The 111,072-nt window shown below is 45.2% G+C and overlaps 38 protein-coding genes and 1 non-coding gene across 39 annotated transcripts; 18 read left to right on the plus strand and 21 right to left on the minus strand.

The window, feature by feature from the left end:
- Positions 1-12,429: 12,429 nt before the first annotated feature.
- HO133_008928 (uncharacterized protein) lies at positions 12,430-14,480 on the plus strand (the record flags this gene model as incomplete). Its single annotated transcript, XM_037299791.1, has 9 exons — positions 12,430-12,474; positions 12,544-12,605; positions 12,664-12,927; positions 12,989-13,132; positions 13,186-13,217; positions 13,278-13,452; positions 13,507-13,622; positions 13,670-14,077; positions 14,200-14,480. The coding sequence occupies 9 exons, from the start codon at positions 12,430-12,432 to the stop codon at positions 14,478-14,480; spliced, it is 1,527 nt and encodes a 508-aa protein (XP_037154617.1).
- Positions 14,481-15,269: 789 nt separating this feature from the next.
- On the plus strand, positions 15,270-18,023 carry HO133_008929 (uncharacterized protein; the record flags this gene model as incomplete). Its single annotated transcript, XM_037299792.1, has 2 exons — positions 15,270-15,673; positions 15,728-18,023. 2 exons carry the CDS (start codon positions 15,270-15,272, stop codon positions 18,021-18,023), a joined length of 2,700 nt encoding a protein of 899 aa, XP_037154618.1.
- A 2,114-nt stretch (positions 18,024-20,137) lies between these two features.
- Positions 20,138-22,554, plus strand: HO133_008930 (uncharacterized protein; the record flags this gene model as incomplete). The annotated part of the gene is made up of 2 exons (XM_037299793.1): positions 20,138-20,150; positions 20,510-22,554. 2 exons carry the CDS (start codon positions 20,138-20,140, stop codon positions 22,552-22,554), a joined length of 2,058 nt encoding a protein of 685 aa, XP_037154619.1.
- A 997-nt stretch (positions 22,555-23,551) lies between these two features.
- Positions 23,552-24,334, minus strand: HO133_008931 (uncharacterized protein; the record flags this gene model as incomplete). The annotated part of the gene is made up of 1 exon (XM_037299794.1): positions 23,552-24,334. One exon carries the CDS (start codon positions 24,332-24,334, stop codon positions 23,552-23,554), a length of 783 nt encoding a protein of 260 aa, XP_037154620.1.
- Positions 24,335-26,008: 1,674 nt separating this feature from the next.
- HO133_008932 (uncharacterized protein) lies at positions 26,009-26,317 on the minus strand (the record flags this gene model as incomplete). The annotated part of the gene is made up of 2 exons (XM_037299795.1): positions 26,009-26,248; positions 26,306-26,317. 2 exons carry the CDS (start codon positions 26,315-26,317, stop codon positions 26,009-26,011), a joined length of 252 nt encoding a protein of 83 aa, XP_037154621.1.
- A 1,082-nt stretch (positions 26,318-27,399) lies between these two features.
- HO133_008933 (uncharacterized protein) lies at positions 27,400-28,649 on the minus strand (the record flags this gene model as incomplete). The annotated part of the gene is made up of 4 exons (XM_037299796.1): positions 27,400-27,555; positions 27,611-28,080; positions 28,139-28,255; positions 28,394-28,649. 4 exons carry the CDS (start codon positions 28,647-28,649, stop codon positions 27,400-27,402), a joined length of 999 nt encoding a protein of 332 aa, XP_037154622.1.
- Positions 28,650-29,510: 861 nt separating this feature from the next.
- On the minus strand, positions 29,511-30,087 carry HO133_008934 (uncharacterized protein; the record flags this gene model as incomplete). Its single annotated transcript, XM_037299797.1, has 2 exons — positions 29,511-29,738; positions 29,851-30,087. The coding sequence occupies 2 exons, from the start codon at positions 30,085-30,087 to the stop codon at positions 29,511-29,513; spliced, it is 465 nt and encodes a 154-aa protein (XP_037154623.1).
- A 523-nt stretch (positions 30,088-30,610) lies between these two features.
- HO133_008935 (uncharacterized protein) lies at positions 30,611-31,644 on the minus strand (the record flags this gene model as incomplete). The annotated part of the gene is made up of 4 exons (XM_037299798.1): positions 30,611-30,784; positions 30,847-31,152; positions 31,310-31,471; positions 31,546-31,644. The coding sequence occupies 4 exons, from the start codon at positions 31,642-31,644 to the stop codon at positions 30,611-30,613; spliced, it is 741 nt and encodes a 246-aa protein (XP_037154624.1).
- Positions 31,645-32,096: 452 nt separating this feature from the next.
- On the minus strand, positions 32,097-32,788 carry HO133_008936 (uncharacterized protein; the record flags this gene model as incomplete). Its single annotated transcript, XM_037299799.1, has 2 exons — positions 32,097-32,537; positions 32,609-32,788. 2 exons carry the CDS (start codon positions 32,786-32,788, stop codon positions 32,097-32,099), a joined length of 621 nt encoding a protein of 206 aa, XP_037154625.1.
- A 345-nt stretch (positions 32,789-33,133) lies between these two features.
- On the minus strand, positions 33,134-33,730 carry HO133_008937 (uncharacterized protein; the record flags this gene model as incomplete). The annotated part of the gene is made up of 3 exons (XM_037299800.1): positions 33,134-33,272; positions 33,491-33,629; positions 33,697-33,730. The coding sequence occupies 3 exons, from the start codon at positions 33,728-33,730 to the stop codon at positions 33,134-33,136; spliced, it is 312 nt and encodes a 103-aa protein (XP_037154626.1).
- Positions 33,731-35,313: 1,583 nt separating this feature from the next.
- On the minus strand, positions 35,314-36,202 carry HO133_008938 (uncharacterized protein; the record flags this gene model as incomplete). Its single annotated transcript, XM_037299801.1, has 2 exons — positions 35,314-35,985; positions 36,044-36,202. 2 exons carry the CDS (start codon positions 36,200-36,202, stop codon positions 35,314-35,316), a joined length of 831 nt encoding a protein of 276 aa, XP_037154627.1.
- Positions 36,203-37,757: 1,555 nt separating this feature from the next.
- Positions 37,758-38,783, plus strand: HO133_008939 (uncharacterized protein; the record flags this gene model as incomplete). The annotated part of the gene is made up of 2 exons (XM_037299802.1): positions 37,758-37,819; positions 38,195-38,783. The coding sequence occupies 2 exons, from the start codon at positions 37,758-37,760 to the stop codon at positions 38,781-38,783; spliced, it is 651 nt and encodes a 216-aa protein (XP_037154628.1).
- Positions 38,784-39,594: 811 nt separating this feature from the next.
- HO133_008940 (uncharacterized protein) lies at positions 39,595-41,864 on the minus strand (the record flags this gene model as incomplete). Its single annotated transcript, XM_037299803.1, has 8 exons — positions 39,595-40,014; positions 40,072-40,294; positions 40,348-40,481; positions 40,538-40,640; positions 40,698-41,035; positions 41,094-41,138; positions 41,197-41,720; positions 41,801-41,864. The coding sequence occupies 8 exons, from the start codon at positions 41,862-41,864 to the stop codon at positions 39,595-39,597; spliced, it is 1,851 nt and encodes a 616-aa protein (XP_037154629.1).
- Positions 41,865-42,829: 965 nt separating this feature from the next.
- HO133_008941 (uncharacterized protein) lies at positions 42,830-43,788 on the plus strand (the record flags this gene model as incomplete). The annotated part of the gene is made up of 2 exons (XM_037299804.1): positions 42,830-43,337; positions 43,400-43,788. The coding sequence occupies 2 exons, from the start codon at positions 42,830-42,832 to the stop codon at positions 43,786-43,788; spliced, it is 897 nt and encodes a 298-aa protein (XP_037154630.1).
- Positions 43,789-44,601: 813 nt separating this feature from the next.
- Positions 44,602-46,065, plus strand: HO133_008942 (uncharacterized protein; the record flags this gene model as incomplete). The annotated part of the gene is made up of 1 exon (XM_037299805.1): positions 44,602-46,065. The coding sequence occupies one exon, from the start codon at positions 44,602-44,604 to the stop codon at positions 46,063-46,065; it is 1,464 nt and encodes a 487-aa protein (XP_037154631.1).
- Positions 46,066-47,630: 1,565 nt separating this feature from the next.
- Positions 47,631-48,530, plus strand: HO133_008943 (uncharacterized protein; the record flags this gene model as incomplete). The annotated part of the gene is made up of 1 exon (XM_037299806.1): positions 47,631-48,530. The coding sequence occupies one exon, from the start codon at positions 47,631-47,633 to the stop codon at positions 48,528-48,530; it is 900 nt and encodes a 299-aa protein (XP_037154632.1).
- A 4,206-nt stretch (positions 48,531-52,736) lies between these two features.
- Positions 52,737-53,627, plus strand: HO133_008944 (uncharacterized protein; the record flags this gene model as incomplete). The annotated part of the gene is made up of 3 exons (XM_037299807.1): positions 52,737-53,225; positions 53,302-53,414; positions 53,471-53,627. 3 exons carry the CDS (start codon positions 52,737-52,739, stop codon positions 53,625-53,627), a joined length of 759 nt encoding a protein of 252 aa, XP_037154633.1.
- A 1,000-nt stretch (positions 53,628-54,627) lies between these two features.
- Positions 54,628-54,722, minus strand: HO133_008945. The gene has a single exon. It is a non-coding gene; the product is annotated as a tRNA-His (tRNA).
- A 264-nt stretch (positions 54,723-54,986) lies between these two features.
- On the plus strand, positions 54,987-56,406 carry HO133_008946 (uncharacterized protein; the record flags this gene model as incomplete). Its single annotated transcript, XM_037299808.1, has 4 exons — positions 54,987-55,127; positions 55,178-55,529; positions 55,647-56,194; positions 56,242-56,406. The coding sequence occupies 4 exons, from the start codon at positions 54,987-54,989 to the stop codon at positions 56,404-56,406; spliced, it is 1,206 nt and encodes a 401-aa protein (XP_037154634.1).
- A 1,021-nt stretch (positions 56,407-57,427) lies between these two features.
- Positions 57,428-58,484, plus strand: HO133_008947 (uncharacterized protein; the record flags this gene model as incomplete). The annotated part of the gene is given in 3 exon segments (XM_037299809.1): positions 57,428-57,921; positions 57,982-58,253; positions 58,267-58,484. 3 exon segments carry the CDS (start codon positions 57,428-57,430, stop codon positions 58,482-58,484), a joined length of 984 nt encoding a protein of 327 aa, XP_037154635.1.
- A 590-nt stretch (positions 58,485-59,074) lies between these two features.
- HO133_008948 (uncharacterized protein) lies at positions 59,075-59,689 on the plus strand (the record flags this gene model as incomplete). The annotated part of the gene is made up of 2 exons (XM_037299810.1): positions 59,075-59,104; positions 59,387-59,689. The coding sequence occupies 2 exons, from the start codon at positions 59,075-59,077 to the stop codon at positions 59,687-59,689; spliced, it is 333 nt and encodes a 110-aa protein (XP_037154636.1).
- Positions 59,690-59,760: 71 nt separating this feature from the next.
- HO133_008949 (uncharacterized protein) lies at positions 59,761-60,210 on the plus strand (the record flags this gene model as incomplete). Its single annotated transcript, XM_037299811.1, has 2 exons — positions 59,761-60,028; positions 60,149-60,210. 2 exons carry the CDS (start codon positions 59,761-59,763, stop codon positions 60,208-60,210), a joined length of 330 nt encoding a protein of 109 aa, XP_037154637.1.
- An 811-nt stretch (positions 60,211-61,021) lies between these two features.
- On the minus strand, positions 61,022-62,587 carry HO133_008950 (uncharacterized protein; the record flags this gene model as incomplete). The annotated part of the gene is made up of 2 exons (XM_037299812.1): positions 61,022-62,423; positions 62,556-62,587. 2 exons carry the CDS (start codon positions 62,585-62,587, stop codon positions 61,022-61,024), a joined length of 1,434 nt encoding a protein of 477 aa, XP_037154638.1.
- Positions 62,588-63,690: 1,103 nt separating this feature from the next.
- HO133_008951 (uncharacterized protein) lies at positions 63,691-64,679 on the minus strand (the record flags this gene model as incomplete). Its single annotated transcript, XM_037299813.1, has 2 exons — positions 63,691-64,397; positions 64,622-64,679. The coding sequence occupies 2 exons, from the start codon at positions 64,677-64,679 to the stop codon at positions 63,691-63,693; spliced, it is 765 nt and encodes a 254-aa protein (XP_037154639.1).
- A 3,472-nt stretch (positions 64,680-68,151) lies between these two features.
- On the plus strand, positions 68,152-69,251 carry HO133_008952 (uncharacterized protein; the record flags this gene model as incomplete). The annotated part of the gene is made up of 2 exons (XM_037299814.1): positions 68,152-68,956; positions 69,007-69,251. The coding sequence occupies 2 exons, from the start codon at positions 68,152-68,154 to the stop codon at positions 69,249-69,251; spliced, it is 1,050 nt and encodes a 349-aa protein (XP_037154640.1).
- Positions 69,252-69,658: 407 nt separating this feature from the next.
- Positions 69,659-70,899, minus strand: HO133_008953 (uncharacterized protein; the record flags this gene model as incomplete). Its single annotated transcript, XM_037299815.1, has 2 exons — positions 69,659-69,795; positions 69,855-70,899. The coding sequence occupies 2 exons, from the start codon at positions 70,897-70,899 to the stop codon at positions 69,659-69,661; spliced, it is 1,182 nt and encodes a 393-aa protein (XP_037154641.1).
- Positions 70,900-71,996: 1,097 nt separating this feature from the next.
- HO133_008954 (uncharacterized protein) lies at positions 71,997-73,565 on the plus strand (the record flags this gene model as incomplete). Its single annotated transcript, XM_037299816.1, has 3 exons — positions 71,997-72,330; positions 72,394-72,507; positions 73,150-73,565. 3 exons carry the CDS (start codon positions 71,997-71,999, stop codon positions 73,563-73,565), a joined length of 864 nt encoding a protein of 287 aa, XP_037154642.1.
- Positions 73,566-73,601: 36 nt separating this feature from the next.
- Positions 73,602-73,873, plus strand: HO133_008955 (uncharacterized protein; the record flags this gene model as incomplete). The annotated part of the gene is made up of 2 exons (XM_037299817.1): positions 73,602-73,756; positions 73,801-73,873. 2 exons carry the CDS (start codon positions 73,602-73,604, stop codon positions 73,871-73,873), a joined length of 228 nt encoding a protein of 75 aa, XP_037154643.1.
- Positions 73,874-74,321: 448 nt separating this feature from the next.
- Positions 74,322-74,917, minus strand: HO133_008956 (uncharacterized protein; the record flags this gene model as incomplete). Its single annotated transcript, XM_037299818.1, has 2 exons — positions 74,322-74,546; positions 74,678-74,917. The coding sequence occupies 2 exons, from the start codon at positions 74,915-74,917 to the stop codon at positions 74,322-74,324; spliced, it is 465 nt and encodes a 154-aa protein (XP_037154644.1).
- A 1,041-nt stretch (positions 74,918-75,958) lies between these two features.
- On the minus strand, positions 75,959-78,133 carry HO133_008957 (uncharacterized protein; the record flags this gene model as incomplete). The annotated part of the gene is made up of 3 exons (XM_037299819.1): positions 75,959-77,388; positions 77,440-77,757; positions 78,064-78,133. The coding sequence occupies 3 exons, from the start codon at positions 78,131-78,133 to the stop codon at positions 75,959-75,961; spliced, it is 1,818 nt and encodes a 605-aa protein (XP_037154645.1).
- Positions 78,134-78,559: 426 nt separating this feature from the next.
- HO133_008958 (uncharacterized protein) lies at positions 78,560-80,620 on the minus strand (the record flags this gene model as incomplete). The annotated part of the gene is made up of 7 exons (XM_037299820.1): positions 78,560-78,589; positions 78,689-79,153; positions 79,221-79,650; positions 79,886-79,963; positions 80,013-80,104; positions 80,160-80,471; positions 80,585-80,620. The coding sequence occupies 7 exons, from the start codon at positions 80,618-80,620 to the stop codon at positions 78,560-78,562; spliced, it is 1,443 nt and encodes a 480-aa protein (XP_037154646.1).
- Positions 80,621-81,624: 1,004 nt separating this feature from the next.
- On the minus strand, positions 81,625-84,093 carry HO133_008959 (uncharacterized protein; the record flags this gene model as incomplete). Its single annotated transcript, XM_037299821.1, has 8 exons — positions 81,625-82,061; positions 82,094-82,461; positions 82,514-82,700; positions 82,856-82,935; positions 82,989-83,122; positions 83,408-83,611; positions 83,717-83,938; positions 84,001-84,093. The coding sequence occupies 8 exons, from the start codon at positions 84,091-84,093 to the stop codon at positions 81,625-81,627; spliced, it is 1,725 nt and encodes a 574-aa protein (XP_037154647.1).
- A 1,062-nt stretch (positions 84,094-85,155) lies between these two features.
- Positions 85,156-88,187, minus strand: HO133_008960 (uncharacterized protein; the record flags this gene model as incomplete). The annotated part of the gene is made up of 8 exons (XM_037299822.1): positions 85,156-85,177; positions 85,264-85,311; positions 85,502-86,935; positions 87,407-87,435; positions 87,486-87,563; positions 87,745-87,991; positions 88,062-88,112; positions 88,174-88,187. 8 exons carry the CDS (start codon positions 88,185-88,187, stop codon positions 85,156-85,158), a joined length of 1,923 nt encoding a protein of 640 aa, XP_037154648.1.
- A 527-nt stretch (positions 88,188-88,714) lies between these two features.
- Positions 88,715-89,414, minus strand: HO133_008961 (uncharacterized protein; the record flags this gene model as incomplete). The annotated part of the gene is made up of 2 exons (XM_037299823.1): positions 88,715-88,818; positions 88,853-89,414. The coding sequence occupies 2 exons, from the start codon at positions 89,412-89,414 to the stop codon at positions 88,715-88,717; spliced, it is 666 nt and encodes a 221-aa protein (XP_037154649.1).
- A 1,679-nt stretch (positions 89,415-91,093) lies between these two features.
- HO133_008962 (uncharacterized protein) lies at positions 91,094-94,239 on the minus strand (the record flags this gene model as incomplete). Its single annotated transcript, XM_037299824.1, has 2 exons — positions 91,094-94,160; positions 94,211-94,239. 2 exons carry the CDS (start codon positions 94,237-94,239, stop codon positions 91,094-91,096), a joined length of 3,096 nt encoding a protein of 1,031 aa, XP_037154650.1.
- A 454-nt stretch (positions 94,240-94,693) lies between these two features.
- HO133_008963 (uncharacterized protein) lies at positions 94,694-96,534 on the plus strand (the record flags this gene model as incomplete). The annotated part of the gene is made up of 6 exons (XM_037299825.1): positions 94,694-94,972; positions 95,045-95,137; positions 95,188-95,396; positions 95,451-95,533; positions 95,598-95,667; positions 95,715-96,534. 6 exons carry the CDS (start codon positions 94,694-94,696, stop codon positions 96,532-96,534), a joined length of 1,554 nt encoding a protein of 517 aa, XP_037154651.1.
- A 365-nt stretch (positions 96,535-96,899) lies between these two features.
- On the minus strand, positions 96,900-99,351 carry HO133_008964 (uncharacterized protein; the record flags this gene model as incomplete). The annotated part of the gene is made up of 3 exons (XM_037299826.1): positions 96,900-98,005; positions 98,256-98,547; positions 98,593-99,351. 3 exons carry the CDS (start codon positions 99,349-99,351, stop codon positions 96,900-96,902), a joined length of 2,157 nt encoding a protein of 718 aa, XP_037154652.1.
- A 1,277-nt stretch (positions 99,352-100,628) lies between these two features.
- HO133_008965 (uncharacterized protein) lies at positions 100,629-101,849 on the plus strand (the record flags this gene model as incomplete). The annotated part of the gene is made up of 1 exon (XM_037299827.1): positions 100,629-101,849. One exon carries the CDS (start codon positions 100,629-100,631, stop codon positions 101,847-101,849), a length of 1,221 nt encoding a protein of 406 aa, XP_037154653.1.
- A 462-nt stretch (positions 101,850-102,311) lies between these two features.
- HO133_008966 (uncharacterized protein) lies at positions 102,312-103,176 on the plus strand (the record flags this gene model as incomplete). The annotated part of the gene is made up of 2 exons (XM_037299828.1): positions 102,312-102,519; positions 102,662-103,176. 2 exons carry the CDS (start codon positions 102,312-102,314, stop codon positions 103,174-103,176), a joined length of 723 nt encoding a protein of 240 aa, XP_037154654.1.
- Between the last annotated feature and the right edge of the window lie 7,896 nt (positions 103,177-111,072).

Raw genomic sequence — 111,072 nt, forward strand, 5'->3', positions numbered from 1 at the left:
AACCCTTATTAATATAAGCTTAAAAGATTATTAAGACGTTAATTAAGTTAAATAATATTATTAGATATTTAAAATACTTATAATATATACGAAACGCTATCTTTTACTTATTATCTTTATAAATTTATATATAATAATAAGTATTTTTTAAATAAAATTTAATATATTACTTAAAATTATTTAAGCGATTAAATATCTCGCTAATTAAGAATAATAAATATTAATTTTTAATAATTATCTTATTTAGTCTATAATAGTCGATATATAAATATAAATCTCTATTCTTTTTTAAAATAAATAAAATTAAAGCTTCTATCGAACTTATAAAGTATTTAATTTAATTCTTTATTAAGACTTTATTAAAATAAATTCTTAATATTATTAACTCTATATTAAATAAATTATATAGCGTATTAAATAATAGCTTTATTATAATTTTAATTCTTATATAATAATAAGTTAATTAATTCTTTTAATAGAAATATATCTTATATTCTTTTAATTTATTAAAAAGTTTAAAAATAACCTCTACGTTATTTATATAAATATCTTATATTTTAATTATATTAATTTTTTATTTTTTATTTATAATTACTATTTCGATTATAACTAATATATAAATAATCTTATACTCTTTTAAAATATCTATAAATTATTAAAACGTTAAAATCTTAAGCGATTACTTTTTAATATCGAAATATTAGATTTAATCTTTTATATCTATTTAATTTACTTATTAATTAAAATTAAAAGATCTAAAATTATCGAAAAATCTTTTTTATTAATAATATAGAAAATATATTTATAGCGTTTAATATATTTTTAATTATTTTATAGACGATAAATAATCGAGTAGATATTATAGTAATAAGTTAATTTTTTATTAATTTATATAGATTTTAATAAGAAATTATTAATTTTAATTAGATTCTACTTAATTATAAAACGCTAGCTTATTATATTTATCTCTATATTATTATTAAAATAAATTAATAGAAGTCTATAACTCGCTTTAACTATTTAAAAATATTCTATTTTTATAAATTAACGATAAAATAAATATTACTTCTATTTTTACTCTCGTTATTATAGAGTTTTTAATAAAAGTTTCTTTTTTTCTATCGAGTTAACTATATAAAGCTTATAATTATTAATTAAATTAATCGATATATTATTAGAATTTTTTATTTTTTATTTTTCTAATTTAATATAAATATTAACGTAATACTCTTTTTCTTTATAATTATAATATTCTATACTTATTATAAGCGTATTCTTAATATATCTCTTAGCTCTATAGCTAGCGAGCCTTAACGAAGATATCTTCTATTATATTATATCTTCTTTTTATCTATATAATTCGATATCTTAATTATCTTATTTAATATATCTATATTAATATTATATTTATATTAATTCTAATACTATAATTAAGATTAATTTATTTATTTTATTTATATTAGTAAATAAATTTAAAGAAACGCGCTAGTAAAGACTTTAATAAGAAATTAAGTTAAATTATTATATTTCTAGATAAACTTATTAAATAGATAAATCGATTTTAAAGAGTCTAAATAAAATAGCGAAACGATCTCGATAAATAGTAGTTAAGAGATAAAGAAGATATTAAATTATTTATACGACTAGCGAATCGAAAGAAATAGTTAATATTATTTTATATTTCTATATTTAAAATATATATTAATAGTACTTATAACTTTATATATAATAACGTTTAGAGTTTTAGTAAAGCTTTAATTAGATAAAAAATAATCGAATTATAGCTAATTTAGAATATTATTCTTTAAAACTTTCTTATATATAACTTCTCTACGAAATAAGAGACTCTCTAAGCGAAGTAAGTATACTCGAAAGACTATTATTTAAAGTACTTATAATCTTTTTAACATCTTAAATAATTAAGAAATAAGTATATTAAATTCTTATAAAGAAATAATCTTATCTTAGACTTTATAGTAAAAAATTTTATTCTTAATATCGAATAATTTTAATACGCTTTTAAGAAACTTTATTACTCTCTAGTATATCTAATATCTCTAATATTTATTCTTTTAAAGTATTTAAACTTCTCTTTACTTTATTTTAAATCTTCTTTTTTTCTTTTTTATAATAAAGTCTAATATTAAAAAATTAAATTAAATTAAAATCTTATTAAAGTAAATTAAATTTTAATAAATATTAATTCTATTAGATAATATAATTAACGAGTTTAACTTAATAAAAATATTTTAAAATATTACTAATACTCTATAATTATAATATTAAATTAAATACTAATTTAATAAATTTATAATTATACTAAATAAGATTTATTAAAAGCGAGATAATTTTTAAGAGATTATTACTTAATATTATATCGTCGTAATAGAAAAGAATCTAGCTATAAATAATTTATTTTAAATCTATAAAATAATTAAAAAGATAAATTAATTAGCTTAAGACTTTTAGAAGAATATAATTTCTCTATAGTAAAAAGTTAATAACTTTAATTTATAATTTATAAAAGACTTATAGCTATTCTTAATCGAGAAGAAATATAAATCTAGATAATTAAAGAAAAAATTAATTAAAATTTTAAATCTATCTCTATTTATTAATAATATTAATTTCATTTAGAATAACTAGTTCTCTAGAATAAAATAGAAATTTAAGATTAATAGCGATTATTATCTTATTAAAAATTCTAAAATAATCTATATAGTCTTATAATTTAATAATAAGATTATATAATATATAATATATAGAAGACTTTAAAACTCTATTAACTTATATTAATCTTTTATTAAAATTATAAATAAGTTAATTAATATCTATAAGAATTTAAATCGATATAATAATATATTATATAATATATATACTCTATAATAAGAAATTTAAACTTTTATTAATTTTTATTTAAATCTTATTTAACTAGATACTATTCTTAATATTAATAAAATTCTTATATTAGAGAATTATTTTTCTAAGAAATTAAGAAAGAAATTAAAAAAGTTATAATAGACTATAAGAGATTTTACTATTTTAAAAGCTATAAAAGAATATCTTCGAAAATTAAATAATTTATAATATATTAAATATAAGAATTTTAAGTTTATAAAGATTATTATTAAGTTAACTATAATATAAATATTAATAATAATATCTATAACTAATATATATCTTATACTTATTATTAAATCTAATTTAAGTATAATTATTACGCCTCTAAATATTATAATTAATTTAAAGTTAAGGAAATTAATATACTATAACTACGATAAGAAAGATTACTATCGAAAGAATTATATAATAACTACTTAAATTAAAATTAATAAAAAGGCCTTTAAGAAAGTATAACTTTACGCGATAAAAATAAATAAAGAATTTGAAATCGATAATATTGATATTATAGGTAGTAATAGTTTTTCTTCAAATTCGAGAAATAAATAATCTCTTCTAAAGTTATAATAAGAGATACTTATAAAGTATATCTAATAAATACTCTTAATAATACTCTAATACGTTATTCTTTTTATATATAAATTACAGTTTTCTTATAAGAGAGAATCTATTTATTTAAGAACTTTCTTATAGATAGTAAATATATTAATACTTATATAATTATAAATAAGTTCTTAATTCTAGTAATATATAAAGTCTTATATCTAGAATTACTTTTATTATTATAATCTAAATTATTAAAAAATTATAATAGCTAAATTATAAAACGATTAATTATATACTATTTACTCTTAATAATAATAGTAGAAAGCTATTAAAAAGAAATATATCTAATACTAATTATATTATTAAAATACGATATAATAGTTAAGAAATCTTAGATAAATAAATATAGAATAGTTCTTAATATATTATAAAATAAGATACTCTTTCTACTCGATTAATATAATTATAATAATAATTAGATATTAATAATAGATAAACTCTTCTTTCTATTAACTTCGAAGCTTTAATTACTTATATTACTTATCTCTCTATTAATTATATTAAAATAATAAAGCTCTTCTCTATTTACTTATAATAATAAAACTAATTTAAATATTTTCTTATTAAATAAGAATAAGAATAATAAGAAATCTAAATTTATTAATATCGCTAAAATTAATATAGCGGCCTACTATTAACTAGTTCGTAAAAAAGATAATAAACTATTTATATTAATAATAAATAAGATCTATAATAACTCGTTAATATTATATACACCTCTTATTATCTAAATACCTCGCGATCTCTATATATTAATTAATAAACTCTATTTCTATAACTTAAAAAAGAAATATAAAAGATATTACGATTTTAATTATCTTATTTAGATTAATAGTATTAATAAGATTAATTCTAAAAAGATAAAATATAAGCTATCTATAGAATATTATAATTATCTTAATATTTTCGATAGAGCTAAGATAAATATATTTTCTCTATATCGTTCTTATAATTATAAGCTGAAATTTAATAATAGCTTTAATAAAATAAAACTTTCGAAAAATAGAATCTATTTAATATTGAGATATAAATTAAAATAAATAAAGAAGTATCTAGATAAATATTTAAAGAAGAGATTTATAATATTAAGCTATATACTATTCGCTTTATCTATTTTATTTATAGAAAAGCTAAATAAAAAATTATATTTTTATATAGACTATCGAAAGCTAAACGCTATTATTAAAAGAAATCGATATTTAATTTTATTAATAGATAAGATTTTAATAAGAATTTAGAAATATAAATATCTTACTCGATTAAATATTATAGCCGCATTTAATAAACTACATATATACCTCGATAGCGAGAATTTTACTACTTTTATTATCTTTCTTAAAGTATATAAGTATTAGATTCTCCCCTTTAATCTAATTAACAATTTAATTATATATTAATAATATATAAATAATATTCTATTTAAATATCTAAACGACTTCTATTAGATCTATCTTAATAATATACTTATTTATAATAAGATAAAAAAGAAACACGTCTAATATATTAGATAAATTCTTTAGAAATTAAAAAATATCGATCTTTAGATAGATATTCTTAAGTATAAATTCTATATCTAAAAAATTAAATTTTTAGACTTATTAATATCTATAGATAAATTATAAATAAATCTTATTAAAATCTAGACTATTATTAAGTAGATTATATCTATTAATCTTAAAGAGATATAGATCTTTATCGAATTTTATAATTTTTATCAGTAGTTTATTAGAGATTTCTCTAAAATAGTTAAATCTATAATAAAACTCACCGTAAAAGAAATTATATTTAATTGATTTCTAATATATTAAGAGACTTTCTATTCTCTAAAAGTCGTTATTACGAAAGCTCTAATTCTATATTATTTTAATAGAATAAAGAACGTTATTCTAAAGACTAACTCTTTCGACTATATTAATAAAGATATTCTTTTTTAATATAATAATAAGAGAGTACTTTATTCGATAATCTTCTATAATAAGAATCTTACTCTAGTTAAATATAATTATTAGATCTATAATAAGAAGTTACTAGCTATTATTCGCTATTTTAAATACTAACGTCTTAAATTAGAATATATTAATATCTCTATTAAAATCTTTACGAATTATAAGAGCTTAATATACTTTATTAAAAAAAGAGATCTTAGTTATCGCTAGACTCGCTATTTAGATATATTATTTAAATTTAATATAAAGATTATTTATCGATCTAGATCTTAGAATATTAAGGCGAATATACTTATATAAATAGCTAGATATAAATTAATTAATCTTAGAAATAAATAATTATATTAATAGTATTAAATAATTCTTATCTCTAATTAATTAGAGTTAGATAGCGAAAGTATTAATATATATATAATTAATAATCTTATCTATTATAAGATAATAGAGACTAATAAGAAGAATAATTATTATATAAAAATTCGTAACGCTATTATCGAAAATAAGAATAAGTTTTAAGAAATTACTCTTAATAAGTGCTTCGTATAGAATAGAGTACTTTATTATAAGAATTATTTATAGATATTCGATAATATATATATCGATATTATTTAAGAGATATATAATTAATTATTCTACGATTATCTCGAGATAATATATATTTATAAACTACTTAAAAGAAAGTATTATTAATGAGGAATAAGGGCGATAATAACTATCTATATTTAAAATTACTATATCTATTAGAGAATTAAGATACCTTATAATTAAGAATATAATTTATTCTAGTCTCTATTAATTCTATAAAAATAATAATAAGATATATTAATCGACTTCGTTATAGGCTTATCTATATTTAACGACTATAACGCTATTTAAATAGTAATTAATTAACTTATTAAGAAATATTACTATATAGCCTATTTCGATATTAATAAAGATATTATTACTAAAAAGATAATTAACTTACTACTTAAGAAAGTATTTCGTCTATATAATTTATCGATCTTAATAATATTAAATTAAAGCTCTTAATTTATAGCTATTATATAGAAATCTTTTTATAAAAGACTAGATATTATAGTTAAGCTATTAATAGCCTTTTATTCTAAAATTAATAAATAGATTAAATAAGCGAATTAGAATATAGAGCGTTATCTTCGAATATACTATAATTATATATAAAACGACTAGATAAGATAATTATTTATTACTAAGTTCGCTAATAATAATACTATCTTATTAATTACTAATATCTTATCTTTTCTTATAAATAAAGAGTTTTATTCTTAAATAACTTTTAACTTAAATACTATTAACTATAAGACTATATATAAGCGTTTCGATATTACTTAGATAAAGAATATTATAAACTATATAAAATAAGTTTTTAAGTATATTCGAAGTAATATAGATCGCGCTTAAAAGGCTATAACTATATAAGTTAATAAGTATTAATAAAAGATTACTTTTTAAATAGACGATAAAGTCTTTCTAAATAGTAAGAATATTATCTTTAATTACCCTTCTCGGAAACTAAATTATAAGAGACTTAATTTATTCGAGATTATAGGTCTTATAGAAATCTTATATTATCTAAAACTCTTATTAAGTATAAGAATTTACGATATCTTTTATCTTAATCTCTTAAGTCTTATAATAAATAATCTCTTATTAAGATAGATAAATTCTTCGCTAAAATATATTACTATTAATAATTAAATTAAATAGATTATTAAAGAAATACTTATCTCTAAATTAATCTATAATTATTTTAAATATAAAATTAAGTAAAAAGATCTTAATAATAACTTTATCTAATATAATACGAATAACGATAAATTCGAAAATTGCTAGAATTTAATAGACGACTTCTATAAGCGATATTTCGAAGAGTCTTATCTATAAAGAATTAATTAATAGAATTTCGAAACTATCTCGAATACCTCGTTTTTAATTAAATTAAAATCGTTCGATATCTTCGTAATAGCCTCATTTTTTTAGAGTCGAGAATCGATTCTTTAGGCTTATATCGATCGGAAATTATATTATATATAATCTTTCGCGTAGAGTCCTCTTATTAACTAATATTTAAGTATCTTTTAAAACTATAATACGTTATTTATAGATCTTACTATCGTCGTTAATAGTTCTTATTAATATCGATTATATAATACTTTACGAAGAAACTTACTTAATATTAGATTAGGGTTTTTAGCGTCTACGGCTCGATTCGATTCGAGAGCCCTTAATTAATTATATCGTATTATTTTATTAATATTTTACTCGCTTAAATATAGATTCGAAAATTACTATTATTTACCCCTACGTTTATAGATCTTATTTTCGCTATATTATACCGATTTTCTTCTAGCTAAGCTCTCTATATATATTTAAATTACGGCTAATAACGTCGTTATAATACGATTAAGAAGAGTTATTATTATTACTAATATCGTCTTTAAAGAAAGATATTATATTAGAAGATTTCAGATACGATTATTTCTATACTACTTTTATTATTTTTTAGTATTAAGCGTATATATATATCTATTTTTCTATCTTTTTACTTATTAATTATAAGATATAATTTAATAAAGAGAGGGGTAGTATTATAAGCGTATTTTTAATATACTTCTTAGCTCTATAACTAGCGAGCCTTAGCGAAGATATTCTCTATTATATTATATCTTCTTTTTATCTATATAATTCGATATCTTAGTTATCTTATTTAATATATCTATATTAATATTATATCTATATCGATTCTAATAATACTATTTAAATTAAATTTATTATTTTTAAATTTATTCTTAGATTTATAATCTTAAAATTATTTATCTCTTAAATTAAAGTCGTTTTATCTTCGCGATAACTACGATCTCTTATATTAAGAATTTTAATTTTCTCGCTATTAATTCTTTTATAAATTAGAAATACTATCTACTTCGTATTCTCTAAAAAAATCTTACTTTCTATTATTATTCTCTAAATATATTATAGATATTAGAAGCTTATCTCGCTTAATTAATATAATTTAAATATTAATTAATTAATAACGAAGATTTATATAAAGCTTTATAAATAAATAATATACTTATTAATTCTTAATATAAAGATCTATTTAAGCTTTTAATAATCGAAGATAATTATTAAATTAATATATAGTTTAATTTTAATTTTAATTAATATTTATATACGCTTAGATAACGTTAAACTCGCGATTTATTAAATCTTCGATTTAATTTAATAGAAAGTTAATAAACTTCTACTATATATAATTATAATTTAAAAATCTATTCTTTTTATTAGTTTATAATTCTTTCTAATTATTATTAAAGAATTAGCGAGTTTAAAAAATCTTATTTTTTTTAATAAAAAGATTTTTTAAGATTAAGCGAAATATCTTAATTATCTTCTATATTAAGACTTAATATTTTTAAATACTCTTTTTATAATAGATTAATAATTTCTCTAATTAAATTATCTTTCGAGATTATTAAATGATATTATTATATTCGAAATTAGTATTATTAATAATTCTCTTTATTTCTAAAGTCGCTAATAATCTTAATATATTATCGCTACTATTATAATTATAATTTATAAATATTTTATCTTATTTAAGCGAATTAATCTTCGCTTCTAGAGATTAAAAACGATATTTTTATATAAGTATATCTTAATAATAAGTAATATACTCTATTCTATCGTTTAAAATACGAGTAGATTTATTAGTCTATTCGTTAATATCTTATTTCTTATTAAAAATATTTTTCTAATTATAAATAATAATATCGTTATCGTTATTATTACTCTATTTCTTTATTAAATTATTATCTATAGCTAATAAAAAGATCTCTTTATTAGAATCTATAATACGTTTTAATATATCTAATTATACTATAATAATATTTTAATTTAATATTATATTAATTAACGATAACTCGTTTTATAAATATTAAGATTATACTTTAATATTAATTATACTATTAATTCTAAATCGCTATCTCTAAAAAGAATAAAAGAATTAGAATTATTAGATTTAAAAAGTTTTAGAGTTATATAATAATATAAAATTAAAAAGATAAATATATTTATATATTAATTTAATAGTAAAACTAATTTTTAAAAAAGTAAAAAAAACTCGAGGGAATCGCTTACTTAAGCTTATTCGCTAAGACTTCGTTAAATATATATTAAATATATATAAGCTAAGTAATTTAAAGTCCTCTTATTTAAGACTTATAAGCTTCTTTTTAATAATTATTTAAAATTTAATTTCTTATTTTAATAATTAACTTCTCTTTCTCGATACTTATAAAGATATTAATAAAATTATATTTTAAAATATTATATTATAAAAAGTACGATATAACTCTAAAATAGTTATTATTATAACTTTATCTAATATTATCTTTATTCTTCTTTAAGATAATATTATTACTTATTCTTATTTTAAAACTTCTTTTAATATTATTACTTAATCTAATTATAATATATCGATAAAACTTAATTTAGCTTAGTTATTAAAGATAATTAATCTTATTTTCTAAAATAGAATCTTTATATAAAATCGCTATAATATTAAGATCGTTAATTATATACTTTAAAATATTTAAAAGAATTTTACTTCTTTTAATAATATAGTTATATATTTCTATAATAATTTCTATTAAATTTTTTTAATTATTAAAATTACTAAGTTAAATCGTATTATTTAAATTATATTAAAAATATTCTATCTTTAAAATAATATTTAAATTCTTAAATTTATAGAAAATATAAGATTTCGAAACTTTAATCTAATTAATTAAGATTAAATTAATATAAAGAAATTTATTTAAAAATTATTAGATATAAATAATAGTATCTTAATAAGCTTTAAAAAATAAAAAGCGATTAATTAATCTACTGACTAGCTATTAAATAACTCTATTATCTAATTAATTAATACTATTTATAATAATCTTAGCTTATATTAAATAATTAATTTCTATATATTTAGAATAATTCTTTATACTCTTAATAAGAATATTATTTAATTTAATAGTTAAATTCTTAATAAGTTTTCTAGAGTTAAGATCGTTTATAATTATAAAAATAAAGTCGTTAATAAGAAAAATAACTTTCTTTTATTTACTAAAATAATAAATACTTTTAAATTAATCTCGCTTTTATTCTATTATTTAAAGTTAAAATAAAATTTTATAATAATATTATTAAGAAATTTAAAATAGCGTATAGATTTATATAATAAAATATATCTATAAATTAAATATATTAAATCTAAAATATTTAATTATTATATTTTTAAAGATAAATATAATAGTAAATAATATTATATATTACGTATTTCTCTAGCTTCATCTAATTTAAATAATTTATATACTCTCTTTTAATATATCTAATTCTTAATTTAATTAATCTTTAATATAATAATTAATAAGTTTTAAAGCTAAGTATTATAATATATTAATTATTATTTATATTTTAAGATCTTTACTTATATTTAATTATATATAACTTTAAGTCGAATTATTAATAAGATTAATCTATTAATTATAACTTTAGATAATTTAAAAAAAAAATTACTTAATTAATAAAATATATTAAGAATAAGATTATTAAGTAAATACTTCTTTTTTAAATAAGAATATAATTAATTAGTAATTTATAGTAATAAAAGTAAATAAAATATTATATAGAAAGTAAATAAAATCTAATTTAACTTAGAATTAAAGCTTTTATCTTCTTTATTAATTCTATAGTAATAAAAGTAAATTAAAAAACGTATAGTAAGCGATTAGAGTTTAATTAAATTAGAACTAAAGCTAAAATTTCATTTAACTTATAAAAATTTAGATTTAACTTTATAAATTTAATTTATAAGTCTTTACTTATTCTTTATAATATTTTACTATATTATAAAGTCTCGAGATAGTATAATATCTTATTTAAATAGATATATAGTAAAATTAAAAATAATATTTTATATTTTAATATTACGTCGAACTTATCGAATTTTAAATCGAGTATTATTAGATATCGAGTACTTTCGAATATATACGAGTAGTAGGAACGGAACGGTAAAACTTCGGAGAAATATTCTCGATTAAAAACACTGGAGACGCCCTTCAATAGGCGGTTTAAGTGAAATGATCAATTCGATCTTAGCATATCAGAGTTGATACAAGACATGAAACCGTTTTCGGTAGAAGGAGCACATGCGTATGGGCAGGATAGACTGTCCGACCTTTACCGAGTTGAGAGGCCTAGAACACTGAGAGTCTGAGCGGGACTTTACTGTCTGCAAACGAGGAAATAACGGAAAACATAGTAGAACGGATCTGCATCTAGAATCTGTCCGCCAGCACCGAAGATTGGGGCAATGTCTTCTGGTCCTGTGGCCTTTTCGTTGTGATCAAGACGATGGGCGCGACGATCTAGCCCTTCACAGTAATCTCGGCCGTTCTGTGCATCAAGCTGCAGCTGAGATGGACATCCCAATAACCAAAATCACGTTGATAGGGTAGGCCCAAGCGCAAGTACCCAGCTGGGTAGATTTTCGTTTTCGTTTGTTGTCAATATGCTACCACTTTTTTCATGCAGCAAGCCTACCAACAAGTTGCTTGCTTAATTCTGGCCGTGATAGTGGCGGAAACGATAGGACATGCATCTCAATCACAAAAGACGAGGTTACAATGGAAAGATTACGTGCTTAGGAACGAAAACGAAAAGCGAAATTTTAGACGATGGAGGGGGGTCGATGCGGCTATGCACCCAATCATGACTACCCTGCATCCACCATCTCACCTACATCGTCGGAAACATTCCCAGCTGAGCGGGGTTGACAAGGCTGAAAGATCTGACGAGGCTAAAATATCACACCGAAACATGCTCCCACGATTTCGTTGACTTTCATCTCATCTCGACAACGCTACACTTCGACACCCTTTGCCTGGAACTCACCGCCAAGATGGATGAGCACAAAGAGTCTTTAGGTTTGACCAGCAGAATATACGTACGTACAGGAATTCATTTTCCTCGCCTTGTTTTTCCTTTCCGTAAAGGCTGACAATCCTTTGCGCAGGCGACTCGGTCCGCTGAAGACGGCCTGGCTCATGTTGACTTGAATAGAAATGTTGAGGCTCTGTAAGTGCAACTATCCCAAACATGTGTATCCTTACTTACTAGCTCTTCATCACGGCAGCATCGAAAATCCACTTGCGCACCTTACGCCCGAGCAACTCCTACGAGACGTCCGTGACTTCGCCCGCGCGAATCATCTCGAGGAGCATGTTGAACTATTGAAAAAGGGCGCACAGGTTGCCAAGGATCCAAGATTTTACGAGGCGATACGAGGGATAACGGAGACTGAAAAGCAAGCGCTGCGAGACGAGGAATATCGTCGATTCAAGCAGCCAATAGCACTATACCTTACAATCATCACTTGCTCTGTCGGTGCTGCGGTACAGTGAGCTTGGGCCATATCTTTGCACAAGGGATAGTGGGTTGCTGATAGGAACATCTTTAAGGGGATGGGACCAGACAGGGTCGAATGGAGCCAACCTCGACTGGCCGAACGTCTTTGGCCTCGACACCACAGCAGGCAGCAGCAGCAGAGGCGCTTGGTTATTTGGGCTGGTCAATGCGGCTCCCTACTTTGCGGCTGCATTCATGTAGGGAAATGCCTCTAAATTCGCTGCCCACCACTAACCACATCTGCGGCCAGAGGCTGTTGGTTTTCTCATCCATTGAACCATCGTATCGGGCGAAGAGGAACAATATTCGTCTCGGCAATCTTCTGCTTGACGTCTGTCATAGGCTCTGCATTCACCCAAACGTGGCAACAGCTGTTTGCCTGTCGTTTGTTACTCGGTATTGGGATTGGGACCAAGGCATCAACAATTCCGGTGTTTGCTGCTGAGAATTCGCCTGCTTCCATTAGAGGGAGCTTAGTCATGGGCTGGCAACTATGGGTCTCCTTTGGAATCTTCATGTTAGATTTTGAGATAATTCCTGGGCGGCGCTTTCGCTGACTCGGTATCGATAGGGGCTCGTCTGCCAATCTGGCAGTGTACCAAGTTGGAAAGATCGCGTGGCGGTTACAGCTCGGGTCTGCGTTCATTCCGGCGGTTCCATTACTCATTGGAATATATCTATGCCCCGGTAACATGCCTGCGTACAGGTCCGAGTCAACGGCTTACACTAAACAGAATCGCCTCGTTGGTACATCAAAAAACATCGCTACAATGATGCTTTTCGATCCCTCCAACGCCTCCGAAATACTCCCCTTCAGGCCGCTCGCGATCTATACTACATACATGCTCAGGTGAGACTCGAGGAGATCATGCTAGGAGATGGAGACATCCAGAAGATGAACCTCGAAAATGGTAAAGAGCACTTCACCAACAGGGGTAGATATCTGGCTCGATTCGTACAACTGTTTACCATTGCCCGAGTAAGGCGTGCGACATTGGCTGCTTTCGTAGTCATGATCGCGCAGCAAATGTGTGGAAGTGAGCTCACTAGCTCTCATGATACCTCTACGAAAATTACTAACATCGCGGTAGTTAACATCATGGCTTTCTACGCAACCACCCTCTTCAAAGACGCACATGCGAGTAAAAGATCTGCCCTTTTATTCTCTTGGGGGTTCGGACTGATAAATTTCGTGCAAGTAAACCCTAGGGCCGCGCACACTTATCAGCAGAGTGGCTGACATCTCATAGCTTTGCCTGGCCAGCAGTCCGGACAATCGACACGTTCGGGCGCCGTGCTCTGCTACTCGTCACCTTCCCCAATATGGCCTGGACTCTGCTGGCCGCCGCATTCTGCTTCAAGATACCAAACAAGAGCCCCGCGCATCTACCTGTACTCGCGCTTTTCATTTACCTTTTCACTGCCTTCTATTCGCCTGGTGAGGGGCCGGTTCCCTTCACCTACTCCGCCGAAGCGTTTCCTCTGTTCCATCGCGGTACGAGAGACATCTCCCCCTTCAGTCATGTTCCTACTAACTGGAACTAGAGGTCGGAATGAGTCTATCTGTTGCGGTCAATCTTTTTTTCGCTGGAATCTTGACCCTCGTCTTCCCACGTATGATAGCTGTTTTTGGCGCAGCCGGTGCCGTGGGCTTCTTTGCGTGAGATAGCAACCGACCTCTTTGTACCAAAGGTTGTGCTAATCATCAGTGGTAGTGGCCTCAACGTGATAGCTCTGATCATGATATTTCTTTGGGTACCAGAGACTAAACAAAGGACGCTCGAAGAATTGGATTACATATGTAACTCATTGCCTTATAGATGTTTGGGTGACGCATAGCTGACATGTGGGATCCAGTCGCAGTTCCAACTCGTCAACACATGCGATACCAGGTCACCGAGGTACTACCATGGGCCTTCCGCTATTACGTACTACGCAGGAATGTGGTTTTACGCCCACTGTACAAGTTTCAGAGACCTTCATGATTTGAGTTAGCGTAGCAAGCGACGTGAAATTGTAGATTTGGTAGCTAGCCTTCGAAAGCGCTTCCTTTATATCTAGCGAGGCACTCATAGCCTCCTATAGCGGTGATCTATCAATAGGACTGTAGAGCTTAATGGCTTCGCCAAGGCAGTGTTCTGCAAGATTCCGATTTAGGAAGGTGGCTGGGCGGCCTTGCAGATGTAAGCATACGTAGCCGGCTGCAAGCCTCATCGTCAGACCGGACGCTTCAGCCTTTGACCCATTGTTCCCTAAAACCCGCCCTTTCATCTATTGCACAACAACAAAACAATATTCGTCTCGATGACTCTCATCGTCATGGATTCCCCACCAATGGTCGGCGATCCAGCCATCGCGCACCTGTGTGATGTTATACTCGAAACGCTGCGGAGCTTCGTGAATGCTGCCAACGACGTAAAGGCTTTCTGCGATGAAGTGCGGACGCTTCGGAAGTTCCTAGATCTGATTGACAGAGTGTTCAAAGCCAAGTTGCCGCGGATGGCGTTTGAGGAGCAGCATTTTACCAGCGTAGAGGTCCTACTTGCCAAATGCCGGACGACACTCTCTCGGCTTTGCGAAATCCTTGCAGCCTTGCGACCGAAAGTCGGTCAGGCTGATTCACAGGATGAACTGAAAGAAGCCCTTAGGAGCATGCAAAGTTCGGAAGTGCTGGCGCTCAGGGCAAGAATTGGCTTCTACATACAAACACTACAAATGTCACTGCAGACCGTCAAATTGTAACCACCAAGGAGGAAAAAGCACACCTCAGAGCCACTGCTGACATTGCACAGAGTTTATCAGTGGAAAAGTCAGCTCCCACAAGACGGCATCTACTTTCAACACAAGGACTTATCCGAGGCAATCCAGAGTCTGAAGGACTCAGTATCGTGCCGAAAGGGTCTTGGTATGAACATCACTCAACACAGTCCCGTGGAAGAGGAAACCTTCCTTTACGATGTTGACAGTTGTATTTTCTCGGCCGAGGTCATCATGAATGTTACGACCACAACAGTGCACGAGAATGTCCAATCACCGTTTAGACAATTGCCATGCGAGCTGCCAGGTTCACCAGCTGAAGAATTGATTTCAGCTGCATCGAACCAAGAAAAGCAGAGACAAGAGGATTTACAGCCACCTGAGGATCCAAGATTGCAAAAGAGAAAGCAGCTACTGGAAGCACCAAACGGAATTCCAAAACCTGCCATTCAGAGACAAGCAGTTGTGGCTCATCAATCCAAGAACACCAAGCCTTCAGTGGAAGCGCCGATCGTTTTTCACTTGGACGACATTAACGCCAAGCATCGTGGTAGCTCGGATTCTGATCGCGATTCCATCTTCGATCCAGAGCCTGAATTTGAAGACAGGTTTCCTCCAGAGGTCTATTCAGAACTCATTTTCTCTGTACGACAGGAAGTCAATAATCAAAAGCAAGCGGGTGACTACCAACTGGCAGAACAAACGCATCGCAGAGCAATGGAGTATCTGACAGAGAGGGAAAGAAAGTTAGGGATACCCTATGACAACCAGACTGAAATGCACGAAATCCTAGCGGATCTTTACATGAAACAAAAGAAGATGGACAAGGCGAAGTCGCTCGTAAATCGTTTATTGATGCAAGAGAAAGGCGAGACTGATAGGAAGTGGAGGCTTTATCATTGTTTGGCTGAGATCTACCAGGAGAAGGGCAGATTAGTAGAAGCTGAGAAGTTTGCCAAGAGAGCATACCTGGGCAGGCAGAGATCGCTGGATAAGGACGATAGGCTACTCGTTGAGTCCGTCAAACTACTCGTCCGTGTCTACGAACTGCAGCATAAGACAGAAACGGCCGAGGCTCTACGAAAAGTCTACCGAGCGGAGAGCGCCGCACCAGAAGTGCCTGAGAAGTCAGAAAGACGTAGTATGCCATTGCAACCTCAACTAGACGAAGTACACCGCGTCAATCAATCCCCTTTGAGGTGGGCGCCGGACGTTTGGGTCGATCCGTCGAGCATCAACGCGCCAACGAAGTCTGGGGAGACGCCGCTTATATCTGCGGTTACAACTGGGGATGAGGAGCTAGTTCAATTGATGCTCCAAAGAGGTGCCAACGTCGAAGCAAGATGCGCCGATCAGATAACGCCTCTCATGCACGCTGTGAATCATGGATACTTGTCCATTGTGGAGCTATTCCTTATGAAAGGTGCCCAAGTCGACGCAACAACAGCCGGGTGGACCATATTACACAGAGCAGCGGACATGTTCAACATTCCCACGGTGAAGGCGGTTCTAGCGAAGGGTGCTGATATCGAATCGAGAAGTCCTAAGGAGTTCTCGCCCAAGAAGCATCCACTAGCTCGACTAGGCAGTGATGTAGACGACTACGATGAAGTCGATGCCTCTGATGCTGACATGGGCTGGACTGCTCTCTTACGGTCGGCTACTAAGGGCCAAGAAGCAATGGTGCGCTTGCTCATTGAAAAGGGGGCGGATATTGAAGCTAGGAGTCCTAACAACGGTACGCCCCTGATCTGCGCTGCCGAGGGTAATCATGAGGCTATTGTTGAATTTCTGCTGAAGAGCGGCGCAAATGTCGACACTGGAGACGAATTCGGATGGAAAGCCTTGCATCGGGTTATGGCAAATCGGGTTGGTGAGGGCGTCGCGCAGATGCTGCTTACTCACGGCGCCGACATCAACGCCAGATGTCGCTACCAAAAGACGCCTCTACACCATGCGATCGAAAAGGGGAACACTTCGATGGTCTCATTCTTGCTAGCCGCCGGTGCAGATTTCGAAGCAAGAGATATCGCGGAGAGGACGCCACTGCACGCGGCCATAGAGTCCAGACTTGAGAACATGGTCCACATACTGCTGGAAGCTGGGGCGGATGCTGACGCCAAAGACAAGTGTGGGCATGATGCACTAGGTGCAGCCAATCATGCATTAAGGAAGTCTCCTGAAATCACCAGTCTGTTGGCGAAGCACAAAAAGGCCATGCGCAGCAGTGGTGCCAGTAGACAGCCTTCTGCCAGCGGCTCATTACCCTCGAGGACTTCGTCTTCTTCAACTTGGTGGTCCATGCGTTCTAAGCAGAAGAAACATCGGTGAACTCATATGAGTGGCTAAAAAATGCAAAAGTTGAGGACCTGTTGTAAGGGCACTGGCAATTGTTGACATAGTGCTAATTCTCATTGCGCTGTTCCAGAAAGTTTGGAGACTTCTTCGAAATGCTGTATTTGAACCGTTCTGTAGTGATTCTGTCGCCGTTTTGAAATATGTGCTTCTTTTCAGTATTATTTGATTTTTGATTTACGCAGCCCTCTAGGGTGAGTCGCCCTATATTGCTTTCCCACAGCTATGACCAGAAGATTTCAAATAGTGAAAATAGCAATTTGCAATGACCTTATTTTCACTCTCTTTGCTTTGCCTTTCTCATAATGAAAACATAATACGTGAACCAAACGCCCTATAGGACTGCTACTACCCAAAGACCAGCCTACTCTCACCCTTTGTTACCGTAGTCCCGCTTCAGATATCACAATTGTCAGCACCTACTGCATGGGACAGGTCTGGATGCAGTGCCGCACAGGAAGCAAGTCGATGCCACCTCGGAACTACAACATTCCTTGTTTATTGCAAGGAGTATTTCCAGCAAATGGAGAACTTGTTTCTCCCGAGAACGACCGCGTCGGCTTTTAAGGAGATCATATCACCGCTAGTGAGAACAAGTAAGTATAAAAGTAATTGGAGGGCATCAGCAAATTTCGCTTACGAAATTTAGGTGGCCTTATTGTAACGTCGAATACCGGACCTATAATAATCTTAGGCTCCTCAACAAGGTGTCGATAAGCGAGGCTGGGATTTCTATAATGTCAGCGACTTGGTGAACAAGTCAGTAACAGCGACAGCAACAGTCATCCACCATCTGTGCCGGTCCAACTCGCGAGTTTGAAACTGCATCTGACAATGGATTAAACTTTTACGTCTGAAGCATCTTGGCCAAACCTAATCTGGTCCAAGAAGAGTGGGTGACACTTACAAATAGGAGTGGTGGCTGGAGTCATCTCGGAGTACGCACATGGATATAGCCGACTTCCAGGTCGCGAGCGGGCTAGGCGTGGTAGAACCTTGTACGGCCCCCCCGATGTGGGCACTGGACGGGATATGATTTCAGTTAGGGATGACTTTTTGCCGATAGCTCCCGGCATTTGAGAGCTAAACTAAGATATCTCACTTAACTTTTCTAGACTCGAATTCAAAGCGTAAGCATTCAAGTTCTTAGCCGCACTTATAAGACCGTAGAGTGAGAAGATAAAAGGGGGTATAGTGTAGACACTGAATATAAATTCAGTCAGGGATAACTTTCTGCCGATAGCTCCCGTAATTAAGTAGCAGTTAGCACCACCCTAATTCCAAGGCCAGCACCGGCCATTCTAAGGAATGATGGTACTCATAGCCGATTGAAGGTAACCTCAGCCCCTCGCCCCACTACTCGCTTCGCTCAAATAGTGAGGCCACTGTCAGAGGTGTTACATTATACTACAGGCGTCATTCATACTTCCTAGAAGAAGTATCAGCCATGTGGTGGCGTCCACATGTTCCTCCGCTACAACATCGTGCATCGTGCATCGTGCATGAAGACAACGACAGGATCTCATTATCTAGGTCTCGTGATTGATGTCGGCCTCGTTTGGTACTGAAAACCCTAAGACTTTGGATACTCCTTTGAGAAAACGTCTTTGTCGAAGCACCTCGATGTCAATCTCATCAAAGACGTCTCCTTACCAAATCTATTGCTACTCCGGAAGCGCAGCATGAAAGTCTCGTTGCTCGCTTCGCGAGTGCTCCGCAGGCCTTTCACAGTAGAGACTGGAATTTCCATTTTCCAGCATCCTCCGAGCTATTCATTCCCGAGAAGGAAAGCGCCTTTATCATGATCCTGATTTTAATCCACTTATTTCGATTGAGAGCCAGGATGAGGCGACAATTTTGGTTCTAGCAAACCTGAATACGAGGAATGAGCATGGTGAATAAGGCTGCTACGCCGCGACCTCGCAATCTCTTGAGGCCTAATAAGGCTCGATAGGCCATCCGCCCCCTCGCTAAGCATGTTTCGGCCCCTAATAAACTCACCCCAGATGATGGCTTTCACAACTCTAAAACAGCTGCGACCAATTGGAATTTCTCCCTTAACATTGACATCTAGGCCGCTACAGGGTACAATGTTCAAGATTCGTGAGATCGGTGAAAACCAGCGAGATTTGATCCGTCTCTCAGCTTTTCAAGACTCTATACCTCAGTCCTTACATTATCTCCCCGGAAGAGTTCGATGTTGACAATACTGCCATTCTCTTCAGTACTCCGATGGTCTTGGAAATGATGGCAGGTCGCCTCTAGATCATATGTAACAAATCACCTTTTCTTTTAGCCACTGTCTTTATCGACGACTATCACTATCACTATGAGACGAGCGTGTCCTTTTCCATTCGTTCCTTTGCTTCTACTTACTTTAATTATATCATTAGCCCACGGTAATTACAACTCTTCCATTCTCAATTAAGGGCTATAGCTGACGTCCAATCTTTAATTCCAAGCCAATGCTGGCAATAATGATCTTCAGCCTCTGCTCAAGTCGACATTGGCCGCAAACACTTCAGTGCCAAGTTCTTCCCAGGTTTTGTCACGTCCTGTCAACAACGAGAAAGAACGACCGACATCAGCTCGAACATTAATATCCGTGTCGAGCGCCGCTCCGGCAGTCAAGAAACCTGTAGCAGCTAAACTCTCCACCACAAAAAGTGCGACAGTAGCGACTAACGACACAACCCCTGGATCCGGAAAGACTGGAACCTTGGCAGGGCCAATTAACGGTTGCGGTCCTGACCTGAAGAGATCATGGATATTCCGCGGACGGATCGCTGCATATCTGCGCGTGCGAGATTGTGTAGGACCAATAGCCCTAGTACCAGCAGCCCTCCAACCTGCGACCGCCCTAATACCGACCTCCCATGCCCCATCGGAATCCGAGAGCAAGCCACAGTCCGTATCATCGCCAGTGCCCCAAGCAGCAAAAGATACTCAGCAGACAGACTCTCAAACCGTGAAAGATACTCAGCAGACAGACTCTGAACCCGTGAAAGATACGCAGCAGACAGACTCTGAACCCGTGAAAGATACGCAGCAGACAGACTCTGAACCCGTGAAAGATACGCAGCAGACAGACTCTCAACCCGTGAAAGATACGCAGCAAACGGCTTCTCAATCAGGAACAGATGCTTCGCAGGTAGAATCCGAGCCAGCAGCGCCAGCTGTAGCCCCCGCGCCCACAGATGCTCCAGTCCTTGTGCAGGGTCAGACAGTGCCAGCTAATGGAAATCCAATCACCATAAGCAAACAGCTTGTCCGAGTCGCTTCCGGATCTATATTTGTTGGCACCTCAGCAGCACCAGTTCCGGAAGCGCAAGCCATGCCATCGCATGCGCAACCCGTTGTTGCAGGGACTTTGACGTTCCAACCGGCATCGCCAAGTCCGGTTGCGCAAGTGGCGCCTTCTCCCGTTGTCGTTGGCGGTTTGACATTCTCAGCAGCACTATCAGAACCATCTACTGGATCGGACACCGCGCCGGATCAGCCCCAAGCTCGGCCAGTAGTCGTAGGTGGCAAGACATATGCACCAGTAGCACCCACTTCTCAGTCTGGAACGCCACAGTCACCGGCCAATACGCCAGACCAAGGGGATTTGGAGCCTTCAACTTCTCAAGAGCAGTCCAATGATTCAGTCAACAATGACCACACCAAGATAGACCAACCCAATCCCCAATTAGCGCAGGTAGATTCCAAGCCGATCATGATAGGAGGCATGACATACACGCCAGTTACTGCAAACCCTACGCCTTCGCTGCAGAGTGCAGCGGTTTTCTATTTTGGCGGGATGGCTCTCACACAAGGTGGAAAAGCTGTCATGATCTCTGGCACACGCATGTCTCTCGGACCATCTGGCGTCGTTATAGGAACCTCAAGCTTACCATTTTCGACTCCTGCTCCTCCAACGTCGTTGCTGGCAATCGGTTCACAAACATTGACAGCTCTTCCGGGCATCGAAGGAGGCTTCGAGATTGGGCACTCCACACTCCTTCCAGGATCCTCAGCCGTTTCCATCAATGGAATAACATACTCCATCGATAAAGCTGACTCCCTTATTGTTGGCACATCTACCATCCCTCTAGCTACCGCAGGCTCTAGCAACACGAGTAATAATGCGCTCACAGCAGGTGGAGAGACATTTACTCCACTGGGCAGCACGGCAGTTGTGGTCGACGGTACTACTCTTGCTATCGGAGGCCCCGCAATTACGGCAGATGGGACGAGGCTTTCGCTTGCCTCAAATGGTCTGCTTGTTGGATCATCAACCTTTGCCTATGCAACCCCTGTCGTGAATACAGTTACCGTGTCAGGCGCGGGTTATACTTTTAGCACGGGTATTTTACCTAGCGGTGGTGCTATCGCAACGTCGTTTCCTAGTGCAACGGGTGGTGTGGGGAGAAGTGCTGCGTCACCGGCCAAGACGATAACATCTAAGATTCTAGCCTTATGGTTTGGGATGTCGATATCTCTATCGATGATAATAAGGATATTATAGAGACGTGAGAAATTTACGTAGTCCTTAGCACCATTTATAATCATTCGTTTCTAGTTTCTCGAGTCCAAGTCTCTCCATAATTCGTGAGTGCGTGGGGCCACTAAGACTGGATAGCAAAATGTTTCTATCTTCCCTGGAGCGATGTATCTCGCTGGGCCTTTGACGCCTGTGAAGCCCGCGGGGTAGCCCCTCCATTATGGGTTAGTCAATCAATCAATCAATCAATCAACCAAATCCCTCCACTCCTATCAACAGTCTCTCTGTAGCAGCTCCAGGAAACGCACGATCGCTATACTCTGCATGGGAAGTCCAAGTATGTTGCCATGTTCGCTGAGGTGGTAGGAACAGATTTCCCTTCCCGTCTTCACATCAGATCTTCAGCCACTGTGTCTATTCGCAATCTCCATTTGGCCGTCTTCTAGTACCTTAGAATAGAACAGATGGTAAATAAAGCTGAAGACCAGCTTCGCATAACCTGGACGCTCTGATGCGACGCTTCTGTTCTTTCAGATCTCTTTGCATGTTTCAATCTTACTACAAAATACAGAGTGAGACGAGTCGAGCGCTTTTTGTAGTGTTGAATGTTCTTGTCTCCCGCAGAAAATACAATCCACGACCTCGTCCTTCCTGTGAGTGCCATCTGTGTAGACCAGCTTGATGCGATGAATGCTTCTATTCTTACTTCACTACTGATTTGAGACCTTTCACAGCTTCGATCTCGACCTTCTACGTACCCATTTTGTCTAATAGCCACCTGTTCCGGCAAGCGAGACCTTCTTGCAGAGACGCTGCACCATCACAGATCAAGACCGTCACTTAATAACCAATAAGGTTTGTGTCGGTAACTCAACACTCGCTACCACTAGTACTCATTCGGCCTAGTCATTAGTATATGAAGGCCTTCTCTGTACATAGATATCCTTCTTCCTTAGACATCATTAAGACTACCATATCTAGTGATAAGTCTCATTATAGCAGTAACTGCATACCCAGGTATTTACCAACAGTTTGGGATCAAACGGTCTTGGCGAGGCCCGACAAATCGGGCGAGGAAAACAGCGTAAGCAACTGGTGCCCCAAACCATACCCCTAAACCGACCGCTTCAAAAAATCCGTCGAACCCAGCCCTTGCAGCTCTGCCCATTCTGTATGCCAGTTCCTCGACAAAACCCCAAGGGATTGTCTCGTTGCCTTGCTTGCCGTGGGCTTCGAGCCTTAATGTCGTTACTCCTAACTTGATCTTCAGCGTCCCAACCGGTGTAAGCGTCGACCATTCATGTGCCGCCTTTCGCGCGATTTCGGCATATTGTTTGACGAGCCGATCTACCTGCTGGGGGCATGTTGGCACAAAGGCATTGAACGCTAAAAACAAAATGACGGTGCTGTTGTACATTATGAGCCGCTCCAGCCAGTCTTGGCGCTTTGCAAGGAATCTATAAGGAATCTCCCTCGGTCGATCGAAGGATGAATGGGCGATTAGATCATTCGTGGGTGGCTCTGGTGTGTTACCGTATTCTTCGCTGATTGTTGATCCTTTGAGCCTGCTCTGTTTTCTGGCGTCGAGCTGCGGTCTGGACGTATCATCCAACGGTAAGGAAGAGCTGTATTTTGGATTGAACCTCGATGTCGGTAAGAGACTGTACATTGAGTCGTCTGTTGTCTTTCCCGGACATGTTTCTGTGTCCATTGTCGTTTGTCTAGGGGCCGCCGAAGACGTAGTCCTAACTATGGAGAGAAGACTGATCACGACGGTCAATTGCCGGAAATATGGATGAGCCATTTTTGCTTTATGAAGTCAGCTTTTAACCTTGAATTCTTCTCAGGAAAACTGTCTACTTATTCGAAAATTGCAATGATATCGCTTGCCACCTTATCCTGCCGTGCTTGACTTTGGGGCCCGGTCCGTCGACTTACGATTTGCCTGAAAAGCGGTAGCCCAAAGAATCTAAGATCCGCTTGCCAAAAGATCATGTCCAATGTGTCGCATAAACGTGTCGCATTCGCCTCTCATTAGAGCAGCCCCAATGGACATTATCTGCGGGTTTATATGCGAAACTAGCAGTAGCGCGGCCATTGTTGACAACGCGACCGTGATAACTAACTCTACATTCTGAATCCTAAAGCAATCTACAATTCATTCAAACAAAGGTGCGCGGTTGGACAGACAGAATCCCCTCAATCGTCGTGAGTACGCAGCGTAAGCATTCAAATATCTCAAGGAGGTAGGGTGAATCGACATTCGCAGTCAAGTTTCCAAACCAAGAGCAGCTCCGAGACCCTGAAGATGCCCGTTGCACGAGCTCTTTGCAACGTGCTTTGTGGTCTTTCGCTCTCACCCTGAGGGTCATCGGTCTCACCAACCTGCCGCGATCTCCTAGGAATATTCTATTTTCACAATCTGAGTCACCCTGGTCTTTCCGTACATGTCTGAACGAGTCTCCCCAGGTATAGGAAAATCTAACACTCTTGGTTGAACCGTCAGACTTATAGGACATAAGAAGATTCGTCACCAATGTCTGTCATGACAGAATGTTCGACATCTACGTAGCCGGTTAGATGCCCAGCACCGTCATCGATAAGGTCTTTTTGTTGCAGCATCTCTCTCTCTGATATCCAACGAATACTCCATATTCGAAAACTCCTTCCCATGTGAGATGTGAGTTAATAATTAACGAGTCTCCTCATGCAAAAGTTGACAGAGTACAAGGATCGAGGCCAGCTCGATCCAGAGTATATGTGCCACAGCAAACACAGTTGTCGTTCCGGGCTCGAATGCAGGTTTTGAGTGTGAGTGAGACAAGTAGCTCTAGAAGTGGGACAAAGGATTCATCATTCTCTTTTTGGAGAAACTTTGTGTGATTTGTTGCTTGGAATGTTGTCGGAAGTTCTACCAAGGCATGAATGGGAGTTTACACGATCATAGCTGTTGATTTTCTGCATCGTGCAACCCTGCCTGGGTTTTCTACATTGGGGTGAGACAAAATGCTCAACCGCTGATATGAAAGTCCTAGACAACATCCTTTCGAAGTAGCAGACTTTTCAAACCTTCTACGAGGGGCACTTCCTCCCTTGGGGCTCCGAGCAATCATGAGACGGAGTCCAGCGGACCATTCGAGAAGTAGCAGATGCACAACGATTTTCATTTCATGGTCACAGATGCGCATGTAAGTTTGCCAGAGGTGCTTTTCGCTTGGACAAAGTTTGGACATCCCTTCTTCCTAGCCCCGTTCATGAAGACATCCTCCGACTGCGGAGGCGCTGGCCTCCCTCAAGAAGTCGAAAGCGTGAACGCGGAGGTGGTAAAGACTACATTATCACCGCTCGCTGGCTCCGTCCTGGCATGCATTTCCCGCAGATACTCGGTCCCACCAATCAGCTTCACAGTTTCAGATACGTGAATAACGACATCATATTGCCACTATATGTCTTTATGGGTGAGCTTTGCGCCACGAAGCTATAAGCTGGTACGTTGGTCTGTTTGTTCGTGCCTACGAACAAGTTCCAGCCGGGAATTGCGTTTTGGGCTGGCATCTGTCTTAGTGATGGGGGTTGGATCATAGGCAGCGAGCCAGGTCATGATTTCTGCTTTGTGGCCGGCGCCGCAGGAGCCGGTGGATATGAAGGCGTCATAAGAGACGTCGGCGCTGACTGGGTCGGGACTGTAACTGACCCAGACTTCGTCGAGAAGATGGATCTCTTGGCTTGTTCACAGCTGCGCCAGAGAGGCAGAGAGGAACAAGACATTGCTTACTTCCACGTCCATGACGAATTGATGCTATTGTACGAGCCCAGAGGCTTGCACTCCCAGTTGTTCAGTTCCGCGTTAGGATAACTCTTGACACTAGTACCTCCTTCAGACCAACTCCATTGAGCGCTCCATGATAGCGAACCATCGCTGGAGGGATGAAACTTGACCCCGCTGGTCAGGGTTGACAATGTAGTTGCCGGACCCCGCCGGAGTGAGTTGAGTACAATCTAGGGCGCTCGAGGCGCTGGAACCACTGGAGGGACTCGAAGCAGCGGATGGGGCAGGCCGAGCTGGAGGGGCAGCGATATTAGAGGTGGCGACAGCTAGCAATGACGGGATGTAAAAGAGATGCTTCGTTGTATCTACATTGTTCTAAAAAGCATTGGGAGTGGTGTTCAGACACATGTTCAATAAGAAAAGGTTACATGCGACCAAAGACTGTATAATTATCATGGGATCACTGCGATTATGACTGACATCATGGGTGACGCAGGTTCTTGGCCACATCGTTATGAACGCATCTAGCCAGGGAAGCGTTTCTCTAACGTTTGAGACCCTTCTATTACAGCGGTATCGATTTTTGCATCCACTGTCTAGGCATGGCAATAAAGGAATTCATATCATCAACATAGGCTGTATTGCGAAGGCTTCTAGACAAATGCTCTGACACATGCCTCTCACTATTCTCCAGTAACTATGGCCTCCTCACAGCTCATAAGCGAAAGATTAACTCCTTGCAAAAAGAACTTTGTTCTGAGGGATCAGAGTAAAGGACACGGTGGCGGACGGCGAAGACAAGGCAAGGGGAGTGTCAATCTATAGCGCCCGCCGTGCCCACCGCAAATCTGCGAACGCCCTCTAGAAGTTCCACATCCCACTTGAGACTGGGCTATGTATTAGCGTGTTGCATCAGTCGACGCACACACCAATCGCAACCGCTGTCTGTCATATTTCTGCGATGTTCCTTTGGTCGTCTCGATGGGCTATGTTGGACTGATCGACGAAGCTATACGACCATTGCTACAGACATAGAAGATGCGTCCAAGGCAAAGCAAACAGTTCTCAGCCCTTCAAAAACACTGCGGAAAACCCCCCACTCACCACGCCCCCTCGTTAAGACGATATTGCTTCAGATGAACCCCTTTTTTGCGCTGCGCAGTCAAGTCATAGAACTTCCCTCCAATCCTGCCGCCATAGACAGGCCCCTGGCCGGGCCCAACCTTGACCGATTGGAGCCGAGAGTATCCTTCAAACTGCGCAGCGTCAATGACAGAAACACCACATAAGACTCTCGGATTGGTATCGTACCTCCAGTACACAGTTGCAGTGTTTCCGCACTGACAGTCCCAGCTTGAGACTTTTCAACGTGACGACACCGCCCCATGACTTGCTCTTATAGCAAAGCGTGCAGTTAGTGATATCGTCTAGATCATCCTTATCGGTCGACTGCTCATTCTTGTCTTCATCTGATTGTTCGTTATGCAATTTCTCTCGGATGTCTGCGAGTAGTCTCTCTATACCTGATGTGCCTTCTATGGCGAATTCATAACCATCAGCCTTTTCCAAGACCTTGGACTTCCATCCATTGTCGTTAAGTCTGCAAGGCCAATTCATGCTGTGCACGAAATATAGAAGGTGAACTAGGCCAAGACCGGCGTTGCGAATGTCCGAAAGATCATATTTGAACAGCGTTTTGTCACCGACGATCTCGAGTGTGATTAGAAGAGCGGTGCCGATGAGCATGGAGCGCTTTGCATTTCCCTCGGAGTCATGGAACACTACGCAGAAACATTAGCTATTCGCTTGATTTCCATGCCAATGGTTCGGGCCGCATACTGTTGCATTCCGCTATGCCATCATTGAGGAAAAGCGTCACGCCTTCGACATGTGACCACACTGCCCATGGATCTCTGTCCTTCTTCTTGGTCTTCTCCTTGAACGCGAGTAGCTTTGCTATTTAGCCCAGGACATTACGACGACAGTCCAACACCACGCGTACTATGTTCTCTATGGTCTCACGGATACCGTACCCAGTTCAGTCATTGAAGATGTACATGCCGAAAGCGTCTTGGACACGCTTTCCCTTCTGACCTATCAAGTTCGTTGCCAGCTCATATTTTTTCTTCGTCACGACCCACTTATGTGCTGTATTTCCATCCTCCAACTTCCCACGTCCGCAAGTATTTTTGTTCCCACACGTATCGTCTTCTAGCTCACAGGTATAGACCCAGCTCTTCTTGTCCTCGTTCGATTGGGCAATCTTTGATATTGATGTTTGGTCTTGAAGGACTGGCAAGGCTTCCTTGGAAGCCTGGTGCAAAGCGTCAGCTTTACATACCACAGGCATTGATAGGGAAACTTGCCTCAGTCTTCTTCACCTTCTGTGTGGCCGATGGTGCGTTGTGCTGCTTTGCTTTGTCACTGGAAGCTCTCTTTGGCGCAGGCGCAACGTCGACAATGGCGTCTGTCTCCGCAGAAGTTCATTCCGGTCGACTCATGGTGGAATACCCGGGGTTGCTTGCTGCAGTCGCAACGTGTCCATGCTTCTTCATAAGTTGTAAGCCCACCATAGATGACACCATCGTGATATTCATGAGGACCGTGGCAGCAGCAGCCGCAACGCTGTAGTCCGTAGCGAGCGGGATTGTTGATGAATAGTTGCTGCAGCACAATTAGCCTGAGGAGGATTGAGCGGGTGGGCGGAAAAACGCGAAGCGCGTGAGCAGCGTGACTCATCCGACGCCTGCACACGTGACTGTTCCTTAGCGCCTTGGTCCTTCGTAGCACTGTTGCCGGCAATGAGTAGCGCATGAAATACATGCAGTACTCAAGCATACCTAAGCAGTCACATTTTCTTGCAGTGATCAAGCCGCATCATGCGGCATCGGGCAGAGGCACAAGCTATGTTTCATGAAAAGCGCCCTCTCCGGCTTTGCAGAAACCAGAATTGGTACCCACTAGGTTGACTGGTGTAATAAGATCTACCTATTGACTTGAACACCTCTTAGGTTGCTAATAACATCCGTCGATAAGCTGGTGTCTCTCTGACATGATGGTGACCGTCTCTCGCGTTCCGTTCATACATCTGTCGCCAAAACTCACCGACCTAATACTCACTTTCGTCGCCCTCACCATGTAGGACTTGTTATATTTCCTTTGTGCTTGCCCAAATAATTCCACCTCGACGTTCTTGAAGCCTTGAACTCAATTACAGCCATGTCTTCATCTCAATCTCCTTCAAGGCCGCAACAACTTCTCTGCTACCACACCCTGTTTCCTTCATGTCGTCAAGCAAGCCCTCAAGCAAAGCTTCCGAAGCCGGGTTTGTGCAGCCAAAGAACTTTTCGATATCCACGATCGTGTTCGAGACGGCCGACGAGGATGTCGAGAGCAATTGCGAGCACCTTTGATCCAATGGCACTTGAAGCGTCCTCGACTGTCAAAAAGGAGTCTATAGCCAACTATATGTACAGGCATACCATCTTATTAGGATCTGTAGTCGGGAAGACAGGTTTTGCTAGCGTGGAATGACTCACACACATCATCACCAGATCGAATGACTGATACTCACCATTGGGATCAGTGATCCTAGGATCTATGGTCTGGCCGCGACTGCACCGGTCGATGAGGTCGCCATGTACAGCTCTTGCGTCCCAACCTGGGTATTTGCGTTTCCTGGCTGCGGCGATCCTATTGGATTGTTCTACCATGCCACGCGAGTCGTCGATGGTGGGAACTTGGCTCACGTGGGGAACGAACGCCTCGATGCAAGATTCTTCCATCATGCTGTTCATGCATAGCCGCCGACCTGCGAACTCGTGTTCCTATCACATCTACGCTCCCACTGTTCACTAATCTAACTTGATAGGCAAAGGGTAACACATCGAGCCAATGTCATTATTCCTTCGATATTAGGCTATTCGACGTGTCTAAAGACTATTACTTTTGCGCGAGTGGGCCCTACGGTAGACTTTTGGTAACCAAATGGCACAGAAAAAACCCTTCCACGAATACCAGTGACAGTGAAACAATCCCCGAGATCAAGTATCTAATCTGAGAATTTTGTGGCTCAAAAAAGACTATTTCATTGGGAAATCGATGTGGACCTTGGGCAGCAATCCTTCAATCCTTCGTTAACGACGAGAATCATTGGTGCCATTTTCGAATTCTGCCTTCTGGTGAAGGCGAAAGGCACGGGCAAGTTGACCACAAAACATGACAATTCGAGTACACACGAAGCCTTCATGCTCCACTGACTCCATGATCATTGACCTAGTCTTACAGGGGGGTCTTGTGTTTCGGCTTCACTCAACCCCTCTCCGAATTCCCAAAGAGCTTTTGAATAAGAAGATACATATAATCTTTGGCGAACTCAAACTCCTTCTTGACATCCGACGCATGCATGGTCGAATACGAGAGCCCCAAATCTTTGTAGGCATAGTAGAGGTCTTCGGCTTTGCGAAGCTCAAAATCCGCTTTGCTCTGTCCAGGGCGTCAGCCGACATCGAAATCGGCACGACGGATGCTTCCCACTGAGTACTCACAAGGGCCCCGCAGATTTCCCTGCCTCTTTGGACCTCGTCTTGCTCTGCGCTGCGGATGCCTTCGGGATCCGTATCCCCGAGACTTGGATTATCACTTCGAGACATGGTATTCTGGAGCTTGGGTTTGGGGGAAAATTTGCACGAGTCAGTGAAGAATGTTCGGAAGCTGGTGCGGAAGGCAAAGAGGGATGTAATATATGTGTACTCCTTTTCAGGTGTGGGCGCGAGAAAGAGCTTACGAATGCAGCGAAACGGAATGGTGGTGACGTGGACGAGATTCGATTTATGAGCTGTTGATGTGCTGTCCTAGATCCGAACCTCAGCGAGACACGAGCCCTTTTTATTGGCAAGCAACTGCAGTTTGGCGAGCGATAGCATCGCTGATTCTATTCTCGCAATGGCTCTCCTCTATCTGCTTTTACGGTTTTCCTTCCTCCGACTTGACGAAGCGCTCCTTATTCACCTCGTACACGTCCATGGCGAATACCTTATGAAGCTCATCAACTGCCTCCTTGACTTTGTCGAGCTGCATTTTGAAAACGGTTGGAATCTTGAACACTACCCCTGAAGTCGCCATCTCGTCGACAATGTTCTTGACTTCAGTGAACTTGAAGTTTATTTCATGCTTTGTTGGGGCGCATTAGTTGACTCCCCGTAGATGTTGCGAAGCCGAGGTCTCCTGGTGAAAGGGTTTCTTACGAAGGTTGTTTGAAGATGCTTCTTGATCGGTGGTGATATCTCTAAAGCCGGCTTATTTTCGATCGGACCCCCGTACAGCCACTCACTGTCAGCAGTCATGGTAAGCGAATGATGCTTCGAGCTTTCGGGTGAACTATGGTGAGGATTGAAAGGGCAGGGGACTCTCTCACGCCGTCTCTATGCTCTTTCTTTTAACGGCCGAGATATGTAAGATGTCGCAAACAAGGATGACGTGGACAGGGTGAGATCTAATGACTAGGCAAGCATGCGTTGTTCGAGATTTGGAATACACGTGTAACCAATCCAGAATCTGCGCCCGAGGATGCAGCTGCTGAAAACCACCCGTGGGAGACAACAATGGTCCAGAGACATACTGTAATTTCCACCGAAAGCGCTCCACACTTTGAATGGTCTAGGCGATCTTTTCGCGTCGATTACAGGCATAGCATTCGGCAGGAGAGGCGGCACGGTGAGCAAACTTCTGTGAATCACGCGCGGCGCCCCGAGTATTGAAGCTTTCTAGCTATGTTCCTACATCTCGATACCTCAACCTACTCCACCGGCGATTCTTCTTCTTCTTCTTCCTCATAATCTTCGTCTTCATCTTCTCCCTCCTCCTCCTCCTCCTCCTCCTCCTCCTCCTCTTCCTCTCCTTCTTCCTCCCTTTCTTCTTCTTCTTCTCCTTCTTCTCCCTCTCCTTCTCCTTCTTCTTCCGCCTCCACCTCCTCCTCCTCTTTCCCTCCTCCCCGCCCTTCATCATTCGCATACCGAGTTTGAGCGCGTGAGGCGTACAGCTTCAGATCGATCGCGATCCACTCGCCGCTATCAGGGTCAAACCTGACTCCCAAGAGCAGCTGAATGAGTTCATCAATCGCATCGACGGTGTTCTGACGCTGATGCCGGACCTCTTGAGGACCGACGGTGAACTTGCCACGAGCCTGGAAATGCTCGTGGATGCGGACGGCGTCGTGGATTTTGGCCTGCGCCAGCCACTGTTGTCGGAGGCGTGGTTGTCAACTTCGTGTCCCCTGTCTGTACAAAGTCTGGTGGCAAGGATACTGACGAGGGAAGCCATAATTCTCTTGAGAGCTTCGGTCAATTCTTCGTCGCCTTTGGTGAATTTCCATATCTCTGGAGTCCCTCTCTCAAGCTTCGCTAGTAGCATGGACTCCACTTGTTCGAGCTTTTCTGATAGCATTGGGTCCCTTCTATCAAAGAACATGGACTCGGGATCTAACGGCATGATGAGGAGGAATCGTGAATAATGGACTTGCTTTTGTCTGTTGGACTTCTCCTTGCACGCACTTTGTTGAGATGTATGGTTAGAACATAAGAATGAGTGGGTTTTATATGCTACGGGGAGGATTTAATACTTGGTACCTGCGAGATGTGGCAATCACGTCAACCGGACCATGACGTGATGTGAACGCACCGAGATCTATGAGTGCGCTGTGCTGTATTGTCCAAGATCTAAGTTTAAAATACGGCCAGATCCAGATCAAAAAACACGACGAATGAAACGCACGCCCCAAGCATGCCAGGGCTGGACCCCTACAGCCGAAATCCCGGCGAAAGCACAAGACTCAATTCACTGCATTTCGCAGCGATACTGCTCCTTGACCAACTCGCAAGCCATCTCCGGGTCGATTGGAAAGAGCAGTCTGGTGAGCTCCATCAAGGCGTCGTTGATCTTTTGGAACTGGTCTCCGATTTTCGGAGCCGGCAACCTGTGCAACGTCTGTTGTAATAGGTCGAGTTCCCTGATCTTAGCTTGTGCGGACGACTATTGAGGGCGTCATTGGCCGATGAACTTCCAACATTGGTTCCGCTGGCATGTCTGCTTACGAGACAAATGTATGTCAGTTTTATCCCCTCCACCGCGTGTTCATCCCCCTGTGTGTACATCATTAAGATTTGATGCAATTTTTCTAGCTGTGGGGCAGACGCCATGTTGTCGTAGTCGAATAATGCTTGGTCGATCTGTGCCTGAAGATCAGGTTGCATAGAGACCGAGTTCTCGAGGGGGGGGACGTTCTGTCGGTAGTCGAATGGTTTGGGTGGTATCTTGAGGTTTTTGGAAGGAGCTGGGAAGAGCAGGAAAGTCGGGGATTTTTGAGATTAGAGGACCCGAGGGAGGCAAGACAATCACACCTGCGAGACGGGGCAACCACTCCGGGCCAATCATGATGTGGAGAGAATGTATAATACTCTGTGAGTTTGATGATGTGCTGTTAATGTCCAAACCCGTACCTATCCGATTGGTCAAGGGTGTGACACAGGCGGCATCAAGTGATCAAGTATTTCCCCTGTGGTCTCTAAACGCCACCAAACATTCATTTGAAAAGTGCATGGGGATTCGCAGCATCGTCCGCATACATTAAGCACCCTCTCCTCTCAAGCTCCCTTCTCAGCTCCGGCATTATGTTGCACATCCACAACCCATAGGCTCATCTTCCGCACAGGATTTGCACAAGGTTCTTTTTCCAGGGGGAGGACACCTATCGTAAGGAAGTCGTGGCGATCGAGTCCTCAATCCTCGATGCTGGGACTTCAAGCGCCATCGAACTTAGGCATCTGCAAAGAAGGATCCATCAAGGATACTAAAACTTATCCGCCGGCACCGCCTCTCATCGCCATGTGCCGTGAAGAACCTGACAGACCTGTTCTCCAGAAGACAAACAACTAAACGTTGTAATCAGCGACCGACCCAACGATATCGAAACGTCGAAGAAGACGGAAGCATCACCATCAAGTATCGGCACAGCAACCCGCTTCTCAAGCACCCCTCTCAACTCCGGCACCATACCTCTCACCCACAACCGCCAACCCCCCCTCTTGCCATCCAGGGCCTTCACACAAAAATACCATCTCTCGCACCTCTTCGACTTCCATATGCAAGACTCAAGCACATACGCATCGCCACCAATCTCATACTTAGCCAATTTTCCCGCATAGTCCTCGTTTCGAATATCACACGTACACCACCCACCTCGGCCTCGGACGACGGCTCCGGACGGGCCAGTCAAGAGCACTTTGCGTACGTACACCGGCGCCCTAGGTCGCGGGATGCGCAGGGCGTAGAGAGGAGGTGGTGATGGTTGTGTTGTTGAGGAGGTGGTGATGGTTGTGTTGTTGAGGACGTGGGAGATCAGTTTGGGGTCCCTAGGTATGGCGTGAAAGAAGGATGCTTCCTTTTGGAAGGCTTCGGGTGGGCGAAGTGTCGTGCTTGGGCGATGAAGGGGGGTGGCAAGTTCATTGGTTGGAGAAGCAAGCCGTCGTCTTCGATACGAAGGGTGAGGATCTGCATGCGGGTGCCGAGGAGCTTGTTTGTGCGTTGCTGATGAAGTTGGGGAGGGGTGAAGCGGGATGCGGCGATCGAGGGATCTTCGATGTGGTGCTATCCATGACTATGAGAGACCGTGCTATGTTTGTTTACCTTTGGTCGCTGCTCAAAGGCCCGGAGAGACCAAGGAAGGTATCATCAATGTGGAGCGCTACAGCTTGGAATGAAATTGAGAGTAAGTAGAATGTCTGCCTCAAGGCATCGTGTCTGAAAAGTGCTTACACGCACACAGTAAGAGAATGAACGAATAGGCGCGTGGCACGAACGTGGTAAATGGGTTGAAGATTTCAAGAGTCTCATCTATTATCGCAAATTATTGCCCTTCCCCATGCGTGACACCCGTGTCACATGTCCCAAATGCAATGCCTCGAAAATGAATCCAAAGTGCCCTCTCCCCCACTCCATCGTCAAACCCAATGTAGTACTTAAGCCAAAAAAGCCAATGCCGCGATAGCAACGGCCGAAACCAGGAGTTTGCCGCCCATTGCGAGGCTGGCGGCTCCGCCGTGGAAGGCAATGGGGGAAGTTTTGGCCGTGCCAGTGCTTCCTGGCGTAACAACACCGGTACCAGTAGCGGTGGCCGATGCAGTGGCGTTACTGGACGTGTAGGTGTATGGCATGGAGACCACCAAGACAGCATTTGCTGGGGCAGCGACTGCAGCGGGGGTAATTGCGGGGGAGGTGCCTGACGTGCTCGAGGGGACGGATGCGACGGATGTGCTCGAAATGGAAGAGGGCGAGGTGGAAGAAGAGACGGAAGTAGGAGTGCCGGCTGGGCAGTCGGAGCCGGCATCGGCCGGAGGAGTGCATCCAATGATCTCCAAGTAGACTGGGGAGCATTGGGCGCCGAGGCTGGCATCGTAAAGGTTGTAGAAGGTGCCGCTCAGGCAGTGGTAGAAGACAGCGCTTCCGGCAATAGCCAGGGTGTTGTTGGTGCAGATGGAGAAGCCTCCGGTGTTGATGGCGTTGTTTTGTAGGTGTAGATCGTACTGGAATTGGGCATTGGCGACGATTTCACCGGTCCGCTCACATTGGTCTGTGAGGACGCCGCCTTTGAGGGTGCTGTAGGGCTCGGATGTGCAGGTCTGCGTTTGTCGCTAACATGGATGTCAGCATTGATCGGTTCTTGATTGTATCGGATGAGACAGGACTGACCTTGTGCAAGGGAGCGACGTCACGCTTGGAGGCGCCAGAAATAGGCACCGGGTTGAACTCGAAGTAGCCGGTGTAATCTGAAGAGCATCCGTCTGGAGTCTGTGCAGACACACAGGTGGCTGCTGCTGCCAGAGCGGAGAGAGCAACTGCGTACTTCATGTTTGATTGTTTGTGGTGGGTGAGCGTTCTTGGGGAATGTTTGGAATTAAAGATATTAGGAGTATTATTGTAAATGGTGGGGGAAAAGAGCGATGATGAGAATTGCAACAGGAAACGAGTGACCTGTGAAGTTATGCTATGTAGCGAGTGTGTGGGTTGAGTAAAAGAGAGTAAAGTAGAATAATGTGTGTATATGCGAGATGGGAGAAAAATGATGAAAGAGAATAAGTTAATAAAAATCAACAAAATCAGATGCAGGAAAAGAAGGAGAAAAGAGAAGGGGTAAATGCAGGTTATTATTGTCTGAGATTAAAGTAAGTCTTGGCAGGGGTGATTACGGCTTTTTGCAGGCATCTTCCCACCTTAGTTTGACTTTAGTCACTTTACTTTACTTTAGTTGGTGGCGGTTTGACGCGCGATCCAAAGCTTCAATTCGCCGAGATCTACCGTAACCAACCCTTTACCGCTTTTTCCAACCCTGACTGAACTTTGACAATCAGGATATGATGTATATGAATATCATCCCCAGAAATACTGGAGTGTTAACTTTGGTTTTTTCACACAACTCACCCAAGTAAAAGATGGTCTAGCAGGAAGAAAATACAGGTAAAGAATCCCAAAACTCCGAGATTCAGGTACGGGAATCCGCATTGCTCTTTTCGGGGGATCGCCAGGGGTAAAGCGGCCGTAGCGGGCCCACTATAAGCTTAGTAGAGTTTAGGGTCCTTTAGAGTCTGTCTCGCTTCGGTCAGGTACGAAAGTTAGCCTTCTGATCTGGGAATGGCCCCCTCGCCAAGACATTATCGAGTACCTATTCGGCATCTCTGCATCAAGTCCGCATTTGCTTCCATACACCATTTCATGTGGAGAAAATGAAATGATGATGATAAGACTGTCAAATAGGTAGTGGTGACCATTCTAGTATATGCCCCTAATTCAAATACTTCCCTATCCGTATTTACCACAACAAGATGTAGACAATCTTACTTCCTAGCTTCTGTGGCTTACACCCAACTATTATAACGATACACCGCTCGGAGCAGTGAAAGCTCCTACTAGGTACTGCACTTGCACTTATGTTTGAGCAGGTGGGAGTAGAAACTACATGAGTTATCATGCGAGGGCCGGAGCTCCTCACTACCTCAAGCCAGTAGCCGTGTTAAGCATGATCGCTTTTGACTGTCGAGGACGACTGGGATTGTTCGAGTGTAGGGATCCATTTCTTGTGGAACAATACGTGGCTTAAGGAGTATGATGGGTATTTGAATCAGATTTCACATATTGGAGCCATTGACTGTTCCGCTCGATGTTGGAGAGGTCCGATAACCACGGGTATTCTATGAGTGAGCTCATAGTGGGCCATTCACCCTCAATACCAACAATGTTTGATAACTGTTGTGGGATTATGAAGACCATGGTTCAACGAAGATGCATGCTCAAGATACAACGTGATTCAATCGAGTTCTGGAGCCAAGCACAATCTTGTGAGGCATGATCGAAAAAAGGCTTTTAGCTGTGACATCTTTCTGTTAACGGCACAATACTCGGCCCAGGCATGTCTCTCAACGATGGCACGTCCGGCTCGATAACCATTCTTTCGGGCCAAATCGACCTCGAGTAAGTGATGCGGCTAATCGAAGGCCTTGGACGTGCATCGTAGCGACTCGCGATCGCTCTCGCGTACGCCTTAACCCACGCAAAGCTCAAACTCCTTGCCCTTAAACCCAACAGACTCAGCCGGTTTGTAACTCTCTGCTTTCGCCTCTCTCTTCTTGCATAACCGGTTGTATGAGATATCGCGCCCAGACGAGTGAGACCACCACGTGATATGTCTGGAACGCGCATCGCGGTCACGAGCGGCCGGTTGAAGCGCTTAATCCACGGAAAAGTGTCCCCATCCTTTTCTGCACCTCTAGAAATGCCTTCGCAGCTAAGAGCCAATACCTTCTCTTCACAGTGCCAACCTCGTCAACGCACGTTATCAGGTAACAGAGCCATGGTATCCTCGCTAGCCATGCTGGGCATTGGCTGCACTCTTTTGGCCAGCAGTCTCGCTCTTCCTCCAAATCGCATGATTGCTACCTCAGTGCCCAAACCAGCCGGACGCTCCGTGTCCTCTCGAGCGGGCAACCTCGATCCTCTGACCTTGTTAGACCTCCACCTCAATACCAGCATCACAACCCCGAGACCCAGCGAATCTCCGGTCGGATCCTGGGCTATCGAATGCGGTCGAGACAACACTCCACCGGGATGGGCTGTGCCACCGGAGACACATCAAATTGCACGTCCGACCGACTGCCGCAGTGCCATCTCTCGTGTGATTAGGGGAGGCGAACCCTGGGAGCCCCAAATCTGGACATCGCAAGCGAATTGGTCGTTTCGTTCGTGTGGCGTCTTTCTCGCACCTGGCTGGAGTTACGCTCGTGTCAATTTTCCGAGGATTGACATGGCTGAAATCGCTCAAGAGATTGCGCGGATGTGCGTGACTCAAGAGCATGACTTCATGGGTGGCTGGGTTGCGATCGGTGGTTATTTCATTTTGTTACTCACTGGGAGGGAAGCACCTGAAAGACAGCGTTAGGGCTCCTGCTCGGGGTCATCTCTGCCGTCAGGTGTTGGGGCGGTGGTGGAAAGAGGACCCTTGGTATTCAGGATGAGACGAGGCTTCAACGCAGAGAGGGGTCAGACTCTAAGTGGCAGTTGTTACTGTCACATGATAAGCACAAAAGGAAAGATATTCAGAGTAATGAACCCTTGCATCGAATGCATTGGAATCAAATGTAGAGGTCACCCAGGGAATGTTTGAGACAAGTATTGGCAATCCACTCGCGGTAGAAGCATATCAGTGACGAACAGCAGACAAGTTCGCTGGCTACAATCCGATGTTTCATCCAAGTTGCCATTCTGACCGTTAAGGAATGATTGAGGGAAAACTAGTCGAGCGCTAGGTCACATTTAGCTTAGCTTGCCAAAATGCTGAAGCGGAAAGACACCAATTTGAAGGGCCGAGAGGGTCACACGTACTTCTTGCTCTTTTTTGATGCCTCGAGGCCTCCGGAAGGATTCCCACAGGTCGAGAACAGGGATCAGAGTGGGCTCAAGCTATTGACGACGCGACATCCCGTGGTGTCCACTGACAAAGATGTTCTGGCTGCACTCAGCATTTTCCCTACCAAGGTCGAAGTGAATGTGGCGCGGCGGCGAAATCTTTGGACCGTAAGCTGGAATCACGCAATGGATGCAGTAAGTAAGTTGGGAAGATGAGCCCTTTGATCAAATTTGATTGTAGAGAAAATCGACCTGCGAGAGGTCAAACAATCTGGCCAGAATACAGTACCCCATGTTGTACAGCTTTCACCGACGTGCATCTTTCTCGGTGCTATACTACCCGACTATATCTCTCTGTACATGGCCATGTCATCCCCATCCTCTTTCGGACTTCGCTGGGGAGGGTCCCACTTGACCTGGATCGCGTCATGGTCGTTATTGAGTACAACATTATTCTTGGACCGTAGCTGGAATTTGAGGTCGGCTGCGCCAAGAATGACCTTAATATCGAATCTGACGCGCAGGTATCTCTCGCCCTTATTGTACCAATGCCGATTCTTCAGTTTCATGTCCACCCCTTTGTCCCTGAGCACAGACTCAACACCGCATAGGACCTTGGCACCATCTTGATTCATGCTCGTAGGAAGTCGTTCGTGAGGTTCAGTCGACATGATGATGTTCGTTTTCCACGAATGATCTTCCTGGCCGGGTTTGACTTTCAACCAGTATGGCTTCGAGAAACCATCGCTGGGAACATTCTCTCCCTGGAGATCGGTCTTCATTAGCTTCCCTAGTAGCTGGATAATTAATTAACTACTTACTTGTTTCACGAACCAGTCGATCTGGTTTTCCACATATTTCTTTCCATCTCGCGGATCCAAGACTACCGTTTGACCTACGTGCGCTTTGTTCTTATCGGGTTGGTATTCCTCGCGGCATCGCACACCGTAGCTGACCCGGCAGCACCTTTCTTTGAAGATCATGTTTCCGCGGCCGATGGTTTGAATTCGGTCCATTACTAGTCCTTGGACAACAGCAAGTTGGCTTGTATCTCCAGGTCAGCGAGACAGACATAAAGCAATAACGGGTCAACCCACGGCTCGGCAACAACCACGATCTTCGTTTCCTGGGCATTAGGTCTTTCTGATCCCTCACCTGTCTCGTAGTAGGATTTGAAACGCTGTCTGACATACGGTGAGCTCCCCAGACCACCCGACAAGACCAGGTAAGACTGCCGTTGGTGTTAGCACGAGTTCTAGTCTCTGACACCCGTCCAAATCACTCAACAATTTGCGTTCGCGGAAGCTTCTTCTGCATCCTGTCAAATTGCTCATTAATGAGACTAAGCATGCGATCAATTTGGATGTCGAATAACTTCTTCAATTCTTCCCTTGAATGTTGTCAATACTCCGTCACCTGCTTTTCATCGGTCAGATTGGTAACATACCTGGTAATTCTCATAGTTGAATCCTCGATATTTACATTGAGGAAATGTTTTCCAGGCCGAAGGCCAGGCACTTCCAGTGGTATTGTGGGTATCGCAGAAGATCCCGCAGTGCCATAGGAACATTTAAACCTTTCAAACCTGCCTTGCATCATCTTATCAGCGATGTCGTCAGGTTCGCCTTCTAGATAGTCTCGGATCTTGTTCAGTCGATCCGTGACGATGTGGTGGAAGTTGATGTCGATCAAGGCAGACCCTATCGAGCGTCCTTCTACCCAGCTTAGCTGCTGAAGCTGAGTCGGTTCCCCCCTAGAAGATTTCAACTGTAGTACGTTCACATCCTATCCAGGTTTCTTGTCAACAACCACTGAAACAACCATGTCGTCATTGACGTCATACCGTGGTCCCTCCACCAGCGTCGCAGACCAGTATCACATCGTCTTTCTAAGAAAAATGTGTTAGCGAGTGCTATTTCATCGATTGGGAAGTCCGGCCAGGTTACTTCAAATTGCTGCTTCGAAGCATAGACAGCGGCAGCTTCAGCCTCGGTGAGTCCAATCCCGACTCGATGGTTGGCTCCATCCTCTCCATACCCCGCCGCCTTGATGAGCCTCTCCGTCTCGGCAATCATACTCGCGCTTTTCCAAGTTGTCGGCACACTGAATACAAACTCAGTTCGCTGAGTCTTCCAGCGCGGGAAAGCGTTGGAGAAGTATTCTTCAATGTGATCGTGCAAACAGTGAAGATAATCTTGGAACCATTCCCTCGCCTCTTCGAGTGTGGGAACGGGAGCGTCCGTCCTTGGGTCCACATATGCAGGATCTAGGTGAAGCTTGAAGCAGGCAAGTATGTCCGTGTCTTCGCTTTCTTGATCGCAGAGGAAGCCCCAAGCCTTGACTTCTCGAGAATGCTCTTTGTACTGCAGCAGTGTTGGTACTTTGTTTGCGAGTTCGTTAATCATCTTGCCAGGCCAATGCTGGAGAGTCTTGGGTTCTGCCCAATCTGGGCCCATGGAATATGCGACGCCTAAATTGACCAAAAGCCTTTAGTAGACCGAGAAATGCTGATGACTAGCATCGACACTGTATCATGGAGAGCGAACACACCTGTGCATGTCATACCGAAATCGACTCCGACCACAATCTCTGGTACCCATCCATCACTCGCCATGGTTAAGGCGCGCGCTGCAAGTAGACTTGAGTGACCTGGATATTTTCACTCGTTCGCAAATGTGCTTCGCTCCAGCGCTATCACTGAAAATGTGAGACCCCCCCACGTCGCTGTACAAATTTATTTAACAATAATTCGACGATCCCACAGCCTTATCTCCCTTGCAATCTTTGCCGAAACCGTAAAAGCCCCGCTCGTGCATGGGTTGCATAGCTAATGCACCTGAGTTGATCATCATCAATAGCGCAGCCTTGAAACGATCCTTCAGCCTCGTTTTAATCCGCCCGGGGCGTAGCCTTGCACTTATGAGGGCATTGAATTCGCCAGTATCGATCTAAACTCAATCGACTAGAGTACATTTGTCCTTCTTCGATGGCCAATCATTGCTTGTTGGGGGCCAGGCTGTCCGGCAATGCTACGTTGTTCCCGTACAGCCTCGAAAATTACAAGAAGCTAGCTTTCCCCTCGGTGCCATCGGTTTCAATCTTTCACTCGCGACGCTCGAGCTTCCTTCCACTCTACTACAATCAATTATGGCCACTCAAACAACGAGTTCTACCACTCCATTTCCTGCAGGGTCAAGTCCTGCTTCTGCTGTTACCGCCAATCCAGACGCATCTACTGTATCCCCCGCCAATTCATCTTCCCCAGCTACTAGTCAAGTCAACGCTTCTCCACCAGCTTCATTAACAACTTCTTCAACGACTCCTCCAACGACTTCTCCGTTGTCATCGGTTATCAGTATAGCAACTTCGTCCACCTCGTCTGGCGGTACTCAAAAAGCAAAAAATTCACAGTCTACCACTACTGCTCATAGTTCAGCCTCATCATCTCTCACCCCAACTACAAATCCAAGTGCAACAGCTTCGCCAAGTAATCGACTTTCCAATGGTGCTGTGGCAGGAATAGTCGTAGGGGTGGCCTTGGGACTAGCGCTACTTACATTCCTGGCAACTTTTGTGATCATGCGTCGTCAACAACGTTCTAAAGGGAAGCGGCGCTACCCTCCGTCCAAAGACAGCGGAGGGTTCGAACTTAATACACCCCGACAGCAGGATTCAACACCAATACCAAAGAAGCCATTCACAACCGAGGCATCCGGTGTATCTGGAACATATGAAAATTATCTTCCTCAGTCGGCGGACGACAGGACTATACAGCAAAAAGCGAAAGCAATCTTAGACCAGATTGAGCTTCACGTCGAGAACTATTACCGGAACTCCTCTTCCTCTGCCTCTAGGCCTGACAATGCCGAATTGGCGGTATTCGACTCGCCATATCTGCCTGCTTCTCTTGCGTCTCTCCTCCCGCGCTCGAAGAACAGAGTAAACATCATGAAACACGCCCTCGCACAGTCTATCACCTCTTCCATTTCGCCGAGCGCAAGTCCTGCGCGATCACTTCTCCCCAACGAATACGCGCTTCTGCCAAACACCATCACATCGGCCAGGTCTAGTGTGTCTACTAAAGCTGGTGAGTACCCTTTGATCCCACGCGAAATCACGAAATGTCAAACAGTCGCTAACAGTACGAAGGATCCGCCCAAATCATGTCTCGATGGCGTGTAATGACCGCCTACCTGCGACCTGATCCTATAAATGACGCCACCTACATGGCTCAGCGCGACAAAAAAATCAATGATACCGTCCAGTCTTTTGCTAAGGCTTTTGCGCCATGGAAAAGCACAGGATACAAGGATGAAGAACGGGCGCGCAGCTTGTCGGCGATCCTGGAAGACGCCGCAAATTTAGGCATATTCTTATTCTCGCAGCCATCGACCCTCCAATTCCACTGGCCATCCTCCAGCGAGGTGGGGCCTGGCAGGATCGTTGTCTCGCCGGCGCTGGTGAAAGCGACTGACGAGAAAGGGCAAGGTTTGGTAGAATCACAGGTCATGGTCAATCAGGTGGTACTAGATGCATGAAGCTGGACTTCAAGATTTTGCGTGGGGTATATAAGGTGGTGTCGTAATGGCACCATTAGCAACTCTCCCTCAAAAGCTGTTGATGGAAGAATCAGGACTCCACGCGATGATCATGGGATGCCATCTTGCCATGTGTTTAAGTTTTCCAGCCCCCCCCCCATTCCAGTCGCTTCGCTCGTTAGTGGTTTCAATAGTGGTGCGGCTGGAAATGACCCCGCGTCGAAGCGCCCGGACACTCCGCTAGTGCGAGGCCAACCACCCTGAAGCCTGAACCACCAGCGTTTGGGCAAGCTGCAGTAATCCTTTTGCCGAGAGATTTTGACAAGATCTCTGGGAATATGGGCACAGGTTCATTGGAGAAAAAGGAATCTGATCGTCAGCAAAATGCTACCCAGCGATGTACGGCTGAGAAACTCATTTATAATCATCTGCATCACTAAATGAGGGCTGCGCCGTCGATCCTACCGTGCCTGCCTCTTTCGGACTACTGGTCCTCAAGCCTGCGTCTGTAGCTTGCGTGCAGTAATAGCTAGCCTCGACTGGTGCAATTTCGTTATTGTGCATTCGTTTCGTTTGGTTTCTCAAAAAGAGATTATGCGAATCCTTCGGCGGAAACCCCACACCATGTCCGCGCAGGGGTTCTGCTATAATGCTGTCGTAGCCTTGATTTGCTGCTGCCCACTCGAAAGGGTTCTTTTGCGCAGGAATGACAGTGTGCAGTCCTTGAATGATGAAGACAGCGCAAAGCTCCTCTTGTTTCCAACCCATCGTCTCCAGCAGTCCCCAGTGTTCTCTTTCGGCCATTGATTCAAGATGGTGATCCCCGCACCAGATCCTCTATCCGCCATCAGCTCCAGCTTCAACGCTACAATCAAGATCCTCGAGGTGACCTACCAGCTCAAAGCTGTTGACGAACAGACCGCCGACCTCCTTGGCACTACCCGTCATGTCGATTTCATGGTCCAGGAAGCTCATCGCCTGCGGCGCCTCAAGGCCGGCCTCCTAAATACCAGCGAGCGCACGATGATCGACAGAGTAATCAACGACACCGAGGACGCTTTGCGAGCTGTTGGGAAATTAGTCGAGCCTTGCCGAGTGGACAAGCAAACGAAGCATGGCATTCGATTTGGGCACAGGGTCATGTGGGTCTTCAGGGACAATCCAAGTGTCAGAGACAAGCATCAAAAATTACAAGTGTGTCATCAATCTCTGACAGTCGCCTTCACTTGCCTCTATTCGAAGGATGTGGTGGTCATTGCGCCTGCGCCAGAAGGGACAAGTGAAGAGCAGCCGCCACCGTATGATCCCCAACTGAAGGAGCTGTTGGACTGGCCGAATCGGAGGAAGGGACGCAAGATTCCTGGAGAGAGAGAAGGTCACACAACCAAGGATATAAGCCTGATGGACGCAGGCTCGAATGAAATCAGCGTCGGCGGTCCATTGAGCCCCTGTCTCCTTGCTATACCGCTGGAGGATGATGGCGAGGTACCAAAATTCTCCTCCCACTTCTCCGAGATGTCCTTCGAATCACCGACCATACCTACACCCGAAGTACAACCCTCTGTCCGCCACAACAACAGCAGCCCCCCCAACCCTGCGACTACATCACCAAAATCGAACAGCCAGTCTCCTCACATCAGTGCACACAAATTTTACTCTAATGACGAGATTCAAAGTTCAACCCCTACTACCAACACGAATACACGCAATGGCTATGTCAGTCCTACGCAAAGTCTCCCAGAGATCGACAGCCCTCCCCTTGCTACCATGATAGCTTCCTACGGTCCCAACAGCCACGAGGAAGACGGTCTACGAGTCAGTCACGAACATGTCACGCATGTATCCTTAGCCTGTGATAAAAAGCCCTCCTCTTCCGCAAATGCTCCCGAAACCACACCCTTCAATGCTTCATCATCCCCTACAATACCAATTCCGGCTCTTGAAAAGGCCAGCTCGTCGTCCTCCAGCACTGGATATGACCTTGGATTGAGATGGCTCGAGTCATCAAGGTATAATAGTTACGGTCACCCAGAACCTACCGAAGGCTCAAGTCTAGGACACCATCCACTCCCAGCGAGGTTCAATAGCGACGTCCAACTGCGCACCACTTACCAATCTGATCGCTTCGATGCACTCGCACGAGCAGAGGATGTTTTGACAAGAGAAGACAGGGCTGTGAGCGTAGGGCAGGGAAGTGTGAAAAGAGGTGGACGAAGTTGGCTGGCATACCATGCTACAAGGAGCGATATGGGACATGGAATGGACTGGGATGGTTGAGTGTCCAAGGATGATTAGATGCAAGAGATATGAAGTTTCGTCAACTCACCTACGCCCATCGAACGCTACTTCAACAACGATCTCGCTAAAATACTGGTAATAGTGACAACAACAGATGGACGGAATCTGGTCTACTGGTACAACTCACGTACCACTCCGTCACTGCGTCTCTCGTCCACCCGAGTGCTTCCGCCTTTTGCCTTCTCTTCGGTCTCAGAGCACATCTCTGTTGGCTCGCCAGCCCGCGAAGTCTTAGATCGATGGTAGCGGAACTGGAGGAGTCCAACGATCGCACAAAGCATAATGCCGAAAGAGACGCCTAATTCGATGCCGACTTGGCCGTATAAGGTAGCCCTGCCAACTGAGAGCTCTAGACGACACTGGAGACAATGATGAGAGGGAGCTGTTTGAAGTTGCAACAAACGCAGAAGTTTCGGTTGGACTTAGAAAGGTAATGACAGAAGCGGCAGCTCCGGTGGCAAGGAGAAATCGTACACTTGGAATAGGAGTATGATTAAACAGTCAAGCTGGGACCGGCGAAGGAGCATGATTGCTGCTGGCCCGTGCCAATATACCAAATAAACAAAAAAATGCTTGCATGCACTGAATGCATAGAAAGAAAACGACTTATGTCTTGACTTATGTCCGAACTAGACAAAGCATAGCAAATGCGATGAGACCGGCTCAGTGTAAGGTGTCTATGAATGCAGACGGTTTCGGAATACAATGGTACGGTCAGTCCGTTACAAGATCCAGCTCCTCATTGGACGACTTAGCGCTATAGCAAAGACGAAATATCTTTCACCGCTGAGCGTTGGCCGTGGCTGTCATGGTTTCAACCGGCATTCCTTCTCCAGACTTGCGCTAGGCTCTATTCGGGCTAGCTCCTTGGCGGCTTGGCACTCTGATGACTTCGGCACACATGTTACTTAGCAACCTTCATAGTTAATATTCCATTCATATGACACCACTAATATCATTATTCGATACACGGTTCATTCCCTGACATAATATTAACTATCCAACATAGCCGTGAGCTAAGCTATTGTTGCCTGCCTGCTCCTGCCTGCCTACCCTGCCTCTGCGGGGATCTCTCGAATATCGACTACTCAATCGCCTTGTTGTGGAGGAGATATCCGGACGATTCCCTGCCTGCCTACCTGCCTGCCTGCCTGCCCTGCCTCTGCGGGGATCTCTCGAATATCGACTACTCAATCGCCTTGTTGTGGAGGAGATATCCGGACGATTCCCTGCCTGCCTACCTGCCTGCCTGCCTGCCCTGCCTCTGCGGGGATCTCTCGAATATCGACTACTCAATCGCCTTGTTGTGGAGGAGATATCCGGACGATTCCCTGCCTGCCTACCTGCCTGCCTGCCTGCCTGCCCTGCCTCTGCGGGGATCTCTCGAATATCGACTACTCAATCGCCTTGTTGTGGAGGAGATATTCGGACGATTCCCTGCCTGCCTGCCTACCCTGCCTCTGCGGGGAGATATTTCGACTATCTCTCGCTTGCCTTACCTGTTACCTGCCTGCATCAGTGGAGAGATCTCTATCTAATCCGTTATGGACTCGGATCAAGAAGAAACCCGTCCTGAATCGTCATTAACGATTCAGCATTACCAGGCCCAGATTCATGGCCTCAACACTACTATTCAGAATCTCAACACAACCGTAACACGACTTCGAGAGTCACGGGACCTTCATCGTTCCAATGCAAAGACTCTCACTGCTACAAACACGGAATTGCAGGCCAAAATTCAGGCCTTGACTATCAAAGAAGAAACGGTTACTTTAGTAGAGCCTCTGGATTCCGATGTGGATGAACAACCAATCAAATTGGAAGTTACCAAGACTGGAACACCTGTCCCTACTGTCCTTGTTGTCGGGAACAATAAGAAATACCCTGATGTGCCCTACTTCTATGGTGAAAAAGAGAAGTGGGACGAGTGGCGATTCCACCTGGACTCCAAGTTTCGGCAAAGTGCCGTATTGTTTCCCAGTGAAAAAGATAAAATGGACTACATTCGGGACCACTGCAAGTCAATTGCATTCGACGTGCTTAAGGCACGAGCAGATCCACTGAGCGAGGATCCCTACAACACCACGAAAGAGATGATTTTAGAGCTTCATGGCATGTTTGGTGATTACGATAAGCTGGCAAAGAATGACGCCCTACTCCATGACCCGGCGTTTGCTATGAAAAAGAAGGAGGCATTTGACGAGTTCTATGCTCGATTTTCAGCTACCATTGCGCCATTGGGCTACAGCGAAAGTCACAAGATCGCTGCACTACGAAGACTCATTACTCTCAAGCTCCGGTCACGAATCGCCGGTATCTCATCGTCTTCCTTCCGCTCAGTTGTTGAGCATTTGCGGAAGACTGACCAAGACCTCCGTCAATTGGAGGCTATGCATGTGGATGTGGAAGAGATTGATGAACAGGAGTTCAAATCAGGCTTATAGCGATCACCCTATTCGGAACAGCTGAAGGATCAGCTGAAGAAAGAAGGCCGATGTTTCAAATGCCTTGGCTATAGCCACCGGCCCAATCAGACTGAGGCATGCATGGCCTCAAAGGCATTGTCGTTTGAAGAGGCAAAGGCCATTATGGCCAAGGAAAAGGCTGTGGAGAAGGCTGTGGAGAAGCAATGACGGCATAGGCCTTGCCTGCAGCAGCAGCAATGGATTTCTCCTCCTTCCCCTGACCAGCAACAACCGTTCCGCCTAGCCGCATGCGGCTAGCGCATTCAAATCAGTTTCGATTCGGCAAATCATCGGACTTTGCGTTTTTGAACGAATTGGCCTCATTCGATTTCGATTTTTTTACCACACCACCTCTCAGCACCCCACACCATTACTTCAAGCACCTTCCCGGGCTATTGCCCCACATTGATACCCCTGTTGCCTGCGTCCGCAGGCCTGCTACATGAGATTTGGCTCAATGCCACGGTCGGACACTGAGAGTGTCTGCGAGAAAAAGTTCAAAGTTGTTGTTTCAGGGGGTAGCAAATATGCTTCAGGCCATAAAGGCCAGTGCACCATGGATCATGACGATCGTCTCGCTGTTGCCACCTCGCCGTCGCCATGATTTGGACCATAGGGACATGGCCATTTGAGGGAGAGGGTAATGTCATGGTTTCAACCGGCATTCCTTCTCCAGACTTGCGCTAGGCTCTATTCGGGCTAGCTCCTTGGCGGCTTGGCACTCTGATGACTTCGGCACACATGTTACTTAGCAACCTTCATAGTTAATATTCCATTCATATGACACCACTAATATCATTATTCGATACACGGTTCATTCCCTGACAGTGGCATCGAAGTTCCAAGAAAGTGACGTTGCAGCGTTCCTCGGCGTAAATGCGGCAAGTTTCTAAACCAGGCTATGCTTATGCTCATCAATGGGACGTACCATGCTCATTAGCTGCTGGAAGGCTGAGCCGTGATAACCGCGTCTTTCAATACTTTTCCTTCAAATCTTTCTCCTTCACAACTTAATAATAAGACATCGAGCCCCCGAAGCATCGAGGCAACTAGTCCTCAGGGCAATGATTTCCCAAGGAGTAAGGAAGCATGCAACGACGAACGCATTAATAGTCGAGGAGGCTACGACCGAGCTCGTTCGTTTCGAGCTCGGCCTTGGCCTCCGGGAGCAACGTTGCTCGCGGCTTTCTTGAAAACTCGCGGTTTGACCGTGTCCTGCTCTCTATCTTCTGTTCTCCCTGTCGTCCTTCTCTGACGCTGTCAAGCCTGTTGAGAATCTCCGAATGTGGTAGTGGTGAAAGTTGCGCCCTATGGAGCCCCAAACGGATAGATTACTCCCACTTGCGCCGTCCCAATTTTTGAATGTCTGCATCGACTTTCTTATATGAGATTCTATCGCTTTGGACAAGCAGCATGAACTGACCTGACCTCCAATTTTTATGTCTCTCCTTTCCTCGACATCTTTCATCAAAACCGCGAAACTCGATAATTCTCCTTTTCCAGCGAAGTCCTCGTCAACGACATCACTTAATCAGTATGTCACATAGTCAATAACCCTAGGAGCCGGATCTCTTTGATCATCTCTCGCAGAAGATGCCACCATTCACCTCAGCGTGAACTACACTCTCTCTTTCAAAGCCGACGGCCCCTGTGGCAGTCACTCTTTTGTCTGTGTTGAGGGACCTCTTCGCTCCTGCCCCATGACGGCCACAGTCTGCATCCTTGTATTGATGGACGTGCCTAGTGCTTTCCTTATCTGCAAGAATCCGCCAGGAGCCTAATACCTTGTTTGTTCGTGCATTGCTTTGTTGATAAATAGCAATCCAAAAAGATCGTAGTCCCGATAGATCGTTCTACTTTCTATCGTTCATCTCACACTACAAATAACATAGACGGCGAATGTGTTAACATCTTCGAGCGCTAAGCCTGGCCAAGACACTAGCGCACCGCCGGGAAAAGAACACTTCTATCTTCAAACATCATTCCACCATTGTCAACTCAGTCACAGCCGACTGCTCCTCAGCTTCAGATATCGCCTACAATGTATGAATGCTGTGGCCGTTCATTCGAAGCCAAGAGTCTTCGGCAACACCTCGACAATAGCTACGCGCATGCAAACGAGATTGAATGCCGCTGGTGCTTCGCTCGATGGCCCACGCATGACGGCAAGCTTCGCTTGAAGCATGAGCAAAAAAAACACTGGTATCAATGTGAAGACTGCACCTGGATATTCAGCACCAGAAACGGGCTCCAAGAACACATTGACGAAGAGCATCCCCCCAACTACTGCTACGGTTGCCAGCGATCATTTCAGAGTCCGCACAACCTGAACCAGGTATTTCTTCCAGTCCACAGAAAATTTCTTCGTCTGACAAGATTGCCACCAGCACCTCAAGTCATCGGTACATGTCGGAAAGAATGTCAAATGTCCCTGGTGTACAAACAAGTTCACCAACCTGACCGGCGTCTGTCTGCATCTAGAGTCCGGGAACTGCACATCCGGCATCACACGCGAGAAGATCAATCAATATTGCCGCGAGGTTGACCCAAGCCACATCTTCACCAAGAAACAGATTGGATGGTATGATGCAGGTGCCGCAACTACCAATATCGCAAGCCAAGCTTCGTGGGACGGGTCATTCTACCGGTGCTACTTCTGCACCAAATGATTCAACAAGCTATCGAGCTTAGACCAACATCTCGCCAGTCCCGTACACGAGCGACCTATCTATCATTGCCCGCGGTGCAAGAGGGAGTACACTGCGCTTAGCGGATTGGTCAACCATTTGGAGAGTGAGAGCTGTGGCGCGTTTCGGTTCGGGAGCAACCCGGCTGGTCTGGGGTTTGTGAGGCAACTGAAAATCACTCAGTGAGTCTGTCCTGCCAGGTGGCAATCGGCTGGATGATGGGGGGTACTGCGAGAGCGAAGAGGACAGGACCAGTCATAGGAGGGTCAGAGACGGCAGCCGTCAGTAGAACTGCACCTAGTATGCCACATGTGTATCTTGCCCACTGTCTTAATGGACGCATCCCGCGTCCAGAGGACATCGCTGAGCTTAGGCGTATTAGATCATACTGAATCTCCCCGATCCCTCCGTTAACACCGTCGACAATCTGACATTGCTGGTAACGACTTTCCCCAACTAGTTGACTGCCATCTCAGTGCGGAACTTAGCAACTGACATTTTATCCCTGCGTCCGCTTTCATTCGCACCGGAGGCATGTTCTTAACCCTTATTCGAAAGCAGATACTTGTAGACAACCTCTTTGCTCCGGGGATTTCGTTATTTGGCTCACAGTATGTGTTGTCACATTGCTTTCCTTTTTCTCTTTCATTTTTCTTATGTCTGAGAGTTTGAGAGCTAGATCTGACAAGTGATCCCATGTAAAAGCGGACCATTGTCGACTCAAGTTTCCGAACTTGACATATTGGAATAGCAGAACAACACGCTGTCGATGTAGCGCCTGTCAAGCAGGAGGATAGATCACTCTCGCGCCATCCATTTCTGGAGCACCCGCAACGATATTTCAACCTTCATATCCGATTTTTTTGGAACAGCGGAACAACATGCTGCCGACCCTTTTCTGCTTACGCCAGTCGATCGCTGCCCAAGAGAATTGTGATGCATCAACTATGCATCGTAAAAGCTTTGTTGGTGCGATTCCCACCTTTTTCGAGCTCCTCGGTCGCACAGTCTCGAATTATTGTGCAACTTCTACCAGAGAATGAGTAATGGTACAGTCCGGACACTTCTATATTGTTGGCTTTGGTTCCGTCGTCTTTATCGCGCTGCTACTATTGCTCGCACCGCAAGTTTGACCGGGTAAACCACGACCCGATACCATAAAACCAGTCCGCTGGCCCGGACACCAGGGTTCAAGCGAGCATAAAGATCCAGGCTGCAAGGTTTGGAAGGATACTGATTGGTCACAATTCGCATATGTCCAATATGTCACGAACCTGCCTTATCTTTGCAACTCGGTCATGCTCTTTGAGAGCCTGCACCGTCTGGGTTGCAAGCCCGACCGTTTGATGATGTACCCGTCAGGTTTCTTCTCCCCTGAGAATGACAGTATCGAAGCACGGCTCCTGAGGAAGGCGTGAGATGAGTACAGGGTCAATTTGAAACCTATAGAAGTCCAGTGGAGGATAATCCATGATCGTAAGCCACCACAAGGGCAAGAATGGCAGAGATACTAAGGGCGGAAGCAGCAACATGGCCTGAGAGCTACACAAGACTCCTCGCTTTCAACCAGTCGGAATATCAGCGAGTCCTTCACCTTGACTCCGACTCGACAGTCCTTCAATCAATGGACAAGCCCTGCCTTTTGGAGCCGGCATGCGTAGAAATGCCCCCAGCCTATTGGCTTGGCTTCGAAGGCCGTGTTCTTAGCTCCCAGCTACTCCTTTTGGAGCCCTCGGAATACGAGTTTGATCGCGTCATGAGCGCCACAGAGAATGCTGGAGCCAATGACTATGACATGGACATCTTGAATGCACTGTACCAAGTCTCTGCGATGATCCTACCCCACAGACGTTACGATCTCTTGACCGGCGGGTTCAGAGGAGTTGACCACCAGAAGTATCTAGAGGACTCTCAGCAGCAGTGGGATCCCTACGCAATAATGACAGAGGCTAAATACATGCACTTCTCCGACAGGCCTTTGCCGAAGGTCTGCACGAATTCTGCCTTCTCAGACATTTAATCACTCACTGTCGTGTAGCCTTCGCTAGCCAAAACTGAGGCAGTCGATCAGAAGAAACCGCCTTGCAGTCCGATATCAGCCACCAACCAAAAAAGGAGCTGTCGCGATCAAGAAATATGGGTCGGAGCCTATACGGAATTTCGGCGAAGGAGAAAAGTAAGCCTTTGGAAGGGTGGGAGCCTGGTTGAGAAACCTGCTGACGGTCAATCCAGGAGATCTGTGACCTTGATATATAAGCTTGATGTTAAAATACGATTTGAGTGTCAAGAGGAGGAGATGGCTATGAAGAATACGTACTTCTGGCTCATTTCGAATTTATCCCATCCAAAAGGTCACAAGGAAGACCCAGCCGCTCGAATCGATCAATGACGTTCCGAGCTCCCATGTTCCGAGTAGATCGCTATCGATAGGCTTCATCGTGCATCTCTCTTTTTCTGCCATCTTGTACGGCACTCAAGTGGCTACAGCAACCTCCAACACTCTCGTTTGTAACAGGAACTATTTCCTCCGAGCTGTCGTAGCCACGCCATCCGCTACGAAATCAACATCCCGGTAGCCTCGGAACGCCCATGGCATCCCTACTCGGAGGAAACAGTTCACCTATCCTTCCTCGCGCTATGCCACTGCAACGACTGCCGGCGCGCCACGGGCGCTCTCGTCCTAGCTGGCGCATGTATGCCCACTCAATCCGTCCGCATCTCGCTCCTACCACGCTCGTCTCCCCACCCACCACTCGAGAAGACTCGCATCGAGCTGCCAAATGATGAGGCAGAGAGGAACTGGGTGCACGCTGCTGTAGCGTTCAAACCAAGCAGTGTTTTCGAGCCGCCGACCGATTGTGTCCTTGAGTACTACAAGCCCTCCGGGGGGGTTACGAAGACTTTTTGTGCGCGCTGTGGCACCAATGTGACGTTTTCGAGACATCCGATGCCGGAAGGCTGGCCGGAGATGTTGGATATATTGATGGGGACGATTGGTCGAGAAGATTTGGAGAGAGAGGGATTAAGGCCAGAAAGACACTTTTGGTGGGATAAAGGGATTGGTTGGATCAAGGAACTGTTTATTAAGGGGGATGGAAGAATGGCGAAGCATCCGTTGGCGAGGTTGACGGATGTTTCGTGGTCGCCCGTAGATGGAGAGCGTGAGAGCGTCTCAGTAAATCATTTGTGAACATTATCCGACAGGCAAACGGCCCCACGGCCACAATATTGCTTACTCTTTCGCGTCCTACCCATCTTGATCTACCTAATCCATACATACAGTGCCCAGGTCGACCAAATATGTATATGTAGTCAGCTCTCAATAAGGAGAAAACAAAAAAAAGTAACCCTCATAACTGGACTTGAACCAACTTTTGAAGTCTCCGATTTGGCGGTGCCCGGAATCGAACCGGGATCGGAACGGGTTTGTCGTGCGCAAATAAATTGACCACAACGTTACGTGCTACCATTACACCACACCACCGACGACACACAAACATTTTTCATTATTTGACATTATATCAAAGACGCGGGTGGTTTTATTGATTGGGAATTCGTCAGGTTTTCATGCTGCATAAAGCTAATGGCACGCATTTGTTCTTTGCACAAGGAGCTGCACGCCAAGACATTATCACGTGCTTTGGCGCTCGGACATGCCGTCACGCGTCTTTGCCGACATCTCGATCTTTCCTGTCTAATACTTGTATCACTGCATCTTCCATCACTTCGAAGAGCATCGTGAATCATCATGACACGTTCGAAACGGACTCTAGCAGAGACAGACGCCAATGCTGAGGTTGCACCTGCATCGAAGAGAACTTCCACTGGAAAGGCGAGGTCAAAGGAAAACGACGCGATTCAGCCGACAGCAGATGAGAATGAACCTGCTGCAAGTGATCTCACACACGTCTGCTGAATCTAGCTGACACCTTACGCTAGGTCTCCTCCACTGCAAAATCTCCTGCCTCGAAGCAACAGACGCCCTCGAAAAATAAAGAAGCCAAGGTTCCTGGAGACGCGGATGGAAAGACTTGGATGTGTCTATGTCATGTCAGAGGCAAGAGGTGTGGGTGGGACAAGAGTTGCATGTGTGGCCGATACGCAGATGCCAACCCTGCAGAGACATGGATCGTCACAAAGAAAGGATTCGAATTGCACAAGGACTGGGGACTGGAGCAATACCAACGGGACCAAGACAATTTCAGGATGCATATCTTCAGTGATTGGAGTGGCTACGGAACCTGCGAAGTGATGGAGAACATGGTCCGTACTATAGGTATCTACTACAACGGTGACACAATCATTGACGTCGATAGTTCCTGGCTTTCAACAAGGAGGTGAAGAAGAAAACCAAGGACATCTGGGCCATTTGGTCAATCATAGAAGGAATGGCGCTGTTCTTGAATAGACCAGCAGGTCTTGAACAGTGGTATGGTGAGTGATTCGGCCGTGAAACTCGATCGCACATACTCAGCACATGCTTCAAGAATCGATGACTCGGAGGGAAATGCAAAACGCGTGATGCTCTTCGGTACCGCACTTCTGACGACCATCGACATCCTCATCAAGAATAGCCTCTTCAAATCCGAAAACTCGGATATCCGAAACATCGCCTTGATACTCGGTCACTTCCTGAACTTCGTGCATGATATGAAAGAGATGTGCGTGGCAAATGAGGACGGATGGAAAGCAACAGTGCTGGAGCGAGCTGACGAGCATGAGATCAAACCTTATATGATCAGCATCAACCACATCATTAGCGAAATTAGAGAAGGTAAAGATGATGCCACGTCCGATGAAGACGGGACGCCGAGGCCAGAAATTGGCACACGTCGCGAAGGTCTTGAGAATGCAGCGAAAAGCTATGAGAGTAAGCCATGGGTTGGAGTCATTACGTTGGAGAGCCTCAAAGCCGGCGTGGAGAGATCATGGACGCACTGGGATTGGGCTACCGAAGTATGGCCTTCCCTTTTTCACAACATTTCCGCTGACCCTGCCGATAGCTCCGTGCATACTCCAAAGCCCAAGCTGTCAAAGTCGGGCCAATCGGACCCAACTACGGAAAGAGGATCGGTGGCAAATTCTATGATCTGACTATAAAAGGCAGCCAACGTCGGATGAAGCAATACAGAATTGGCCCGGAGGAGAGCGACGAAGACAGGGAGTAAAGTCATGTTCCCCAGCAGCTTTCTTATGTCCCATGTAAGGCTATGTCGCATGTAAGGCTCTGTCGCCTTTTGGGAAACCGGTGTCTAGGCCCAGAATCCATCGGTTCACTCGTTCATGGGCAGATTACCTCTGGAAAAAGATACGAGAATCTGCCGCTGCCGCGTCTAAAATTGTGGTACCCATAGCGGTTCTAACAGCCATCGGATCCGTTGTCTAGTGTTGGAATTCTGATGATAATCTCACACTTTCGTATTTCGGCTATTTGCTGCTGCTGATGATACACTCTCATGTTCGGGATGTAATCTAGCCCCTGATTTCACCTACTTTCTACTGGATCACCTCCTGCAGGACGTGGAAATATGGGGCTGATTTCAAAGCATATTTGGGTACCTAAACTGGTCCATGCCCACCTGCATGTGTTTCTCTGTGTTCTTTATATATCTACTGTCTTTGCCCCTATATAGCTGTTCAATCATTCACAGCCATAGCCGTAGCCATACGCTCCAGACACCCTTACCTTAATATTTCCCTTATGCCTAGCTCGAGTAGCTAAACAACGCCTGAGCAAGGTCCATTTACAAAGGTTACCATGTCTTTAGGCTTGATACTATATCTCAAGCCATTAGCACCTTTGATTGACGAAAAGCCTGCCGATTTTCTGCGATTGCCCCAGGTATTGCGAGATCAAGTGTACACCTACCTGCTGTCAACAAAGTATACAACAAACATGAGTATCAGCAGCGGCGCTCTGTAAGGAATATCGTGATCCCCAATTCTCCCCTTCAGCTGTGGCTGGTTACCTTCAGGTTCCTCTGAGATGCGCCTGTACATAACATCTCCACACCTCCATCCTCTACACCAATCGGCAAATCCACAATCAAGCCAGTCAGACTTTCTACATGAACAACCTTTTCATTCACATCAGCTGTGACAAAGACCTAATTTCGAAGTTGGACCTCGGTAATTGGAGGTCAGTTCTCGCACAAGGCGCAAAAGCACAGAAAAAGCCAAGGTCATGCCATGAGGACTGAATTACTGTCTGAATGCGGACTGCTCAGCGACCGTCGAAAACCTCGCTTCGTTATCACCTGCGATGAGCTTCCTGCGTTCTGCAGAAGTCTGCGGTTTCTGGATAAAGGCATCCCAGGAAGTTTGGCCTCAATACAGCTCAGGCTCATCATAGGTGATGAGTTTGGTACTGATGGGGCAAAGGTCGGAGAAGATGAAGCTACAGAGAGTCCCGGACTTACTGCTGCTGCTATTGAAAGAAGCTACGCTAGCATGAATAACACGATCGCCACTACGAGTTCTCGAGTGCGCAGGCTACTTGAGCCATTCCGTCGGCTGCACAGCATGAATAATCTGCAGATCATAGGATCGATTCCCGAAAAATACAAAGCCGAAGTGATTGCCGACATCAGCAAACCTCTGCCAAAGAACCAAGAGCCCTGTGACCATGTGCTCACCTGCTTTAAGGAAGCTATCAGCAAAAATGACTGCGGAGACTTTGCCACGTCCGTCCCGGAACTCTGAAACACGCTCAACGAGCTGGATGATGCTATAAGCCTGTACAGAGGAGATGTTGAAACGGAGATCATGGCGGGGCCGTACGCCAGATGCACCATCTGGAACGCATACGAGCATATCGAAGTTACCGCCTGGACGAAGATAGCTTGGGCCTGGCTGAAAACAGGCGACGTTCACACCGCTGACCGATGGCTATCGCGGATAGTCCAGAAGTTCGTTTACAGGCAACGAGACAATGGAAATATGCCTGCAGGAGAGCACGATATTGCCATGGTCTTCCACTTGGCATACCAAATCCTGGAAGAGCGGGACCGTATGGGTGGTCATGACAGGGTCTGTCGGTGTCACCATCTTCAGGACACCGTTAGGACGTTTAAAAAGATGGCTGCGGCACGAGCCGGAGAATAGCTTGCTCACGCAGGGATTGGAGAAGAGAGAGCTGGATTTGGCAAAGGAACAGGATATACACGATTCGATGAATATGGCCGATCGCCTGGATCCCGAGTCAGACATTGAGATTCTCAAATGGGTGTGGAACCAAAGAGAGTAGTGATATCATTGTGATTTGGGTCGGTGTTTTGGAAAAGCAAGTTCTCCTGTAGAGGAGGACTTGCATCCCCACTCCCAAGAATCCAAACTCGATATGACCCGCGGCTCTGTTCCTCAAAGTCAAAAGGCATGGGCAACCCTTGATCAAGATCAGCTACTGGAACCGCGGTCACTCGGCACAACGCACGACGACGAGGTCGTAGCAACCCAAGGACAGATCGCAGTAAGGGCCACAAACCCGAAGACTGGCAAACAAATCCACACAAACAAGCCTTTAAGACCAACTCTTGACAACAATTCTCAGCAGACATCTTCAATTAGCCATATATCCTGAAGAACCGCAGATTCTTCTTGTCACTTAATGTGCTTCATCCCTTCGGCCGGCAATCTGGCAGGCGTACCAAGCCCACTCTCAGTAGAAATGTACCCGCAGGCCAAAGTCTCAAAACTGTCAGCCGAAGGGATGTATCCTAGCGTTGCCAAGGTTTTGGATCCCAATCCTACTTCAACCTTCCAACCTTCCAACCTGTACCACGTCTCTTGCAACCTGATTCCCAATACCCTCAACGCCTCTTAGTTGACGATTGCAACATGGATGAATGGGAGGAGTACTGGGCTGCGGTCTGTGCAGATGATATTACCCGACGCTCAAAACAACCTGCTACCCTGCCTCTGGTCCCGATGTCAATCCCGTTCCTGATTACGCCGCGGGAGCTTTGGGACACTATATATCGGCACCTATTCTCAGTAAAGCACACGAAAGGTTGTCATCAAAGAGCCTGATGTAGTACTTAACTCATTGTGCTTGATGTCTTGAGAATTGACTGACTCAGCCATTAGGACTCTCCGCAGGAGGATCATAGATACAAATCCCACCCTTCGATCCTCCGTACCAATAGACAGATAGAGCGTGAGGCTAGTCAGGTCTTATTCAACGGGAATCGTTTGGTCCGCACCAATTCCTGTGGACCAATTTTATCAGCCAATGCGTTCGAGAAGCTAGGGGAAGGTCATGCCTTACCCGTTCTGGCAGCAAATGACAGCGCAAAGAGATTCAAACGACATGTGATGGAGATTGTCTTGCTGTGGGAATACGAGGACTGCGGCTATAGGTTTATCGATGACGCATACGTCGCTGACCCTGAGTCACCATACTTCGAAAACGGCTTCGTTGTTGCCGGCGATGATCTGCCGAGATTCTGCTGAGCCTTGTGGACGCAGTATCTGTCTCGTGACACATGGTCTTCGATCCAACGCTATCAGGACTAATCATCGCAATGGAGATCAGTCATGACATGGACGCAAGCACTACTAAAGGAGAGGTATACACCGAAAACCAAGGCGATATCGAGGCCGAGGCAAAGAACAAAGAAGAGACTATTACCAACAACAAACCAATTACCAAAGACGAAGCAGACACAAAGGGAGAGTCACCGAAAGCGAACATCAGCCAAAATGAAGCCACCGAAGACGACGCACCAGCGGACGACAACGATGCCAGCGACAGACAACATACTGATACCAAGCCTATGAGTCCGCGCCCAAGTCGGTTACTGGAGCCCTTCCGCAGACTGCACAGCCTGGGGGCTGTACACATTGTGTGAAAGTCAGCTATTGCGGGAATAAACCGGTGAAGACCGGGTTCAGGCAATAACGACTGTACAGAGCATGGTCGAATGGTTCAAAACCATCTAGACGAGGCCAGCCCAGTATCAACAGAATACTGAAGCAGAATCGCACGCATAAATTGCCATCTGAGTCTCCCTTGCCCCAGAAATCGGCCCGTGCAGCAGAGTCGGCCGTGAGGCAAACGTCCCCGCAACCGCATTTTTCTTTTTCCTCGGCTCCGGATTCCAACCGACCTTGGCAGATATTCGACTAGCCGATACTGGCATACAAACCCACTGGCAAGTAATGACGTCCTCTGGATTCCTCGGAAGCGGCGGCGTCGAGCGTGGGAATGCAGCGGGAGCGTTATTCATGCCGCTGGCTTGTACCGAACGAAAACACCAAACAGGACGTAGCCATGTCATCTAGCACTGACTCGAGTATCCCAGCTTGAGGGTTGTCAGTATCTTAGAGATAAGTTCTTGTAATCAAGGAAGGTATCATAGGTCAACCGGAATCCTAGCGTACAGTATATGGGGCAATGCGCCTATTCTATACGTACATGGTACGCGAAGTAAAACATCGCCGCGAGGAATTTACCGAGGCGCAAATTGAGGTTTACCAACCAGGTTCAAGAACGCCGCACCACACGAGTTCTTCTCATACAGAATTTTGAGCATCTGTATCTTCGAGCACGAATTCCTCTTCATTCATCCCCCCTAGCTGCAGAAACCCTCGCGCTCTTTGACGCGCGACCACTGCTCATCTCCGACACCTCCCAGCGGAGGCCGTTACGGATGTCTTGAAGCCGATGGCATCCTCAGGATCCGGCCCAGAAGCTCCCCACATAGACAACCTCCCGAGGCAGGCCCGAAGGCAGAATCCTATTGCCAAGCGTAAAGCCTGTATCAGTACTAATATATCGTATCATCAGGCCCTCTCCGCCTTCCCATTCCAAAACAACTCAACCAGCGTATCCAATTCATCCCCCAATCCCTTGTGAAGATAATACTGCCTCACGCCCCCATCAACCAACTGGGCATCCAAAAACATATACTGAATCTTCTCCTCCTCAAGCTTCAGCGGCTCCCTTATCGTTCCAATCGAATGAACGTAACCAGGGTTGAACGTATCCGGTACCGGTCTGGGTCCCAGCCACGTATGCTCTGGTTTCTGCAGCTCCTCATTGGTAATTCCTTTCGCGTATGTAGCGATAGAGTAGCCATTACTGAGGACTGTATCCTCGCCAAAATGCCATCGCTGCAGGAAACATTCCCCGCAGACATCGGCGACGAGATGCATGACGTCGAGCGGGACCCAATTCTCCCGGCGCTGGTCATCCCACCAATCCGCCTTCCAGTGATGCAGAGAAAGCGGCCTCCATCCGCTTTCGTAAACTCCCGAGAGGTCACCGCCCATATCCATTTGGTGAAGGCCAGGGATAGGCGTCAATTTGACATGGCTATGCCACTGGATACACTCGTGAATGCGCATATCCCCCGCGCTGGAACTAGATTGTTCCCTGCAGGCCTGGTACTCGGAATCGATCATCGCAGCCATTGGGAGGGAGAGGAAGAGACCAGCGCCGCCAAAGGCCATGAGGCCGTAGAGAACGACGGACCACCATTCTTCTGATATGCCGCCGACATATTGCTGCAGTCTGGAGTCGTAGTTGCCAAGCGTGTTGATCAGAGAGTGCATTGAAGGGAAAAAGGTGTCATCGTCCACGATCCCAATCCACTGAGTTCCCTTGTCGCGTTTGCTATACAATAGCTTAACTAGAGAAAAATACCGCAGTGGCATATCGTCTTGTTCATCCAGCGGTCCAACGAGCGTAGCCTTGATGCCGAGATCACGCATGTGTGATTGCAGCTTGGACATTTTCTTCTTATCCGGTTTTCGGTCCTCTTCTGAGTTGACAACAATGACGAACAAGTTGGCACCAGTGTGCGCCAGCCAGCGCTCGAGAAATGGTATAGAACCCTCGAGACGGCTGAGGAGTGTGGACATGCCGAACAATACATGCGAGGCATCAACTGACTCCTTTTTGGGAAAGGGAGAGACTTCCAACGACAAAGGCGGCATGCAATGTTCTAATATAGGATCTTTCCCTGGGTCAACGATCTGTAGCTTCGGGAACAGTGGTTCATCGACATTGGTGACAGAAGGACGTTGCGCTCCCAATTGGGGCCTGACTTTGATATCGCGCCGAGCATATTTGATAGGAAATTTGACATTCAGATCTTTTAGACGGCCTAACCTCTGTCGGCATGGGTCTTGTTGTTTGCTTCCTTTAGGGGCAACACTATCTTGTGGTGGTGCGGGACTGGTCCTAAAGTAGAAATGCACAAGAAGAGTGCTGGCAGCCAGGAAGAGAAGCATAAGAGTAACGATACGATTGCGAGACGAAATCATTGTAATGGTCCGCGTGTACTGACCGGGATCGACAGACAGAAATTAGTACGGTTGCGCAATGCGATAAGCCCTGGTGGCCATGGTCGCAGCAATTCACAACGGAAGATTAGCAACGACAGCGCAGAAATACCGTATATATAAACAGAGCACCGAGAGAATGCGATGCGCTCAACCGTCGCAGGTTACAACATATACTGAAGATGAAAGAGGAGACATTTTGACGGATTCGAAGGTGCGCGCGGTCTGCGCCGGTTACATTATTTGCACTTCCCCATCCTTTTAGCGTCGGCTATGTTGTATGAGGGGCATGAGAGTGAGGGCGTTGTAGGTGCAGCGGGATGCAACAATGGCTTGCATGTTTGGCCGGGTCTTGCAGGGGTTATGCTGCAACCGCTCCATTTACTACTGTTGGATTTTCGGTAGAAGTTTTCTTGCCAGTGCTTCTGGAGCGGTTACTAGCATCACCGGTCTCATGGCCACTGCCTCCTCAGTCTTTACAGACATCCCAAGAGTGAAATTACAGTACCCATCTTCTTAGTGATGAGGATAATGATGATAATGATGATAATGATGATGAATGGACGTGTGTTGATGACTCGTTATTTGCTTGGCAACGGCAAATCTAACCACGCTGTTCAACTCGCTTACTCGTATTCACTAGGATTTGCAATCTCCAAGACTTGGTCTTTATAGTTTATCAATTCACAACATTGGTGCATCATAATAAAAGAACTCGAAAAAATGTTAAGAGAATACAAAATGCGATTTTTATAGTTTTAAGAATTGTTAAAATCGAGGTAATACTGATCAATTTATATAATAGTATAATGAACTTCGACGGTTATAACTACTCGTGCGTTCGAGAAGTGAGCTACTTGATAGAGCGAGGACACCAGTAGATCAAGCGACGTCCCACTAAGTAAAAAGATCTATTGGTGTCCTCGCTCTATCAAGTAGCTCACTTCTCGAACGCACGAGTATTATTATATAATTTTATCAATTTAAGCCCGATTATAATAGTTCTTAAAATTCTAATAATCATAATGAAATGGTAAATTATCAGAATTAAATTTTGGAGATTGCAAATCCTAGTAGATTGCAAAGCCCTAGTGAATACGAGTAGATTTACGAGAAAGACTTGCCGAGGCTTCCCCGAAATCAAAGAGAGGACCCTTAATTGTCCTTCACAGGAAAATGAAGGACACCTTGGAGCGCCGATATACGCAATATGTGACTACCAAGCTCCTCATCGAAGGGACGTAACAGTTCCGGGAGTATTCAACCTGCCCCCCCGGCGCTGAACGAATAGTCAGGATGTCAGCGACGTCGTATATTGCCTTCTGGCCGCCACCGCTGATGTGATGTTGTACCAATGGAATGACCACATTAGCCAGTGCTCCGGCGAATTTATGTACCCTTTGAATTTGATCGGTCCTGGAGACACCACCAGCGAATAGCACGACGGCGAAGAGGCCGCCGGCTTTGAGCAGTTCGCCAAAGTGCCAAGATCGTGCATCGCAGTGGTTGATGACCACAAAACTCAGGAAGTGCTGGCCGAGCGGTGTATTTGGTGCAAGATGCTGCTGACTCTTGATATCAGTTTCGGAACCTTGTGTCCTCAATCCACATCCTGCGATCTTGTCCAGCTTTGTGCGCCATCGCAGCTGATCACATATTTGGCCTCCATGACCTCCTTCGTTGCTGGCTCCTCGTGGATAACATTGAGCTTCCTCTTTTGGTTCTGGCCCATCGATTTCTATCGCTCCGTTGCTGGTAGGCTTTGCGACTGGATACGACGATGTCTCTGTTCCTACCTGCACGGTTCTGACCGTGACTGGGTACGCGCTCTGATTCTCAGCTCCGCTAGGTTTGTGGGTAATACTTGGTGGCTCTACATTGCGTTGGACTTCAACGTTTATTACTTGGCAAGTGACTCCAGGAAAATCCCTTCGATGCGGTGTTGTGCTAGCAACACCCCTTGTAAGAAACGAAAGATGCCGGGGATGGTATTCGACTAATCCTTGAAGCCGGCTGGATAAGTCCATCATCGTCAGGGTTCTGTGCAAAGCATCAACGTTTGCATGGAATCTGGCGAGTGGAGTCAAAGTATCATACCCGCATCGACATCTGGCGTGGACCATGCGTCAATTTCTGGATGCAACCAAAGAGCCATCAAGGAAAACGATTGACCTCCACCATGTGACACGATTTTTTCTCAAATGTTGTTCGTGATATTGAAGCTATCAAATATCTCCAGACTCCGAGACTGTATCTCGTCCGCTTGGCCAACACGAACGTGCTCTTCGCGTCTATCGATGAGGAGGGTCTTGGTTCTTACTTCATCGGCAGAACCTGACTCCCCGTCTCCTTGGCGACAGCTGCAGAGGTCTTCTTTCCAAGTACTGTTCCACTTAAGGACCTCTTGCCATCAATTTCAGTCCCCTCAACGATCATGTCCATCCGAGTTTCGTTGATATCCAACCAATACGCAATTACAAGACTCCACCAATCTCCATCTTTCCCCTGTCAGAGAGGCAATCGCTGCGTCATGAGGTTAGCATCCTTGCATCGCTGACAGATTCGTATACCTTGCGCTCGATAGGGTCCAACGCTCGAGCTTACTGGCACGGTCGATGGCATCAGCCAAGTTTCTCCCCAAATACACATATGGAAGCTGGCTCTTGAAGATCTGGGCAGCAGTTGCAACACTGAGGTATGGTGCATACACGAACGCGCTCCATGACAGTGTGAGAGTGGGATGTGGACCCTCAAGCACGACCTATCCAAGCGACTTCAAGTAATTCAATCCTAAATCTTAGAAATTGGCATCTTGAAAGGAAACGTTCTGAATGTCGTTTTTCTTGGCTAGACCTTCGAATATCATCATCGACAGGGACAGTTGCTGCAAGGAGCAATTGGACTTAGTCAACTCCTTGGAAACTCTGGAAATGGTCCAAACCCAAGACACATGCATTTCGTGAAATTGAGCTTGCACTCTTGCTCAAAGAAGAGATCTAGGGATGCAAGTCGGCCGGAATGCCTGCTAGAAACCCCGCCCCAACCTGACCTCCAATCGCGAGCGGGTTTCCCCGGCCCGTGTCCCTTCAAAAGTACAGCACCCAATAATGGTCGATCTCCTAAAAGGCTCTTGCCTCAGCTAGGACCCTGTCCGAAGCACGTCTGACGTCTTCCGAGCTTACTAGATCTTTTTGCTGATCCGACGGAGCAAGATAGAATTGGAAGTGCAGGCGCCGGACGTATGATGCGAAACTTTGATAGGAGTACCTCTTAAAGTCAAGGAAGAGTTGGCGCTTTGGTCGTCCGGCCCTATTGGGAGTGCAGTCACTCGCTTCATCGTCTCCCAAGGAGGTGTACGAATCGTGGTTACCAGTCTCGGGAGCACGCATGATAATTTTTCTCGCAGATCGTGTGTTTTGTAGCTTTTCCAGATAGCAACGTGGCGCAGGGAGCTCGAATCCTTTATCGCCTGGCGACAAATCTCAAGTGTTTCCCGGTCTGCGGTGTTTTCGATGGTGACGGACAGGATATCTAGAGGGAGTCGTGGCCACAGAGTGGGATCCAGAGTGGTGTGCGTACTGGACTGGGTAGAGGTCAATTTGAGGATAATATCAAGTGAGATTATATTGGGCTTAGAAAACACACCTTGTTGTTGTTCCGGCCAATCAAGAGGATGAAGTTTGGTGGGAAAACATAGCAGATGGAGCCAAGGGAGGGAAAAGACGAATGTTACTTAGCTATCTGCTTGCAAAGATCAAGGCTTTTTGCCCATCTAGACGTGATTATAAGATAGAGTAGCAGTTTAGCAAGTGGAGATTTTGTACTGCGAGCAACGCATTTAGATCAAAGCTTGATGAATTGAGAGGTAGTACTTTATAGTGAAGGAAAGTACCCTCACGTGACGTCCTACATGACCGATCGGAACCGTTCCGCCGTGGAGGTTCCCATTCTTCTTTGTCATACGGCCAACCTTTCTCATCAAAAGACTGCACAGCACTTGACAAAACACGCTTCGAGATTCTAGAATTGAGAGATGCCATGACTTGTATTCTGGGAGATACTCTGGAAGCCTATGCTTCTGAACAAATGGGCCGCGCAAGCTCGAGAGCCCTGCGCCGTGGCTCCCCCCTCCATAAGGGCTGAGAGAGTGTTAAGAACTGCAAGTACCTATTGAATGGTGATTGTACCGCATAGAACCCATAATTAGTGTTTCGTTAGCGGTCCTGTTGGGAGCTTTGTTCTCGTGCTTTGTCTTGCTGTTTCACAAAGGGGAAAAACTACCATGCACGTTGCTTTCGTCGGCGCGCAATGCCACGCAAAGGCGTCGGAAAAAAATTGATTTCGAACTCAAGTGGTTATTTCTGGTCAGTCGTCTGGGACATTTTGATCAGTGGCACAGCTGTGAGGGATTGGAGGCCAGGATGCTGTCAGCGATCTGGCTTCTTTTCCACTATAAAGGGGCCCTACGGTCGATGGCGGCTGGGCTAGCTCAAATTGCCTGGACTAGATGCCCTCCGGCGATACCATCTCTTTGGTACCCGGTGGAATTTCCATTGCTGAAGACACCTCACGCACAGCCGTCGCACATCGATACACTGCCTACGCACACGTTGCAACGTTGCTGCATCCGCAATACCCTGATGATTGCGACTCGGGCAAAGAGCAAATTACTGCTCCGAGATGACCATTAGCTCGATGATTACACAGCTTTATGAAATTACGTCCGCTAACCAGATTTGCGGCACCGGTGGTTTCAGTGGGCGCACAAGGTGTGTCGGTGAAGGACGCAGCCCTTCGATCCGTATCGACAAGGACTTCGTGATGGCTCCTCCGATCGGGTCAACATCGAATACTTTGTAGAGTTTGGACGCGAGGGCGTCTTCAAAAATGGAGAGTTTGATGTGGATCATGGCATGGCGTATTCAGTGGGAACACACAGCAGAGCATGATTGGACCCGCAAATACACTGGAGAGCCCCCCTGCGATCTATATTCCACTGCACAGGAATTGGGGGGTGGTGGGAAGAGGACCGATGAAGTCGGAGGACGCGAGGTCCTTGGAGGCAAGGACGTCCACAAAGCTGTGGAGTGCTTCTGTTGTCATCGGACGGCAAGCCATGTGAAATGCTGCGTATGACGATAGCAGGATGGTGATGGTGTGTGGAGGGCGACAGAGTGGGAGAGGAGATGTGCGGAGTGAGTATTTGTGAGTGTAAGTTACCTGCCCATGGAAGAAATTCTGCAGGGCTGAGTCATGTGACGAAGACTCGAAATGGAGTGCGGCTCAAGGTTTGTTCAAGCCAGCAGCAGGTTCAAAACAAACCAACACCTTCTAGCAGCTTCCGATGTGCTCATTTACCTAGGCTCTAGGGTATACCTAAGCTGCTGCCGGCATATTTGACTTCCCGTGCCCAAGGACTGTTTCTCCTTTCGACCATCAAATACTTCTTGAAAACTCTCAAAAAATCTTTCTGCCTACCGACCTCCTTCCCTTTCAGAGAGGGTTGACTACCATCCCCATCCTGCTCTGTTTCCCTATCTTCACATCTCAACTCCGCCGCAGCATTCCATTGTCAACACTTCTTATCTTTCACGGCTCGCCAGCACGCCTTATTGCTTCTCTGCACCATGGACGAACCTGTCCCAACTGTACTTAAGTGCGCGCGATGCGGAGATTCAGCAACACTGGTATGCAAGGGTTGCAAAACAGAAGATCCCACCTCAGTGGGGCTAGTGGCGACGACAAAGTACTGCAGTGCATCCTGCCAGAAAGCTGACTGGCACCACCACAAAGCCTTGTGCAAGGCAACCCAAGCAGTCCGCGAATTCCAGTCCCTCCAACTCCAAAGACCCGAACTCCAAGGATCCGACTTCCGAAGCGACGGAGTCCGAACCCGCGAACTCCAGTCCCGCGAACCCGAACCCAGCGAATCGCATCCCCGCCAAGTCAACGCCGACGAAGTCCACCAAGCCCCTACCCAACCCGACAACCCGGCCCATCCCTGTGCCTCATGCCATTGTCTGACAACAGAAGCATGCAAAGGATGCGAAGCAGCACCCTCCGCAACCGAAGGTCTCGTCGCGAGCACCTACTATTGCAGCCCGACCTGTCAAACCGCCAACCGGTCCTTGCACGAAGCGGCGTGCACGGCCGCCCAAGCTCGGCGAAAGCTGTACGAAGCCGGGGAAGCGCTCCAGAAGGAGTACTACGGGTACTGTCAAACCCTAGTGATGACAATGCTAGAGAACGGCAGCCTCAACCGCAACCACATGATACTGCACGAATCGGACGCTGCGCCACGCACCACCGACGCCATCGCACTCCTGCAAACCATGCCTGCGAACAGTGAAGACGAGCGAGCTTACCTAGCGTGTCTGGTCGGCAGCGGACATACCGGAGAAATGGGCAAGGCCTTGAAGGAGCAACTGAAAGGTAAGTAGCAAAGCCACAACCTTGGGCCATCCCGCTGACGTGTCATTCAGACCTAGCCACCGAAATCCGCCAAGTCACCCTCTCCCTCAAGACGCTGCGGCGCCGCTTCATCCGGCAAGACTGGCAGGCGGCCAAAGACAAGCATCGCGTGCTGCACATCTTCCTGAAGAACGGCGAGGACTACGCCCTGGACATATCGGGCATACAGTTCGGCCTCCGGAGCCCAGTTACGCCGTGGGAGCGGTACGTCGAGGAGCACGTTGGGCAAATCGAGGGGTGGGAAGGTTATGTGTGACGGCATAGCGGTGAGGTGTTGTGCATTAGGATTACATGAACGATCTTTGAGATGTGGTTGAGGGTTCCTTTGGCTCTGGCTGCCTACTTGGTTCGGTTTCTTGAGGGGATAGTGGCGAGAATAGACAGCGTCATGCGTGCATAGCATGACGATGACTGGAATAACAGTGCGAAATTCTCAGAGATCGTACCATGTCTCATCTCTCATTGAGTACGAGATCCATGATGGTGCTTTAGTACTAGGCCTCTACGCACGAACAATGAACGTAGTTCTCCCGTAATTCCCCTCCCTCTACTGGACAAGCCCAGCACTACTCATCTCCCTGAGACTCGCAATGGGACAGACGTGAGGAAGTAACAATAGCAGTATGAAACCGATCAATACCACCTCACCCACACAACTAACCCTCAAACACGTTTAAACCTCAACACGCACTTCTCCCCCACAGGACCCGAAATGAACGTATCCGCCTGCTCCATGCCCCCACCATGCACAATCTCCGTCGTCCAATTCGTATAAACCGCCGCAACGACCAATTTCATCTCTACACACCATCAGCCACCGAAAAAGAAACCCAGCAGGGCAGAGAAATCCACAACCGACCTTGAAGTGCGAAGTGACTCCCCAAACACATCCTTCCCCCACTGCCAAAAGCCCAGAACCACCTCCTCATCTCCTCCCCCTCCTCACCCCCCACATCCCACCGCTCCGGGACCCACTTCTCCGGCGCCGGGAACACGGCCGCGTTGCGGTGCAGACAGTACGGGTTCGCGCTGACCCTGACGCCGCCCGGGATCTTGCCGTAGCCGTCGATGGTCGTGCCGTTGGGAGAGAAAGGGGTGAGGCGCGGCTGTTGGGCTGGCGCGGGGGCGTAGAGACGGAGGGTTTCCTGGAGGATGTTGTTGAGGAGGGGAAGGGCGTCGATGGAGCGCGGGGAGGGGAGACACCGTCCCGCGTTTGCGTTGGCTCCGTCGTCACGTGCCGGGTTGAGAAGCGGAGGGCTGAGGGTGAGGAGTTCGCGGCGGAGGTGGTCCTGCAGGTCGGGGCGCTGGGAGAGTTCGTGCATGAGGTATGTGAGGGCGATGCCGGAAGTTTCGTGCCCGGCTACCAGGTGGTCCAGCATTTCCGAAGCCGCGGTCATCATGGTGGGTTTCAAGCTGGGGGCGTCAGACTGGGCGGCTTCTCGGAGAGAATGGGCCAAGCGTCCGTAGACCACAGGCTGTGTTTCTAGTGGTCCGTCCCTCACTTTCTCCGAGTTCATGAAGCGCTCCGCAGCTTCACACATTGAGAGGCACCACCTTTCGATCTCCCCACCTGCACGTTCTTGCGGAAGCCGGACCTTGAAGGTCTTGAACTCTTCGAGCCAGTGACGCCGATATGCGGCGTCATTCATAAAATCGGTGCCATTGGACAAGCCGAAAAGATAAGCAGAGGTGAAATCCATGCCCACAGCCTGCATGAAATCCAACACATCCATCTCCCCACCGTGCTCATCAACCTCGTGCATTATCGGCAGGAACCGATCGAAGAACAAGCAATCTGAAATAGCCTGCAGATCTTTGGAGCTCTGCAAATAAGATTTGGAATAGAGGTTTGATACCATGCGTTTCTGCACCGAGTGTGGCTTATGTCCCAACATGGTGAACATATTGGGAGTGCCATAATTCACAAAGGGGTCAAGATACCATCTGTGCTTTTCGAATCCGCCGATGTAGACCGTCCGCAACGCTTCTGCACTATTCACGCTGATCTCATTCGGTGCAAGTCTTACCACCGGACCATGCTTCTCATGGACAGCAAGAAGATTGCGGACTGCTGTACTATTTCGTCGCTCAGACCAGATCCATAGTGGAAGGATGGACGCTGAAAAGTGGGCATTGGGAATCTTTGATAAGGGGGAAAAGAAGATGGGGAATAGAAAGTATTTGTACAGCAAGAGCAATAGCAGGAGGGAGACCCCGATGATTGTTAGCGAAGCCATACTATGTCGGATAAATTGTACAAGAGTGGGAGCAGAAGGATATAGCTCTTGAGATCAGTTTGCGTTCGACAAGAGACGGAACAATACAGAAAGTACACAGGGACATCGTGCGGGGTTGCTGCACGAGAGTGCAAGTGGTTATGCAGGGTCCACAATTATAGATCTGGATAGGTCAGCTTCTGCAGCTGATACAAGTATCTCATGGCAAAGCTACTGCAATCCTTACATGCCATATGCACGTCGACGACATTTGAGCGAATCAGCGTGTTCTTTCCACCCACCACTTCAAAAACACCAGCACAAAGAGAAAAGTACTTGGGGCTGCGAAGCGATGACAAAGTAGTGATGTTGAACGCCACCTTGACTGCACAGTTTCCGGTCTGCAGTAGCGTGATTACTTTCACCTGCGGCCTCCTACAACCGTGGGCCTCTTGGGTGAGATTCAAAGCCGCTAGTCCTGGAGTTGATTAGTATTGCTGGCGCTCCGACCCTCGCAACTGTGGAAGATATCTTATATTGCTGCCTACAGCATTGCGCGGTTGAGAACAGTGTATGCTGATCACCGTGCAACGTTCGAAAACCGCTGGATGAGACACTATCGCATGAAATTCTCCGTTCCTTACAGTAGACAAAACTCCTGATGCCGATCAGTCATACACTCAAGACCTACCTCCCTTACTTCCCTCACCATGTCTTTCAAAGCGACCAAAGTAGACCTGGACAAAGACTGGGATGAACTATTCGCCCCCAAATAGGCCGCATGGATGCACCCCCCACAAGCCGTCTGGGAACTCATGTTCCCAATTGTTAGCCACGGACCCAACGCCGAAGCAGAAGCCATCAAGAAGGGTTCTGCGGTACAGCTTCAAGGAAGCAGAACGGGCCCCCATGATCAATGGATCAAAGTCAGCGACACCGACACTGGCAAGATTGTAACCGGGGCGTTGTGGAAATTCTACAACTCGAATCCGTATCGGGTGCCGTTCGGCGAGTTCGACCCGACATGGTTCTCCGAGGGCGAGCCGAGGGACTTGTGTAACTCGATGAATACGCAGTTGAGGGCTTGGAGACCTGAGACCATGGCTGCGCCGCATGCATGTCAGTTTCTATCGACCGTGAAGCTGGGAACTTTGTTCAGTCCTGATCCTGACTTTTCTGTAGTACTCAAAATTTTATTCACACATCCGGAGGACCGCAATCGGGGAGTGGCTGGGCTGTTGGTGGAGTGGGGGACACGTAAGGCTGATAAAAGGGGCCTGGAAGCGTATGTGGAAGGTACGTATCTGGGTAGACGGGTCTATGAAAGGTACGGATTTGCTACCATGCAATTGGCGGAAATGCGACCTTGACGCTCGTGATGTGAAATGAGAAGTCGCATAGCTGCATGTTGTACCAGAGTATTGAGCCCTGACACAGCCTTTGCACATGCTGTTTCCTTGCTGTACTGGCGTCGGTCCGCGCTAAAAGCAATTCGCTTATTTCTGGTTAGATCGAATTTGCCTCTGACTTAGCCCACAATGACGGTCATTGATATAAGACAACCTTCGTGAGCCAGATCTTCCGAGGCCATTGATGGAGTACCTCGAAGTCTTCGGTCTCCGTCATGTCCTGCTGAATGATCCTTCCCGCACGTTTGCCCTTCCCACCGTGCCTGATTCCTTCCTCTCCGTCTCATTGAGTCCGTTCTCTCAATGGGCTGCCAATGGAGCCAGCTTTTCCCACCCGCACCCACCTATACCGCCTCCCCCATCCCCTCTCTTCTTGGCCGCGTCTCACCATAACCGGCGCCTCTTCCGGCATCGGCGAAGCACTCGCCAACCTCCTCTACTCCAAGCACGCCAAAGTCTATCTCGCAACTCGTTCCGAGAACAAATCACTCCGTACCATCGGATCCATCAGCCCAGTGTCCGGAGTCAGAAGGCCAGCTCGTACATCTTCACCTCGATCTCGCGGACCTATCAACGATCAAAGCATCCGCTGAAGCCTTTCTCGCCAAGAACACCCGGCTGGACATTGTCTTCAACAACGCAGGCGTCCTATTACCACCGCAAGGTAGCAAAACAGCTCAGGGCCGCGAGCTACAAATCGGCACCAACTGCCTGGACCTGCTCCACTTCACGAAGCTCCTGCGGCCCATGCTCGCCGTCACGGCCAAAACAGCGGCAAAATCCTCCATCCGCGTCGTCTGGGTCTCATCCAACAGCGCCAAGATATCCAGCCCGCAAAACGGCATCGACATGACCGACATCGATTATCACATCGACAAGAACGCAGTGACGAAATGCGGCACCAGCAAAGCGAGCGACATCTTCCACAGCAGCGAGTCCGCGTGACGGTATGGAGGCGAGGGTATCATCAGCGTATCATTGATGCCCGGCGCGCTGAAAAGCGATCTGAATCGACATATGCCGAAGCTGGTGCAGCTACTGCTTTTGTGGACCTTGCAGGAGGATCCAACTTTTGGTGCGTATACGGAAGCGTTTGCGGGGTTGAGTCCGAAGGTGGATCAGGGAAGGAATGGAGCGTATATTGTTCCTTGGGGAAGGTTCTATTATGACTTGAGGAAAGATTTGGTTTTGGCGATGGCAGCGGAGGAGGAGGGTGGAACGAGACTTGCGGAGAGATTCTGGGAGTGGAGTGAGGAGCAGGTGGAGGCATTTGTTGTGTTCTGACCTGTAATTCTGCGTGAGTGTTGGGGTGTGAGAATCTACTGAAAGAGAAGTTTTCTTGCGTAGTGGACCATGAGACGAGCACGTTGAAGGAGGCCATATGGCTTGAGAAAGCTTGCTGTAGCAGGGAAGTAAACAAGGCTTTGCTGTCGAGCAATGCAAAAGTCTCGAACATATTCATTTCTTGGTATCACTATCCTGCCGTTAGCATAGACCTTGGCCATAGTCATAAAGGGGCATACCTGAGCTTCTAGAAACAGACATGCCGATGAAGCCTCCGTGATGAAGCTTCTCGGCACCATGTGCACCACATGTCCATCCATCTTCTCCATTGGTGACAAAGAATGCCCCGCGTACTGGCCTCTCAGTATCCTCATTATCTTGCCGCACTTCGCATCCATCATTTTTCCTACCCGCCATTTATTCATCTTTCACCCCATCCCCCTCTGGACTCCGACTCTTATTCCTCGCACCCCTTCCTCCCTTCCCTCCACCTCTCCCCTGCCCCTGCTTTCCTTCCTTAGGCGGCGGTCTCACAAAGGCGAAGTCCACCCCGATAGTCTGATCGAGCAGCTTCGTACCATTGGCGCCTTCAATAGCCGCTTTGGCATTCGCCACGGTGGGGTATTCGACCAAGACGTAACCCTGTGTAAAGGCGCCATAAGTCAGCCCAGACTCTCGCGGATGATCTTCCTCAACCTGTTGTATACCCATCACCGGGCATGCCAACTGCACTTGCTGAGCCGCCAAAACTTGGCCATGTGGTGTAGGCGTACCTTGACGTACCCAGTCCTCCGATCCAAATTCATATGCAGGTTCTTGATATCACCGTACTCGCCAAACAGCTCCTGCAAATCTTCCTCACTCGCCTCCTCATGCACGTTGGTGACGAGTATAATCCAGCCCTCGATCGAGCGCACGGCTACAGCTCCGGAAGAGGTGTGCTGATCGGTCGTGGAGGGTTTGGAGCCGTTGCGGGGCGGGGAGCTGTCGATTTCCATATCGTTGGAGGCCATGGTTGATGGAGCTTATGGCTAACTGTAGGATGAGGGTGGGATCGTTCAGTGCGTGGGGTTGGTTGCGTGAGAAGCTGCTGCTATCTACTTGGGTTAAGGTCTTGGCGGCGTATCCGCAATGACGCTAGCAACATTCGCCTTGGCACATTGGGTTTTAGGGCACTGTCTGGGGCGAAGTGGAATCTTTGAGCTGTATCATGAATGTCCAACTACAGCTACCAGCATTTATTACAAGTGCTACAAGCAACGGCCCTAATCTAAGCCCCAGAAATGCATTCTGAGTTGCTGAGGCAAAACCCAAAGACAGCAAATAAAACACGTGCAAAGAGTCGTCCTTGGGAAGGTCATAGCATATCTACAATCCTGGGGAGGGCTACGGGCTGGAGATGGCAAGATTGTTGCAATGTTGGGGCGGCGAGGTTTGGACGCACCATAATGAGGGCCCCGTTAATCCCAAACGTCCCCAATCCACTCTCGTTCTTTCCTTGCCTCAATCATTCATTGTAAAGTAGAGGATTGCCAGTTCAGGAACAAGGACCTCGATTGAGAGATGAGACGACTAACCATGTTGCACTTACATAGAGCAGCACCGCCGAACCCATTATGAGCTGCTATCTATTATTTGGCGCGAGACCATCCACCGCGACAGCTACATCCTTCAAGGACGACTGTCAGTCAAGACCCCAAGTCAGACGCAATCTCCCAGGTGACCAGCAAGTCCACTCACCCCGATGCCGTCATCAAGTATGTTGTGCACGTCGAAGCCGAGGTTGTAAGGGTAAATCCGAAATGAGCTAAAGGTACCGCTGTGATGATCAATGAAGCACACTCGCCGATGCGTAATATTGAGCCGATGACTTATCTGTCTCCATCTCCTGCTATCCAGCCCAGTATGATACTTGCATAGGAGGTCGATTTATAGAATGATGAAACGAATTGTTGTAGGACTGACAGCGTTATGATATATTGAGGCATCCGAGTGGAGATTGGAGTCTGCTGTGGTAGTTGCTTGCCCCAGGCTGTTGCCATGTTCCGAACTCACTATCCAATAGGAGCGAATGCGTACCTGGGCATCTGTGCCATCTTCTCTTCTGGGCTGACGTCGTTGTCTGAGTATATCAGCTTCATATTCTTGTCCTTTTCCTTCTTTCCCTTTTTCTCCTCGGCAGGCTCTTCGACCTTAGGCAACTCTGTTTTGGTCTCTACAGCACCCGCAGCTTTGTCTGCGTCTTTGGCTGCGCCTGAAACAAGATCATCCAGAGAAGTAGCGTTGGCTGAAAGAGGGGCCGGGAGCGAGCTTGGCGGAGGTCCACTACCCGCTGGCCCACCAAGACCTCCATTTTGACCATGCTGCTGTTGAGCATTGTGAGAATGATCTGTAGGAATGGGCGGCCCAGGCAGCTGTCCTTGGTGCATCTGCTGCATTTGGAAAGCGTTCACTGGCGGAGCACCAAAGGAAGGTCTTTGAGGCAGTCCAGGTGCTGGCGGCAAGCTTCCAGGACGCTGGGGTATGTTATGCTGCGATGGTGTATGATTTGGTGGAGGCTGGAATTGGTTTTGTTGGTATGGAGGAGGCGGAGAACCGCTGTATGGGCCATTCTGGAAATTTGGAGGCCCGTTCTGGAATTGGGGTGGAGGCCCGTTCTGAAACGGCGGTGGACCATTTTGAAACTGATTCGGTGGTCCGTTCTGGAAAGGAGGCGGCCCACTTTGGAATTGTGAAGGACCATTGTGGAATGGAGGAGGGCTGTTCTGAAATTGAGGAGGCGGTCCATTCTGAAATTGGGGTTGAAAGCCCGGCCCGCCTTGCTGGGAGAATTGCTGAGGCGGCCCAAAGCCTTGATTTTGAGGTGGACCGAAATTTTGCTGTTGCGGGGGAAATGGAGACTGCGGTTGTTGAAAGGGCGGTGGTTGCTGAGCGTAAGGTTGAGGAAAGGCAGAATAGGACGAGTTTTGAGGTGGGCCTCCAAAAGGCATTTGCTGTTGTTGCTGCTGCTGGGGAGGATAACCTGGCGAGCCGGCCTGCTCAAAATCACTTAGCCGAGGTTGGATGAATAGGGTCGTCGGATGACTCACATAGTTGCCAGGACTCTGACCCAAGCCTGGGCTCTGATTACCTTGCGCCATCCCACCCGGCGTGTTGGCTCCACTGCTAATCCCAGCTGCCTCTTCTACCGCCTTCTTTGCTTTGTGTTCTGCCAGGCGCTTCTTCAGATCAGATGGAGACTCGAATTTGGGTTTCTTGGCTGGGCCTCCTCCCCCTGCAGGTCCAAGGTTGCCTGTCGCAGCTCGGCGCTCAGCTTCAGCCTGGGCGAACTGTTGTAGGACGCGCTGATTGTGGCTTTGGGCGACATCGTCCGGAATACCCTCCATGCCAAAAATCTCGACATCCAGGCCTGATCGATTGGGTAGCGCATTTTCAATGATGGTGAGGGTTTCCTTGTGGACTTGAGTCATGTGGACCGACAGACCTAGAAACCGCGTTAGCTGAGAACTTGACAGCTGGTGAGAGGACCACATACCGCCTGCCGTGTTCAGTCTCCGTGCGCATCGCTCGCACTTGAAGTGTTTGGCCTTCTGGTGATTGATGAGGATTTTAAGATCGTCGAAGTCCCGCTCGCAGTAATAGCACCAGGGCCTCGCGAGGGTCTCTTCGATGTCAGGGTGCTTACGCTTTGCTTTACCCATGGCTTGTTGAGTCAGCGGCTTCTCCAAAGGGGATCGATACCTGCAAAGAGTGTAGGCAAGCTCTGAAGCAAAGGGTTGTAAGGCTCTGAGTAATGTCCAACTCGAAGACGGGATCGCAGAGATGAGGTTCAGAGCGACGCTAGCTGACAGACCTTACTTCTTTAGGCCTTAGCCTATAGCCAAGTTTCTTCAAAAGGTTTTCTCAGAGCCTCTCCTCCTTCCCTGCACTCAATCATCTAGAGCGAGACTGGCCCTACAGCAAGAATTCTCTACATTTTACCGCTAGAATGCCTAGAGGGTCGGATTGAAACCAGTGTTCGGCTTTCACTTCTTCTACTCGGCGTTCACTTGACCTATGCCCGATTATTATCTCACAATCGAAGTGATGCATATTCCCAGCATTCAAAGGGTCGCATTTGCGTTCTAGAAAGAATAGACCTTGCGTAAGGATATCTTACTGTGGCTGTTCATTTCGATTGTTATGAGTACGAACATCTCCCGGTGCCTTGACTTGTCTTCCACAGGCATCTTGTCGCTTCCTAGCATAGCAACAAAAGATATTCGACCCCTTAACCCGCTTCTGGGATACCGCAAGGCTGCCACTCAGTGTGCAGATACCTAACAGCCTCCGCGTCATGCGTTGGACTGCGAGGTAGGTCGATCAATCTATCAGTTGCAAGAGGAAAGGACCATCATAGTTCATGCCTTCTTCTCGAAAGGGAATACCACGGGGGCATGACTCCAAGCTGTCCTACATACCATCACGGTGTACGAATTATTGGATCGTAAAAACGGAAGACATGGTTTCCTGATTTTGTCGCAAGCAAGTGTCTACCTAGGCAAGAAGTTCTCCACAAATCCCCTCTCTCATCCATCCATCTCAGCCGCAAGCTGTGAATCCATTCGAAGTCATCACACCGTTCACAATTTTGATGCCATCTTGCCTCTCCCTTCTCAAACCCAACTGTCCTCGTCGAGCGAGCCCTGCGTTCCTATTTCGGTATGCACTGTCAATCAGTCTCACATCTTTGGGGCTGATCAACCAACGCTTTTCCTCGGCATCGAAGCGAGCAACTTCCGTACCCCGTATGGTTGCCGAACATTCTCCTTGATGCGCTCATTCACAGAGAGCTTGATCCTCGTGGAGACCTTGTTGTACACGCTCTTTGCTGAGAAGACCACCAGCGTCTCCGATTTTACTACCTCTTCTGAAATGGACTCAAGCGCTGATTGCGTCATGCCAGTCGTGCCAAGCTCGATCATTCGTAGTGTTTCGCAGCTTGACACCTGTGCCTTTACACTGTCCACCACATCATCTCCGAGGTAATCGTATCGCATGCCAAGATCTTCCGGTGCAAAGCTTTGGTCCATGTGCATGGTTATGAGTCGAGGATGGCCTTTGAGAGCTTGCAGTATCGACTTTGGCGCCTCGGATTCCAGCCCGCAGGAAGCGAGAGTTAGACGAAGTAGTGATTTATTGCCCGCAAGGCCTTCAGCGAGTACGCTTGCGCCAGTGTCTGCCATGGGGTTGGCGCTTAGGTAGACTGACTCCAATGTGCAATGTGGGGATGAGGTAATCCGCGAGACTCTTGCATGCGGAATAGCCTATCCCTACGGCATTCAGGTAGATATGCCTCAGTGAGGTGGGGCTATGGTGATTTGCCAGAAGTGAAAAGAGATGAGCAACACCTCCGTCGCCCAATTCTGTCTGATCGAGATCGAGGGTGCGTAAGTTCAAGGTCTGAGTGATCGATTCGCACAGGGCAGTAGACGCTTTTGGAGCAAGTGGATTTCGCTTGAGCCAGATATTAGTGATGGAAGTCGAGGTTGTCCACGCAGAAACAAGGCGCTCAAATCCAGCAAGGTCAATGCGATTACCGGCAAGGTACCAGGTCTCCATGCGGTCGGGGTGCGCAAGTACAAAGTCCGAGATCAGCCGGGCACCCACAGGCCCAATCATATTATTACCGAGCAAGAAGTGGCGAAAGAAGTTATTGCCCTCCAGACCGATCATTAAATGAGAGATATTGGGTGGGCCGAGCACCCTAGCAAAGTCAGCACCAAAGTCCAAGCGAGGCAAACAATAGGCGTTTGTTTCCGAGGATGAGCGACAGAGGAGCCGAAATGTGCAGCTCGGACTGCTCAACACTTCGTCGTGGCTTGGTCTCGCAAAGCTCAGTGCCAAAAACAGGCTGCGTTTTGTGGGAACCAAATATAACAAGTCACACGATAGAAGAATACAAGGTTGGCGTCAACAAAATCTTCGTTTTGATAACTTACATCTTGCAGAGGTCCATACGTCCATCTTCATTCAGTATCCCTTTCGGATTCAGCCATTTCGACACCGTAGTATGGCTCCTGGCCTTTCAAACCCTGAAGGGATAAGGGTCAGCATGAGTTCATTGACGCGAAACTTTGGGTTATAGCAGGGTCACGGAGCGTGGGACCAAGCCGTCTGCTAGCTCTGCTGACTCGAAAACGGATCGATCGGGAAGAAAGCTGTTTGAAAAAGCCGATTTACAATCAACGTATCATGAGTACCGCCAACACTCACATGGTTGAAGAACGCTGCCAACCTCTCCTCATCACTGATCGTGACAGACATAGGCAGTGCAGGCGCTCCGGTGAGAGGAAGTGGACCCTTGACTCCGTCCCACGGACCTTGACGAAGAACCCGCTGTTTCCACTCGGGACGGTGTCTCGCCTCGGCTCTAGCCTGTTCTTCCGCTTTTTGCTGGGCTTGTATCGCTTTCCGAACGAGCAAGATATCTCTCTCGTAATTGATCACCTGTGCTATGTTCGAGTCGGAGTCACCTGGATACAACAGCCCCCACAACTCCAAGTGCGAGAGCGGCGCTGTCTCGATCTAGCAAAGTTCGGAGATCAGCATACCCATTCGGAAAACAAAAGATATGGCTGCGAGGAGCAACAACCCCGTCATGTCCCGCGGAACCCGTCTCCCGACTCTCCGAATCGTACGTACCTGCGCGTCGTCGACGAGGAGCTTTCAGACATTCCGTGTCTAGCGTTCCACCACGGTATAAGGCGCCGTAAGACTGGCGGATGAGGCTAGCCCAGTACTCAGCACCGTGGGTGGAGCAATTGTCCAGGGACGAAGGGCGTGTTTTATCATCTTGCCCTCCGACTGAAGTGATGGACAGAGACAGGCTGTTTGCAGAGCAGTCCGCATCGCCATCGTTAGGCAAGGTGGACTTTATTAACAAATAGTATTTGGACGGTGACACATCTGGTCTGTAGCCGTAGCCATGATTGCCATCTGCCGTATAGTAACAGAAACCAGTCAAACATGACTTAGACCAGATCCGCAGATGAGTTCATTCATTACCATTGAAACCGACAAGAGTCTAAGGAGCCATAGTATTCCGACTCACTAAACACAGCCCCCTCGACCCCATTATACCTCAGCCTAGACGCGTGGCACCATGCCGATAAGACACAACTTCGTCTCCAACTCCATCCAGATAGCCTACCCATCACATCAACATCAAACCACCAATAGCCTGTGCCCTATAGCACAAACACCCGCTCCCACAACACCGGCCCCTGATCAATCAAGTGCTGAGATATCGAAGACAATGCCATCAAAGCCATCGATCAACCTCACGTCCTCAAACATCGAGGTCCCTCATAACTCCAGTCCGATCCAAACCAGTAAAGCGCAGCTCCTTTACGACTCTTCCGAGATCGAAGCGGCGCAGCGAGGAGACGCGGTGGCTGGGGAGATGAAGGCTGGGGAGGGGGAGGGGTACGGGTATCATGTCATTACGTTTCTGAAAGGGGATGATGGGCGTTTGTGGGAGTTGAATGGGGGGATGAAGGGGGCCGCTTGATAGGGGAAGCGGCGAGGGAGCGTTGAGTGGGAGGGCGCCGGATTTGGGGGTGCGGACGTTCTTGGGGGATGAGGTTGGGTTTGGTCTTGTTGCTTTGGCGCCTACGGAGGTGTAGCTTTTATGTTTATAATACAGGTACGAGTACGCACGTGCGATGTGGAAAAGGGACTATTCAGGCTTCGGTCCTTTCGCTTCTTTCCTCACGCTGCCGACTCCAAGCTCTCCCTTCCCGTGCTTACTTGCCTTTTCTTTATCGACGCGGACATAGGGTCGGTAGCGTGGCTCCCACATTTGCTCTCGGATCCATTCTTCGAGATCTTCGTCGTTCTCTGGGATCTCTTTTTCGGTAGCTAGGTCTTCTTCAATGGCTTGCTTAATGACTGCCTTTGCAACGTGGACGCTGATTTCTCGTACATCGATGACATCTGGCACGAGCCCTTTGTCTGGGTCTTTGAGAGCAGGCGATTGAGCGGCTATGGCTTTTACTGCCGCTACAAGCATCTTGTCCGATAGGAGGCGTGATCTACACAAGACGGCGCCAAGACCGATGCCGGGGAATGCAGTCGAATTGTTGCATTCAGCTGCAGAGATGATCAGCTCTGGTCCTGCATGGAGGGGTTGTCTACCGCTCACTTACCAACTTCATACTTCTTGCCATTGTACTCCACAGGTGGGAAAGGACTACCAGTAGCTATCAAAGCTTTGCCCTCTGACCATTCATTGATGTCCTTTGGATCCGCCTCATGCAACCGAGTAGGATTGCTCAAAGGGAAGATGATAGGTCTTTCAACATGCTTCGACATCTCCCTGACTACCTCTTCGGTGAAGGCTTTTGGTTTCGTTGATGTTCCGATCAACACATGTGGCTTGACTTCCTTGATCACGGTAAAGAGGTCGTTGTGGTCCTTGCCCTGCCACTCTTTGTCATCGCGAGCGAATGGGCCTTGGCCGATCGTGAGGTCTTCACCCTGGGATTTGAGCAAGAGTCCAGGTTTGTCAACGCACCTTGCAGGAGATCGTGAGCGAAGATCAATTTTGAATCTTTGTTGTGACTTACCAGATTTGCTTCGCTGCATCCTCCTTGGACTTGCCGCTCTCAGCTGCAATGGCATCTCGAACTTGATCCGCGATGCCGATTCCTGCTGTTCCAGAGCCAAAGACCACCAGCCTCATATCTGTGAGTTTCAAGCCGCTGACATGGAGACCCGCCATGATAGCAGCCAGTGTGATGACTCCTGTTCCTTCTACGCAGTTTTCGGAGTCAGCACTGTTTACTCGAGCTAGGAAAAGGAGTTGCAAGACAGATCTCTTGAGTGAAAAGGTCTTCCTGCTCCCGAAACATGTCTGGCGACTCAATTCCATTACAAAATAGGAATAACCAGCTCCGAAATGTACGTACGGACGTCGTCGTTGAAGCAAGCGACCTCTGGCCTGTACTTGTCCAGTATTCTTCGGGCATTGGTCAAGCCAAAGTCCTCGCTGTCACTTGTGAGCAATGTATCAGGTATTCAAGCGTTGCGGATGCTACTTACAAGTGTAGATAGGCGCCGGGATACAACTTGCGTACGGACTGGACGAATTTGTCAACAAATTCATCGTACTCTTTACCACGTACTCGCGGTCGTCGAAGACCAAGGTAGAGATCATCGTTCAGTAGTTGGTGGTTCTGGATTATGGTCAGCTGCTTGTTACCATCTCGAATAGAGAGGTGACGCACGTCTGTACCGCAGTCAAGGACGACTGGCAATGTTCGAGAGGGATGAATGCCGGCACAAAGAGTAGTGAGAACGAGTTTGGCAACGGAGATCAAAATGCCTCCAACGCCTGTGCCAACCATGAGCGGGTGCCATGAAACTGGAATCGGTCCTCCCTACCTTGGTCACCAATGCCGAGAATCTGTCCTCTGGTCAACCCTTTCCGAACCAAGTCAACTGGGTCCATGGAGAATCACCTCTTCACCATCAGTCACGACAATATAGTCAATGTCCTCAGGATCACCCCATTGAGCCAGATTGTCCTCAATCCGATCTTGGTCGAAGATATTCAAAAAGCAGCCTTCTGGTCTCCTGAACACCTTTGAAAAGTTCTGTATGGCATCACCTTCGGTAGGCGTATATATGATACCGAACATCTCTTTGAGATGCTCTTGTATAAGCTGAAAGATGCGCAAAGAAAGCGGCCGTCAGTATCTTGCGACGATCCACGCAAGCAGAGTTCAACGAACTAGTAAAGGAGTGAGGAGGTAGATTAGGACACGTACCTTATAGTAAAGCACCTCATTCTGCTCTTTCATACTCGTCATAAAAGTATTCTTCGCCAACGCGTCGGTACGGCTGCAATACTGTCGATAGGCTCGTTCGACCTGCGCTTCCAACGTCTGTACATTAGGAGGTAGTAGGCCGTAGAGCTTGAAGTCTTTGCGTTCATTGGATGGAAAGGCGCTACCTTTGTTGTGGTAGGGGGAACGGAGGAGTGCTGAGCCCTGGATCGGTAGTCAGGATGGGTTGGTTGAGAGAATGGGTAAGGGAGTTGGGCAATGAATACAGTCAAAGCACATTCTTCAGGACCAGAGGTTGACAGAGGGAGATGGCCAAATTTGGGATTTTTCTTATCTTTAGGGTAAGAAGAGGAAGACATGTTGCGGGAGGAGGTCTGTAGGAGAGGAGGGTTGATCAAGCAACTTTGGCGGGCTGAGGTCAATGACTTTGTTGTACGACGTTTTAGGATGCTGCTATGTGGTGGTGTAATAGATGCCATGAAGGAGCAGGGAATAAGTCGGGCAAACGCATTGTTGACCCTAAGAGCCTGAGGCTTCTCGCAAGTTGCACGGAAGAGCTTACGTCACACCGTAAACTGGGAAGGGTCTACTTAGGACCTGGCTTTACCACTGGACTACTACTGATGTTTTTTCAGTCTGAAGCCGCAACGGAAAGTACACATCCTTCTGTTATTGTATTGGGGTACAGCTACAGATAAGGGTTGTGACGGGATATGCCTGGAGAAGGCTTGTATGGTAGTATGATACTGCAGGTCATTCTTATCTGTAGCCAGTGCATGCTACATAAGATTGAAAAGATCTATCTTCGTCCAATGGAGACGCAACGTTGGGAAAGAAAGCAATCCTACGCTGATCCGTCCAAAAGATGAAGTCCAAAAACGCGCTCAGGGCAAAATGCCACAAGCGACAGGCTACAATCGGCACTGTTGCTATAATCTGACCCAATAGGAGACATTCTGGATAAGATCTTTATTCCCGTCCACGGCCATGACGCACTTAGCCTGATGTCTGCATTTTGCGCTTTCCGTTTCGCACGGAAAAATCTCTCGCAGTCCTTGCAACTGCCACCAATGTTATCCAGGCTGCTGATACTCTCCACGACCATTTTCATCATTGTTCTGTCTTCCCTAGTCTCACACGAGCAGGCAAGAAACCAACATCATGCATCGCGCCGAGGACTCTCCTTTGACCGCATGGATGCCTTACCCTTTGTCGCTCCAACATTGCTCAAGCCTCGAGTCACCTTTGTGCCATACCTCATGGGCCCAGAATGGATAGTCGACCAACACGATTTTACCTGTATGCTACCAATCGGCACGGCCGCCGCGGTTATGCAAGACTTCTATGAGGACCTCGCCGCGTACGCGGCCACCACATTGACTCCCGCTTCATGTGGTTACCAAATATGGCTTGGGCAGCTTTTACTGGAGGTTGTGGCGCCGCCTAGGGTCGTCGTCAGCTGGATAATCGTACAGCACTTTGCGTTGGATATGCTGAGGATGACCAAGAGAGGTTACACAAACACGTACCAGATCAACTTTATACACAGGCCCACAGGGATGATGGTGACGTTCAATCTGTACATGGGATTGCTGAGGGCGGTGACGGGAGGCGGGTCATAATCTCAGATAGAGTCGGGTTAGGACACCGGGATTGATGCCAATGCCAAGCTTCAATCGCTCTTTGGGCGTTCTCGAGTGATGTATTGATTGGTGAAGGGCCCTTCCAACTATGTATCCGGTTCGGGTTTTAGCTCCATGGGCTCACAGCGTCTTCTCCTTAGCATCCCCATTCTCTCGAGCTGTGTATAGGCTCCATCCAACGATGCCGTTTTGTACATATAGTCTCCAGCCCACGATACCCAAATACACAACAGTAATCATATCCAAGACATGCACTGCCCACCAAATATGCTGTGATCCCAAAGCGCATGTCGAGTACTGAAACTTCCATTCTTTGACGTTGGGGTCGAACCAGGCGCTCAGCAAGCCAGCATTTCCACCAAAGTCGCCCATCATGCTTCGGACCGTAATTTCAGGGATACCTGGAACGGCACCGTGTCGAGAAAAGCTTGTCGTGTTCCAATCTTCCGCAGCCCAAGCTCTCGACGCGAAATCCTCATGCTCAGGTAGGTAATGGTAGACGCCGCAGCCTTCGTGATCGTGGCCGGTCAATATTATGCCCTTTCTGCCAAAGCCATTGCCAGGAGCTTCTAGGTTCCCACTCATGCCGTAGATTCCCTCCAGTATGTTCATACTTGCATCGTAGCTGAGATGATTTTGCTCCTTGACCCCAGCACCGTACTGTTCCTGGTGATAGGTGAAGTAAGGCCCGTCCACGCACACGCCAGCTTCTTTGTAGAGCGGTAGATGGGTGAGTAGGATGGTCCCGCTGGTCTTGTCCTCGACAGGCCGCGAAGACGAGATGACGTCGTTCATGAACTTATAGGTGTCGGCTTGAATACTTGAGTCGAGCGCTGGCGGGTCGAGGTTCAGCGAATTGAGCACAATGAGCCTCAACTCAGGTACTTCCTGACCTTCCTCCTCAGGAAAAGGCAGCCTCAATCTTGTCTCCCAGTTCGCCTTGCCAAAGACCCTCTCAAATCTTTGAAGCCTGTCCGAAGTGATATCACCAGCGTATCCGATGTCATGGTTTCCAGCCACATTGATGACCCTATTCACCCATTTCTCATCCAGACCGATGATCTCAGTACGAACTTTGTCGGTGAGCTCGTCCTCAACCCTGGTGCCACCATTGAACACCCTCTTCCAATATCGCGTCCCCCGTCGCTCGAATTCCTCATCAGTGACCCATTGACTCCCAATCAAGTCTCCCAGCACAGCGACGTGTGTCGGGTGCGTAGACCAGTGCAGCGAGCGGTAGATGTGGGCGAGGTAGTAGTCATTGCCGAAGAGGTCTAATCGCTTGCGGTAGGACTGGAAAAGGCGCGGTATGTCCGTGTAGATAAGATCTCGCCAGTGTGCCAGGAATATGTCCGACCGCTCCTCTCGGGTTCTGCCGGTCTTTATGTCTGACCAGACATTCTCGAGACTGGGAAAGGAGCCATTGGTGGTTTCGTGGAGGGACGAGTCACCCTCTAACTGGGGGTCTCCGAGTACAAGGAGACGGAAAGGTGGGACTTGGCCTGCGATGTAGCTATTGGAGGTCTGGGCGTCCTGTTGGGCGGGTGGAGTCGGGAAGCTGCAGCCTTTGAGAAGCGGGTAGAGATACAGGTAGCATGTCGATAGATTTGCAACTGTGTAGAGGATACAGCAGATAGCTATAAAGATTTGATGCATGAAGGATAATTTCCTACCTGTACATGTGTGTAGGTTGGATGGTGGGTGAAGCTCAGGGGAGAAGTTAAGATGTTGGACAGAGCTTCAGCTGGCGATCGCATTGCTAGCTCCAAATCTACACTATACAGTCAAGCCTATTAACAGCTCACAGTAGTCATGGCTGCTCTACTTTGGCGCTCTACATCCATTGGCAATTCAGCAATTGGCCCCACAGAATCGCATCTATGCACAATAGACAGAGACACAGCTGGTGACAGCGCCTCCATTTGCAAACATCCCCACTGATTTGAGCTGTCTAGACACGGCAGAGGCTATATCAAGCTATCATTGCTCATCTTCGTTCTTGCTGTTCCATGCAATTCACCATCCTCACATCACGACACCCGAATTGCTTGCAATACGCTGGATGCTTGTTAGCAGAAGCTTCGCACGGTGGACGGGTAAGTAAATACCGGCCACAGCTCTGCCGCCTCCTTTCCTACGGGACCTGTGATAGCCGACCCCTTCATTTCACCTTTTGGATTGACAATCTGTAGGATAGCTGCGTCAGCGTGTCATCGCTCAAAGGCCGCGATTGACCGTTAGAACGTCCCAGCTGCTGTCATGCCAATCTTGCCGCTGATCCCATCTCTTCTCGTATAAGGTCCACCAAAGCAATCTCAACAGTCTCGTAGCCTTAGGATTCACATCCACGCAAGGATGACCACTCACCACACCAGCATTATCCTCGAAGTACAGATAGACGCCATCCGCCCTCCTCCACGGCTTGCTCTGCCGTACCACCACAGCCGGCATGACCTTCTTTCGCAGCTCAGGCTTTCCTTTCTTGACTGTAGCCATCACCATGTCACCAACACCAGCAGCGGGAAGACGATTGAGACGGGCACCGATGCCTTTGACGGAGATGATGTAGAGATTTCGTGCGCCGGAGTTGTCGCAGCAATTCATGACAGCGCCGCTGTGGAAGCCAATTCAGTCTAGATCTAGAGTGCAGGAATTGGGCGCTATTGGTAGGAAGTGGTGCGTACACTGGGAGACCGAGAGTCATCTTGAGCTTGTTGCCCGAGGCACCACCGCGTCTGTAAATATTCAAGTCAGCTAGGAGCCTGTTATGGAGGATACGTTGATAGCCGTGCGTACCCTCTCTTAGCCATCTTGATTCACTGTTCGTAGAAAAGGAAGATGAAGTCTTTGTGGTTGTCGATAATGCTAGATCTTTGTGTGAAAGACTTCGGGTAGAATTTCGCGCTATGCTCGCACGGGCTAGAGTGACACCAAGCCTAAACAGAAATAGTACATTGAGCTTCAACATCACCTCATACCATGAGCAAAGACAATTCTTTCAAATTCCATCGATTTCGACTTAGAATCCTCCAAACACACAGTGTGATGCTTCTTTGACCCTAGAGCCTAAGATTGTATTGGATTGCGACCATAGATTGGCGAGGATACGACTCGGACTCCAAGGGACGCCATCGGTCCTGAACTTGCACGCTTTAGGATGGCAGTCCATTTTCCACTACTGGTATGTTCTAATACTTCTGACAGCTATTGACATCGCCCTACCATGACCTCATAATACTTTAGAAAGATACGAATCCAGCTATATATAGGGAAATCGTCTGCTCGTATCCATCCAGTTATAAATAGCGGCGAGCTCTCTCCAGATCCTGCCCCCAAATCAGCAATCTCTTTTGAGTACCGCTTTTCTCGCATCACTGCTGCTTCTACTCTGCCATGCCTTTCCTTTCGTCAGCTTCTCTTCTGCAGTATCGTCAGCGAATTCTGTTGCCTTGAGGCCAAGGATTGGATGACGCACCCATTTCATCCCACATGATGTCAGCGTTACGGTTGCAACGAATACTCTCCTTACTCAAAGAAGACCAAGACGATCCACAGCAAGACCAGAGATCATCGTCCTCAAGGTCAGATAGATCAGGCGTGGGCAGGCGCGGTGGTGATGGCGCCTTAGGCGGCATCTTCAGATGCGCCATTGGCTTGGCGTTGGCGCAGTCGACAGTACAATTGACTGTCGACATATGTTCCAAGCATACTGGTCGTCTCGAGGGCCTGCGAGCTTCTCGCCGTGAAGCTGTGGCTGCCTTGGGCTCAATGACGTGATGTCGAGGCATCGGTGACGACGAACTTTTTGCGCTTTTTGTTGCGGTAGGTTGGCTTGATTTGGCAGCTCTGATACTCGAATGCTTCTCCTTAATTACCTCTTGTGGAAAGAGCACGAAGTCATCTGGCGGCGGCGATGCCCTTGATTGGTGAATCATGACTTCTTTCGAATGTTTACTCTTTTTGGTTTTGACGAATTGAGTCAATAAGTTTTGGTTGATGGAAGTTGTCTTGTTGATGGTCGGGGTGGTCGACGACATGGTTGGGGCGGATGAAATGGGAGGGTGGGGTATGAGACGGCGAGCAATAGGACACGGACCAAGAAAAGGAGGGTGATACTCGAAACAGGTATGTAAGATCGATGATAGATTTTGATGATCTTTGATGGCCCACAAATGCTAATAGTGGGTGATGGTATCCAGGTAGACGACCGTGGAAAGGATGAAAACAAAAGGAAGAAGGGAAAAATTTGGGAGGGGGGCCCGGGTTTTGTTGTTCAAAACCGGCTAGGGTAAGCGAATCCAGCCAATCAGGCACGGTCTTACTTTACAGCCCACCCCGATTTTACCCCACCATGGGCTCATCAATTATCCTCCACCGCTCCGGGACTCTACGCTGGAAACCGAGTTGGCACTGCAGCCTGCAGATGAATCCGACTCAGAGTGAAGGATTTTGTGACGATCCATCCCGTGGCCAACATATCACGTGATCTCGGCCATCATACTTGGAGCGCACGATTATCGGCGAAGATCGACACGCATGGTCATAGACTAAAGACTGCGCAGCATTTTATCCTCTTAGGTCATCGCGCTCCCCCATTCGTCTCGCACTGTTGCGTAGAACAACCTCTATTGTCTAGCACAACGCGTGGAAGTGACATACACCTCTCCATAGTATCTTGAGAATTCTCTATCGCAAAGGGCCCTGGCTCCGGCAGAATCATCCGGTTCACATCACTGCTGGACGCGCCAGCATCCATGTCTCTTCTAGATCCCCCGCACGCTGCTCCCTACTTCTATCACTCATACCAGCGACTCTTCGCTGGCTTCACATGCCACCTTCGTGCCTGCTCACTGGTAGGTCCTACTCACTCCATATAGCACCCATGGATCCTACAATTCATCTCGTCAGGCCATGCTCCCCCAAGCCGCTTCGTACTATGCCTGACTGTCACCATTTGGACCATTTGTGTCATGGTTTCTACATACCAAGACTCTTGGCATAGGTCTTGGCGGCCGTACATGTCATGGTTTCTACCTACTCCTGTTGTCCAGAAGTGAGTTACTTGATGAAGCAAGGACACCGATAGGTCCTTCCGCTTAGCCGGATATCGCTCGATCGATTGGTGTCCTCGCTTTATCAAGTAACTCACTTCTGGACAGCAGTCTTGGCATGGACCCTTGCTTGGCACAGGTCTTGGCGGCTCTACGTAGTCCACATTTCCCACTCATATAGACCATCATTCATATTATATCACACCAAACAGTTCACACAGCCATCAATCGCTACACTTTGCTGCATTTCCCACCTTCGTCCCCAGCTGCGGCATATGCACTAGATTGAAGGCACTGGCAGGCGCCTACCATTCATCATTCTAGATGGCTTGGAGCCTATTTCACATGGGCCTTGCACACCATCTCACATATCTGTAGACCTCATTTCGAGTACCTGTTCTCCAGCAGATTCAGGTTCTGGTTACATGGCTTTCATCCATGGATCCATATTCTCGAGACGTTACTTCGTATTCTTTGTACGTACATTTATCAGAAATATGTAGGCTTAGCTTCATGAATTTCCGGCTATTGCACACTCACTGAACAGGCCGCAGGCAATCATGTAAACGACGTCGTTCGTACATTCAACTGTATATTCCAAAATCATGTATAATGCAGACATATTTAATACAGATTATGATAAGGTCCCAAATGTCAAATCGTGCTCATAAGATTACCAAATTGCTAATCGGAACTCCCTGCGCCTGTACCGAATACCTCCTCTTTATCCCCAAACCCACAGCTCTCTCAAAGATTTCATAAGTCCTGTCCCCTCCTCCCACCATAATCATCGCGATCGGATGGTGCCTCGGCAGCCCACTAGCCGTTGTCTGTAGACTCTCCAGCAAAGGCCTTATCAGCCACCCAGAAGGCAGGCCTGGCTCATCTTCGTAGCTGACTACGATGACGAGCTGTAATGACTTCTTCGATGGGGCGAAAATGGGTATGTTGCGTAATTTCTCGTCAAAGCTACAGCCGCCGCGCTTGATGACTATGACTTGATGTTCCTTTGGTACGGAGGTGGGGAGTCTGCTCTTGCAGTTCTCGTTGGTGACGTAGATGCTGTGCCACGGGACGTCACCTTGAGGCGCGCCGTGAATGTCTGGCCCTAAGGCATCGTCGACGTCTGGTAAGGGTGCCAGTCCAACGCCTACGGGTAATATGGCAGCAACGTATTCGCGTGGAGAGTGTTTCAGCTTGGGTAAAGGAGGGGCCGGAGTTGGGTCGACGATCAAGGAGGCGACATGCTGCAGGAGGGAGCTGAAGGCTTGTTTCATGTTCGAAGCGACTTCGGGTTTAGCTGCTATGGAGGCGCCGAGGACCAGCTCTGAGCCAGAGGTTGAGCTTTCGTTGTTGTCGACTGGATCACTAGTGGGTCCTTTGGGTTCAGCCTCTTCAGATGGTTGAACGTCGACTATGAGGTCGAGCATGGAGGTGTCACGGATTCTTGTGAAGTTCGGATCTAGAGGGTTGACTACATTGGATGCAGTATCTTTGGCGATGAAGATTCGTTCATCCTTGCCTAGAAGAATGTTGTTGATTGCTTGGACCCTGTATTCTTTGCCGATTGCACCATCGTCAGTCTCGAAAGGCACATCTTGGATCATACCAAGTCGCACACCGCCCATGGAATTGATTAAAATCCCATTGCCAACGCGCTGAAGGAAGCCAGGACCCATCAACATGTTGGGTCCCGTGGGAAACGTTATGTCGAAAGTATGTTTAGCTGTTATTTTGGAACAAGTAGCATTGTGAGGGATTAATTCTAATGGTAACGTCCACGGAAAATATGTGTAATTAGATGGCGACCGTACATCCGATATAGATATGCTTGGGTGGTCACGAGAGTACTCAGCGAGTGGCGACTCCACGTTATCTCGTGTCGGCATTAGGTGCAGACGCGCAAGGTTCGCAGCATGGAAAATATCAGCCCTGGCAGCTGTGGCAGAAAGGCTGAATGGAAGCATTGCTGGCGGCATGGGACAAGTGAGAGCACCTTGAGAATCGTCGCCATCACCTTTACTGTACATCCCAGTTTGCCGGCTTCTTGAGTACGAAGATCTTTCACTGATCCGACGGGGAAGGATTAGTGGATGACCTTCAGTGCTAAATACGAAAGGTGCATCAAGCTTGTTCAGCGGATGATCCTCATCAAAGAGCAGGAACAGGTACTTGGTCGTCTCCCCAAGAAAGAAGCTCTCCATCCGATCGCTGAGGTCGCCATTTCGTACATCCTGTAGACCAGCCCAGCCACACTTCGTCCAGCAACGCCTCTTGATGTCTCGAAGAGTCATCTCGCCAACATGTAGATACCAGGGATCGTGAGTTGCGCGATAGAGATGATAGGTGGACTCAATAAACTCAGGTCTCCCTCCCCACCAGCTCAAGCCACTTTCGATGCTACCGGTCGATGTTGACCATCTCTCTGGCAAGGCTGAGTAGCGAGTCCAAAGTGCGGTGGCGAGAAGATGCGTCTGGGTTGCTTCTTCGAGATCGCCGGTCGTGGCGAGTAAGCCAGGATAGAAAGCACTCAGACTATCAAGCCAGAAAGCTCGAGACGCACCGGTGTAGAGGTCGGCTTGCACGTAATGAGGGTGTATGTACATATCTCCGCGGTAAAGGTGCCGTTTGATGGAAGCATGCGATTCCTGCCAGACACGACCGAATGCTTCAGCTGTTTGCTGTCCTTCGGGCACTGGTTTCGTGTGTACTGAGGTCGGAGTTCCTTCCGTCAGATTATGAGATTGGTCCCTTGGCAGTGGCGAGCCGGAGAGGAGGACACTAGCTTTGTGTGCGTATTCGTAGAAGCTGTCGATACCGGCACCTATGCCTGTATAACCACTCAACCACAGCCCAGACTCAGCATCAATGCCAGCACCAACAAGACCAATGCTACTCTTCCTCTCCCAGACCGACCAAAAGGCTCGTTTTGCAAGTTGTTCGTAACGCGGATCGCCTGTCAACCGGCTCAAAGTTGCGAACTCTAAGACCAAACTACCAGCTCCTGCACTGCATGTCTCGGTCAATTCTGCTTTCGAATTCTGGGTTGCTTGACATTGACCAGTCTCGGCATTCTGGTTAAGGGGAGAATTGACGTAGAATGGCACACCATGCCGAAGGTTGACTCGGGGATATGGGATACCGGTTGTAGTATGAAACGCTGGTAATGTGCGGCGAGCAAGGTCCTGGGCAAGCCGTAGAAGCTGCCCGTCATAGACAAACCCGTTTGGCCACTGGATCGGAAGCATCTGCTCTGCGCCGCGATCATTCTGGCTGGAGCTTTGATCCTTTGGATGGTAGCCTTCGATGGGTAGATCTCCAACCGCGAAAAGGTGTGCGCTCAAAAGTCCGCCAACACCTCGAATGACCGTTTCAAACACCTGAACCTTGCTGTCTACGTCGAAGCCTGTTGCACGTTTGCCTTTTCCAGCCTCGCCGCTAGATCCATCGCCATATTGCTCGACCAGAGCTCCGACACCTTTCTGAAATTTGGTCATCGCCTTATTCTTGCTTCCAATTGTCGACGGCGATGACGCCAGTATAGCCAGTGTGGAGAGGCTATCGATCAGAGTCAAGGAATAGTTTCCCAGGGCATCGTTAAGCTCAATGTGGGCAGGGTTGGCGCGATCCCGCGTCAATGGTCCGCAAAAGATAGGTTTCAGCTCATCCTCTGGGAAAGCATGCTTCATGTAGTTGTCGAAACCATGATAGAACATATGCTCAGCCTCAAGTCTGTGGTCGGTCATTAGCTAGGCAGCGTTGAGGATTGTTACTGCTCGTACCTCATTCCTTTGATTTCGCCATCGGTCATGGTCCAACCGCCGTCTGCCCAGAGGCAAACCACGAGGAGACATGGTAGCAAAAACAGTCCTTGAAGGCGAGTAATGCGACTGCCTTCTGACTTCCAGCAACGTAGGGGCATCACAGAGGGACAGGTGAGGAACTAAAGACATGGGAAGGGCGCGTACTGGGTAAGGACTGAACATTGCATGCCAGCTTAAGAATGGTAAAGCAAGTATAAAGCAACGTGAATTGGATCTGCTCGCTGTAGGATGCAAGGAGGACACTTTGACTCTCCGATCTTGCATGAGACCTCCGCCGCTCGGCTGCAGACGCTGCTTTGAGACTAGCTTCAATATGGTCTTGGCATCAGATGTTCGTGGAAGCTTTGAGTCAACGCGGTTGAGTACCGTAATACGAACAATGGACGCAAAGACGGACAGGACAGACCCCCTTCCATAGTGTAATATACTACGTACTCCGCCATGGCGACGGACCTTACTGCGAAGGTGTTGGACGTCCTGTCCCAGACCGACGAACCAATCCTGAGCACCGATGCCTTCCCTTCCACGCCTTCGTCGGAAATCAAAAGTGCGCTAGACAGGCTGAAGTCTCGAGAGATGGTGGCCTATGAGACGCTGGACAAAGACGAAGCTATTTTGACCCCCGAAGCTGAGGATATCGCCGCCAATGGTAGTCATGAGGCCAAGGTGTTCGAGGCGGTGCTACAAGCTGTGGAGGGGATGAAGATCTCGGATCTGCCAGTACGTTGGCTCAACTGTATGCCAGGTCGACTGGAAGTGAGGTACTTCATAGTGTGCTGACCACGTTGGCAGAAAGCTGTTGGCCAGGAGAGCGCAAAGATCGGCCGGGGTAAAGCTTTCAAAGAGGGCTGGATTAAGAAGGACAACGACATTCTGAGGGCCAATGTAAGGGCAAAAGCTTTCGTTTTAAGACGCACAGCTGACAGCTTTTTTAGAGAGAGTCGATAACAGACACATCTCGCGAACAACTCCAAACAATACAAAGCACTCGCACACACCCCGATCCTAAGATTCTCAACGACCTAAAGAAGCGAAAGTTGGTTACTATGCACAAAGTCATAAGCTACAAATTTAGCAAAGGACCGAAGTTTGCAAGGCAATTCGTCAAAGAGCAGACAGATTTGACGGCAGAAATGCTGGCTAGGTAGGAGGGTTCCCGCTTGTGCCATGGCGTAACAGAAGAGCTGATACCATGCAGTGGGACCTGGAACACGGTCAGCTTCAAGCCATACAATTTCAAATCTATGGGTGCCCCAACCGGTAGTGGGGCTCTACATCCTCGTACGGACCCTCACTGCTCACATCAGCAGAGGAAGAGGCTGGTCTGGCTAACATTCGCCAATAGTGAACAAAGTACGGCACGAGTTCCGACAGATCTTCTTTGAAATGGGTTTCGAGGAAATGCCAACAAACCGGTATATGCGGCCCGACTTCAATGCACACTCTTTACTGAATCTACTAGGTATGTCGAGACCGGCTTCTGGAACTTCGACGCCCTCTTTGTCCCCCAACAACATCCCGCCCGCGATCAACAAGATACCTTCTTCATCTCCGACCCACCCTACGCCGACAGACCCCGCGAAGACCCCCAAGAAACCCAACACCTCCCCAATGGATCAGCATCCGAACCTTTACCAAAAAAGCCTAAGCAAGACTACGAGCAATATTTCGAGAACGTGAAAGAGGTCCACGAAACTGGCAAGTATGGCTCCATAGGCTATCGCTATCCCTACAATGACGACGAATCCCTCAAACTCGTCCTCCGCACTCACACCACGGCTATCTCAACCTACATGCTCCATAAACTCGCCGCCAATCCCCGGCCCGCACGCTACTTCTCGATCGACCGCGTCTTCCGCAACGAGAGCGTCGACGCTACACATCTCGCTGAATTCCACCAAGTCGAGGGAGTCATTGCCGACTACGGCTTAACCTTAGGAGGACTCATAGGCTTCATGGAAGTCTTCTTCGCGAAAATGGGCATCCACCGCTTGCGTTTCAAGCCCGCCTACAACCCCTACACCGAACCCAGCATGGAGATCTTTGGCTTCCACGAGGGACTGGATAAGTGGGTGGAGATAGGCAACAGCGGCATGTTCAGACCGGAGATGTTAGAGCCTATGGGTCTGCCGCCAGATATGAGGATATACGGCTGGGGACTGAGTTTGGAGAGACCGACCATGATAAAATACGGCGTGAAGAATATCCGGGAGCTGCTGGGGCACAAAGTGGACTTGAACTTCGTGGAAAGTAATCCGGCCGTGAGGTTGGAGAAAGATTAGCATGCTCAGGTAGTAATGAATGACATTCTTTGATTGTATCTAGTCATGGTGTTGCTAAATGAGTGTTTTTCTATCCCAACTGCTGAATGAGTGTTTTGATTTCCATACCCTTTGACTATCCCACTCCTCCTCCGCCCAGACGCTGTGATTGAAATGAAAGCAATGCTGCTGCCGCTTATTAAGTAAAATGTCCGCAACCATACCCAAATTTCCTACCGTATCCTCCAGACACTATGCATGAACATAGAACGGAAGCAACTGTCATTCGTTGAGCATACATAATCTTGACGTGTTCCCTCCATCTTCACTCAAACAATGTGCGTGCGAATCAAATGAAAGGTACATGTCTTTCATACATCGTCCGACTATCGCCTTCGCGGTAGCATGAGCTGATGATCCATCATTTCTTCATCCGTGTAGACCCTAAAAGAGCGCTGTTTGACGCCAGCCGTAAGTCTGTTGCTGGACGCAGCTCTGAGGGACTGCCTCTGCATGCTAGCCATGAGCTGCGCATTGGCATTCATGTTGGGGATTGCATGTTCCAAAGCTTTTCGTGCGCCAGATTGGTCGTTGAACATCTTATAGATGCGTTCGCTGCCCACGGCAAGTCCCTCGAACGCCAAGCCGAAGAGCGCACGATAGATTACGAAGTAGCCTTTCGCAACGTCACATGCGCCTCTCTTGAGGTCAGCCACTCGCCTATTCCTCTCTGCCTGCCGGTCCAGCTGCTCCCGCCTTTTGCGGACGCCAGCGTTCTGGGCGCGGTCGATGTTCATGGTGTGTTCGCGGGAACGACGTACGAGTTGCCGAGGGTTCTGCGGCTGCCGTCCGCGAATGCTGGCTAGGGGGCCAGCTCTGACGACTGATAGAGCTTCCACTCTCGGGCTTCCTCCCTTTGGGGCTTTGCCAACTGCGGGCAAGGGTGCTCGTAGAACAGGCGGTTCTTTAGTTCGATGGCCGAGGATTCTGTCACTAACGTCGAGTCTAGTATGAGCGGATTTCTTGTCTTTCTCTCCCTTGCTTGTCTTCACTGCAAACGGATTTTGACGCGTGGCGTCTTCGTAGGAAGGCAGGCCGGCGTTGAAGTTGACGCCTTGAACATGGGTTGGCTTGCAAGGCTTTGGCGTTCGTACCGCTTGTGGATTCGGTGCCGCTGGTTCTTCTCTCTGCACAATAGGCCGCCAATTCTTGTAGCCAGGTTTTCCTGGGGCTTGCTGCGGGCTTTGACGGTTTTCGGACCTATTAACCCGAGCAAATGGGGTTAGCTTAGGCATGTCGGCTGTCGCTTTGGCTTGGTCGAAAGGAGTCTGTTGTAATCTTGTGGCATTTGCTGTCCCGTGAACGCCAAATGTACCGGTGGCAAAACGTGTCGGTGTTGCCACTGGCATCAAAGGTGTCGGCTTGATCCAATCGTAATCTTGCGCCTCGACGATCTGTATGCATTCATCCAAGGAACATCGACCTTCGGGATCTGGAGCCAGCATACATTGAATGAGACCCCCGAATTGATGTGGAGGGTTCCTAGAGGCATTTTCGAATGTAGTATTAAACATGTGGTCTTTCTCCGCGGAAGGGTCTCACTTCCCAACCCCTCTCGACTTTGTCTAGGTCGAGCATTGAGTAAAACACAGCTCCTAGCGAGTACACGTCCAACGCTGGTGTATGCAATCCATATTGCCTGAACGCCTCGGGTGCGCAATATGATACTGTTCCACACACACCATACAGTGATACAGTGTCATTCAGAGAGGTCGCCCAACCATAATCAGCGATCTTGATGTTTTCTTGGGAAGTGACCAAGACATTTGCTGGTTTCAGATCTCTATGCAAGATCAGATTGGAATGCATGAAGCGTAGACCCTCAGCGATCTGGAGCATTACTCGCTCCGTCGTAGACATGTTCGGCAGTGGCAGTATAGATCCCAAGTTGCCGAAGTAAAGAGGCATTGCGGTTAAAAACATTGGCAGCGCTTTGTTGTCGGAGTGGCTGAATAGGATGTCGACGAGAAAGGGCTACACAGAATTAGCAAGCGTCATCAGTCCGTGGCAGCAACTTACGTGACGCAAACTTTTCATGAATTTTATCTCCTGCATAACCATCGCTTTGTGCTCTTTGGACCTGGTCCGCTCTTCTTTGATAGCAATGAATAATGCTGTGTTCCTTTCCATGTACCTGTACACATTCCCGAAGGCTCCACTTCCAACACGATCCATCCGAAGCCAGTCGTACGCGAGGCCGTCTAGCTGTCGATCTAGCATTTTCCTTGTGACTGGAATGGGTTTGTTGAGGCGAAACCAGTCTTCGCGTCGTCGGACTTCTGTGTTGCTGACTGGTGCTCGGATCTTGAACAAATAGGGACCGATCCTGACAGCATGCAATCCTTGTACGGCCTGGCGACGACCATGGACAGTCTTGATTGACTTGTGGCGTGGATCCTGATCTTCTTCGACCTGTGTACCCTGCGTTGAACTATCATCTACTAGCCAAACTTGGGGACCAGAGTTGAGTTGAGCGTAGACCCTGCAATGCACTGGGTCGACAACGTCTGCCGGGAGTAAGAGGTGGCATCGAGGATCGGATCCAAACCCAACCAGTCCTACCAGCTCTTCGATAGATTGATCGTGGGCGAAGGTGACCCTCAATGCTGGCTTTTGTACAGGCTGTCCTGACGAACCAGGGATCTTGATTGTCACTACCTGGTATTCGCCTTGAAATTTGACGGGTAGATCTGTCTCTTGGGTAAGGTAGAATGCTACGATTGGCTCGGACGCCTGATCTGGCACTGATAACACGCCACCCTGCTTGTTGTCACTCATTGTTGCTGGGGGAATACCCAACGGTCAATTGCCTGAGACCCACGGGCCTCCAAGCTGGAAAGATTGAAAAGGAAGAACGAAGGATCGTGGTCGTTGAAATCTGTTGCGGTGCTGGGTGAGGGGTCGAGGCAAGCAAGGTGGAATGTTTAGACGGATAGAATTCTGGCTGTGGCAGAAGGCAGTCAAATAGATACAAGAAGATGGAGCACAGCGCCGCTATCCCGTATTGGGCATGATCCGCGTTAAGAAATGAGAGGTTGACGAGCACCCAGCACGAGATGTTTCGAAAACATGAAGCAATGTATCAAACACTTGGAGAGCTATTCTTAACGCTGCGGTTATGGGAGATCCAGCTCGCAGATCTCGAGCCATGATAGCAGATGTCTTGATTTGATCTCGCTCATGCAGAAGTAAAGCAAAGGTAGATACCACTTGGTACGCTGGTGTAAGCCTGAGCTCGTGCAGAGACATCGTTTGCAGTATCTGATCCACAAGAAAAAGTCTCAATTCTAACGCTGTTATGCATGATCGGAAGCAGCATGGAGTGCGTAGAGCAAAAAGTCTAGGGAGCAGCGCTCGGTTATCATGGATTCCCAGCTCGCGGTGTCAGGAGTTTGATGAGTGGGGTCAAATGAGCAAGAATAGCTAATCGACATACGAAGACTCCTGCAGATATCTACGTACCAACCAAAAACTGCAAAATTAACACCCGGAAGGGATGACGAATCATTTCAATCGCAGAAAGACAAGTTCCGAGGCAGGCGGCAACATGGTTGGTCGTGGTGGATTTAAAAGTAGCGTGGGCGCTAAGTGAAACGCTGCCGCTTGGCAAGCTCGGGCGACTATGTGAAGCCTTAACATCCAACAAACCGGTATAACCCCAGAGTAAGTGAAACACTGGCTGGAAATAACGTAGGCTCTCTTCATAGCAGCGGATCGTCCTGCCAACTCTTGTGCATGAGACGAGCCCCGAATCTCAGCCCCTCTTCTCAGCCCCTCTTTGCATTGCAACAACTTGCGGAGATAAATGCCGCAAAGTCTCACCACCAAAGAGTCATTAATTCTTCCAAGTCCCATTCACAAAGTTTCATCAAGATATCATCATTGAACTGGTCCAAATCCAAGGTCTGCCAGTTGTTGGACGTTGCACATTGTCGCCTCACCAGCACGTACACCTGACTCCAATCTGAAATTAGTGGCCACACTGTATATCACGTAACCCTCGGTCAGTAAAGCCAGCGATTCAGAGACCAATTGTTCAACTCGAGAGCGAAAAAATGAGCAGAGACATCTTTACGGATTTTGTTGGTAGCCCGCCCAGTAGGGTCAGTTATGGTTTCGTTGAAGGCTTCCCTAGCAGGGCCCAAAATGAAGGTTCAACACGCCTGGTCCCAAGGGATCCAGATATGCAGAGGCTAGTGGACGCAATGAATGCAGAGAGGGACGCCGAAAGAGCCCGCAAGGAAGTCGAAATGAACACGCCCGAAAACCGCCAAAAAGCCGCCGAAGCGGAGATGGCTGAGAGGGAGCGCAAAAGGATTAATTTTCATTTTGGTCGGGCTATGCCTATGTTTATCAACGAAGGCTGGAAGCATATTGGGGGAGATTTGGCTGACGAAGAAATACGAGTCTACACAACTGACTACGAGCGACGCAGATTTTGGGGTATCAAACCAGCTGGCATGTGGATGTATGACTTTTGGGAACAAAATGACCCAGAGGTTAGCAGATATGATGACTTCATTGCAATAACCTGGGCAAATCCTCTCATACCGCCGCCTGTCACAACATACGATGAGAACAATTCAGACGTCTGGGCCGGACCAGGGCCAAATCCTGAATTAACACCCCCAGAGCCACCTGTTGCAAAAGCTCTACCGCCTGCCGAAGCTGCTACCAAGCCGAGAAGACGTCAGCAGACACCAGACGTTAATCCTAGTCGCAGAGTCAAAAAATCGACTACGGTACCGCCCAAAGTCAATAAGAGTACTCGAAAGTCTTTGGCTGACAAGGTTCATGCTCGGCAACCGGGATTTGGAGATCAGGTGCGAGAAGTGGGAGTGACAGCTCGCGCAAGCGGCAGGCCAACTCGAAACGAGGCAGCTGTAACTGCATCAGGCGCTCAACAGGAGACAGCTAGGGAAGACCGTCACTCAGCGCACTCCAGGCGTCCGAGAGGCCGCCCGGCCGCCAAAGCAAACCCAGCCGCGAAAGATGAGACTTCTTTAGCCTCTAAGCGTCCCCGAGGCCGCCCGGCCGCCAATACGAAGCCGGCCACAAAGGATGAAGACGAGTTGCCCTCCAAGCGTCCGAGAGGCCGCCCACCCGCCAAGGCAAAGCCGGCCAAGAAATCGCCAGAGCAAAAGAAGACTCCCGCTGTCAAAGGAAACGCAAGGGTCACAAAAGCCTCGCAAAGAGAACGGCGCCCCTCAGCTCGTTCTACTCATAAGATGCGCACTAGGGGAGAAGGTCCTGCCGAGCTTCTACAACTCGCGTAGTCCGCTTGGCTAGCAGAGTCTGGCTACTCCTCTCTTGGCTACTTGTCGATCTCCAGCATCAGTGGATTGATTATACTCTTCACTTTGCAGGCTCCTGCTCCCTTGCCCGAGTATGAGGAGCTGCTATGTGCGCGACAATTGTGCAAGTATGACTAGTAGAGCTGGTCTCTAATCTTACTTTGAAAGGCTTTGCAATGGCCCTAATCTCCAGAAGTGGGATTCTAGAGCCTAGCAGACCACTTCGGAGGACGTCGAGCAAAAAGGACGCATAAGCTCACAGCTGTAGCCGCACGCACTCATAAACATGAATTCATGCCACCAGAGGATTGATGAAACAGGGATTCTTTGTTCAAGGCCACCTCAGAGACCTTGTCGAGCTGTATATTGGACACTGGATATGTCGGATCCGTTCTTTCCACTACCACCTCCATCATATCGAGCCTAGGATTTCGCAAATCCACGATGGCACGATATTATTCTCTCACCCTAGCCTTCAACACCCTCCACTCGTTAAAGATCGTCCTTAACAATGGTAGCAACACCTCGGTCGATTCAGGCCTAGCACTAGCTGTCCTCGTTACATTCGCCCACCTCGCCTTCGTCCAGCACCTACACGGACCCTACAACACTCACTATCAGAGAAATCTACAGAGAACACTACTCCCACCGAGTGCAGCATCTCCAGAGTCTCTTAGACGCCCACCTCGCCTTGTCCAGCACCTAACCGGACCCTACATACACTCGTCTACAGCGATCCTTTCACTAGGCCATTCGTCCTACCACCATGGCGAACATTAGCTACCCTATGCCAGGTTTTACAGCAGAGCAAACAGCCTCCCTACAAGCCATGATCACTGCCGCAATCGATGACGCAATCAGTCAGGCTATGCCAGCCTTCGAGACCAGACTAACAGCTTTCGAGACCAGACTGACAGCTATTGAAGCCAAATTCCGCCCTGCTGAGTACCAAGTTACCGCTCCTCAGCATAGGCCATGGCAACAGTCAATTGTGGAGAAAACTGCGGAGAAAACTGCGGAGAAATCTACGGAGAAGACTACGGAGAACAAGAGCACGGGCAGCAGCAGTCCTATTCAAGCCGGCACACTCTCCATCATTCCACACCAGGCTACTATGCACTATTGCGGAGAGTTTACCATTCGCCTCGGTAACGCTCCACTTCTCGCCTCTCTTCTCGCCTCTCTTCTCGCCTCTTTTCTCGCCTCTTTTCTCGCCTCTCTTCTCGCCTCTCAACTCGCCTCTCAACTCGCCTCCCCACTCGGCTATATTCGATATGCGAAGGATATGGAGGCTACAGGCCAAGGATAGGTGCATGGATATGTGAATGGCGCATGCTCTATGTAGCCGGTTAGGGATTCAGCATTTGGGCATGGGAATTTCAGAGAAGAATCGGGAGAAGCAGGCCTATGGCACCTGATGTATCTCTGGCATCTCTATGTCTACAGCGAGGACGCTGTCATTTTTCTTCTTCGGTGGCATTTGTTACGGATTCCTCCACTAGGCGTCCGGATTGGGCTTAGTGCCTTGGCACTGCGGCACTGCAGAGACTTCTTCTACTGCAGGCCTCTTGTAGATCAATTATCACACCACACACACATTATTCATGCATATGATTCCACTTAGGATATTTCCTTAACAATGATGGTGCTAAATGAGTGTTGTGATATCGGTAGCTGCGATCCAGTCCCCCTCCTTTCATAATCGCTTAACTGCTACGACAGAATTTAGCAGAAGTCGTGTATAGAGATGAAGCTCGATTCGCAACAGGAGAAGGCTCTCTTTCTTTTCATTTACGCATATCGTCGTGGCTATCGACTGAAACGAATCGGCTCTTCCGGGTAAATTACATTTTCATACCCCTTTATCAAATCTTAGAATATGAATTAGCGACTTGCTATTCCTCGGAGTATAACTAGAGGCTATCAAAGTTACTTCTACTTATAATAAGTAGAAATATAATAAGCTACTAGTTCTTTGAAAGCATCTTATCTATTTCGACTTATAAATAATAACTATTTCTTCTTCTTCTTAAATAGTCTTATAGTAATAATATTATATTAACTATATTCGATATAGAGTCTTAGCGAATAGAAACGATCGAAGAACGCCTTCTAATAGTGGTTTATAACTATATAAAATATCTTTTAAAGTTATTATAACGATAATAATACCTCAGCGTAGTTATTATAACTTCTATCTATATTACGAAATCCGTCTCTAAATTAGACGAGCTGAAATCGCTACTATTTAAAGTCTTAGTTATCTTCTTAATAAGTAGATAGCTAATATAGACGTCTATTAAAGCGCGTTTAAACTTCTTTCTAATTATAACGTCTATAGAATTAGACTTAACTATAATAGCGTATTATATATATAGAAAGCTACTCTAGAGCGTATAATAGAATACGAAATAAGTAGCTTATAAAGTATTATTGCTCCTTTAGAGAAGTAACTTAGAAGTCGTTTTTTTTCTACTTATTATAGGGCTAATATAGAGCTGAAGAGATAAATAAGTAACTTATTTTATAAGTAGAAGTAACTTTAATAGCCTCTAATATATAATTTATTTTTCGACTTTTTTTTCTACTTCTATAAGATTACTAGTCGAAAAGATATAATATAATATAGAATATTAATCTATTATATTATACTCTAATATAATATAAGTTATTAAGATTTATAGAATCTTATATCTAATATAATATAGAATCTTAGCGATATATATTACGATATAATATATTTATAAAATTATATTATAATATAAGTAAAGGCCTATAAATTAAATTCATAGAGTTGGATTTTTCATTTTTCTAAGTCAAATGAAATTGGATTTTTCTAAGTTAAATGGAATTTTAGCCCTAGCCCTAAGTTAAATCGAACTCTAATCGCTTGCTATGCGTTTTTAATCTACTTTCATTACTATAAAATTAATTTAATCTATGTGATATATAGATATATATGTGCGGAGAGAGGCGCGCTAAGGCCTAATTAGAAAGGTATATTAAGTGTGAAAGATTGATTTATAATAATTGCCTATAAAAAATAGAGAAAGGCCATGTTCTTATGGCAAGAAGTATCGAAATACTGGAAAGAAATGGAGATAACGTGCTAATTAGTGGTGTGAATCCCATAATATCTCCTATCGTAGTGAAATCTTTCGAATAATGAAATAGCTGTAGACATCGAACGGTTTTAATTCGTTCAAAGATACATCGTCCGATGTCCCTCCTACAGAGGCTTAATTGACTATGATCGTCGCAGTAGATCCTCCTCTTGTGAGCGAAATACCGGAAAGAAATGGAGATAACGTGTTAATTAGTGGTGTGAATCCTATAATATCTCCTACCGCAGTGAAATCTTTCGAATAATGAAATAGCTGTAGACATCGGACGATTTCAATTCGTCTAAATATGCATCGTTCGATATTCCTCCTGCAGAGGCCTAAGTTATTGTAGTGATGTACTATATTAATGCAGTGGGGATGACAGGCCAAGTTGCAGTGGTGTTCTCCGCTTGCTGAGTGATGATTTGATGTGGAACCGTGGAGAGCATATGACGTGGGATCTTGGAGAGCTGAGCCGTGTTCTTGGTGCTGGGGGCCTTGTTGCCGCTTGGTTTCTCCGCAGTGTTCTCCATAGTGTTCTCCGCAGTGTTCTCCGCATTTGCCTGTTGTAGTTCCTCCTCTTGCGATGTTCCTCCTACAGAGGCTTAATTGACTATGATCGTCGCAGTAGATCCTCCTCTTGTGACGTTATTGTAGTGATGTACCATATTAATGCAGTGGGGATGACAGGCCAAGTTGCAGTGGTGTTCTCCGCTTGCTGAGTGATGATTTGATGTGGAACCGTGGAGAGCATATAACGTGGGATCTTGGAGAGCTGAGCCGTGTTCTTGGTGCTGGGGGCCTTATTGCCGCTTGGTTTCTCCGCAGTGTTCTCCGCATTCGCCTGCTATCGTGACTTCTCTTACCCTGGCTAAGTGGATTGGTGTGAGACCGTGGAGAGTAGGCCTATTGTGTCACTGCTGCTGATGACTATCTCCGCAGTGTTCTCCGCAGTGTTCTCCGCATTCGCCTGCTGTCGTGACTTCTCTTGCCCTGGCTGAGTGGATTGGTGTGAGACCGTGGAGAGTAGGCCTGTTGTGTCACTGCTGCTGATGACTATCTCCGCAGTGTTCTCCGCAGTGTTCTCCGCATTCGCCTGCTGTCGTGACTTCTCTTGCCCTGGCTGAGTGGATTGGTGTGAGACCGTGGAGAGTAGGCCTGTTGTGTCACTGCTGCTGATGACTATCTCCGCAGTGTTCTCCGCAGTGTTCTCCGCATTCGCCTGCTGTCGTGACTTCTCTTGCCCTGGCTGAGTGGATTAGTGTGAGACCGTGGAGAGTAGGCCTGTTGTGTCACTGCTGCTGATGACTGTCTCCGCAATGTTCTCCGCAGTGTTCTCCGTATTTGCCTGTTGTAGTTTCTTCTCTTACTTCTTCTCTTATAGAGTATTAGACTAAGTAATTAGCTGAGTAGCTAACTGAGTAGATGACTAAGTGACTGGCTGACGATCTAATTGAGTGGATTATTGAGCTGATAGAGTAGATAGTGTTAACTAAGCGGCTAGTCGAGGAGTATATAGAGGAGAACGATAATTGTAAATCCGTTCGGGCTCTTTTTGAGGGCTTTCTAACGCGTTTATAAGCAATAGTAGATAGCTGTTAGGCTCGCTTACGGCCTCGATTGCTAATAATAGCGGATTCGCGTTAGTAAGGGCTCTAAGAGGCGGGTAAAAGAGGTGTATATGCCTAAAGCGTTTAGTAATGTTTCCGCGAGAGATATCGAGGACGATTATATTTATATTGGTGGAATTAATAAAATTAATAGAGTGATAGAAGAATAATAGTTATATAAATAGGTGAAAGAATTATTATTCGATCTCGAACGCGTTTAATATAATTATCATATTTAAATATCTATTTAATTCATCAATAGTAGATTAAACTTTATTATTTTTACAGCGTTAGAAAGCGTATACTAAGCTTTATAATTTACGAAATTATAAAGAAATAGTATTTATAGAGAGCTGATTATTTTAGAGTATAAAACTTCTATATATAAATTTTTAATAAAAGAGCTTAAGAGGGCTAGCGAGCTAACTTAGTTAGTCTAGCTAAAAGGCGTAATAACCTCGAATTTATAATTAACTATATATATAAATTCAAGATTTTCTAGTTTAGCTCTATCTTATTCTATTATATATACTAATAATATATATATAAAATATCTCGATTAGAATTTCTATATTTAGAAATAATTATTCTAATTATTATTCTAATTAATAATTACGTTAAATTAATAAAATATAAAATTAAATATAATTATATTTTATTACTTTATATATATAAAAGAAAGCGAGCTATATCTACTAGTAATAAGAAAAGCTTATCTTTCTCTAATATTAGTCGCGTGAAATTCGTCGATACTTTATAATTAAAGTTATCGACGATAATTTTATACGCTTATTATATATTTTCGATATTACTATCTAATATAAAATTATATATATTATAATTATAGTCTTTTTATTAAATCGTTAATTTAGAAAAGTTAATATATTTCTTAGTATTCTCTTAAAAGTATTATAGCTTAATATAATAAGCTATATTTCTTTAAGCTATCTTCTCGCGATATATAAAAAAAAGATTAGATATAAAAAGTATATAAAAATATATTTAATAATTCTAGAATAAATTAATAATATCTATAATAATAATTAAAATTAAGAATTAAATATATTTAAATAAGAGATAGCTTTATATTACTCGTATAATAGCGATAATAATAATTAAGATTAAAATATTAATTTAAATAGCGTAGCTTTTATAGTAAACTTTTTATTATTATATATTAGATTAATTATATATAAATAAAGATTTATAATTTTATCTTCTAGATATAATTATATTTAATATTTTAAGATTTTTATAATAGCTTAATACTTATTAATTAGCGCGTTAATACTATTATATTTAAGCTATAATAGCGCTTATTATTAAATTCTATATTACGCTTTTAAGTAGTTTAAAAAATAAAATCTATTTAATTATTAGCGCGTATAATAGAATTATTCTTAATACTTATATCTTATTTAATTTCGATATTATCTATTTTCTTTTAATTTAAGCTTTTATCTTTATTTATATATATAATAATTCGCGTAATAAGTAAAACTTTAAACTTCTTCGTAATTACGCTCGCGTGCTTTTTTTATATAATATTATTAAAATATAAGTCTACTAAAATAATAATTAGAATTAGAATTAGAAATTATTTATTATTTATTTATTATATCTTATCTAATTTATTTAAAAGTTTACTTCTATTTTAATAATAATATATTAATATATTTAATTTTATACTTTTTAATAATTATAGTATAATTAATAGCTAAGATATTAACTTTCTTTATTTTTTTAATTAATTTCTTCTTAAATATAAACGTTTTTATTCGCTATCGCGATCTCTTAATATTTTTATTTTAATTAAACTTATTCTTCGCTTTTTTTTTTTAGCTAAAAATCTAGTTATCGCTTAATTAAGCTACGTTAAAACTCTTTAATATTACTATTATTATTAATATTTAATACTTATTATAATAAATTATTAAACTTAGTCTCTTCTACTTTAATCGCTATAAAAAGATAAATTAATAGATATATATAAAGAAATTAAAGGGTTTATACGAATATCTATAGATATTAAACTATTCTTAATTTTAATTAAAGCTCGTTTTATTAAAAAGTATATTAATTCTAGTAAATATCGATATTAGAAATAAAGAGAATATATATTATATATTATTTTAAGTATATTATTATAGAGTTCGACTTAAAGAATAATTATTTTTATAAAAATAATAAGACTTAAAGAAAAGAAAATAAGAATAAAATATATAAAAATTTTAATAAGTTATAATAAGTTAATATTAATTAAATTAAATAAAGATAATTACTTACTAACTCGCTCTTTTAAATCTTTTATCTTTTAATCTATATAGACTATAATAATAATTATAATTACTATAAAAGTAATTAAGATTATATTAAATAATAATACTTAATAAGCGTAATTCGCTTAAGCTTAAATCTTTAAAATTAAAGAGAAAGTATTTTATTAATATCTAATTTAAGCTAGATAATATAAAGTAATCTAAAAATTTAATATACGCGATAGATATCTAAGCTTTTCTTTTTCTTTAAGACTTTCTTTTTTATATTAACTCTTCTTATTATAAGACTATCTTTTTTATAAATTAGACTTCTATTTAAGTAATCTAATATTATTATAATAATATTAAAAGTATAATATAGTTATTAAATTATATATTTATTCTTTATCTTTTAATAACTTTAAGCTAATATATAAATAGACTACGCGAAGAGCTTAACTTATATATACTTAATCTATTATTAATAACTATTTAAAAAAGCTAATATTATTCTAAAGTATTAAATATAATATTAAAATAAAGAGTTTATTAGATATTATCGCCGCTTTAATCGCTATCGCTATTACTTTAATAAATATTACCTCTATTTTAATAAATATCGCTTTTACTTTAATAGATATTATTTTTACTTTAATAATATTAAGATATTAATAGAAATTAGATAATATATTCTTTTAATTATTATTATACTTATTATATATAACTAACGCGAGCTATAGCTTAAGCTTTACGCGAGATTTATCGCTATTAAAAATTAACTAATCTTATAATCTCAAAGCTTCTCTTTTAATATCTAATTTGTTAAATTATATTTAATTAAGATCTATTAAAGCGCTATTATATTTAAAGATTTACTTTTAAAATATTATATAAGATAATAGAAATCTTTCTAATTCGTTAGTTTAAGAGTAAATCTTTTATTATTATACTTTATAATTAACTCTAATAATTTCTATTTAAATAAATATTTATCTTTATATAATATATAAAAAAAGAGTTATATTATAGAAAAAAAATCTAAATCTTATAATTATCTTAGTTAAATTATTTAAAATAAAGAAGAAAATATATTTATCTTTAGTTATTAAATTAATTAATTATTATATATATAATTATAAAATATAATTATATATTATTAATTACTTTAATAATTATAAAAAGTATAAAAGAAATAAAATTATATAATTAAGTACTTATAAACTTTTCTCTTCTAAGTATTTATTTTAATTTAGAGTTTAATCGCTATTTAATTAAAAAAAGAATAAAATATAAAAAATATATAAAAGTATATTTAATAATTTTAGAACGAATTAACGATATCTATAATAATAATTAAAATTAAAAATTAGATATACTTAAATAAAAGATAACTTTATATTACTCGTATAATAATAAGAGTAATAATTAAGATTAAAATATTAATCTAGATAGCGTAGCTTTCGTAGTAAATTTTTTATTACTATATATTAAATTAATTATATATTAATAAAGATTTATAATTTTATCTTCTAGACGTAATTATATTTAATATTTTAAGATTTTTATAATAGCTTAATATTTATTAGTTAGTATATTAATATTATTATATCTAAACTATAATAAAGCTTATTATTAAATTTTATATTGTACTTTTAAATAGCTTAAAAGATAAAATTTATTTAATTATTAACGCGTATAATAGAATTATTTTTAATACTTATATTTTATTTAACTTCGATATTATCTATATCCTTATAATCTAAACTCTTATCTTTATTTATATATATAATAATTCGCGCGAAGAGTAAAACTCTAAACTTTCTTTAAATTACGCTTATATACTTTTTTTATATAATATTATTAAAATATAAATCTATTTATTAGAATAATAATTAGACTTAAAAATTATTTATTACTTATCTATTATATTTTATCTAATCTACTTAAAAGCTTATTTCTATTTTCTTATTAAATCTATTAATTAAATTAAAATCTATATCTTATTTTTATATAAATATTTAATTATATATTAAATAATATCTTATTATTTAAGACTTTTAAATATAATCTAGCTAAAAAAAGAATCTATTATATAAAGAATTATAAATTATAATATATATTTTTATAGCGATAGAGAATTCTAATTATCTTTCTAATTATTATTATTTAAAAATAATTATAATAGCGAAAAATATTTATATTCTTATTTTTAATCTAGAATTAAAATTATATA

Source organism: Letharia lupina (genome assembly GCF_014066315.1).
Source record: "Letharia lupina isolate WasteWater1 chromosome Unknown contig_6, whole genome shotgun sequence".
NCBI classification, from domain to species: domain Eukaryota; kingdom Fungi; phylum Ascomycota; class Lecanoromycetes; order Lecanorales; family Parmeliaceae; genus Letharia; species Letharia lupina.